General features: G+C 42.5%; 2 protein-coding genes, 1 long non-coding RNA gene and 1 other non-coding gene across 4 annotated transcripts; 2 read left to right on the forward strand and 2 right to left on the reverse strand.

Moving 5' to 3' along the window:
• Window positions 1-20866: 20866 nt before the first annotated feature.
• Window positions 20867-112945, reverse strand: SEPTIN14 (septin 14). Its single transcript, XM_055293065.2, has 11 exons — window positions 112829-112945; window positions 112082-112150; window positions 95894-96014; window positions 93603-93798; window positions 92021-92207; window positions 83175-83336; window positions 63852-63948; window positions 51931-52099; window positions 50093-50225; window positions 38467-38635; window positions 20867-21517 (listed from the first exon to the last, which is right to left on the reverse strand). The coding sequence occupies exons 2-11, from the start codon at window positions 112133-112135 to the stop codon at window positions 21492-21494; spliced, it is 1314 nt and encodes a 437-aa protein (XP_055149040.1). The 5' UTR covers window positions 112136-112150; window positions 112829-112945; the 3' UTR covers window positions 20867-21491.
• Window positions 21451-35583, forward strand: LOC134731338 (uncharacterized). Its single transcript, XR_010113536.1, has 4 exons — window positions 21451-21538; window positions 23722-23780; window positions 24431-26451; window positions 34891-35583. It is a non-coding gene; the product is annotated as an uncharacterized lncRNA (long non-coding RNA).
• LOC129490820 (U6 spliceosomal RNA) lies at window positions 32954-33060 on the forward strand. Its single transcript, XR_008660315.1, has one exon. It is a non-coding gene; the product is annotated as a U6 spliceosomal RNA (small nuclear RNA).
• On the reverse strand, window positions 52289-56257 carry LOC129490486 (borealin-like). The gene is made up of 2 exons (XM_055294412.1): window positions 55609-56257; window positions 52289-52326 (listed from the first exon to the last, which is right to left on the reverse strand). The coding sequence occupies exons 1-2, from the start codon at window positions 56255-56257 to the stop codon at window positions 52289-52291; spliced, it is 687 nt and encodes a 228-aa protein (XP_055150387.1).
• Window positions 112946-131672: the final 18727 nt, after the last annotated feature.

Below are 131672 nucleotides of genomic sequence, written 5' to 3' on the forward strand. Positions count from 1 at the left end.
ACCCCAACTTAATTTTTGGTGTTGTTTTAAAATCTCATTTTAACAGCAAATAATAATATAAGATAAGGTAACCTGGTACTAGTTTGTGTTGTATGATCCATCCTGTGTTGCAATGCTGGTTACTTTTTTGACTTCTGGTGACTCACGGGTATTTGAATGAAAGTTACCATAGCAATATTAAGCAATTATAATCTGTCCTTCTTATCTCTTTAACCTTTCAGTAAAAGTGTTAAATTGAATAAGCATAATAATTTCTGAGTTAAAATTAGAATAAAAATGGTCTTTTATTTTGATTATGTGAATAATCTAGTTTTCATATCCTGCTAAATCCCTGTTTAGAATTATGAAATAAGATAAGATATTCAATCATTTTATTAATATTTTCTTGCCTAAGCTTGCAATTAAATTTATTTGTTTTATGTATTTTCTATACTGCGATTTGAGAAATCATGCCCACATGCTGTTACTTTGGTCTTTAATGATCTCCAATTTTTGGATTACCACTGTGTCCTGCTTAAATATATCATAACAACAGATTCAGTGAATATCTTTTATTTTTTATTTTTGTTCTGGAAATCCTCGGATGCATAGACAGTGAATATGTTTTTTAAATCAATAACTTTATTTCTTATAGCAGTTTTGGGTTCACAGCAAAATTGAGGGGAAGGTACAGAGATTTCTCCTATGTTCCATGCCTCCCACACATGCACAGCCTCCACCATGGTTAGTATTTTCCACCAGAGTGGTACATTTGTTACAGCTCATGATCCTACATTGACACATTATAATCACTCAAAGTTCGTAGTTGACATCAGGCTTCATTCTTAATACTGTACATTCTGTGAATTTGGACAAATGTATAATGATCTGTATCTATTTATTATAAACAGAACAGTTTCACTGCCCTAAAAATTCTATGCCTGTTCATCTCTCCCTTTCTCCCTAGCAACTGCTGGAAACCACTGATCTTTTATCTTCATAGTTTTACTCTTTTCAGGAGAGTCATATAGTTGAAATAATACAGTGGCTATCTTTTTGAATAGTTAAAAAATTAAAGTTCCATGGTAATTGAATGTAGTCATTTAAGATGTTCTTTGTCCTTTTGTTTTTCTTTCTTCTTTTTTTTTTAGAAAGTACATTTTTTATTTATTGAAGTATTGGATCATAAAACTTAAATTTTATGAAATATTTTAAATTCCTAAGATACATAGTGTTACAAAAACACCAGTTCAGTAGCTTTACTTTTACTGGAAAGCTACAATCTTTTCTTTTTAGCTTAAGAGTTTTGCACCTTCTTTCATTTTCTTTTTTTTTTTTTATTGTACTTTAAGTTTTAGGGTACATGTGCACAATGTGCAGGTTTGTTACATATGTATCCATGTGCCATGTTGGTGTGCTGCACCCATTAACTCGTCATTTAGCATTAGATGTATCTCCTAATGCTACCCCTCCCCCCTCCCCCACCCCACAACAGTCCCCAGAGTGTGATGTTCCCCTTCCTGTGTCCATGTGTTCTCGTTGTTCAATTCCCACCTATGAGTGAGAACATGTGGTGTTTGGTTTTTTGTCCTTGTGATAGCTTACTAAGAATGATGATTTCCAGTTTCATCCATGTCCCTACAAAGGACATGAACTCATCATTTTTTATGGCTGCATAGTATTCCATGGTGTATATGTGCCACATTTTCTTAATCCAGTCTATCATTGTTGGACATCTGGGTTGGTTCCAACTCTTTACTATTGTGAATAGTGCCGCAATAAACATACGTGTGCATGTGTCTTTATAGCAGCATGATTTATAGTCCTTTGGGTATATACCCAGTAATGGGATGGCTGGGTCAAATGGTATTTCTAGTTCTAGATCCCTGAGGAATCGCCACTCTGACTTCCACCATGGTTGAACTAGTTTACAGTCTTACCAATGGTGTAAAAGTGTTCCTATTTCTCCATATCCTTTCCAGCACCTGTTGTTTCCTGACTTTTTAATGATGCCCATTCTAACTGGTGTAAGATGGTATCTCATTGTGGTTTTCATTTGCATTTCTCTGATGGCCAGTGATGATGAGCATTTTTTCATGTGTTTTTTGCCTGCATAAATGTCTTCTTTTAAAAAGTGTCTGTTCATGTCCTTTGCCCACTTTTTGATGGCGTTGTTTGTTTTTTTCTTGTAAATTTGTTTGAGTTCATTGTAGATTCTGGATATTAGCCCTTTGTCAGATGAGTAGGTTGCGAAAATTTTCTCCCATTTTGTAGGTTGCTTGTTCACTCTCATCGTAGTTTCTTTTGCTGTGCAGAAGCTCTTTAGTTTAATTAGATCTCATTCATCAATTTTGGCTTTTGTTGCCATTGCTTTTGGTGTTTTAGACATGAAGTCCTTGCCCATGCCTATGTCCTGAATGGTATTGCCTAGATTTTCTTCTAGGGTTTTTATGGTTTTAGGTCTAACATGTAAGTCTTTAATCCATTTTGAATTAATTTTTCTATAAGGTGTAAGGAAGGGATCCAGTTTCAGCTTTCTACATATGGCTAGCCAGTTTTCCCAGCACCATTTATTAAATAGGGAATCCTTTCCCCATTGCTTGTTTTTGTCAGGTTTGTCAAAGATCAGATAGTTGTAGATATGTGGCATTATTTCTGAGGGCTTTGTTCTGTTCCATTGGTCTATATCTCTGTTTTGGTACCAGTACCATGCTGTTTTGGTTACTGTAGCCTTGTAGTATAGTTTGAAGTCAGATAGTGTGATGCCTCTAGCTTTGTTCTTTTGGGTTAGGACTGACTTGGTGATGCGGGCTCTTTTTTGGTTCCATATGAACCTCAAATTAGTTTTTTCCAATTCTGTGAAGAAAGTCATTGATAGCTTGATGGGGATGGCATTGAATCTATAAATTACCTTGGGCAGTATGGCCATTTTCACAATATTGATTCTTCCAACCCATGAGCATGGAATGTTCTTCCATTTGTTTGTATCCTCTTTTATTTCATTGAGCAGTGGTTTGTAGTTCTCCTTGAAGAGGTCCTTCACGTCCCTTGTAAGTTGGATTCCTAGGTATTTTATTCTCTTTGAAGCAATTGTGAATGGGAGTTCACTCATGATTTGGCTCTCTGTCTGTTATTGGTGTATAAGAATGCTTGTGATTTTTGTACATTGATTTTGTATCCTGAGACTTTACTGAAGTTGCTTATCAGCTTAAGGAGATTTTGGGCTGAGACAATGGGGTTTTCTAGATATACAATCATGTCATCTGCAAACAGGAACAATTTGACTTCCTCTTTTCCTAATTGAATACCCTTTATTTCCTTCTCCTGCCTAATTGCCCTGGCCAGAACTTCCAACACTGAATAGGAGTGGTGAGAGAGGGCATCCCTGTCTTGTGCCAGTTTTCAAAGGTAATGCTTCCAGTTTTTGCCCATTCGGTATGATATTGGCTGTGGGTTTGTCATAGATAGCTCTTATTATTTTGAGATACGTCCCATCAATATCTAATTTATTGAGAGTTTTTAGCATGAAAGGTTGTTGAATTTTGTCAAAGGCCTTTTCTGCATCTATTGAGATAATCATGTGGTTTTTGTCTTTGGTTCTGTTTATATGCTGGATTACATTTATTGATTTGCATATGTTGAACCAGCCTTGCATCCCAGGGATGAAGCCCACTTGATCATGGTGGATAAGCTTTTTGATGTGCTGCTGGATCTGGTTTGCCAGTATTTTATTGAGGATTTTTGCATCAATGTTCATCAAGGATATTGGTCTAAAATTCTCTTTTTTGGTTGTGTCTCTGCCAGGCTTTGGTATCAGGATGATGCTGGCCTCATAAAATATGTTAGGGAGGATTCCCTCTTTTTCTATTGATTGGAATAGTTTCAGAAGGAATGGTACCAATTCCTCCTTGTACCTCTGGTAGAATTCAGCTGTGAATCCATCTGGTCCTGGACTCTTTTTGGTTGGTAAGCTATTGATTATTGCCACAATTTCAGAGCCTGTTATTGGTCTATTCAGAGATTCAACTTCTTCCTGGTTTAGTCTTGGGAGGGTGTATGTGTCGAGGAATTTATCCATTTCTTCTAGATTTTCTAGTTTATTTATGTAGAGGTGTTTGTAGTATTCTCTGATGGTAGATTGTAGTTCTGTGGGATTGGTGGTGATATCTCCTTTATCATTTTTTATTGCATCTATTTGATTCTTCTCTCTTTTCTACTTTATTAATCTTGCTAGTGGTCTATCAATTTTGTTGATCTTTTCAGAAAACCAGCTCCTGGATTCATTAATTTTTTGAAGGGATTTTTGTGTCTCTATTTCCTTCAGTTCTGCTCTGATTTTAGTTATTTCTAGCCTTCTGCTAGCTTTTGAATGTGTTTGCTCTTGCTTTTCCAGTTCTTTTAATTGTGATGTTAGGGTGTCAGTTTTGGATCTTTCCTGCTTTCTCTTGGGGGCATTTAGTGCTATAAATTTCCCTCTACACACTGCTTTGAATGTGTCCCAGAGATTCTGGTACGTTGTGTCTTTTTTCCCATTGGTTTCAAAGAACATCTTTATTTTCGCCTTCATTTCGTTATGTACCCAGTAGTCATTCAGGAGCAGGTTGTTCAGTTTCCATGTAGTGGAGCAGTTTTGAGTGAGTTTCTTAATCCTGAGTTCTAGTTTGATTGTCTGAGAGACGGTTTGTTATAATTTCTGTTCTTTTACATTTGCTGAGGAGAGCTTTACTTCCAACTATGTGGTCAATTTTGGAATAGGTGTGGTGTGGTGCTGAAAAAAATGTGTATTCTGTTGATTTGGAGTGGAGAGTTCTGTAGATGTCTTTTAGGTCTGCTTGCTGCAGAGCTGAGTTCAATTCCTGGGTATCCTTGTTAACTTTCTGTCTCGTTGATCTGTCTAATGTTGACAGTGGGGTGTTAAAATCTCCCATTATTATTTTGTGGGAGTCTAAGTCTCTTTGTAGGTCACTCAGGACTTTCTTTATGAATCTGGGTGCTCCTGTATTGGGTGCATATATATTTAGGATAGTTAGCTCTTCTTGTTGAATTGATCCCTTTGCCATTATGTAATGGCCTTCTTTGTCTCTTTTGATCTTTGTTGGTTTAAAGTCTGTTTTATCAGAGACTAGGATTGCAACTCCTTCCTTTTTTTGTTTTCCATTTGCTTAGTAGATCATCCTCCATCCTTTTATTTTGAGCCTTTGTGTGTCTCTGCACGTGAGATGGGTTTCCTGAATACAGCACACTGATGGGTCTTGACTCCTTATCCAATTTGCCAGTCTGTGTCTTTTAATTGGAGCATTTAGTCCATTTACATTTAAAGTTAATATTGTTATGAGTGAATTTGATCCTGTCATTATGATGTTAGCTGGCTATTTTGCTCATTAGTTGATGCAGTTTCTTCCTAGCCTCCATGGTCTTTACAATTTGGCATGATTTTGCAGTGGCTGGTACCGGTTTTTCCTTTCCATGTTTAGTGCTTCCTTCAGGAGCTCTTTTATGGCAGGCCAGGTGGTGACAAAATTTCTCAGCATTTGCTTGTCTGTAAAGTATTTTATTTCTCCTTCACTTATGAAGCTTAGTTTGCTGGGTATGAAATTCTGGGTTGAAAATTCTTTTCTTTAAGAATGTTGAATATTGGCCCCCACTCTCTTCTGGCTTGTAGAGTTTCTGCCAAGAGATCAGCTGTTAGTCTGATGGGCTTCCCTTTGTGGGTAACCTGATCTTTCTCGCTGGCTGCTCTTAACATTTTTTCCTTCATTTCAACTTTGGTGAATCTGACAATTATGTGTCTGGGAGTTGCTCTTTTTGAGGAGTATCTTTGTGGCATTCTCTGTATTTCCTGAATCTGAATGTTGGCCTGCCTTGCTAGATTGGGGAAGCTCTCCTGGATAATATCCTGCAGAGTGTTTTCCAACTTGGTTCCATTCTCCCCGTCACTTTCAGGTACACAAATCAGACGTAGATTTGGTCTTTTCACATAGTCCCATATTTCTTGGAGGCTTTGTTTGTTTCTTTTTATTCTTTTTCCTCTAGACTTCCCTTCTCGCTTCATTTCATTCATTTCATCTTCCACTGCTGATACACTTTCTTCCAGTTGATTGCATCGGCTCCTGAGGCTTCTGCATTCTTCACGTAGTTCTCGAGCCTTGGCTTTCAGCTCCATCAGCTCCTTTAAGCACTTCTCTGTACTGGCTATTCTAGTTATACATTCGTCTAATTCTTTTTCAAAGTTTTTAACTTCTTTGCCTTTGGCTTGAATTTCCTCCTGTAGCTCGGAGTAGTTTGATCATCTGAAGCCTTCTTCTCTCAACTCGTCAAAGTCATTCTCCGTCCAGCTTTGTTCCATTGCTGGCGAGGAACTGCGTTCCTCTGGAGGAGGAGAGGCACTCTGCTTTTTAGAGTTTCCAGTTTTTCTGCTCTGTTTTCTCCCCATCTTTGTGGTTTTATCTGCTTTTGGTCTTTGATGATAGTGATGTACAGATGGGTTTTTGGTGTGGATGTCCTTTCTGTTTGTTAGTTTTCCTTCTAACAGACAGGACCCTCAGCTGCAGGTCTGTTGGAGTTTGCTAGAGGTCCACTCCAGACCCTGTTTGCCTGGGTGTCAGCAGTGGTGACTGCAGAACAGCGGATTTTCATGAACCACGAATGCTGCTGCCTGATCATTCCTCTGGAAGTTTTGTCTCAGAGGAGTACCCGGCCATGTGAGGTGTCAGTCTGCCCCTACTGGGGGATGCCTCCCAGTTAGATGGCTCGGGGGTCAGGGACCCACTTGAGGAGGCAGTCTGCCTGTTCTCAGATCTCTAGCTGCGTGCTGGGAGAACCACTACTCTCTTGAAAGCTGTCAGACAGGGACATTTAAGTCTGCAGAGGTTACTGCTGTCTTTTTGTTTGTCTGTGCCCTGCCCCTAGAGGTGGAGCCTACAGAGGCAGGCAGGCCTCCTTGAGCTGTGGTGGGCTCCACCCAGTTGGAGCTTCCTGGCTGCTTTGTTTACCTAAGCAAGCCTGGGCAATGGCATGCGCCCCTCCCCCAGTCCTGCTGCCGCCTTGCAGTTTAATCTCAGACTGCTGTGCTAGCAATCAGTGAGACTCCGTGGGCGTAGGACCCTCTGAGCCAGATGTGGGATATAATCTCCTGGTGTGCCGTTTTTTAAGACCATTGGAAAAGCACAGTATTGGGGTGGGAGTGATCCGATTTTCCAGGTGTGGTCTGTCACCGCTTTCTTTGACTAGGAAAAGGAAACTCCCTGACCCCTTGCGCTTCCTAAGTGAGGCAGTGCCTCGCCCTGCTTCGGCTCACGCACAGTGTGCTTCACCCAATGTCCTGTGCCCACTGTCTGGCACTCCCTAGGGAGATGAACCCAGTACCTCAGATGGAAATGCAGAAATCACCCATCTTCTGTGTCGCTCATGCTGGGAGCTGTAGACCGGAGCTGTTCCTATTTGGCCATCTTGGCTCCACCCCCTCTGTCCTTTTGTTTTTCTTTAGCTTCTTTGTCATTGTAAGGTCTGATGACATATGCTTTCCATACTTAGGAAACGTGATTTGTATAGACCTTTGTCACTTAATGGAAAGGGTTGAGGAAAATGGCACCATGCAGTACCACACAGCACAAACTGGAGCATCTTGCTCTATGAGGTGGGTCCAGATAGACTCTAGCAATGGAAAGGGAGAAGCTCAAGAGGTTGTACTTTAAAAAACTGGAATCACAAAGTCTTTCATACTTACCTTGGGTTGGAAATAAGATGAGGCAGTAAATGTTATAGGTAAATACATATGTTCCTCACTGATCCTCTTCCTTTTAGGGACGAATTTGAAAACTGTGTTATGATGACATAACTCACCTGCAACTAGATTCTCTGTCATGAGGGATGGCAGTTTTTCTTTATGTGAGGTGAAAAAGAATTTTTTTCTCCTACTAGGGAAAGGGGCAAGCATTGGTACATTCTGGCAGCAAGAGGGCATTGTTTTCTTTCTATATATTTTTCGTATCATATAGTACTGCCTGGCAGCATGGCACACCTCCCCAGTGTTTCTTAAGCTTCTCTCTGAATGTGAGGTGTGGCAGAGTGGAAAAGCTCTTAAAGGAGTGATCTTTCTAGTGGTTCTTTCTGTGGGAGGTAAAATGGCAGGTGAATTTGGGCCTTGTTATACATAGGGCAGAGTATATAGCTACAACTAAGGAAACCACCCAGCACCTTCCCCAGAAGACTAGTATCCAGAGTAACACATTGATCTCTCTTGAGCTCTTCTCCACTGGCAGCTGGAAAGTTTTTGCAAGGATCCCTGTTGCTGGTCTGATTCCTATGTTCTGCTGGCTTCTGGTGATAGGGTGTTTTATTCTGAACTGAACAGTTGTAACTGAAGAGCTAGAGAGGCTGTGTTGTGTTACAACAAAATAAGTGCAGTAGTTCCCCGTTAACTATGGGAGATAACATTCCAAGCACCCCCAGTGAATGCCTGAGACCACAAATAGTACTGAATCACACACTGGTTTTTCCTACACATACATAACTATGATAACATTTAATGTGTAAGTTAGGCACAGTAAGAAATGAACAATAATAAAATAAAAAATTATAATATACTGTAATAAAAGTTACTTGAATGTGGTCTCTTGAAATATATTGTGCGGTTCTCACTCTGTTTTTTGTTGTTGCTGAGACAGAGTCTCGCTCTGTCACCCAGGCTGGAGTGCAGTGGCGCGATCTCGGCTCACTGCAAGCTCCGCCTCCTGGGTTCACACCATTCTCCTGCCTCAGCCTCCAGAGTAGCTGGGACTGCAGGCGCCCGCCACAACACCAGGCTAATTTTTATTTATTTTTTTGTTTTTTTTAGTAGAGATGGGGTTTTACCGTGTTAGCCAGGATGGTCTCGATCTCCTGACCTCGTGATCCACCCACCTCAGCCTCCCAAAGTGCTGGGATTACAGGCATGAGCCACCGCGCCTGGCCGGTTCTCACCCTTTTTCTTATGAAGATGTGAAGTGATACAATGCCTGTGTAATGAGATGAACTGAGGTGAATGAGGTGGTCCTAAATCGCCAGGCCTTAATGTTGTTGGTGGCTGGGTATAGGAGGAGACCGTGATGATGACTAATGGGTGGACAGCATGTGCAGTGTGGGTGCACTGCAGGACGATTCACATCCTGGGCTGGATAAAGGGGGCTGATAGTTTCACTGCGCTTCTCGGAATAGCACACTAAAACTTATGACCTCTTTATTTCTGGAGTTTTCCATGTATATTTTTGGAATACAGTTGACTATTAGTAACTGTAACCACAGAAATCAAAACTGCAGATGTAAAATCTCTGGATCTTAACTCATTTCTTGGTGTACAATTCTTAAAATCCTTAGGATTTCCAAAGTGATGTCTTTTTGTATGCTAATGATCGATGGCTGGAAGCTCCTAGGTAGCTTCAGGATGGGAACTGGTCACCATCCTGAAGACATGATTGATTAGAGGGTTGAGATCTTCTGTCCCACTCTAGAGACTCTGGGGAGGAGAAAAGAGCTGAAGGTTGTCAGTCACCAATGGCCAGTGATTAATCAGTGATGCCAATGTAATGAAGCTTTCATCAAGACCGAAAGGGACTGGGTTTGGAGAGCTTCCAGATGGCTGAATGCATGGAGGTTTCTACAGGGTGGTGTGTCCTGGGGGGGCATGGAGTCTCTGTGCCACTTCCCCAGTACTTCACACTATGCATTTCTTCATCTGTATCTTTTGTAATGTCATTCATAGAAAACTGGTAAATGTGTTTCCCTGAGTACTTTGAGCCACTCCAGCAATTCAATTTAACCCAAAGAGGGAGTCCTGGGAACCCCAATTTGAAGACAGTTGGTCAGAAGTTCTGGAGTTTCAGACCTACGACTGATGTAGGAGGCAGTTTCATGGGACTGAGCCCTTTACCCATGGAATCTGATGCTATCTGCAGATAGAGTGTGAGAATTGACTTAGAGGATGCCCAGTTTGTGTCATCTGCAGAAATGATTGCCTGCTTTTTGGTGGGGAAAAACCCTCCACACGTTTGGTCACAGGAGCCTTCTTTGTTGATGATTGTTGCTGTGGCGTGACAGCAGAGAAAAACAGGTCAAATGTGTCTTTTCCACACATATAGTGGATAAGGGGTACTACCGTATATTCTGTTTGAACTGCCTGTCATGTTTTGGTCGAGAAGTCACGCTCTTTGACACTGTTCATTCATCACACCTGTTCTGCTAACAATACCATTTTTAGTCAATTTCATAGGGTTTGGCTTGGATGACTTGTACACTGCGGTTCACTTGTAGATATCAAATTTTATAAATTTATTCTTCTTTGCATTTAATAGATACAAAGTAAGGGAAGTAAGAGTTCTTACTGCATTAATTATCTACTAATAGTATAATTAATATTAATTCTAATAAGGTCCCAGTTATGCTCCCAAAGTAATGCTTTATAACAAAGCGTCAGTCCTATGGTTTAAAAAAAGAAAAGAAAAGAAAAAAACATGGTCTGAAGTCTGCACACAAGTGTGCATAACGTTTTTGTGAAGGTAGAGTCTTGCTGTTTGCCAAGCTGGCCTCAAAATTCTGGATTCCTCAAGTGACCCTCCTGCCTCAGCCTCCCAAGTAGTTGGGAATACAGGCATGCATCACTGTGCCTTCTTATGCTTTTAATATTCTATACAATTATTATTGATTTAAAATGCATTTTACCTTTTTCTTTTTTTTTTTTTTATTATACTTTAGGTTTTAGGGTACATGTGCACAATGTGCAGGTTTGTTACATATGTATCCATGTGCCATGTTGATTTCCTGCACCCACTAACTCGTCATTTAGCATTAGGTATATCTCCTAATGCTGTCCCTCCCCCCTCCCCCCACCCCACAACAGTCCCCAGAGTGTGATGTTCCCCTTCCTGTGTCCATGAGTTCTCATTGTTCAATTCCCACCTATGAGTGAGAACATGCGGTGTTTGGTTTTTTGTCCTTGCGATAGTTTACTGAGAATGATGTTTTCCAGTTTCATCCATGTCCCTACAAAGGACACGAACTCATCATTTTTTATGGCTGCATAGTATTCCATGGTGTATATGTGCCACATTTTCTTACCTTTTTCTTTAATAGATTCTGGGAGTTCTGATGAATCTGCAGTCAGGTAGGATTTTATAGATTTAAAAAATTATGTTAACTAAGGAAATATAGGTGGAATAGATTAATATCTGTTGTGTTGTATTCTGGGCTAAACCCTTATTATGTGCTATGCATTTATCATCCCATAAAGCCATCGCAACATCTGTGTTCTTATAACCTACTGTTTATTACATAGGCAACTGTGGTTTAGAGGTTGATTAATTGGCTCATGATCCCGTAGTTAACGAAGTAGCTGACCCACAGTTAAACCATCAGCCTGTCTGGCTTCCAGATCCCTTATCTTGCTCCTCAGCATAGATTGATAGACATCTGTGCAGCACTTGGATCAAGGTATATGTCTGAATCAGATTAATTTAGACAGTCAAATCTAGTTATATGTTAACTCTCATTTAAGGTTATTGTTAGAAATGTTGTTTAGTCCAAGAGTTTCTCCTAATAAATTTGACAATTTCAGTGGTAGCCAATATCTTATTTTACCATCAAAGGCTTTAGGGCAAAGTAAAGGTTTGGCCATAGGATTATAATTTCACAAAAGCAAGATTAGACAAGTCTTAGAAAGTATTTGACTTCCCAGTTTGGTTTTCCCCTTAGGCTAGTATTTCTGCTTACTTCCATAATACTTTTTTTAGACTTTTTTCTTTTTCCATGACATTTCTATAATCCTGTCTTGATGTTTTAAAACTTCCTTCTCTGCTTTTCTTGGTGTTTCTTTTGTTATATTATTTCTTCAAAATCTGCCGACTATGTATTCCCAATTTTCTTATAGACAGAATCAAAAGCACATAGAATTACCGAATTTTAAGGAATCATAGGACCAATTAAAATAAATAACCTCTAGTACTTCAACCTGTGTTAAACATTCTGGTCAAGTGTTTCTCTAGATAGAGAACATGAGACTCAAAGAGATTAGCATAGTTTTTTTATATATAGGAAGTGGCAGAAAGGAGATTTCAACTCATTTTAAAGCCCATTACTTGTCTTTCTTTTTTTTTTGTCCTATTGGCATGTTTTTCTGTTTGTTTTTTGTTTTGTTTTGTTTTTTGAGACAGAGTCTCGCTCTGCTGCCCAGGCTGGAGTGCAGTGGCACAATCTTGGCTCAATGCAACCTCTGCCACCCGAGTTCAAGCAATTCTCCTGCCTCAGCCTCCTGAGTAGCTGGGATTACATGCACTTGCTACTACACCTGGGTAATATCTGTATTTTAAGTAGAGATAGGGTTTCAGCATCTTGGTCACGCTGGCCTTGAACTCCAGACCTCGATCCACTTGTCTCCACCACCCAAAATGCTGGGATCACAGGCATGAACCATGATGCCCCGTTTGGCATGTGATTTAATAATACAAAGTAGGGCGGGGCACAGTGGCTCACAACTGTAGGTCCTCATTTGCATGAGCTAAGTTTTTTATAGCAATCAAAAGCAAAGCAAGCACAGGTGTTCGCCATTCTCCTTAATGTCATCAAGCCTATGGTTTGAGAGCCATTTTCATTGGCCCTAGATGACCTGTTCATACCTGTCTTCATTGTGCCCAGCTCAGGGCTTCAAAGCTGTCTTCATCCAGGCCTGCAAAGGTGTTCACAGTGGTTCTCATCTAAGCTAGCCAAAGTGTTCTCTTATCATCCACATGACAGCCAGCCCAGATGTCCATAGCCATCCTCATCAAGGCCAGCCAGTTCGTTCACACTCATGCTTACTGGGGCCAGCCACCTTCACAGAGGCCATCCCAGGTATTTACAGCCATCCTCACTAAAGCCAGCCCATGTGTCCAGAGCTGTCCTCAGTCGGCATAGCCCGGGTGTTCATAGTTTTCCTCATTGGACTTAATCCAGGTATTCTGAGCAATTCCCCTGGTCCCAGGCCAAGTGTTGACAGGTGTCCTCAATGGGGACAGCCCAGATGTTCACCGTTGTCTTAATTAGGCCAAGTGCAGATGCCCATAGCTGCCTCACAGGGCTCAGCCAAAATGAACAAGGCTGTTCTCCTGAGCCCACAGCAGGTGTTTATAGCTTTCCACATTGGGGTCAGCCCAGGTGTTGGTAGCCATACGTTCTGGGCCAATCGCAGTTATTCCAAGCTATTTTCCTGGGCCCAGCCCAGGTGTCCACAGCCATCCTCATTGGTCCAGCACAGGTATTCAGAGCTATCCTCCTTGGCCCCAGGCCAGATGTTGACACTCGATCTGACTGGGCCCAGACCAGGTCTGCAAAAGCTGTCTTAACTAGCAGCAGCCCATGCTTTCACAGCAGTCTTCCCTGGTGTCAGCCAGGTTTCTCAGAACTGTCACTTGGCCAAACTTTGGTGTACATTGCCATCCCCATGGAGCACAGCTCAGGTATCCATAGCCAACCTCACTGGGGCCAGCTGAGGTGTTCCCAGCCATTCTCATTTGTCTCAGTGCAGGGGTTCATAGCTGTCCTCATTGGCTGAACCCAGTTGTTCCTCGCAATCATTACTTGAGCAAGACCAGGTGTTCATGGCTGTTCTAATTGGGGGTGATCCCAGGAGTTAATAGTGCTCCTCATCTGGGCCAGCCCATGCATTCACAGCCATCCTCATCATGATCATTTTCAAAGCTGTCCTCCTGAGGCCATCCTGGTTGTTCACTGCTGCTTTTACTGGGCCCGGCCCGGGTTTTCCCAGCTTCCCTCACTAGGGCTAGTGCAGGTGTTCACAGCTTTCCTCATTGGGCCCAGGCCATGGGTTCATAGCTGTCTTCATCAGGCAAAGCCAAGGTGTTCACAGCCATTTTTTCTGGGTCTAGCCGAAGTTGCCATCACTTGGGCCCAGCCCAGGTGTTAATAGTCATCATCAGTGGGATTAGCCCAGTTGTTCACAGCGTCTTTCTCAGGCTGAGTTTAGATGTCGAGAGCCATTAATCTTGGGCCCAGCCAGCTGTTCATAGGCATCCTCATGGGGGCAGGCCCAAGCGCTCGCAATGGCTCTCACTGAAACCAGGGCAGGTGTTTTTGGCTGTCTTCATTGGGTCCAGCCTAGACATTCATAGCTGTGCTCGAGGTGACCAGACACGATGTTGACAGCTGTCTTCAGAGCAATCGTCCCTGGTGCCATAGCTGTCCTTATTGGCTTAGCCCAGGTATTCTCAGCTGTTCTCGTTGGACCCAGGCCGGGTGTTCACAGCTGTCCTCACTGGCCCAGCCCAGGTTTCCACAGCCACCCTCACTGGGCTCAGCTCAGGGCTTCACAGCTGTTTACTTTGGGCTGAGCCCAAACACTCCAAGTTGTCCTTAGAGGGCCCAGCCAAGGTGTTCATGGCTGTCCTCATTGGTAGCTAGCCTAGGTGTTAGTCCTTGTCCTCTGTGGGCCCAGACCAGTGTTCACAGACATCCTTATTGGGCCAGCCCAGGAGTTCAATGCTGATCTCGCTGGGTCCTGCCTAGCTCTTCATAGCTGTCCTCACTGGGCCCAGGCCAGGTGTTCACAGCCATCCCATCAAGGTCAGCCCAGGGGTTCACAGCTTTCCTCGTTTGTATGAACTCAGTTTATTATAGCAACAGTTTTTGATGGTTGTCAATATCAAGGCAAGCCCAGGAGTTCACGGTTCCCCTCAATAACATCAAGCCCAGGGTTAAGATCATTTGCATTGGCCCCAGGCCACCTGTTCATAGCTGTCTTCATTGTTTCCAGCCCAGAGCTTCCCAGCTGTCTGCATCCAGGCCTGCACCTGTGTTCACAGTGGTCCTCATCTAAGACAGCCAAGGAGGTTTTGTCATCCACGTGACAGCCAGCCCAGATGTCCCTAGCCGTCCTCATCGAGGCCAGCCGGTTTGCTCACACGTGTGCTAATTGGGGCCAGCCACCCTCATAGAGGCCATCCCAGGTATCGACAGCCGTCCACACTGGGCCCAGCCCAGGTGTCCACACCTGTCCCCATTGAGCCTAACCTTTCATCACAGGACTTCTGCCAGTTGTTTCCAGCAGTTTCCATGGTCCCAGGCCAGGGCTTCACAGATGTCCTCAATGGGGACAGCCCATCTGTTCACCATTGTCTTAATTAGGCCTGGTGCAGATGTTCACAGCTGTCCTCCTTCGGCTCAGCGAAAATGAACAGAACTCCTGAGCGCACACCAGTGGTTTCTAGCTGTCCACATTGGGGTCAGCCCAGGTGTTCATAGCCCTATGTTCTGGGTCCATCCCAGTTATTCCAAGCTGTCCTTTTGGGCCTAGCCCAGGTGTCCACAACCATCCTCCTTGGTCCTGGCACAGGTGTTCACAACTATCTTCCTTGGCCCTAGGCCAGATGTTCACGTTTGATTTCACCAGGCCCAGACCAGCTTTGCTAAGTTTTTGCTCTTGAAGTTGAGGTCTGTTGAAATTGAAGTTCCTGAGGTTGGATAGCAGTGTCCAGATGCAGGTGACTTGTGCCCCAGCACTGGGCTGCCTGGCTGTGCCCTGGGCTTGTGTGACCTTCAGTCTGTGCTGGGCTGGAACCTGCTCTACAGGTTTCCAGATCTCTTCGTTTCACCCTCCACCCCAACAGACCCTCAGGCCTTTTCTGTGCTCACTTCCCAAGCTCCCCTTGGACTCTGCTCCAGAGTCCAAGTCAGCCCTGCCTGGGACCTTGACTGCCACTTCACCCCCATTGCTCCTCTCAGCCTGTGATGATGATATATCCAGACCCCTTTCTGCCCCAGAGCTGCAGTGGGTCTCAGAGGAGCCCAGCTTTACCCCACGGTCTACTCTGGGAAGGTGGAGACACATCTGATACAGTCACTGCAGGGGGTGCCCCATGGGGCAGCTGCTCCACCGGGACTGCCCTGACCAATCCCCAGCTGTAAGTCCCATGTCACTAGTGTGCACAGGCACTCAGCTCTTTAATTAACTTTGTCACATCCACATTCTTAAGTGTTTGGTGGCACCAGGACCTGGCAGGGCTGAGGGAAGGACCCCTCAAAGCTCAATTTGTTCTCTATGTCCAGCAAGGATGAGTGTGAGGCCCCAAGCATCGAGCATCGGGGAAACCACATCAAGTGGTTCCTCTCAAGCAGGTGCCCATTGCAGTGCCTGCCACTGCCAGAAGGCACTGCCTGAGCTAAATCCCCTGCCTCACCTTCCCAGACCTTCACCTGGTTTCAAGGCTCCTCAGCCACCTGCATATAACTGAAATGTCAAAGAGCTTGTGAGGAAGCTTCTGGGGCACCAGCCTTCTAGAGGAGGCTGAGGACAGCTGTGGATGGTTATTTATGGGGATGTTTTTGGCCTGGGCTGCAAGCAGGTGGGTAAGTGGCAGAGGGATGGCAGCTCAAGGTGCCCTGGCTTCTCTGCATGCCTGTCACTGGGCGGAGAAGTCCGGGCCTGCCACCAGGTTCCATCCTAGCTTATTCTCTGTGTGTCCTCAATTGAGGTACCTACCCTGTCTCTGCCTCAGTTTCCTCCTCTGTGAGACAGGGACCCTAACAGGCCCTAACTCTGACAGTGGTTTTGATGAAGTACGTGATGTGGGTGAAGCACCTGGAGCAGGCCCACTCTCAAAGAACACCCCACGGACTCTCAAGGTTAATGTTGAGAAGGGGCTGGGGCAGGGCAAAAGTGGGCAGGCCATTTCAGCTCCAGGTACCTGGGCTGACAGATTGGATTAAATTAGCATGTGCCTTGCTGAGTGCACAAGGGACAGTTGCCCAGGCAACAGGCACCAGGGTCAAAGCTGGTGATGCCTTGGCCTCATCATCCCAGGCTAGGGCCAGTGCATGATGCATTCAGCCAGGGGTGGGCTCTGGAGCCCTACAGCTGAGGGGGCCTGGTGACCCTCCAAGGTCATTCACAGGCCACTAGGGTGGCCTGTCCTTTTCCAGCCAGGCCTCACTCTAGGAAAAAAAAAAAAATTGATTGTAACCTCATTGGCAGTTTCCTTTGCATCGAAGTGGGAAGTAGCTACTGCCGAGGCTGGTAATAAACTCCGCAAAAGCTGGGAAGTCTCGTTTGAGCAGGAGCACCCATTATCCTGGCCAAGCTGCTGCAGCTAGGCTGAGCAGGTGTGGAAGTGCGGGTGGTGGTCATGTAACTTCTCCAGCCAAGGCCAAGTACCTCTGCAGACCTGTGCATGACGGCATATCCAGATGATTCCAACCCAATGCTGTGGATTCAATTCCACTCCATAAGACTTCTCTGCAGTCCCCAGACGTCTACAAGGACCAATAAGCTATCTTTTCTGTGTCTTTCCTGAATTCTTGTCCCTGTAAAGCATTAGCAAATTGAAATGTTCATCTTCTACCAGCATTGGGGGGTGTTAGTTTTTTTATTTCAAAATAATCACAGTAAAGATATCAGGAATAACATACTTGTAGGACATTCACAAGGTACAGAAGAATGCACACCGAAATCTGGACTTGTCTTTTCCTCTTCTGCAGCCTGCCAGCTTCTGCCTCTGGAAGTAACAACTGTTAAGTTTCTGCACATATTTCCAGATTTATTAATTGAACAATCATATAGCACTGACAGCATGACAAAGCCTTATAAAAGGGCTTTGGCTACCAGTGTAAAAGACAATTATTTTCATTTACTGTGAACACTTAGGTGGCACCAGGAAGGAAAGCCTTATGCTCATTCCTCTTTATTCTTCCTAACATATTCTGTTTTTAAAAATGTCTTTTCCGCCGGGCGCGGTGGCTCACCCTTGTAATCCCAGCACTTTGGGAGGCCGAGGTGGGCGGATCACGAGGTCAGGAGATCGCGACCACGGTGAAACCCCGTCTCTACTAAAAAATACAAAAAATTAGCCGGGCGTGGTGGCGGGCGCCTGTAGTCTCAGCTACTCGGAGAGGCTGAGGCAGGAGAATGGTGTGAACCCGGAAGGGGGAGTTTGCAGTGAGCCGAGATTGTGCCACTGCACTCCAGCCTGGGCGACAGAGCGAGACTCCGTCTCAAAAAAAAAAAAAAAAAAAAAAGTCTTTTCCAGGGGCCAGGTGCAGTGGCTCATGCCTGTAATCCCAACACTTTGGGAGGCCGAGGCGGTTGGATCAGGAGGTCAGGAGATCGAGACCATCCTGGATAACATGGTGAAACCCTGTCTCTACTAAAAATACAAGAAATTAGTTGCACGTGGTGGCGGGTGCCTGTAGTCCCAGTAACTCAGGAGGCTGAGGTAGGAGAATGGCGTGAACCCCGGGAGGCGGAGGTTACAGTGAGTTGAGATCGCTACTGCACTCTAGCGTGGGCAACAGAGCGAGACTCCATCTCAAAATAAATAAATAAATAAATAAATAAATAAATAAATAAATAAATAAATAAAATAAATAAAGTCTTTCCGAATTTGGCATTAAGAGATATAAATCTGTGGTCTAGTATTTTTTAATTGAGTTTTCTCACTCTCTCTCATATATGTGTATATTTATATATGCACACCTGCCTAGTTTTCTATTCAGTTGTTGACAATTAAAATTCTCCATTTACACAGGTAATGTGTTTCTTCCCAAATCCTGTTAACCACCCCTTCAATTAGATAATCCCTGAAAAAAAAATTGCAGCATCTATATTAATGCAGTTTTTATGCCTCATTAATGACCCATTTGATTTAATAGTTCTTAAAACTTGTGATGAATCAACAGTGATGGAAAGTTATACTGAATCATTTCGTATCTTTTTTGATTACTGTGAATTATATTCTTAGAGATAGGCTTTAAAATTGAACTTATACTAATGCATTTTAAATTTAATTTGGAAATAGTTTAGAATTGTTGAAGCTAGGACTCTCTGTTGACTCAGAAATAGTAGAAATGGGTGGGGATGGCATTTCACATCCAGCCTAGAATCTCCCTTTGTTCTCAATGTATTGGCTTTTCTTATTTTTACCCTGAAATTTTCACTATCAAATATATTTGAGAGGCAGATCATTTTCCTCCTTTAATATTTGTTTCATACACACAGAATAATACTGTGTGTCTGGGATTCAGTTTTTGAAATGAAACATGGACTCTGAGTGACCCCTTGTCGATGTGACAATGGACTGGTCTAGATCACAGCAGTTGGGCCCTATATTGTGACATGTATGCTTGCGAAAATTCTACTGTGACCTGTTGCTGAGGTGGTCTGATGATGCAGGTCTTGCCTTTCATTTTAACTGCCATTCTGGCAACTGAACTTTGGCAGTAAATACAGCTTAGTTGTCTCAGAGGACTCACAATGGGAAATGTTTGTAGTTGCTGCCTCAGAGGTATGTATGTTCATTTCTATCTTCTGACCGCAATTTCTTCAGATATGCCAGTTTTCCTGTATGTTAAATGTCATTCTGATTATTTTTTATTTTCCCAACTCCTATTTGTCTACAGATTTATAAATATGTTTTAGAGTTTTATTACTCAATTTGTATTTTTTTATTCTTCTATCAAGATTTTTGCCTCAAATACTTTTCTCTAGAAAAATACACTGTTTCCAATGCCATTTTTTTTTTGGACACTCCTGCTCTGTTGCCTAGGCTAGAGTGCAGTGGTGTGATATCGGCTCACAGCAACCTCCACCTCCCAGGTTTAAGCAATTCTGCTGCCTCAGCCTACTGAGTAGCTGGGATTACAGGCATCCACCACCATGCCTCACTAATTTTTGTATGTTTAGTAGATACAGGGGTTCACCATGTTGGCAAGGGAGGTCTTGAACTCCTGACCTCTTGATCCACCTGCCTTGGACTCCCCTAAGTGATGGGATTACAGGCATGAGCCACAGTGCCTGGAAATTTTTTTTTTTTTTTTTTGGCAGAATCTCGTTCTGTCACCCAGGCTGGAGTACAGTGGCATGATCTCAGCTCTCTGCAACCTCTGCATCCCAGGTTCAAGCAATTCTCTTGCCTCAGCCTCCTAAGTAGCTGGGACTACAGGTGCCTGCCACCATGCCTGGCTAATTTTTGTATTTTTAGTAGAGACAGGGTTTCACCATATTGACCAGGCTGGTCTCGAACTCCTGACCTTGTGATCTGCCCGCCTTGGCCTCTCAAAGTGCTGGGATACAGAGGTGAGCCACCACACCTGGCATTTTTTTCCCCCACACTCTTTCATAGACTAGATACAGAAGAAACCACTGAAAAACAAACTGGGGTGCCACATTTTCAGTTAATTCCCATTAATTGCTTGTTCAGGATGGTTCAGTTGAAGGGAAGTTTATTACTGGCACAGCCATCAAGTGGTAGTTTGGAATGTCCTACATTCCAAATTACCTTGGGGTCCAAGCAGAACTTGGTCCCTTGGTGTGGTCAGTTGGTCATGGAGGGGTGCTCACTGCCAGACAGCTGACAATACAGGGCGCTGGGTAGGATGACCAGACATTTGAATTTGTTCCTCAGAGAGGCTTCCTTTGCAGGAAAGTGCCATATTTTAGCCCAGGAGTTAAAACCTAGAGACAGGAGTTTTGTTTTGTTAAATGATTTGAGCTTTGTTCTGGACTCACCACCTCTTCCAATACATCAACCTTCCTGAAAAGCCCTTGGTGCAGGAGGATTGAGAAAGGGAGTGGAAAGAGCTCCAGGTTCAGGGTCCAGGCCACGATTTAGAGGCCTCAGATGTTCAGGGATCTCTGTCCCCAGAAAACCAACCAAATTCTTGCCCCAGATCGATCATTCATCAGTGTTGTGACTCTAGGCAGGTCGCTTCAAATCTCTTCATTTCACTTCCCTGAACTGTCAACTCTTGAGTGGCAGCCCCTGCTCTGCCCATCTCTCTGGGCTGATGTGGGCATCACAGGAAATTCGAACAGAAACTTTTCACGAGTTCTAAAGCATGAGACCCATGTCAAGAATGAAGATAATTTTACCCTCCACTGCCCTGTAGTCTCCCAAGTGGCTTCTCTATTAACCACTACCAAGGGCCTGGCTTGTTCTTCCAGACATGAAATAATTGAACACTTTATGGCACTTAGGAAGCACCCATCTTAAGGTTTTAGGTCCATTTAACTATTTTTACCCTTTTAACATAACGTAGGCCATTATCAACATTTCCACATTCAGACTAGGGATTGGAGAAATAGAGGAGTCTATAGAACTACCTCAGGTTCTAGCAGCTTCTCAAAAGTCCTTGAGCTCAGATCTTATGCACCAGACCCTATGCTCTTGGTCACTCCAATCTACTACCTGTCTGTAATGTCTCATCTCCATACAGGCATTTGCCTGCACAGTTATAAGTGCAACCCACAGTGCGAGTTCTTTCTGAAGCCCAACTCAAATTCAGGGGGCTTTGCTCTGCAGATGATGAACAATGGGATGAAACATTTAAGTTGTGAATAAATAATTACTCATTTCTCTGATCTTCTGCAGCAAGATATCAACAGCTGTCTTTATTTTAATTCATTTCCCAGCATGTTCTGTTGAAGATCAAAGAGCAGATCCTGGGGTGCCAGGGGAATCCACCGTCTGCCACCGCAAGCCTAAGAAGTGAATCCTCCATCACTGGCGTCGCAGCCGTGTACACCCTAGAGTTGCATCAACAGAAGGTATCATGGAAATTCAGTCATTCAGTTCATTCATGATATGATTTCTAGATTCTTCAGTGTCTCATATTTCAGAAAATTATAAAATTGCAATGCTATATTCTTTATATCATGTGTACATATGTAAATGTGTTAAGTCAATTACTAGTGCTACAACTATAGGAGTAAAGGTGAATTTCCATTCTAGGTTTGGGTTTACTTTACTTTTAATGGTGAATAACATCTCAGTGGAAATTGTAAACATTTTGCTGATTGTTAAAACATTAACTAAGAAGGATCTTTTTCTGAGACAGTTTTGCCAGGTTTGTAAAGTAATGGACATCACTTCAAACTGTTTGGAAGTAACCTAAAAATGGAGGAAGTGGTAACTCAGTGTTTTTTTGTGATCCCATCTTACGTGAGTGTGATAACACTTGTAACAATGACCGAGCCAATAGTGATAGATTCTTATGACCAGAAGTCCAGGGTTAGCATCAGTGACTGAGCCAATAGTGACACATTCTTATGGACAGAAGTCTAGGGTTAGCATCAAGGTTCACTCTGTGTTGTCCAGTCTATGGGTTTTGACAAACTGACAATGTCCTTTGTCACCCTGACAGAATAATTTCACATCCTAAACATGACCTGAGCTGCACCTGCTAATTCCTCTCCTTTTCTGAGGATTCCTGAAAACCGTGGATGATTTTACTGCCTCTATAGGTTTCCTTTTCCAGAATTTTATAGAGTTGGAATCATAAAGTGTGTAGCTACTTATGACTAACTTATTTTACTTAGCAATATACATGTGAGATCTTTTGTATCATTTTGAAGCTTAACAGCTTAATAATTCTTATCAGTGAACAGTAGCCCATTGGTTTCATCGAACACTGTTGGTTCACTCACCTCCTGAAGACCATCTCAGCTGCTTCCAATTTGGGTAATTATGAATAAAGCTGCCCATATTCTTGTGCAGATTTTAAGATGAACATAATTTTTAAATTTAGCTGGGTAAATATGTAGAATTTTGATCACTTGCTGGTAAGACTATGTTTTCCATTGTTTTAGGCAGAATTCACCAGTACAATTATGTGGGCATGTTTTTTAAAAGTTATTACTTACTGATTAAATTCTATAATGATAGAGGCCTACTCAGATTATCTATCTCTCCTTTGGTGGTTATGGTAGTTTCTCCCTTTAAAGGCATTTGTCCATTTCATCTAAGCTAGGAAATTTGTGGGCATAGACACTTGAATCTCGCAAGTTGCCTGCTTGGTTCTTGTCAAAGGCTACTGTGCTTCCTGTCATTCCTACTCTAAAACTTTTCAATAAACTTTCACTCCTGCACTTGAAAAATTGCAGGCATACATTTGTTGAAAGTATTCTGTTATTATTTTCTTAATGTTCATGAGATCAGCAGGGATAATTCCTCTTCTATTCATATTATTTGTATATTGTGTCTTTTCTTTGTGATTAGCCTGGCTGGAGGTTTACCAATTCTATTGATCTTTTATAAGAAGCAGCTTTTGGTTTTGTTGAGTTTCTTTGTTTATTATTTGTATTACATTGATTTCTGCAAATATTATTATATTTTGGGGGAGGGGGATTGCCTGGTTTACAATTCACTACACTTTTTTTGTCTAGTTTCCTAAGGTGGAAAATAAGACATCTGGATTTGGATTACGTTTAGTTTACTGCACAGAATTGTGAATGGCACTGATGCCCCTGAAGTGTGCACTTGATTATTAAAATAATAAATATTATGTATTTTGGCCACAGTATTGATTTTAAAGCCAATAAAATGGATGATAAGTGCAGGAGGAACATATGTAGATCCGGGAAAGATAAATGACATTATAACATTTCGACAACAAAAAAAGGAAATTTACCAGGCCTCAAAATGCACAAGGGGGTGATGGGACACTGTCATAAAATCAGCTGTGCATTTGTATGCTGCCCTGTGTGAACTCTGCCTGTTTTGCAGTGGTGAGGGTGGCTTAGCCGGAGAACCAGGCCCTAACTTCTGTGGCTTTCCTGATGGTCTCGTTTGCCTTCCCTCATCACCCAGGATGGTGTCCCAGTGGCAGCCAAGTTTCTGCCCTTAACCCACCTCCTTTACACACGCCAGCCCCCTGCCCCCAGCACCCAAGGTTGCCTAAAGGATTCCTTCTGTGGAACCAACATGCTGACAGTTACTCTGTGTTTCCTAGATCAAAATGAGGACCTGGCACAGGAAACTTCATCTAAGGATGTCCCAGGCGTTCACATGGTAAGTTCTTTATGTTTCTAAGATGGAAATTTTGTTGCTCTTGGTTCTTTTTTATTTTATTTGAACTGAGATAGGAAAATCTTACCATGTACATTATAGATGACTTACAGAATTTTTTGGTGGGAAAACGTGAGGGTTCATTACCAGGTAAGAAATGATCTCAGATGGCATTCTTAGATGACACCTTCAGTTACGAACTATATGGCAGAAGGAATTTTTTTAGGGGAAAAGCTTTCTTCTTATAACATTGTGACTATACAACCAAAACAATCTTGGAAGTCTTGCATAAAAACCTCTTGCCTTTCCAGAAATGTCTTCTAGGCTTTATTTTGGGACCATTGCCTCAACCACTGTCTCCCATCTGCTTTTCTAATGTCACCAAGTAAAGATATGTATGGTGAAACCCCATCTCTACTAAAAATATAAAAATTAGGCGGGCATGCTGATCGGCAACTGTGATCTCAGCTACTGTGGAGGCAGAGGGAGCAGGATCACTTGAGCCTAGGAGACGGATGTTGCAGTAAGCCAAGATCGTGACTCTGTGACAGAGCGAGATTCCAGCAAAGAAAGAGAGAGAGAAAGAAAAACCTGCACACACAGGACACAGCACGGTCTGACTCTTATAGTGTTTTGTTTTTCTCTAAATGCAGGTGGACAAAGCCACAGAGACAAACAGTATGTATTCTGGGATCACCCCTATGCTGAAGAAGAATTCTAGTGTTGACAAAGGTGACACTTTCTTGCCTCATTTTTTCTGGAGAGCCACTCTGGTTTGAACTTCCTGCCAGAAATGTGGTTCAAGCACTTTTGTCTTGAAAAGTGAAGAACCCGGTCAAGAAATGTGACCGTTGACTCTAGTGCCTGGAAGGAAGAGTGTCATTTGGATAGAAGAGGGTCCTGTGCATCAGGGTTGGGAGGTATGGAGGAATGAGTCAATGTGGAGTGATTGTGAATGTCTCTGCGAGTTTGTGTGCTTTTTGCCAGAAAATATGTTCCCATGTGCAAAGCACAACACAAAGATTGATATTCTAAAAACAACATTTCATCACCACTGCGTTTTCCAAAAATCAACCCATTCATTCCTCACCACAGCTGTAGCTGAAGGTTAAGTTTGATATGCCCAGTCCTCACATGGAGATGACGTAGAGATGAATTTTTCAGGCTTTTGTTCTCCTAAGTGGAAATGGCATAGATGAACTCAGGAATGGGTGGAAGGGTGATGCTGTGGGCTACTAGTCTGAAGTTATCACATGGCCCTGGTGTAACTTGTCACCGTGTCAGAGTCCTTAGCGTCTCTGTGTATATGTGGAAGTATGTTGGCCTATAAAGATCTCCAGCACTGTATACCACAATAGAATGGTCTCAATGGTCAGCTGACCCACAGTTTGAGTAGGTTCATTGTACAGTGGACTTTGGTGTGGTCATTAATATGAAACATACAGAGGGAGCTGCCAGGCCTCTGGTTTTAAGTGATGGGGTATTCCTCAGCTCCTGGTCAAGGGCAGAGAACATTCAGAGATATATTCTATTGTATTTAATGAGATCATCACCACAAATGTTAGAAATGCTCCAATTCAGTAGCACACATACCCAAGACACGGCACCCAACAAGATCTCAAGGAGCCAATTGGCTCTTAGCCTGGTGCCCATCTCCTCTGCTGGAATCTTCTGCACAGCTGGGTAACAGAGGGTCAGAACCCCCACCTGCTGCCACCCATGAAAGGCTGTCCCAGTCCTGGAGCCACTGTGAGTATGAGCAACAGCGGGCCCCATGACACACACACACTGTGTTAAAAGAAAGAGCAGAAGGACAAATATCACAGGCCAAGTAGGGGTCATCTTTAAATGGTAGGATAATTGAGTATTTTCAAGTCTTGGTTTAGTCTTCTTTAAAACAGAAGGTTAATGAATACATAGAATATTTTGGCTAGAATTAAATCTCCTCTTTGAAGAAAGGTAGCTTTTTGTATCGTACAAATTGTGGCCAGGCACGGTGGCTCACGCCTGTAATCCCAGCACTTTGGGAGGCCAAGGCGGGCAGATCACGAGGTCAGGAGATCAAGACCATCCTGGCTAACATGGTGAAACCTGTCTCTACTATAAATACAAAAATTAACTGGGCATGTTAGCGGGCACCTGTAATCTCAGCTACTCAGGAGGCTGAGGCCAGTGAATTGCTTGAACCAGAGAGGCGCATGTTGCAGTGAGCTGAGATCATGCCACTGCATTCCAGCCTGGGCAACAGAGAGAGACCCTATCTCAAGAAAAGCAAAACATATAAAAAAATTTTTTAAATATAGATTTTTGGGCTTTGTTTCATACATGATTCCCACCAGCAGAGAGACCTAAGAATGTGCATTTTTATCAAGCCCTCTAGTGACCTTTATGATCAGGCAAACTCAGGTAATAACATTGATTGAAGGGTTGGTGAGTGCATATTTTCCAGGTTAAAATGATACTGGACATAGAGCAGTAGTTCTCAAATTTTAATGTGCTTAAGAATCACCAGGAAAGTTGTTAAAAATTAGATATCCAGAGATTTAGACATCCAGAGATTTAGATTCAGAGCTCTGGGAGACACTCAAAAATTTGCATTTTTAACCAGTTTCTTCTCTCCAGGGTAAATCATTCAGAGGCACTTGTCTTCATCCATTCTGTGCTGCTATAACAGGTAATTTATAACGAACAGAAATTTATCTGGTTCAGGGTTCTGGAGGTTGATGAAGTCCAAGTAGAGGGGCTACATCTGGTGAGGGCGTTCTTGCTGTGGCGGACAATGGCAGAAAGTATCACACCGTGCGAGAGAGCAGAAAGGGGACCGAGCTCGTCCTTCATAAGGAACTCACTCACATCATAATGAACCCCACTCCCACAATAACGGCGTTCATCCATTCCTGAAGGCAGAGTCTTCGTGACCCAATCACCTCTTAAAGGTCCTACCTGTCAACATTGTTGCATTGGGGATTAGGTTTCCAACATATGAACTTTGGGTGATACATTCAAGCAATAGCATTCTGCCCCGACCACCCAAATTCATGTCCTGCTCACATGCAAAATACATTCATTCTATCCCAATAGCTCCAAAAGTCTTAACTTGTTTCAGGAGGACCAACTCAAAAGTTTAAATTCAGGGTCTCATCTAAATCAGATATGGGTGAGAACCAGGGCACAATTCATCCTGGGGCAAATTTTCCTCCAGCTGTGAGCATGTGAAATTTAAAAAAAAAAAAAAGTGATTTGCTTCCAAAATACAATGGTAGGACAGATATAGGGTAGACGTTTTCTTTTCTTCTCTTTTCTTTTCTTTTGACATGGAGTTCACTTTTGTTGCCCAGGCTGGGGTGCAATGGCGCGATCTTGGCTCACTGCAACCTCCACCTCCCAGGTTCAAGTGATTCTCCTGCCTCAGCCTTCCGAGTATCTGGGATTACAGGCATGAGCCACCGTGTCCAGCAGATGTTTTCATTTCAAAAAGGAGAAATAGGCCCAAAGAAGTAACAGGCCCAAAGTAAGTCCAAACCCAACAAGGCAGACAAATTAAATCTTAAGACCCCAGAATAATCTTTTATTTCCTGCACTGCTACCTGGATACATTGGGAGGGTTGAGTCCCCAAAGCCTAGAGCAGCCCTGCCCCTCTAGAGCTAGCACTATAGGGCTACCATACTGCTGTTGCCACTGGGCTCAGTTCACGCAGCAGCTCTCATGGGTTGAAGTATCATGCCTTCAGCTCTCCCAGGCTGGACTTGCACATTATTCACTCTATAGGTCAGCCAGATGCAGTGGCTCACACCTGTAATATCAGCACTTTGGGAGGCCAAAGCAGACGGATCACCTGAGGTCAGGAGTTTGAGACCAGCCTGGCCAACATGGTGAAACCCCATCTCTACTAAAAACACAAAAATTAGCTGGGCATAGTGGTGCACACCTGTAATCCCAGCTACTCGGGAGGCTGAGGCAGGAGAATCGCTTGAACCCAGGAGGTGGAGGTTGCAGTGAGCCAAGATTGTGCCACTTCACTCCAGCCTGAGTGACAGAACAAGACTCTGTCTCAAAAAACAAGCAAACAAACAAAAAACTCTACAGTTCTTGGATCTCAGAGGTGGCCCCACTCTCACAGCTCCATTAGGCATTGCCCTGGTGGGGGCTCTCTGCAGTAGCACCACCTCTGTGACAAACTTCTGCTTGGGGATCCCGACTGCTCAATACATGTTTTGAAATCTAGGTGGAAGCCACCTTAGCCCCACAGCTTATACTCTGCACATATGCTGAGTTAGCACCATGTGGATGCCACCATGGTTTATAATCCCTTATCTTCTGGAGTGGTGGCTGGACCCACTTATGCCATTGAAGCTGTTTGTATTCGTCCATTCTCACGCTGCTAATAAAGACATACCTGAGACTAGGTAATCTATAAAGGAAAGAGGTTTAATGGACACTCTGTTCAGCATGGCTGGGGAGGCCTCACAATCGTGACGGAAGGCAAAGGAAGACTAAAGGCACATTTTATATGGCAGCAGGCAAGAAAGCGTGTACAGGGGAACTGACCTTTTATAAAACCATCACATGTCATGAGACTTATTCACTACAGCATGGGAAAAACCTGCTCCCATGATTCAATTACCTCCTACTGGGTCCCTGCCACAACACCTGGGGATTATGGGAGCTAAAATTCAAGATGAGATTTGGGTGGGGACACAGCCAAACCATATCACTGATTTTTCCCCAGGTTCCCCCATAGAAGTCAGTAGATGCAGATGGATACTTGTGACAAAGGGCACCATTGAAGTCCAGACACTAAATACACTGAAGTCCCAGCTCCTGCCCTGCCAGGACACCCTGTCCCACCTGCCAGGACCTCCCCTCAACCACCTCCCTGTTCAGGTCAGGAGGTGCCCATATATTCAAGAGAGAGTTTTCATAATTTTCTTTTCTTTTTTTTTAGACAGTCTTGCTCTGTTGCCCAGCCTGGAGTGCAGTTGCACGATCTCAGCTCACTGCAACCTCCATCTCATGGGTTCAAGCGATTCTCATGCCTGAGCCTCCTCAGTAGCTGGGATTATAGGCACACACCACCATGCCCAGTTCATTTTTTGTATTTTTAGTAGAGACAGGGTTTTGCCATGTTCTCCAGGCTGGTCTTGAACTCCTGACCTCGAGTGATCTGCCCCCCTCAGCCTCCCAAAGTGCTGGGATTACAGGTGTGAGCAGCCCAGCCAGTTTTCATAATTTTCTTTACTTCCACTGTGGTGGGAGAACTGGCTTTAGAGAAAGCCATCCTTTACAGATGAGGTGGCCCCACCAGGAACAGGTTTCAATCAGGTGTTTTGGAGGCAGTGATGCCTGTGCACCCTGGTGAGAAGGAACGTGGCATGAACATCAGGAACCACACTTCACCCTGGAGAAGGAGAGGCCACAGGTGGGGCTGAAGGAGCAGTTCTCACAAGCAATCCTGTGGGCCACACCATGCACCTTGGCGCACAGTGTCAATGTGGCTCAGAGTGGGGTAGAGGACTCAGGGTATTAAAAGCATCAAGGAATCCAGGTGAGAGCCACCGCACCCAACTTTACTTTCATCCACAGGCTGATGCAGCCCAAGGAAGTGTTACTCCACAACAACCTCAATTCTACACACAGAACCTGTTCGCCAGGCCCTTGCCACAGGCTGTCATCTCAAAATGGGGGCTGTCAAGGCTTGTTAGAATACCTGGGACTGAGAGGAAAATAATATATATATATATATATATAATTTTTTTTTTTTTTTTTTGAGATGGAGTCTTGCTCTGTCGCCCAGGCTGGAGTGCAGTGGCATGATCTCAGCTCACTGCAAGCTCCGCCTCCCGGGTTCACGCCATTCTCCTGTCTCAGCCTCCCGAGTAGCTACAGGTGCCCGCCACTATGCTCGGCTAATTATTTTATATTTTTAGTAGAGACGGGGGTTTCACCGTGTTAGCCAGCACGGTCTTGATCTCCTGACCTCGTGATCTGCCCGTCTCTGCTTCCCAAAGTGCTGGGATTACAGGTATGAGCCACCAGGCCTGGCTGATTTTTGTATTTTTAGTAGAGACAGGGTTTCACCATGTTGGCTAGGCTGGTCTCGAACTCCTGATCTCAGGTAATCCTCCCGCCTCGGCCTCCCAAAGTGCTAAGATTACAGGCGTGAGCCACTGCACCCAGCCTAATTTAAACATTTTAAAATCTTGTTTTAATTTTGAAATAAAATCTCAATTTGGTTTTTAAAAAGCTCTGTCTGAGTTGTGATGACTCACATCTGCAACTTCAGTACTTTGGGAGGCTGAGGTGGGAGGAACCCCCAGGAGTTCAAGACCAGCCTGGGCAACATAGGGATACCCAGTATCTCTATAATAATAATAATAATACAAAAATTAACCGGGTCTGGTGGTGGGCACCTGTGATCCCAGCTACTTGGGAGGCTGAGGCAGAAGGATCGCTTGAGCCTGGGAGGTCACGGTTGCAGTGAGCTGAGACTGCACAACTGCACTCCAGCCTGGGCAACAGAGTGAGACCCTGACTCAAAAAAAAAAAAATAGTGCTTAGTGCCACATGCCAGGAACCACAATGACAACAAGTCAGAGGGGTGTTGAGTCAGGGCACACCAAGAGCTGGCGGGGAGTCTGACTGCGGGGACCCTGCCCTCTTCCAGAAGGTGAAGGTGCAGAGAAGCTCAAAAGGATCACGGCTTCTCACCCTGGCCCTGAACCCCCTCACATTAGCAGCTCTCAGCATAGCCAACTGGACAGCTCACACCAATAAATTAAACCTTATTTCTTGCCGGCACAGTGGCTCATGCCTGCAATCCCAGCACTTTGGGAGGCCAAAGTGAGAAGATCACTTGAGGCCAGAAGTTCAAGACCAGCCTAGGCAACATAGTGAGACCCTGCCTCTACAGAAAATTAAGTGAGAGCTGTGGCATGTGCCTGTGATCCCAGTTACTCGGGAGGCTGAGGCAGGAGGATCTCTTGAGCTCAGGAGGTTGAGGCTGCAGTGAACTACCGCACAACGGCACTCCAGCCTGGAGAACAAAGCAAGACCTTGTCTCATAACAAAACAAAAAAGAAGCAAGCCAGCAGGTCTAATCCAGACTTAAGAGGATGGTATCAGCCAGGCTGATACCCTCCCAAGCTACTTGGGAGACTGAGGCACAAGAATCACTTGAAGCTGGGAGGTGGAGGTGGCAGTGAGCTGAAATCGCATCACTGCACTCCAGCCTGGGCGACAGAGCAAGACTCCGCCTCAAAAAAAAAAAAAAGAAAGGGCCCTTCAAACTGAGTCATCTGCACGATGCCTGAATTCCTGCTATAGCCCCGGCCGATTGGCTTTTCATTCTACGTCTGCACAGTAACATGGTTAGAAAAGGTATCCTAGTTATGTTGCAATGAAAAATGTCTACCTGTAACACTCACTATTTCTTGCAGGCACCTATAACCTGTGGAAAGGGTGAAAAGCTCAGAAGATTCTATTGTCTATTTTATTTTATTTATTTTTGAGGCAGGGTCTTGCTCCGTCATCCCGGTTGGAGTGCAGTGGCACCATCATAGCTCACTGCAGCCTCAAACTCTTGGGCTCAAACAGTTCTGCCTTAGCCTCCCAAGTAGCTAGGACTACAGATTTGCACCACCACACCTGGCTATTTGTTTTTTGTTTGTTTGTTTTTTGGTAGAGATGGGGGTCTCACTATGTTAGCCAGTCTGGTCTCAAACTCTTGGACTAGAGTGATCCTCCCACCTTGGCCTCCCAAACAGATGATGGGATTACAGGCCTGAGCCACCATGCCTGGCCATCTACTCTAAATGTCAGTTAACTGCTTTGATGGGCTGGGCGCGTGGTTCATGCCTGCAATCCCAGCACTTTGGGAGGCTGAGTCGAGCGGATAACGAGGTCAGGAGTTTGAGACCAGCCTGGTTAACATAGTGACACCCCCATCTCTACTAAAAATACAAAAAACTAGCTGGGTATGGTGGTGAGTGCCTGTAATTCCAGCTACTTGGGAGGCTGAGGCAGGAGAATCACTCAAACCTGGGAGGTTACAGTAAGCCGAGATCACACCACTGCACTCCAACCTGGGCAACAGTGAGAGACTCCGTCTCAAAAAAAAAAAAAAAAAACCAGAAAACTGCTCTGATGAAAGCTAAAAAGTAAACTGTAAATAAAAATTAGGCCTAATTTTTTTTGTTTGTTTTTTGTTTTTGTTTTTGAGACCAAGGCTCACTCTGTTGCCCAGGCTGGAGTGCAGTGGCATGATCTCGGCTCACTGCAGCCTCTGCCTTTCAGGTTTAAGTGATTCTCATGCCTCAGCCTCCCAAGTAGCTGGGATTACAGGTGCCTACCACCATACCCAGCTAATTTTTGTATTTTTAGTAGAGACAGGCTTTCACCATGTTGGCCAGGCTAGTCTCGAGCTCCCAACCTCAAACAATCCACCCGCCTTGGCCTCCTAAAGTGCTGGGATTATAGGTGTGAGCCACCATGCCCAGCCAAGATTAGGCCTAATTTTTAAAGTCACTTGGAGCATAGACAATGTTTCTGCAATTATTAATCTACTTTTTTTCTTTTTGAGACAGGGTCTCACTCTGTCACCCAAGCTGGAGTGCAGTAGTATGATCATGGGTCACTAAAGCCTCGCCCTCTTGGGCTCAAGCAAAATGTTCCTGCCTCAGCCTTCCAAGAGCTGGGACTACATGTATGCACCACCATGCTCAGCTAATTTTTAGTTCTTGTAGAGACAGGGGTCTCACTATGTTGCCCAGACTGGTTTTGAACTCTTGGGCTTGAGAGATCCTCCCACCTTGACTTCCCCAAATGCTGGGATTACAGGCATGAGCCACCACACCTGGACTCACATATTTTGATGTCTAAAACACCAAAGATATTTTTAAGGAGCTGAACAAACCAGTAATTTTTAAAGAAAAAAGTAGTGGGAGTATCTAGTACAACCAAAACCAGGCATCAAAATCAGCGGTTAAACATTCCAGGCTGGGCACAGTGGCTCATGCCTGTAATCTGAACACTTTGGGAGGCCCAGGCGGGAGGATTGCTTGAGCCCTGGAAAGCGGAGGTTGCAGTAAGCCATGATCGTGCCACTGTATTCCAGCCTGGAAGACATAGTGAAGCCCTGTCTCAAAAATAAATGAACTAATAAATAAATCCAGAACCAGTGCTCACTTCGGCAGCACATATACTAAAATTGGCATGACATGGAGAAGATGAGCATGGTACCTGGGAAAGGATGACACACAAATTCATTAAGCATTTCATATTTTTAAAAAACATTTCAGAACCAAGAAAATAAATGAATCAAAAGAAAGGGAAGACCCTGGTGATTCCTTTGATATTAGAAAAAATCAGCTGGGCGTGGTGGCTCATGCCTGTAATCCCAGCAATTTGGGAGGCCGAGACGGGCAGATCACTTTAGGTTAGGAGTTCAAGACCAGCCTGGCCAACATGGTGAAACTCCGTATCTACTAAAAGTACAAAAATTAGGCTGGGTGTGGTTGCTCACACCTGTAATCCCAGCACTTTGGGAAGCCGAGCGGGGTGGATCACCTGAGGTGAGGAGTCCAAGACCAGCCTGGCCAACGTGGCACCACTGCACTCCAGCCTGGGCAACAGAATGAGACTCTGCCTTGAAAATAATAATAATAAAAATAATCAATTGCAGATAGACCATAGACCTAAATGTGAAAAGGTAAAAACAATAAATCTTTTAGAATTGCTGTGTTCATGTATGGCTATTCAGCACTTGAGATGTGCTATTAAGTATAAAATTTGCACTGAATTTTAAGCACTTAGTAGGAAAAAAACCTAAAAATATCTCAATTTTAACATTAAAATTTTGAAATAATAATTTGGATATACTGAGTTAAACACTACTAAAATTAGTTTTATCTGATTATTTTTGTTCTCTTAATGTGGATACTAGATCATTTTAAATTGCATATGTGGCTTACTTCCTATTTTTATTGGACAGCACTAGTGTAGAAGGTAATAAGAGATATATACCTTCAGGACATCAAATTAGGAAAAGGTGTGTTAAATTGTATTTCAAAAGCATGAATCAGGCCAGGCGTGGTGGCTCACGCCTGTAATCCCAGCACTTTGGGAGGCCGAGGCAGGCGGATTACGAGGTCAGGAGATTGAGACCAGCCTGGCTAACACAGTGAAACCCTGTCTCTACTAAAAATACAAAAAATTAGCCGGGCGTGGTGGCGGGTGCCTGTAGTCCCAGCTACTCAGGAGGCTGAAGCAGGAGAATGCCATGAACCCGGGAGGCAGAGCTTGCAGTGACCCGAGATCACCACTGCTCTCCAGCCTGGGTGACAGAGCGAGAATCCATCTCAAAAAAAAAAAAAAAAAAAGAGAGAAGACAATGTTTGGGAAGGGGTATGGGGGGATTCTGGGGTGCTGTTAATGTTCTATTTCTTGACTTGTGTGTTAAAAATGTGTAGTTGGGCTGGGCGCGGTGGCTCACACCTGTAACCCCAGCACTTTGGGAGGCCAAGGCAGGTGGATCACCTGAGGTTAGGAGTTCAAAACCAGCCTGGCCAACATGGTGAAACCTTGTCTCTACTAAAAATATAAAAAATTAGCTGGGCATGGTGGCGGTGCCTGTAATCTCAGCTACTTGGGAGGCTGAGGCAGGAAAAGCGCTTGAACCCAGGGGTGGGAGGCTGCAGTGAGCCGAGCTCACACCACTACACTCTAACCTGGGGCAACAAGAGCGAAACTCTGTCTCAAAAAAAAAAGTATTTTGTGATGAATTTGTAGGATCTATATATTTTTTAGGAAAGCGCCTTTCTGTGATGCACAATAAAAAGGTTTTGTTTTTATTTTGTATTATTTCAAAATATTTTTAAAATTTAATATCTAAATATGCTATTTTAGATATTCAAAATTTCTGATGATGGCTTCTCTTTTCCATCATAACATCCTTGAGATTAAATCAATTAATGTGATTAAATCAATCCATTTTTGTAGTTGGGTCCGTTCTGTGATTGAGTCATTGTGTGCCCTGACAGTCTTTAAAATAGTGCCAATAAGTATATATATGTGTAATTTTAAAAAATAATTTTATAATTTCAACTTTTATTTTAGATTCAGAGAGTACGTACATTTGCAGGTTTGTTACGTGAGTATTTCGCATGATGCTGAGGTCTTGGGTATGAATGATCCCGTCACCCAGATAGTGAGTGTAGTACCCAATAGGTGGTTTTTCTGCCCTTGCCTTCCCCCTCTCTTCCCTCTACCCCCTCTAGTAGCACCGTGTCTGCTGTCCCCATCTTTATGTCCATATGTACCCAAAGTATGTCCATATGTCCCACTTGTAAGTAAGGACATGCAGCATTTGGTTTTCTGTTTCTATGTTAATTCTCTTAGGATTATGGCCTCTGGTTGCATCCATGTTGCTGCAAAAGACATGATCTCATTCTTTTTTATGGCTCTGTAGTATTTTACAGCATATATGTACCACATTTTCTTTATCCAGTCCACGACTGATGGGCATATAAGTTGACTTCATGTCTTTACTATTGTGAATAGTGCTGCAATAAACATACAAGTGCATGTGCCTTTTTGGTACAATGATTTATTTTCTTTTGGGTCTCTATCAAGTAATGAGATTGCTGGGTAAATGGTAGTCCTGGGCAGACTGCTTGAGTCCAGGAGTTTGTGACCAGCCTGGGCAACATGGCAAAACCCCATCTCTACTAAAAATACAAAGAAATTAGTTGGGCATGGTGGCACATGCCTATAGCCCCAGCTACTTGGGAGGCTGAGATGGGAGAATCACTTGAACCCAAGAGACGGAGGTTTCAGTGAGCTGAGATCACACCACTGCACTCCAGCCTGGGTGACAGAGCAGGACTCTGTCTCAAAAAACAGAAAAAAGACTGTGATAATCTTAAAAGTTCAGAGAGAAGAGTAACTCTCACAGACAAGGGATCCGCTTAACATTAGCAGCTGATTTCTCAGCAGAAAACTTGGAAGGCCAGTAGGCAGTGGATTATATATTTAAAATAATGAAGAAACCTGTCAACTGAGAAATCTATAGCTGGAAAACTTGTCCTTCAAAAATGAGGGAAAAATTAAGACATTTCCAGATTTTTTTTAAAAGCTGAAAAAATCCATTTATCTCTAAATTTGCCATACAAGAAGTGTTAAAGTCCTTCAGGTTGAAATAAATGAACTCTAGGCAGTAATTATATAAGTAAATAAGCAAGTTATATGAATATATAAAGCTCTCTGGTAAAGGTAAATACATAAACAAACATAAAAACAGTATTATTGTAATTTTGGTTTGTAACTCCGCTTTTTATTTTCTACAGGATTTAAAAGACAAATGCATAACATGTAATTATAAATCTGTTAGGTGGTGTACAGTGAATAAAGATACAATTTGTTACATCAATAACCTAAAAAGAGTAGAGCTATATAGCAGTAGAATTTTGGTATGTGATTGAAGTTAAGTTGAAATAAATTCAAATCAGAATGTTATAACTCTAGGATGTTATATGCAATGTTCATAGTAACCAAAAACAAAATCTACATAGAAAATACACAAAAGGAAATGAGAATAGAAACAAAACTTGTCACTACAAAAAAAATCAACTAAAGATAAAAGAAGTAAATAATTGAGAAAATGACTGGCAAAAATCAGTAACTCTGACATATGAAAACTTTCCATACTACATAAATCTGGAAACTCTATTTCACATGAAACTGGAGCTGAAAGAGACAAATATTTACTTATAAAGTTAAAAGTTATATGGAAAACCAACACTAATTTTTTTTAGAAAAAATTATGGAAAAAGTAAAAATATGCCTTATAGTATCATATAATATCATGTTTTATAGCTCTTGGAAAATAGAAAATAAAATGTTCTGTTAGCATGAATCCTTCTGTGCTCTCAAAAACCCTATGGATTATACCATTATTACCTAAAAAGTCTATTCTCAAATGCAGCAGAGATAATTTTTATAAGGTAGATGTTATTTTTAAATATGGGATAATATTGGTGATTTCAGTTTTAATAACATTGGATTAAGATGAAAGGATAAGAAGATAAAGGCCCCTCAGCAATATAACTCACAAACATGTTCAGAAGCAGTAAGAAGTTATATTAATTATGTTTTGAAAGTCAATAATCTACATTTTTAATGTATGCGTATAGCATAGCTAATGTACTATTGCTGGGTCCATTTATTCAAGGAATAATTGCCGCTACGTGTCAGACATCGTTCTAGCCCTAGGAATGGATACATAAGTGAACAAAGCAAAGATTCTGGTTCTTGTAGAGTTTCCATTAAAAGACCATTTAGTAAAATTTTTCTTCCCCCAAATTATGACATCTGTAAGATCATTTAACAATATGTATAAAAGTCATTGTGGGCTGGGCACGGTGGCTCATACCAGGTGTGGTGACTCAGCGCTCTGTCACCCAGGCTGGAGTGCAGTAGCACACTCTCTGCTCACTGCAACCTCTGCCTCCTGGGTACAAGAGATTCTCCTGCCTCAGCTTTCCGAGTAGCAGGGACTACAGGTGCACAACACCACACCCGGCTAACTTTTGTATTATTAGTAGAGATGGGGTTTCGTCATGTTGGCCGGGCTGTTCTCAAACTCCTGACCACAAGTGATCCACCCACCTCGGCCTCCCAAAGTGCTGGGATTACAGGTGTGAGCCACCACACCCGGCCTTATTCTCTACAACTTTGATGACTTTGGCATATACCCCAAATCTGTAACATATAATATTATCATTCAAATGTAACTCATGGCTTCTCATTGTACTCTGACTTTCTCTAGCTTTTGAATTCTTTATTCTAATATCAGTTTTAAGTCTGACACAAAAGCATGGGAGTTCTAATCAAAATCCAACCTTTTATCATAAAAACTGTCAAGAAATTATGAGTAGTAGAATTTAAAAAGGAAAATAGGCCTATTAATTAGATTTGTATAACTTAACATTTTATGCCTATGAGTCCCCAACAAAGCCCCCAGCTTCTATTTGGATATAAAATGTAAAAGTCACTATTGGATCCAAAAGCAGGACTATGGTAAATAAATTTCTCCACCTAACCAGCTCCTTTTACATGATGCTACATGTTTCTTTTGGCAAATATTGATTGAATGTCGTCTTTGTGTTAGTGTACGTCCTAAGTGCCAAGATACAGAATCTGAAAAGATGGACACAGGACCTGCCTTCTGGGCCTTTTTTTTTTTTTTTTTGAGGCGGAGTTTTGCTCTTGTCACCCAGGCTGGAGTGCAATGGTGAGATCTTGGCTCACTGCAACCTCCACCTCTGGGGTTCAAGTGATTCTCCTGCCTCAACCTCCCGAGTGGCTGGGATTACAGGTACCGGCAACCATATCCAGCTAATTTTTGTATTTTTAGTAGAGGCAGGGTTTCATCATTTTGGTCAGGCTGGTTTTGAACTCCTGACCTCAGGTGGTCCACCCGCCTCAGCCTCCCAAAGTGCTGGGATTACAGGCATGAGCCACCACACCCCGCTAGGAGTTCACACTTTAGCTAGGGAAAATATACAATAAGCAAGCCAATTTTTAAAATGAGAACTTCAATCAGAGTTAAATGCTACAAAGACAATCTCACAGGAAGTTGCGATGTAGAATGATAGGACTCTCAGAACAGTAAGAGAAACTATTATTTCTTACGATGTTTGTCTTTCTTTGTATCGGTGCTCAGCTGAGTCTGCAGTGCTTCAGAGGCAGCTTTCATTTTATAAAAATCTATGATTTCCACTTCTAGTTGTTTTTTCTCTTCCTCGAGCTTCCTTATCTCCTCCTGTTGAATCATTTTAAGATGCTCGAACTTGTCCTGCAGCTGTGAAACCAATGTGCAGTTGTGACACCAAAGCACAGTGTGGCTGAACACCCAAAAGAATATGCTTTTTTCTAAATATCAAACAAACCCAAATCATCACAGTAGAGCATGATCTTAATAACAATCTTAAAAACTCAGGAGTAAACACTGAGATATGGAATTTTTCTTTTCTTTCTTTTTTCCTTTTTTGAGATGGAGTCTCACTCTGCTGCCCAGGCTGGAGTGCAGTGGCACGATCTCAGCTCACTGCAACCTCCATCTCCTGGTTTGAGTGATTCTCCTGCCTCAGCCTCTTGAGAAGCTGGGACTACAGGCATGCACCACCACGCCCAGCTAATTTTTGTATTTTTAGTAGAGATGGGGTTTCACCATGTTGGCCAGGCTGGTCTTTAACTCCTAACCTCAGGTGATCCTCCCGCTTTGGCCTCTCAAAGACTTTTTTTTTTTTTAATATAGAAGCAAGGTCCCACTATGTTGCCCAGGCTGGTCTCAAACTCCTGAGCTCAAGTGATCCTCCCACCTCAGCTTCCCAAAGTGCTGGGACTGACTGGATGCAGTGGCTCATACTTGTTAACTCAGCACTCTGGGAGGCCAAGGCGGAAGGATCGCTTGAGTCCAGGAGTTCAAGACCAGCCCGGGCAATGTAACACAATAGTAAACTTCAACAGGAGAGAGCATCTGTAAAATTGAATATAGATCTTCTGAAATTATCCAGTGAGAGGACAAAGAAAAAAAGAATAAAAAAGAGAAAAGACGGCCGGGCGTAGTGGCTTACACCTGTAATCCCAACACTTTGGTAGGCTGAGGCAGGCAGATCACAAGGTCAGGAGTTCAAGACCAGCCTGGCCAACATAGTGAAACCCCGTCTCTACTAAAAATACAAAAAGTAGCTGGGTGTGGTGGCACACGCCTGTAGTCCAAGCTATTTGGGAGGCTGAGGCAGGAGAATCACTTGAACCCAGGAGGCAGAGGTTGCAGTGAGCTGAGACCATGCCATTGCACTCTAGCCTGGGCAACAGAGAGAGACTCCATCTCAAAAAAAGAAAAAAAAAGAGGGAGAGAAAAGAAAGCCAATGAGACACCATTAGGCAAACCACTGTCAGGTTATGGGAGTTTGAGAAGGAAAGTAGAGAAAGGAGAAGAAAGCTTATTTAAAGAAAGAATGGCTGAAAACTGTCTAAATCATGGGAAAGATTTAGACACCCAAATCCATGAAGCTTAAAGATTCCTAAAGAGGTTCAAACCAAATAGATACTCACCAAGTCACAATATAATCAAATAGTCAAAAGTCAAAGATTTTTTAAAATGTTGAAGAGGCAAGAGAAAAGTGGCATGACATAGACAAGAGAATCTTCATTAGACTGTCAGCAGATTTCTCAGAAGAAACTTTGCAAGTCAGGAGAGAATCAAAAAATACATTCAAAGTGCTGAAAGAAAAAACTGCCAGCAACTAATACTATGTCTGACAAAGCTATCCTTCAGAAAGAAAGAAGAAATAACATGTTTCCTCGACAAACAAAGCTGAGGGAATTCAGGACCACTAGGTCTACCTTAAAAGAAATGCTTAAGGGAGTTTTTCAAGTAAAAATGAAAGAATGCAGCTGGGCATGGTGGCTCATGCCTGTAATCCCAGCATTTTGGGAGGCCGAGGGTGGATCACCTGAGGTCAGGAGGTCAAGACCAGTCTGGCCAACATGGCGAAACCCCATCTCTACCAAAAATACAAAAAATTATCCAGGTGTGGCGGTGGCCACCGAGATTGCGCCACTGCACTCCAGCCTGGGTGACAAGAGCCAAACTGCATCTCAAAAAACAACAACAAAAAAAAAAACTTGAGGCCTGGCCTCCTACTCCCCTCCCACCCCCCTTCTCCAGGCCCAAGCCACCTTGGCTGAGGAGCGGGCCGAGGAAGTGTGAGCCCCTGCCAGGAACCGCCTGCCCAGACCATGTACTCGGCCACAGGCCCCTGATGATTGCATCCAGCAAGGCCTCCCGTGGCCTCAGCATGTTCATGTAGAGGAACGTGGAACCTCACTCTGTGGCTATGTTCCCCTGGTACTCCGTCTCCTTCCTGACCTCTCCCTGCAGCCGCGCAAGGCCCAGCAACCTGCCAGCCACTCAGCGGCCTCCAACCAGACAAAAGAACCTGCTGAGTTGGCAGCTGTTGCTCATGAGCGTCCACCAGGTGGGACAGGGAGTGCTGATCTTGGGCGGCCCCATGAAGCCACCTGCCCTGAAAGCCCAGGGCCCGGAACCCCACATACTTTGGGGGTGGTGGAACCTGGTAAGGGCTCACCTCCCACCACAGAGGAGGAGCCCTGGGCCCCTCAGGGGGGCCCCTGCTGGACAGTGAGACAGAGAATGACCACGATGATGCTTTCCTCTCCATCATGTCTCCTGACACCCAGTTGCCTCTACCACCCAAATGATGTCAGGCCCAGTCCCTCAGTGCCCTGCCCAAGGAACAGGACTATCTTCTGAGAAGGATGGATGCAGCCCCAATAAATGGGACAAGGATCACATCTGGCGGCCCATGAGTGGCGGTCGTGATCTTCAGTAAGCGGCACCAGGCTCTGGCAGGGCCCACCAGTGTCACCCCAGCCAGGACAGCTGAACCGTCAGCCAGATCCTGGGCAAGTGGTGGTACACCCTGGGGCCCAATGAGATGCAGAAGTACCACGACCTGACCTCCCAGGTGAAGGTGGCCCACTTGCAACAAGGACCGAAAGAAGTCCAGCTCAGAGGCCAAGCACACAAGCCAGGGGTTAGCAGGAGGGCACAAGGGCTTGCATGTCAGAGACGGGCACTGCCACTGCCCCTGGGATGTCCTCTGGCAGTTGTATCCCAGACACTCCTGAGCTGGGATACCAAGGAGCAGCTTCTGTGGGGCAGAACGGCTGCACACAGTCAGGGGTCTCAGCTGGGCCCCGAGCCTTCTCCCACAGTGGTGTACGCAGCCTGGACGACAGGGAAGTGACCATCAGCCACTACAGAAACTGAGGCAGGTGGTGTCTGGCACTGCATCGGACTCTGGCCCAAAGCCTTCTACCCAGTATGGAGCTCCAGGCCCCTTTGCAGCCCCTGGTGAGGGAGGTGCCTTGGTGGCCAGTGGGCAGCCCCGCTGCTGCCCACCTGAGCTTCTCACTCCCAGCATGTAGCCAGTGAGGACACAGCAAGTGATGAGGAGCACATGGTCATCCGTGAGGAGGAAGGGGTGATGATGTCATTGCTGACGATGGCTTTAGCACCACTGACATTGATCTCAAGTGCAAGGAGCGGGTGACCGACAGTGAGAGTGCGGACAGCTCTGGGGAGGACCCAGACGGCAACAAGGGCTTTGGTGGAAGGTGTTTGCACCTGTCATCCCTTCCTCCTTTACCCGCTGCCACCCTCTGCTGGACCCTAAGCCCCCAGGGTCCCCCGATCCACCTGCATCCTTGGCACAGGCTATGGTCCCACCCCTTCCTCCTCCTTCAGGTACTTGGATGCTTCCTCCTCAACTTGGCAGCCAACTCCTTCTCACTGGGCCCAGGAACGTTCAAGGCCCAGGAGTCTGGTCAGGGCAGCACAGCGGGCCCCCTACGGCCCCCACTCCTTGGGTAGAGAAGCCGAGGACTGGCTCAGGGAGATGGAGTCCGAGAAGGCGCGGTCCTCCTCACTGCGCGCGCCCTGGACCGGCGCGGGCCCTGGTCATGCGGCTCTTCCAGGACCACGGCTTCTTCCTGTCCCCCAGGCCACAGCCGCCCTCCAGGCCCGCTAGGCACACATCTTCCCCTCCAAGGTTTGTGTGCAGAACATGCTGCCTGCGCTGCCCCAGCAGCTTCAGGCGACACCTGCCCCAGCACCAGCCTCTGGGACGCAGGCAGCGGCTCCTGGAGGCCCGGCACCCACCACCAGCATTCGTTTCACCTGCAGTTGAAGATCCGTGAGGTGCCCAGAAAATCATGCAGCGGCCACTCCCACGCAGCAGCCCCCGAGGCTGAGGCTCCTCACCCTGGACCACCCCCGACCGGCACCACTGCTGCCTCTGCCCCGACTCCCAGCCCCGCGAGGGTCCTGATCCCACCTCATCTGGCTCGGGACTCTGGCTCCGCCCAGGCTGCCCCGCCACTGCTTCTGCCCCAGAGTCCGGGCCTGGACAGCCTGGCTGAAATGGGACTCCCCGGCCCTGCCCCCCACCCCCGGGTCCCTCACACAGCTACCACAGGCAGGTGGGGGACCCCGGAGAAGACCTCAGGACTCACAGTACCCCCTGAGAACATGGACAGTATGTAGGGGTAGCAATGGAGGGCAGGATGGTTATCTCCTCCCGGGTAAAGCTATTTCATCCTTTCCAGTTTGGGACGGAACGAGGCCTGCTCCTCTTATATAGACCCCCTACCCCTGCAGCTCCCTCCCGGTGCCCTGGGACAGCTGGGGGGCCGCAGGGGCAGTCTCCCTCCTCCGAGCCCCTGTACATAGGAATGTGTGACCTTCAGAGCTTTTCACTTTATGCAATATAGCTCTTGCCAGGGCTGCAAGCTGGAGTGTGGTGCGAACCTTGGGCCACAGGGAGGCGCCTGCAGAGTAGAGGGAGTGCATGCACCAATTTTTTTCCCCAGAGGGGCTGGACTCAGGTTAGTTTGGGGGTGGAGGCTCCTGCACTTTGCCACAGGCAGCGGGAGGGTTTTCTCCCCACCCCTTCCTGCCCTTCCAACTTGGGCTGTACTTTCTAAGAAGGTGATTCCCCTGCCCTTGCCCCCTTCCCAAGAATAGAACATGTTGATCATGTGCGATATTTCTTACTGTGCCGAGAAGCCGCGATGACCGAGATTAAAGCTGTTTAACACCAAATAATCATAATCATAATCATAATCATAATCATAATCATAATCAAATAAAAACTAGACTTCACACTGGTTTGGCCTGATCTGTTGGGGCCTGGTGCAGAAACTCACTCCGAAACAACTACCTCCCGCAATTTTTATATCATGGTGGCCACAATTCCAAAATTCCATACTTTTGGAATTGATACACAAAAGATAAATAAAAAATTAGAGGCCAGGTCCGGAGACTCACACCTGTAATCCCAGCACTTTGGGAGGCCGGGGCGGGCGGATCACCTGAGGTCAGAAGTTGAAGACTAGCCTGGCCAACATGGTGAAATCCCGTCTCCACTAAAAATACAAAAATTAGCCAGGAGTGGTGTTGGGCAACAAATCACAAAGGAAGACAGAAAGAGAGGAACAAAGAAACTACAAAACAGTCAGAAAACAATTAATAAAATGATAATAGTCCTTACCTATAAAAATTACTTTGAAAGTAAATAGATTAAGCCCACTAATCACAAGACACAAAGTAGCAGAATGAATAAAGAAACAATTCTCAATAATATGTGGCTTACAAGAGACTCACTTTTGCCTTAAGGACACACTTAGACTAAAAGTGAAGGAATAGAAAAACATGGCTGGACGCGGGGGCTCATGCCTGTAATCCCAGCACTTTGGGAGGCCAAGGCAAATGGATCACTTGAGGTCAGGAGTTCAAGACCAGTCTGTCCAACATGGTGAAACCCCATCTCTACTAAAAATACAAAAAAAAAAAAAAAATTAGCCACTCATGGTAGTGGGCACCTGTAGTCCCAGCTACTCAGGATGCTGAGGCAGGAGAATCTCTTGAGTTCAGGAGGTGCAGATTGCAGTGAGCCAAGATCACGCCACTGTACTCCAGCCTAGGTGACAGAGCAAGACTCTGTCTAAAAAAAAAAAAAAAAAAAGGAAAAAGAAAAAGATATTCCACACAAATTATAGGCAAAAGAGGATAGGGCAGGTATACTTATTGCAGACAATTAGACTTTTGGTCAAATGTTGTCATAAGAGACAAGATCACTATATAATAATAAAGAAATCAATTTATAAAGAGGCTATAACAATCATCAAATATATGACAACATTGGAGCACCTACTATATAAAGCAAATATTAACAGAAATGAAGGAAGAAACTTACAGCAATATGAGAACAGTAGGGGACCACTGTATCCCACTTTCAGCACCAGATAGTCCATCCAAACAGAAAGTAAGTAGGGAAAGAGTAGATGTGAATAACTATAGACCCAATAGACCGAATAGGCATAGATAATTTCACTGAACGGTAGAAGAATACATTCTTCTCAAGGGCACAAGGAACATTCTCCAACATATTGGGCCACAAAACAACTCTTAACAAATTTTAAAAGTTTGAAATCATATTATGTATCTTTTTTATCATAATAGTATAATATTAGAAATCAATAACAGAAAGATTTTACTATTGAAGCACTATTCATAATAGCCAAAATTTGGAAGCAACCTAACTGTCCACAACAGATGAGTGGATGAAAAAAAATGTCACATATACCCAGTGGACTACTATTCAACCCTAAAAAAGAATGAGATCCTGTCACTTGCAACAACATGGATGGAACTGGAGGACCTCATGTTAAGTGAAACAAGCCAGGCACAGAATGATAAACTTCACATGTTCTCACTTACTTGTGGGAGCTAAAAATTAAAATAATTGAACTCAGTCGGGCGCAGTAGCTCACACCTGTAATCCCAGCACTTCAGGAGGCTGAGGCAGGTGGATCACCTGAGGTCAGGAGTTTGAGACTAGCCTGGCCAACATGGTAAAACTCCATCTCTACTAAAAATACAAAAATTAGCTGGTGTGGTGGTGCATGCCTGTAATCCCAACCACTTGGGAGGCTGAGGCAGGAGAATCGTTTGAACCCAGGAGGTAGAGGTTGCAGTAAGCTGAGATCCCACAGCCGCACACCAGCCTGGGTAACAGAGCGAGACTTTGTCTCAAAAAAAAAAAATTAAACTCATGGAGATAGAGAATGAAATGATGATTACCAGAGGCTGGGAAGGGTGGTAGGGGTGGGGGGAAGTGAGGACATTTATTGGTACAAAAATATAGTTAGAAAGAATAAATAAGACCCAGTATTTGATAGCACAACAGGGTGACTATACACAATAATAATTTAATTGTGCCTTTTAAAATAACTATCATTGGATTTCTTATAACACAAAGGACAAATGCTTGAAGGGATAGATATCCCATTTACCTTGATGTGATTATTACACATTGTGTGCCTATATCAAAATATCTAACATACCCCATAAATATGTATACCTACTAGGTACCCATAGAAATTAAAAATTAAAAAATATACATCTCTTGACACAAATGAAGATAAAAAACAACATATCAATAGTTACGGGATACAGCAAAAGCAGTTTAAGAGTGAAGTTTATTGCAATAAATGCCTATATTAAGAAAAAATAGATCAAATAATGTAATTTCACATCTCAAGAGAAAAAGAAAAACAAACCAAGCGCAAAGTCAGTAAAAGCAAGAAAATAGTAAAAATCACAGCAGAAATAAATAAGATATAGACTAGAGAAACAATAGAAAAAAATCAACGAACTAAGTCTGTTTTTTTTAAAGATAAATAAATGAACAACCCTTAGAAAAACTAAGAAAAAGGAGAGAAAACTCAAACAAATAAAATCAGAAATGAAAGGTGACACATAACCACCGATACCAAAGAAATACAAATGATCATGAGACTACTATGAAAAATTATAAGCCAACAAAATTTGATAGCCTAAAAAAGAAATTGGATAACCTTGGTTAATAAATTTCTATAACCACACAATCTACAAAGATTGGATCATGAAGAAACTGGAAATCTGAAAAGACTACTAATAGGTGAAGAGATTTAATCAGTAACAAAAAATGCTACCAAAGAAAAGGCTGTACTAGGTGACTTTACTGGGGAAGGCTACAAAACATTTAAAATGGAAATAATAGGCCAGGTGCAGTGGCTCATGCCTGCAATCCCCGCAGTTTAGGAGGCTGAGGTGGGCAGATCACTTGAGCTCAGGAGTTCGAGACCAGCCTGGGCAACATAGTGAGACCCCATCTCTACTAAAAGTACGAAAAAATAGCCAGGCATGGTGGTACATGCCTGTGGTCCCAGCTACTCGAGAAGCTGAGGTGGGAGGATCACTTGAGACTGGGAGGTGGAAGTTGCAATGAGCTGAGATCACACCACTTCACTCCAGCCTGGGTGACACAGCAAGATCTCGTCTTAAATAGATAAATAAAATGGAAAAATACAAAAATACTTCCCAAAGTCTTCCAAAGAATAGAAGAGGAGAGGGGAGAGTATGCTTTTTTTTTTTTTTTTTTTTTATGAGACGGAGTCTCACTCTGTCTCCAAGGCTAGAGTGCAGTGCAGTGGTGCGATCTTGGCTCACTGCAAACTTCACCTCCTGGGTTCATGCAATTCTCCTGCCTCAGCCTCCTGAGCAGCTAGGATTACAGCTGCACACCACCACGCCCGGCTAATTTTTGTATTTTTAGTACAGACGGGGTTTCGCCATGTTGGCCAGGCTGGTCTTGAACTCCTGACCTGAGGTGATTTGCCTGCCTCAGCCTCCCAAAGTGCTGGGATTACAGGCATGAGCCACCTCACCTGGCCAGGAGAATACACTTCTAAATGCATTCGAAGAAGACATTATTACTCTGATACTACAGCCAGAAGAGGACACTATGAGAAAAAAAAAAAAATTATAGGCCAACATTTGTGAAGAGCCAACTAGGAAATCCTCAACAAAACACTAGCAAACTGAATTAGATCGCACATTAAATATCAGATGGCCAAGTGGAATTTATTCTTGGAATGCAAGGATGATTCTAATACACGAATCAATAAATGTGACCACATGCAGAAAAACAAAATTAGATCTTTATCTCAAACCATATGCAAATCTCAACTCAAAATGGATGAAAGACTTAACTGCTGTAAGATCTAAAGCTGTACAACTACTTTAAAAAATTAGGGTTAAGTTCCTTAACTTAGGTCTGAACAATGATTTTTTGGATACAAACTCCAAAGCATAGACAACATAGGCAAAAATGACAAATAAAATTATATCAAACTAAAAAGCTCCTGCACAGCCAAAAAAACCAATCAACAGACTAAAGAAACAAATGATGAAATGTGAGAAAATATTTGCGAACTGTACATCTGATAAGGGGTTAATGCCCAAAATATACAAAAACTCAATTCAATAGTATGAAAACAACCTCATTCCAAAAATGGACAATGAATATGAACTTTTTTTTCTTTTTTTTTTGAGATGGAGTCTCACTCTGTCGCCCAGGCTAGAGTGCGGTGGTGCAATCTGGGCTCACTGTAACCTCTACCTCTCAGGTTCAAGTGATTCTCCTGCCTCAGCCTCCTGATTAGCTGGGACTACAGGCGTGTGCCACCACATCTGGCTAATTTTTGTATTTTTAATAGAAACGGGGTTTCACCATGTTGGTCAGGCTGGTCTTTAATTCCTCACCTCAAATGATCCACCCACCTCCACCTCCCAAAGTGCTGGGATTATAGGCGAGAGCCACTGCGCCTGGCTGAATCTGAACATTTTTTAAAAGAAGACATAAAAGGCAAATAGAGATATGAAAAAATATTCAACCTCATTAATCATCAGAGAAATGCCAATTTAAACCACAATTAGATGGCACCTCATATCTGTTAGAAAAACAGAAAGATAAGTGTTTACAAGAATGATTTTATAGAAAGATAAGTGTTTACAAAAAAAAAAGATAAATGTTTACAAGAATTTTATAAAACGATGATAAAAAAGTAAATCAGTACAGCTATTATGAAAAATATGGGTATTCATTAAACAACTGAAAATAGAATAACCATATGGTTCAGCAACCCCACTAATAGTTACATATTCAAAGGAAATAAAATAAGTATGTCAAAGAGATATCTACACTTTCATGTTTATTGCAGCATTAATTGACAATAATCAAGACATGTAATCAACCCTAAGAGAACACATAGTTGAGATATGGAAAAGAAACTAATCTCCAGAAAGAAAGAAAAAATAAGCAGATGTACAGGAATAAGGTTCATAACTAAGGGAAGTGAGGTGGGAGAGAAAGAGAAAATTTAAATGGTTGCTTTGGTTTCTGGTCACTTCCTAGTTTTGGTTTAAGTCTTCATGAGGCCAGGCGTGGTGGCTCACATCTGTAATCCCAGCACTTTGGGAGGCCAAGCGGGGGCGGATCACGAGGTCAGGAGATCGAGACCATCCTGGCTAACACAGTGTAAACCCTGTCTCTACTAAAAATACAAAAAAAAAAAAATTAGCTGGGCACGGTGGCGAGCGCCTGTAGTCCCAGCTACTCCGGAGGCTGGGGCAGGAGAATGGCGTGAACCCGGGAGGCAGAGCTTGCAGTGAGCCAAGATCGCACCACTGCACTCCAGCCTAGGTAACAGAGCGAGACTCTGTCTTAAAAAAAAAAAAAAAAGTCTTCATGAGATCCAGCTATGTCTCTTGTCCTTAGATGTCATGACATACCCTTGTATACATCCAAACTTTTTCCTTTATACCTAAGCTAATTTTTTTTTTTTTTTTTTGAGACGGAGTCTCACTCTTGCCCAGGCTGGAGTGCAGTGGCACCATCTCGGCTCACTGCAACCTCTGCCTACTGGGTTCAAGCGATTCTCTTACCTCAGCCTCCCGAGTAGCTGGAATTACAGGCATGCACCACCGTGCCCGGCTAATTTTTATATTTTTAGTTGAGACGGGGTTTCACCACGTTGGCCAGGCTGGTCTTGAACTCCTGACCTTAGGGGATCCGCCTGCCTCCATCTCCCAAAGTGCTGGGATTATAGGTGTGAGCCACTGCACCCGGCCGGAATTTTTATTACTTATAATTCAGCTGTCTTTGAGTGAGACATCTGGCCTATAACACCTAATTTCCATTTTGTTCTTATGAAAAAGGAAGTTTATGTTCCAATTTACCAATTAAACTAAATGTTCTTAAACTAAAGCCACCTACACTTGAGAGAAAGAAATTATGGTTCCAAAAATATGTCTTCACCAAAAACGTATTTGTGGCAAATAATTAAAACTATATTAATAGCCTTTTTTTCCATTTTATTAGAAATGGCATGGAATAACATAAATAATTTACATAATTTACCAACTTAAAATTTTCTCATTAATCAAGGCCAGCATTAGTCAACATTTGCTTATTTATAAAAGTGAAGACAATTTTCTAGTGCATTAATAGTATTAGACAGTACAAGACTCTTCTCAGAGTAAATAGCTTGGGTTTGTCACAAATTAAACTTTATGCATGAAAATTTAAATTATAAATAAAATAAATAATTTTTATAAAATTATCTTAAGGGTTATTTAAATGGAAAAATTAAGTTCTCTAGAAAAAACACTACAGACTATAATTTTGTAAAGGCTATATTCAAGTCTACATGGTAAAAAGCTACTTTTTGAAAAATAGCAAGTATCCTCCAAAAACATCAAGTAAACTCTTGAGATTAAAATCCCCAAATTAATAGGGCACCTAAAAATTAATACAAATTATATCAAACTGTCAGTACTAACCTCTTTTTCAGCTTCTTTAAATGTTGCTTCTTTCTCCTTGACTCGCTGCATAAATCTCTGTTTCAACTCTTCTTCTTCCCTCTGACATTGATCATAGAACTCTTGTCTTTTGGCTTCAAAGATTTCTTGAAAACTAAAGAGAAATGTTTTCTTAGTCTTACATTAAAATGAAGTGGGAGAATCGCTTGAACCCAGGAGGCAGAGGTTGCAGTGAATCAAAATCGCGCCACTGCACGCCAGCCTGGGAGACAGAGTAAGACTCCATCATAAAAAAATAAAATACAATGAAAAATTAAAAAATGCTAGTATAAACATGTAAAAAATATATATTGTATGTTACATCCTATATAAGGAAATTTACCAACATTCTCTCATGTTTAGCAGCACAAAATGGAAATTTCCATGTCATAAGATGTAAAACCCAAGGCACAATACTTAAGATCAGAGTATACAGAGAGTATATGTAAAGAATACTAGAATTTTCCAACACTTATGTGAGTGAATTCTTATCCCCACCACTTTCCAGGATATCATACATCTTCATATCTTTTGACAATAACATTCAGGGAAACCTCTAATATGTATGAGATGATTTTCAAAAATCCTCTAAAATGAAGCAAAAAGTCTTTCAAAATGTTATTATCATTCATTTAAGATAGTTAAAATTTTGGGTGTCTGCAAAGAACAATGAATGATATAACTAGAATATATACACTACAGTGCCATGTTTTTGCAACACAAGTCCTATTCTTCTTTTTTTTTTTTTTTTTTTGAGACAGTCTCTCTTTGTCACCCAGGCTGGAGTGCAGTGGCACGATCTCAGCTTACTGCAACCTCTGCTGCCCAGGTTCAAGCGATTCTCCTGCCTCAGCCTCCCGAGTAACTGGGATTACGGGCACCCGCCACCACGCCCGGCTAATTTTTTTTTGTATTTTTAGTAGGGACAGGGCTTTACCATGTTGGCCAGGCTGATCTTAAACTCCTGACCTCAGGTAATCTGCCTGTCTCGGTTTCCCAAAGTGCTGGGATTACAGTCGGGAGCCACTGCACCCAGCTTTATTCTTCTTCAAGTTAGAGCAAACACCTGCTCTCAAACTTTTCTCATTTAACTTCCAGTACACTGCACTACTGCTTTTCAGCTGGTTCCTCCATCAAACTCTTCTTATTGTCTTTTGTCAAACTTTGCTAATATTTTTCCATCTTTTTCTTTATCCTTTTTTTTTTTTTTAAGGTGGAGTCTTGCTCAGTCCGCCAGGCTGGAAGTGCAGTGAGGTGATCTTGGCTCACTGCAACCTCCGCCTCCAGGGTTCAAGAGATTCTCCTGCCTCAACCTCCCAAGTGGCTGGGATACAGGCGTGTGCCACCACGCCCGGCTACTTTTTGCATTTTTAGTAGACACAGGGTTTTACCATGTTGGCCAGGCTGCTCTCAAATACCTGATCTCAGATGATCCACCCGCCTCAGTCTCCAAAAGTGCTGGGATTACAGGCGTGAGCCACAGCGCCCAGCCTATCCTTTCTTTCATATAATACAGATACATTTCATATAAATACAAAAAATAGAACAAAATACTGGGTTTTCTCTTCAATACACATTTCAGCATATATACATATTGAATACACATATTTCAGCATAAAAATGAGATCTCACATTATATTGTTCCTACTATCTATACCTTCGTCAAAAGATCATAAAAACACCTAACATTCAGGGTGTTTTCTTTATGATGGCTCAAGATGGGAGAAGTATAATTATTCTCATACCCAAATTATCATACCTTGTGTTTGTAGGGACTCCTAAATTATCCATTTGGTTGTGCTAGCAATATTTGTACTCACCTAACTGGCTGGTTGTCTGGGCCCACATCTGTAAAGCCCATTTTCTGCAGTTTTTGGTACCTATAACATTCATAGTGCTGAGTGTGGGTTTTTTCTTTTAGATTTTCCATATTGGTACAAAGAAGCATATCTCGGAGCTTAACGAAGTCACAGTGATTTTCATTTTCCACTAGTAAAAAAAAATAATGAATCAACAACATTCAATATCCATCCCTGACAATCAGTAAGTGTTCATGAATGAATACATGAATAAAAAGCACATTTAAAATAACACACAACTGAACAATTCGATTAATAGCTATAATTCTTTTAAGCATGTAAGTGTGGTTGTACTATACATACCAACCATAGGCAGAGATTATTTATAGGTTAGCAAATATGCTTTAAACTTATTATCTGAAGAATAAGCAGGAAATAGTGAAATAATATTTTATATGCATATATGCTATAGGTTTTTATTAACAATTGTGTAGTATGTTATAAACTGGGTATTTTGCAGTGCTAACGGAATATGTAATATAACATCACTAGTGTAAATAATTTTATCAGAGTAAATTCTGCTAGAAAAAAGGCCTTACAATTGTAAATATTTTAGTTATGAAATTCCATTTATATATCATATTTAGGAGACATTGTTAGTCAATATTCAAAATCAATCAACAAATTCACATAGCTGTTTTAATGATACATACAGACTGACAGTGAAGACATGGAAAGATATTTCATGCAATTAGAAACTAAAAGAGAAGGCACAGAAAGCTATACTATCACAGAAGATAGACTTTAAGTCAAAAACTGTAAAATGATATAAAGAAGGTCATCATATCATGATGAAGAGGTCAGTTCATTAAAAGAACTACAATTGTAAATATATATGCACCCAATATCACAACTTCTAAATATATAAGGCAAATATTAGTAGATCTGAGGAGGAGATAGACTGTATTACAATAATAGTAAGGGACTTAGACACCCTACTTTCAGCAATGGATAGATTATCCAGACAGAATATCAGTAAGAAAATATCAGATTTAAACTACACTTTAGACCAAATAGACCTAATGTTCGTATGTGGAATATTTCATCCAACAGCAAAGTAATACACATTTTTCTCAAACAAACACAAGACATTCTTCAGGATAGATTATATGTTAGGCCACAAAATAAGTCTTAATATATTTTGAAAGATTGAAATAAAAATGTGAGTGCAGATGTCTTTTGACAGATCAATTTCATTCCACTAGGGTACATACCCGGAAGTGGTACTGCTGGATCACACAGTAATACTATTTTTAGTTTTGGAGGAACCTTCACATTATTTCCCAAAATGGCTGTAACAACTTAAATTCCCACTAATGATGTTTAAGAATTCCCTTCTCTCTTGGGAATGTATATAAACTGCTGGTGGGAATATAAATTAGTTCAGCCATTGTGAAAAGTAGTTTGATAATTTCTTTTTTTCTTTCTTTTTTTTTTTTTTTGAGACAGAGTTTCGCTTTTGTCACCCAGGCCGGAGTACAGCAGTGCAATCTCGGCTCACTGGGTTCAAGTGATTCTCTGACCTCAGCCTCTCAAGTAGCTGGGATTACAGATGTCCACCACCACGCCCAGCTAATTTTTGTATTTTTAGTAAAGATGGAGTTTCACCATGTTGACCAGGATGGTTTCGAACTCCTGACCTCAGGTGATCCGCCCTTCTCAGCCTCCCAAAGTGCTGGGATTACAGGCATGAGCCACCAAGCCCGGCCTGACAATTTCTTAAAGAATTAAAACAGAACTACCATTTGACCCAGTAATCCTATTACCAGGTTTATATCCAAAGGAATATATATTGTTCTATCATAAAGACACAGGCACGTGTATGTTCATCGCAGCACTATTCACAATAACAAAGATATAGAATCAATCTAAATGCCCATCAATGGTAGACTGGATAGGGAAAATGAACATATACACTATGGAATACTGCACAGCCATAAAAAAAAGAACAAGATCGTGTCCTTTGCAGCAATATGAATGGAGATAAGGCCATTATCCTAAGTGATGTAATGCAGGAACAGAAAACCAAACACCACATACTCTCATTTATAAGTAGGAGATAAATATTGAGAACACATGGACACAAAGGGGAGAACAACAGACACTGGGCCTCCTAGAGGGTGGAGGGTGGGAGGAGAGTGAGGACAGAAAAGCTACTATGCTTACTTTTTTTTTCTTTTTTTTTTTTTTTTTTTTTGTTAGTATATGTGCTGCTGAAGTGAGCACTTTTTTTTTTTTTTTTTTGAGACAGAGTCTCGCTCTGTTGCTGAGGCTGGAGTGCAATGGCACGATCTCGGCTCACTGCAACCTGCGCCTCCTGGGTTCAAGTGATTCTCCTGCTTCAGCCTCTTAAGTAGCTGGGATTACAGGAGTGCACCACCACGCCTGGCTAATTTTTGTATTTTTTAGTAGAGACAGGGTTTCGCCATGTTGGTCAGGCTAGTCTTGGACTCCTGAACTCAGGTGATCCACTCGCCTTGGCCTCCCAAAGTGCTGGGATTACAGACTCGAGCCACTGCTCCGGCCAGTACTATGCTTATTATCTCTGTGATGAAATAATCTTTTACACCAAACCCCCATGACGTGCAATTTATCTATATAACAAATTTGCACATGTACCCGTGAACCTAAAATAAAAATTAAAAAAGAAAAAAAAGAATTCTCTCTTCTCCATATGCTTGCCAGCACTCGTAATGGTTTGTCTTTTTTTTTTTTTTTTTTTTTGAGACAGAGTCTTGCTCTGTTGCCCAGGCTGGAGTGCAGTGGCGCAATCTCGGCTCACTGCAAGCTCTGCCTCCCGGGTTCACGCCATTCTCCTGCCCCAGCCTCCCAAGTAGATGGGACTACAGGCGCCCGCCACTACGCCAGGCTAATTTATTGTATTTTTAGTAGAGACAGGGTTTCACCGCATTAGCCAGGATGGTCTCGATCTCCTGACCTCGTGATCCACCCGCCTCAGCCTCCCAAAGTGCTGGGATTACAGGTGTGAGCCACCGCGTCCGGCCTGTCTTTTTGATAATAGTCATTCTAACAGCCATGAGGTGATACTTCATCATGTGTTTAATTCGCATTTTCCTGATGATTAGAGATGCTATTTTTTCATATTTCTTTTGCCGTTTGTATTTCTTCTTTTGAGAAATGTCTGTTCAGATCCTTTGCCCTTTTTCCTTGTGTTATTTGTTTTCTTGCTATTGAGTTGTTAGAGTAATATCAAAAATATTATATATTTTGGACATTCGCCCCTTATCAGATGTATAAGTTGAAAATATTTTTTCCAATCTCTAGGTTGTATCTTCATGCTATTAAATTGTTTCTTTTGGTTTTGTTGCTGGTGTTTTCGAAGTTCTTTTTTTTTTTTTTTTGAGGCGGAGTCTCTGTCACCCAGGCTGGAGTTCAATGGCAACAATCTCGGCTCACTGCAACCTCTGCCTCCTGGGTTCAAGCACTTCTCCTGCCTCAGCCTCCCTCCCAAGTAGCTGGGATTACTGTCACCCACCAACATGCCCAGCTAATTTTTGTATTTTTAGTAGAGACAGGGTTTCACCATGTTGGTCAGGCTGGTCTGAAACTCCTGACCTCAGGTGATCCGCCCGCCTCAGCCTCCCAAAGTGCTGGGATTACAGGTGTGAGTCACTGCACCTGGCCAGCTTTTGTTAGAAATCCGCTCTCCTGTGGCAGGAGTGCACAGGCCAGGGATCATGAAGACCCTCGAGTCAAACCTGAGTGTCAGGCCTGGAGTCGGCTTCACTATGGACACGTCCAATCGGCCCAAAACTAGGGTAACAGTGATAGCACAGCTTGACCTTTCCCTTCTGCCTTTTCCTTGTACAGAGTGAGTTCTCTTCTTGGATGCAGGACATCTTTTGACTCTTGCAGTTTGAAGATTCTTATGTTTATTTTCTTCTTCTTCCTCTTCCACTATCATTTCATCTACTTGTATCACCTTCCGTGTTTCAGCAGATTTCAGGGGTGTTTGAATAGCTCCCGCGGTTAGTTTGTTTATTTTGGTGATATCCAGGTCAGCTGTTGCTGCCTCTTCCAAGCCCTGTTTGTTTCCTCCAAGGGAGAAGTAGTTGAGCCATTCATCTTTGCGCAGTGCCTTGGGGAGCCCCAGGATCTGGATGTTGTAGAGGTTATCCACCTCCTTGAAGAGGTTCTGCCTGTCAGACTCAATTGGCTTGATTCGTATTTCCACTTCGTGGTCGAAGTCTTTAAGAAAGGAAGCGAGCTTCCACCTCCCTAAGGAGTTGGTCTTGTCCACCCAACTACTGCCCTTTCTAGGAGCCATGGTGTTTGATGGAGGCTGTAGGGAGCGACGGAGATGGGGAAGTAAGGCAAACTCTTCTCCAATTTCAAATCAAGTTTTACAGTTTGTTTTTTTTTTTTTTTTTGAGATGGAGTCTTGCTCTGTTGCCCAGGCTGGAGTGTAGTGGTGTGATCTTGGCTCACTGCAACCTCTGCCTCCCAGGTTCAAGTGATTCTTCTGCCTCAGCCTCCCAGGTAGCTGGGACTATAGGCACACACCACCATGCCTGGCTAATTTTTCTGTTTTTTTAGTAGAGAAGGGGTTTCACCATGTTGGCCAGGCTGGTCTTGAACTCCTGACTTCAGGTGATCTGTCCACCTCAGCATCCTAAAGCACTGGGATTACAGGTGTGAGCCACTGCACCCAGCATTTTTTTTTCTTTTTTTTGAGACGGAGTCTCACTCTGTCACTCAGGCTGGAGTGCAGTGGTGCGATCTCGGCTCACTGCCACCTCTGTCTCCCAGGTTCAAGTGATTCTCCTGCCTCAGCCTCCTGAGAAGCTGTTACAGGTGCCTGCCACCACACATGGCTAAGTTTTTGCATTTTTAGTAGAGATGGGTTTTTTCCATGTGGGCCAGGCTGGTCTCAAGCTGCTGGCCTCAAGTGATCCACCCGCTTCAGCCTCCCAAAGTGCTGGGATTACAGGCATGAGCCACCGCGCCTGGCCAAGTTTTACAGTTCTTAGTGTGCAGTTATTTTACTTCCTTGTTTAGATTTATTCCTAAGCATTTTATTTTTCAGCATTATTCACAATAGCCAAGATACGGAAGCAATCTAATCTAAATGCCCGTCAACAAGATACATAATAAAATACTATAGAAATTTTAAAAAGAATGAAATCCTGTCATGTGTAAAACATGAATGAAACCGTAGGACATTATGCTAAGAGAAATAAACCAGGCACAGGAGGACAAATACTGCATAATCTCACTTATATGTGGTAGCTAAAAATGTCAATCTCACAGAAATAGAGTTGACAGGTGGTGAGTGGAGGAAAGTGGGGAGACTGAGGGATGAGGAAATGGAAAATATTGATCAAACGGTACAAAGTTTTAGTTAGACTGGAGGAATAAGCTTCAGTGATCTATGGCACTGCATGGTGACCACAGTTAATAATAAGCTACTGTATATTTCAAAATTGCTAAAATGGGGAGTGGGGTGGAGCAAGGTGGCTGAATAGAACCCCTCATCAATCATCCCCCTACATAAACACAAATTGAACAATTATCCTTGCAAGAAAGCACCTTCATAAGAATGAAAAATCAGGTGAGCAATCATAGTACCTGGTTTTAATATTATATCAAGAAAAGAGGCACTGACGATTGTAATGAAGAGAGTCTTACATAGCCTATGCCATCTGACATTCATCCCCCAGCAGCACCATACTAAACAGAGAGAGAATCTGTGCGCTTTGGGGAGGGAGAGTGAAGTGATTGTGGGACTTTGCATTGGAACTCAGTAACTGCCCTGTCACAGTCGAACACAACACAGGGCAGAATTCTGCTTAGTGCCCACAAGGGGAGCTTTTTTTTTTAGATGGAGTCTCATTCTTTCACCCAGGCTGGAGTGCAGTGGCGCAATCTCGGCTCACTGCAACCTCCATTTCCCAGGTTCAAGTGATTCTCCGGCCTCAGCCTCCCAAGTAGCTGGGACTACAGCTGCACATGACCATGCCCAGCTAATTTTTGTATTTTTAGTAGAGACAGGGTTTCACCTTATTGGTCAGGCTGGTCTCGAACTCCTGACCTCAAGTGATCTGCCCACCTTGGCCTCCCAAAGTGCTGGGACTACAGGTGTGAACCACCACTCCTGGCCAAAGGGAGCATTTAACCTAGCTCCCACTAAAGAGGAATCCCCCATGCCAGAGATAGATAGGAACTTAAGTTCCAGCTACCTCCACCACTAGTTAATTAAAGTGCCCTGGGGTCCTGAATAAATTTGAAAGGCAATCAGGCCACAAGGTCTGCAGTCCTTGGGCAAGTCCAGGTACTGAGCTTGCTCATTCCCAGTGGAATGGGAATGCATGTGACCCAGTGAGACATCAGTGTTGGTGGCCAAGAAGTGCTTGTATCACACCTCCCCCAACTCCAGGCAGTGCAGCTCAAAAAGAGCCTCCTTCCACTTGTGGGAAAGAAAAGGAAGATTAGAAGAGAACTTTATCTTACAACTTGAGTAGCAGCTCAGCCACAGTAAAACACACCACTAAGCCGATTCCTGAAGCCCCCAATTCCAGGCCCTACTTCCTGGACATTTCTAGACCCACTCTGGGACAGAAGGGAACTTGCTGCACTGAAGAGATGGACTCAGCCCAGCAGGACTCACCACCTGCTGACTAAAGAGCCCTTGGGCCTTAAACATCAGTAGTAGCAAGGCAGTAGTTGCCATGGGCTTTGGGCAGGACCCAGTAATTTGCTGGCTTCATATGTGACCCAGCACAGTCCCAGCTGTGGTGGCCACAGGAGTGACTATGTCACTCTTCCCTCAACTCCAAGCAACCTAGCAGACAGAGAGACTCCTTCTGTTTGGGAGATAGTGAGAAAAGAGTTTGAGAGATTCTGCTTCATAATCCAGGGAATTCTCCCAGATATTATCCAAGACCACTGAGGCAGTACGAGTCTGCTGGCGTCAAAGTGTTACTGGGCTTGGGGTACTACCTAATACATTCCCTTTGAATACTTAGAAAACCTTCTCAAGAAGAATAGGCACAATTGAGCCCAGACTGCAAAGACTACAATAAATATCTAACTCTTCAATGCCCAGACATAGATGAACATTGACAAGCATCAAGACCATCCCAGAAAACATGACCTCACCAAATGAACCAAATAAGGCACTAATGACAAATCCCAATCACATGTCTCAGGACAGAGATATGTAACCTTTCAGAGATCTCAAAATAGCTGTTTTAAAAGAGCTCAATGAAATTCAAGATAACACAGAGAAGAAAATCAGAATTCTATTAGCATTATTATATGCCAACAGTGAACAATCTGAAAAAGAAATAAAAACTAATCCAATTTACGACAGCTATAAAATACCCAGAAATAAACATAACCAAAGAAATGAAAAATCTCTACAATGAAAACTATAAAATACTGATGAAAGAAATTGAAAAGAATGCAAAACAATGGAAACATAGTTCACATTCATGGATTGGAAGAATCAATAATATTGTTAAAATGTTCATACTACCCAAAGCAATCTATAGATTCAATGTAATCCCTATCAATATACCAATGACATTCTTCATAGGAAAAGAAAAAACAATTCTAAGATGCATATGGAACCAAAAAAATACTTAAAGCAATTCTGGGCAAAAATAATACTGGAGGAATCGCATTACCTGACTTCAAATTATACTACAAAGCTATAGTAAGTGAAACAGCGTGGTACCAGCATAAAAACAGACACACAGACCAATGGAACAGAATAGCAAACCCAGAAATAAATCCATACAGCCACAGAGAACTCATTTTCAACAAAGGTGCCAAGCACATACATTGGGGAAAGGATAAGCGCTTCAATAAATGGTGCTGGGAAAACTGGATATCCATTTGCAGAAGAAAGAAACTAGACTTTTATCTCTCAATGCATATAAAAATAAAATCAAAATGGATTAAAGACTTAAATCTAAGACCTCAAACTATGAAACGACTACAAAAAACACTGGGGAAACTCTTTAGGACATTTAGTGAGTAATACCCCACAAGCACGGGCAACCAAAGCAAAAATAGACAAATGGGATCACCTCAAGTTAAAAAGCTTCTGCAAAACAAAGGAAACAACAAAGTGAAGAAACAGTATACACAATGCGAAAATATTTGCAAACTATTTATCTGACAAAAGATTAATAGCCAGAATATATTTAAGAAGCTCAAACAACTCAATAGGAAAAAACCTAATAATTTAATTTAAAATGGGCAAAAGATCTGAATAGACATTTCTCCAAAGAAGACATACAAATGTCTTCTTTTGTCTTATTGATAATAACTGTTTTAACATGTGTGAAGTAACTGCTCATTGTGGGTTTTTTTAAATGCCAAACAAGCAAATGAAAAGGTGCTCAATACCACTGATTACCAGAGAAAGGCAAATAAAAACTACAATGAGATATCATCTCACCCCAGTTAAAAAAGCTTTTATCCAAAAGACAGGCAATAACAAATGCTGGTGAGGATGTGGAGAAAAAGGAATCCTTGTACGCTGTTGATAGGAATGTCAATCAGTACAGTATCTATGGAAAACAGTATGGAGTTTCCTCAAAAAACTAAAAATAGAACTACCATATGATCCAGCAATCCCACTAGTAGGTGTATCCCCAGAAGAAAGGAAAGTAGTATATCAAAGAGATAGCTCCACTCCCATGTTTGTTACAGCACTATTCACAATAGTCAAGATTTGGAAGCAACCTAAGTATCCATCATCAGAGGAATGAATAAAGTAAATGTGGTACATATACATGATGGAGTACTATTCAGCCATAAAAAATAATGAGATCCTGTCATTTGCAACAACATGGATGGAACTGAGGACATTCTGTTAAGTGAAATAAGCAAGACACAGGAAGACAAACTTCATATGTTCTCACTCATTTGTGGAGCTAAAAATTAAAACAATTGAACCCATGGGGATGAAGAGTGGAATGCTGATTACCAGAAGCTAGGAAAGGATTGGGGAGGGAGAGAAGTGGGGATGGTTGATGGTTACAAATATATAGTTACAAAGAATGAATAAGATCTAGTATTTGATAGCACAAAAGGGTGACTATAGTCAACAATAATTTATTGTACATTTTAGAATAACTAAAAGAGTATAATTGGATTGTTTGTGACACAAAGAAAGGTTAAATGCTTGAGTTAATGGGTACTCTATCCTGATGTGATTACTACACACTGAATGCCAGTATCAAATATCTCATGTGCCCTATAAATATATACACCTACTATGTATCCATAAAAATTAAAAATTAAAAAACACAGGCCCAATGTGGTGGCTCACGCCTGTAATCCTAGCATTTTGGGAGGCTGAGGCAGGCAGATCACCTGAGGTCAGGAGTTTGAGACTAGCCTGATCAACAAGCCAAAACCCTGTCTCTACTAAAAATACAGAAAAAAATTACCCAGGCATGGTAGCGCGTGCCTGTAATCCCAGCTACTGAGGAAGGAGAATTGCTTGAACCCAGGAGGCAAAGGTTGCAGTGAGCGGAGATCACACCATTGCACTCCAGCCTGGGCAACAAGAGCTAAACTCCATCTCAAAAAAAAATTAAAAACACAATAAGCTGTAACTTCACCCATGCTAAAATGGCTATTATCAATAAGACAAACAAGTGCTGGTAAGGATATGGAAAAAAGGGAACCCTTGTACACTGTTGGTGGCAATGTAAATTAGGATAGCCATTATGAAAAACAGTATGGAGTTTCTTCAAAAAATTAAAAATAAAACAACTACCATATGATCCAGCCATCTCACTACTGGATATATATCTCCCAAAAATGAAGTCAGTATGTCAGAGAGGTACCTACACTACCATTATTCACAACAGCCAAGATATGGAAGCAATCTAAGTGTCCATGAATGGATGCATGAAGAAAAAAAGGGTGGCATATATATGCAATGGAATTCAGCCTTAAAAATCAGGAAATTCTATCATTTGCAGCAACATGGATGGAACCGGATGACTTTATACTAAGTGAATAAGCCAAACACAGAAAGACAAATGGTAAATGATCTCACTAATAGATCAAATTTTTAAAAGTTAAACTTGTAGAAACAGAGAGTAGAATGGTGGTTATGTGAGTTAGGTAGAGGGTGTGTAGAAGAGATGTTGGTCAAAGGATACAAAATTTTAGATAAGAACAAGTTAAAGAGATCTATTGTACAACATAGTGACCATGTTAGTAACAATATTTTATTTTATTTTATTTTATTTTTTGAAACGGAGACTCGCTCTATTGCCCAGCTGGAGTGCAGTGGCGTGATCTCAGCTCACTGCAAGCTCCACCTCCCGGGTTCACGCCATTCCCCTGCCTCAGCCTCCCGAGTAGCTGGGACTATAGGTGCCCGCCACCATGCCCAGCTAATTTTTTTGTATTTTTAGTAGAGATTGGGTTTCACTGTGTTAGCCAGGATGGTCTCGAGCTCTCCTGACCTCGTGATCTGCCCGCCTCGGGCTCCCAAAGTGCTGGGATTACAGGCATGAGCCACTGTGCCCGGTCAATATTTTATATTCTTGAAAATTGCTAAGACAGATGTTAAGTTTTCATCACAAAAATAATTGAGATAACACATATGCTAATTATATCAATTTAGCCATTCCACAATGTATATGTATTTCAAAACATCATGTTGTACATAAGTACATACAATTTTATTTGTCAATTAAGATTAATTAATGAAAAATAATTTGTATGGCTCTCTCCTGTGTTTATCATGTCCAGAAGATTGACCACAATATATGGTTCATTGTGATTAATACTGTGACCAAATTTTATACATCAACATATAGTATAGATATATATTTTATAACATATACTAATATGTAATACAACATAAATATTAAAACATTAAGTTTTAAGTATGTTTAACAAATTTTAAAATTTCTAATATGTAAATTTTTTACAAACATCATTTGAGGCTGGGCATGGCGGCTCATGCCTGTAATCCCAGCACTTTGGGAGGCCGAGGCAGGTGGATCACCTGAGGTCAGGAGTTCAAGATCAGCCTAACTAATATGGTGAAACCCCATCTCTACTAAAAATAGAAAAATTAGCTGGGTGTAGTGGCGAGTGCCTGTAATCCCAGCTAGTCGGAAGGCTGAGGCAGGAGAATAGCTGGAACCTGGGAGGCAGAGGTTGCAGTGAGCCAAGATCGTGCCACTGCACTCCAGCCTGGGCAGCACGAGTGAAACTCTGTCTCAAAAAACAAACAAACAAACAAAAATCATTTGGAAACCAGTATAAGTAGAAATCTTCCATTCCCCAATAATTATATGAACCACAAGTATATGAACCAGACAATAAATTACTGCTTACTACACTATTCTAACTCATTATGATGCTAAATAATAATATAAATGTCAAAGGTATAATCTTTAGCCAAAGGTAAATTGTACTTTCTTGTTTTAAAAAGTTTGTAACTCTTTTTTCTAGTGACCAGTTTAAAATGGTTTCTACATTAAGTAATAATGAGTTTATGTAGCATGTCTACACACTAGTATTTTTGCTTCCATTTTGTTGAAAGTGCTTTCCAGCATTCTCAATGTCATGATTTATACAGAGACAGATAATATGTACATGGCACATTGGGAGCACTGGGATAGACAAAGAGGTTCTTCCCAGCCTCTGTAGATTTTGGCTTAAAGCAGCATTCAGCAAACTTCTATGAGAATGAATCATAGACAAAGTAAGCATTAGTTTAAATAAAACAGAGTTTGTGTTCCTCATTAGTAACTGTTAACTTACAGATTAGCAAGAGTTACCAACATTAGCTCAAGTTAAAATGTTATTTTGAGACTATGAGTGATACACATATATTTAACTTAATCATTCCAAAGCCTGCCCTCTGTCATTTTTACCTTGCAAAATTCCCCAAGGGTAGTGACGGCCTCTGACCATCCTTTTTCCAACTTTCACTTCATCCATACTCCCTACCACAGCAAAGGGTAACAGCCCCTAGAAAACAAGAATGACATGAATTGAATTCTCTAGCACCAATAGAGCTTACTCTATTACTCTCATTCCTGTTATAAAAATGACAGGCCAGTGCGGTGGCTCACGCCTGTAATCCCAGCACTTTGGGAGGCCGAGGCGGGCGGATCATGAGGTCAGGAGATCGAGACCATCCTGGCTAACACAGTGGAACCCCGTCTCTACTAAATATACAAAAAATTAGCCGGGCGTGGTGGCGGGTGCCTGTAGTCCCAGCTACTCGGGAGGCTGAGGCAGGAGAATGGCGTGAACCCGGGACGTGGAGCTTGCAGTGAGCCAAGATCATACCACTGCACCCCAGCCTAGGCAACAGAGCGAGACTCTGCCTCAAAAAAAAAAAATGACAGAGATGATGATATCGTAATAAATTTAATTAGACAGGGATCTACCCTGCATCTCATTTTAAGACTTGACAGTATGCACTAATTGGTTTCTGTCAGCATCAGTCTCAGGCTGTGCACACAATTGGAAACTGTCTACTGAGCAGAGCCTAAAGCAAGGTATCCTGCTGTGGGAAACACATAGAAAAAAGATTTTTTAGTAGACATCATTTTTCTCACACTATGTTTACCCTGAATGTTGAAGAAATAACATGCAAATAACTTTTAACTCTGGTATAAAAGTTAAAAGACAAAAATATTAAAAACGACTACAACTATTACAATAATTAATGGATACACAATATAAAATATATTAATAAGCAATACTGTATATGTCTCAATAAATTATGTTTGCTTTTTTGAGACAGAGCCTGGCTCTGTCACCCAGGCTGTAGTGCAGTGGCATGATTTTGGCTCACTGCAACCTCCACCTTCCAGGTTCAAGCAATTCTCCTGCCTCAGCCTCCCGAGTAGCTGGGATTACAGGCGCCTGCCACCGTGCCTGGCTAATTTTTGTATTGTTTAGTAGAGACAGAGTTTCACCATGTTGGCTAGGCTGGTCTTGAACTCCTGACCTCAAGTGTTCCGTCCACCTCAGCCTCCCAAAGGGCTGAGATTACAGGTGTGGGCCACCACACCCAGCCCAAATAATTTTTTACATTTTACATTACTTAGCATTTCAATTCAGAAATCTATTAGTGTTTGAGGTATCTTAAAATAAAGGAGGTGTAAATTACAAGAAAAGAGAAATGGAAGACGTGGAATTAAGTTACCAGTTACAGTTACCTGTTACTTTCTAGACTCTGTGTTTCAGATCCTTCACAAAGATTTTGGCACTTACACCTCAAAAAAAGAGCCTTAATAGAGGTGTCATTGATCCCATAGCATAGATAAGTTAACAGTCTCAGGGAAGATGAGTGAATTGTGCAGGATCTTTTGGCTTTTAAGTAGAGAAGCTAGGATAGAAATCTAAATCTATATACTTTCAAAATTTATCATCTTTCGGCTGGGCATGGTGGCTCATGCCTATAATCCCAGCACTTTGGGAGGCCAAGGTGGGCAGATCACCTCAGGTCAAGAGTTCGAGACTAGCCTTGCCAACATGGTAAAACCCCGTCTGTACTAAAAATACAGAAATTAGCTGGGCGTCGTGGCAGGCACATGTAATCTCAGCTACTTGGGAGGCTGAGGCAGGAGAATTGCTTGAATCCAGGAGATGAAGGTTGTAGTGAGCTGCGATCGTGCCATTACACCTCGGCCTGAGAAACAAGAGTGAGACTCCGTCTCAAAAAAAAAAAAGAAAAGAAAATTATCATCTTTCAAATTTAAGCTAATATTTTAGGTATTTACTAGCCTAAAATATTTACAGAGATAAATAGTGTCGTCATCTTTATTACTGCCCTGACTCCAAAACCGGAGACAACACAGCATTCGTATCCAAACCCCATCTACCTGTTTTTGAGGCTAAGTCCTTGGCAAATCTATTTGAGAGTTGGAGGCTCCCTTTTACCACTCAAGACCTACTTGTGAAATAGGGGCCCTGCCTTGGATGCAGCAAACAGAGAAGATGGGGGCCCTGACCATCCTTGCCTAGTTCATGAGGCAGTGGCTCATTGTGTGGGGAAGTAATCCAAAGAACCTCAGACTGCTGCTCCTCCTCCCTGAGCTCTCAGTTACCAGTGGGTGCCTGAAGCTTCAGGGCGGGGGGGTAACCTGCCATTGTTTCTACCCACAACTAAGGAACCCTACCTCAGAGATTTTGCCTTGGAGGAGAAACAGGCCATGAAACAGAGAAAACCCATTCAAAAAAATTGTATGTAATCCCAAGGGACCTGAATAGCCAAAAAAATATTGAAAAGAAAGACCAAAGTTAGAGGTCTCACGCTTCTAGAATTCAAAACATATTACAAAGCTACAGTAATCAAAATAGTTTGGAAGTTGCATAAAGATAGGCATGTAGACCAATGGAATCAAATATAGAGTCCAAAGTTAATCCTCTCTTACCTATTCTTCTGTTGATGGACATTTGGGTTGCTTCCATCTCTCAGCTACTGTGGATAATACTGCAATTTATATGGCTTTACAAATATCTAAGTAAGACCCTGCTTTCAATTCTTTCAGAGAAAGAGGATTGTTAGATCATATGGTAATTTTATTTTCAATTTTGGAGAAACCACCTGTTATTAGTCTGTTTTCACGCTACTGATAAAAGATATACCCGAAACTGGGAAGAAAAAGAGGTTTAATTGGACTTACAGTTCCACACGGCAGGGGAGGCCTTAGAAGCATGGTGGGAGGTGAAAGGCACTTCTTACATGGCAGTGGCAAGAGAAAATTAGGAAGAAGCAAAAGCAGAAACCCCTGATAACCCTGTCAGATCTCGTGAGACTTATTCACTATCACAAGAATAGCACAGGAAAGACCAGCCCCCATAATTCAATTACCTTCCCCTGGGTCCCTCCCGAAACATGTGGGAATTCTGGGAGATACAATTCAAGTTGAGATTTGGGTGGAGACACAGCCAAACCATATAACCACCATACTGTTTTTCATAGTGGTTCTAGATGAGAAAAAAGATAAAACTCTATTGAAAACCTCAGGGACTTTCTAAATAAATGGAGAGACATTCCATGTACATGGATAGAAAGACTCAATATTGTCAAGATGTCAATGTTCCATAACTTAATCTATGGATTCACCACAATCCCAATCAAAATTTCACCAAATTATTTTGTGAATAATAACAAATTAACTCCAAAATTTATATGAAAAAGCAGAAGAACTAGAATAGCCAACACAATATTGAAGAAGAACAAAGTTGGAAGACATACTATTCAACCTCAGGATTTACTACAAAGCTATAGTAATCAAAACAGCATGGCATGGGCAAAATAATAGACAAACAGATCAATAGAACAGAGTAGAGAGCCCAGAAATATGCCTACACAAATATAGTTAATTGATATTTGACAAAGAAGCAATGGGAATTCAATGGAGACAAGATATTCTTTTCAATAAACAGTGCTGGAACTGAATACTCACATGCAAAAATAAGAATCTATAAACAGACCTTACATATTTCACAAAATTAACTCAAATTGGATCATAGGCCTAAATGTAAAGCATAAAATGTTAAAATTCCTAGAAGATAATGTAGAGTCCTAATTAGAGAAAGGGAGTCAGGCTGGTGGGAGCAGGGGAAAGCAAAAAAAAAAAAAAGAAGCAGATAAGCTACAAGTCTGCCTTTCTTCATAATCCAGAACACACAGCCCTCCTGCACAAATAACTCACAATCTTCCTGTGCCTAGCTACCAGCAGACCCTCAGACGATACAAAAAATTGCAAGTTAGCTCACTGCCACTGATAGTGGCAGGAGGTGGACAAATGCCTAGGCAGATAGGGGCAAGTCCCCAGGGAAACCCCACTTCCAAGCCAAGGATAGTTTAAAGCCTGAAAGCCAAGCTACAAGTCAAATCCATGGACTGGATTGAGAACCTGTCTTCCTGCTTGGTGCACTTTCCTCTGACTGATCCCCACCCTTCACCTGTTTTACATATACCTACACTTCCTAATTGTTTTTTTCACATTGTTGTGCCCACCTTTGGGTGGTGCCTTTGTTTTAACCTTTTTGCATACTCACAAACCAATCAGCATGTACTTCCCTATTCTGAGCCCACAAAAGGCCTAGGCTTAGCCACACAATGAGAGAAACCGCCCCCAGGTCCCCTCTCCACTGAGAGCTGTTCCATCACTCAATAAAATTCTTCTCTGTCTTCCTCATCCTTCAATTGTCAGGGTATCCTCATTCTTCTTGGATGTGGGAAAAGAGCTCATGAACTGCCGATCTCAGGTAGAAGCTATAATAACACAGGCAGGCTGAGCCACTGTGCAAGCCAGAATGGGCCAAGTGGATGGGGAGCCTCCTGTGTGGCAGGTAATGTGCCCAAGCAAGGCCCAGGTGGGGGTGTCACTGGCCAGAGGTCCCTGGCTGGCAAAATGACTGAGAAGAATCCTGCATCACAACCTTGGCATTATCAGCACTACACAAAGCCCTCTTCAGCATACAGCCTAAGAACTAGCCTATAAAATCTGCAGCAATCCTTTGTTTGCAGTCAGCTTCTTTCTTGCAAACTGCCCGTTGCCTCCCTAGCAATGTATTTTCCTACTTTCTTTAATAAATCTACCTTCCTTACCTACAACAAGGTAAATTTCTTTTTTTTTTTTTTGAGAGAGAGAGTCGCACTCTGTCACCCCGGCTGGAGTGCAGTAGTGCAATCCTGGCTCACTGCAACCTCTGCCTCAACAAGGTAAATTCTTTAATGCCTGCACCACCAGGCCAGATAGTCATCACTCCCTCGCAACAGATAACATAAAAGGAAATGCAGGTGACTTTGGATTTAGCAATGACTTCATTGATGTAACATTGAAAACATCATCGATGAATGGAAAGAATCGATGAGTTGAACTTCATTAAAACTAAAACTTCTGCTAGCAGAAGACACTGTTAAAGATAACAAGATAAGCCACAGACCGAGAGAAAATCTTTGCAAAACACACACTTGATAAAGGACTGATGTCCAAAATATACAAAGAACTCTTAAAATTCAAAAATAAAATGAACAGCTCAATTAAAAATGGGCACAATGGCCAGGCACGGTGGTTCACGCCTGTAATCCCAGCACTTTGGGAGGCCGAGGCGTGTGGATCACGAGTTCAGGAGATCGAGACCATCCTGGCTAACATGGTGAAACCCCGTCTCTACTAAAAATACAAAAAATTAGCCCGGTGAGGTGGCAGGTGCCTGTAGTCCCAGCTACGCGGGAGGCTGAGGCAGGAGAATGGCGTGAACCCCGGGGGGCGGAGTCTGCAGTGAGCCGAGATCGCACCACTGCACTCCAACCTGGGTGAAAGAGTGAGACTCCTACTCAAAAAAAAAAAAAAAAAAAGGGCACAAGATCCAAATAGCCACCTCAACAAAAAAGATATTCAGATAACAAATTAGCATGTAAAAAAGATGATCAACATCATACATCCTCAAAGAACTGCAAATTAAAATAAAAATACATGGTACTACACATTTATTAAATTTCCACCCACTGAATCTAAAATAAAAGTAATTTTTTTTAGGCCAAGCACAGTGGCTCACATCTGTAATCCCAGCACTTTGGAAGGCTGAGGTGGGCAGATCACCTGAGGTCAGGAGTTCAAGACCAGCCTGGCCAACATGGTGAAACCCCATCTCTACTAAAAATACAAAAAAAAAAAAAAAAAATAGCCAGGTGTGGTGATGCGTGCCTGTAATCCCAGATACTTGGGAGGCTGAGGCAGGAGAATTGCTTGAACCTGGGAGGTGGAGGTTGCAGTGAGCCAAGATCACGCCACTGTACTCCAGCCTGGGTGACAAGAATGAGACTCCATCTCAAAAAAAACAAAAAAAAAAATTTTTTTTTAAATTTCCAAAATCCCAAACACTGACAGCACCAAATCCTGGGAAAGATACAGAGCAGCAGGAACTATCACTCATTGCTGGTGGGAATGCAAAATGACAGTAGCCACATTGTAAGACTGGTAGTTCCTTTCGAAAACAAACGTACTTTTACCATATGATCCAGAAGTGCACTCATCAGTATTTATCCAAATAAGTTGAAAACTTGCGTCCATACAAAAGCCTGCACACAAATGTTTATAGCAATTTTACTCATAATTGCTAAAACTTGAAAGCATCCAAGATGTCCTTTAATCAGTGAGTGGATAAACAAACTGTGGCATACCTAAACATGAAATATTATTCAATAATAACGAGAAATCAGCTATCAAGCCACAAAAAAGACACAGAGAAACCTTAAATACATATTTCTAAATGGATGAAGGCAATCTGAAAGTACTACACGAATTATGATTCCAACTATGTGATATTCCCAAAATGGAAAATTATGGAGAGTAAAAAGATTAATAGTTGCCAAGGGTAAAGGGAAAAGAGGGAGACAGAAATGAATAGGTCAAGTACAGGTGATATTTAGGGCAGTGAAACTATGGTGAATGTTACTGTAGTATGGGATAGAGGTCATTAAACATTTGTTGAAACCCATACAATGTTTAACACAAACAATGAAGACTGTTGTCAGATACGAACTTTAGTTTATAACTTAACCAATATTGCCTCATCAAGTGTAACAAATGCACCACACTTAATGCAGGATGTTAATAATAGAAGAAAATCAAGGGAGGGCATTAAGATCTCTCTGTTCTTTCCGCTCAATTTTTCTACAACCATAAACCTACTTAAAAAACATAAAAGTATTTTACATTTAAAAAAAAGGATGGGGCCGGGTGTGGTGACTCACACCTGTAATCCCAGCACTTCAGGAGGCCGAGGTGGTTGGATTATTTGAGGTCAGGAGTTTGAGACCAGCTTGGCCAACGTGGTGAGACCCCACCTCTACTAAAAATACAAAAATTGGCCGGGTGCGGTGGCTCACACTTGTAATCCCAGCACTTTGGGAGGCCGAGGCGGGCAGATCACGAGGTCAGGAGATCGAGACCACGGTGAAACCCCGTCTCTACTAAAAATACAAAAAAAAATTAGCCGGGCGTGGTGGCGGGCGCCTGTAGTCCCAGTTACTGGGAGAGGCTGAGGCAGGAGAATGGCGTGAACCCGGGAGGCAGAGCTTGCAGTGAGCTGAGATCGCACCACCGCACTCCAGCCTGGGTGACAGAGTGAGACTCCATCTCAAAAAAAAAAAAAAAAAAATACAAAAATTGGCCGGGCACGATGGCTCACTCCTGTAATCCCAGCACTTTGGGAGGCTGAGGCGGGCGGCTCATGAGGTCAGGAGATCGAGACCATCCTGGCTAACACACTGAAACCCCATCTCTACTAAGAATACAAAAAATCAGCTGGGCGTGGTGGCAGGTGCCTGTAGTCCCAGCTACTCAGGAGACTGAGGCAGGAGAATGGCGTGAACCCGGGAGGCGGAGCTTGCAGTGAGCCGAGATCGAGCCACTGCACTCCAGCCTGGGCAACAGAGCAAGACTCCGTCTCAAAAAAGAAAAAAAATTAGCCAGGTGTGGTGGTGGGTGCCTGTAATCCCAGCTACTCAGGAAGCTGAGGCAGGAGAATCGCTGGAACCCGGGAGGCAGAGGTTGCAGTGAACCGAGATCATGCCACTGCACTCCAGCCTGGGCAACAGAGTGAGACTCCATCTCAAAAAAAAAAAAAGAAGATGAAGGATGGAGGTTGGGGTGAAGTAAAATTATAAGGAGATTCCAATAAAGGCTAAATTGTAGTCCAACTAGTTTGCAAGAGAGAAACAAATAATAAGAAAGCTGGGAGAAGGCATCCTGGGGTTGCAACAAATGTCAAACACTGACCTCAGAAATCATTCCCTAAAAGGAAACACATTTGATAGAATTCATTTACAGAACAATGTATTCAACAGGGCAGTGCTGCAAACAATTGAGCAATCAGCTAGCAATTAGTGGAGCTTATCAGCTGGGTATGATCATATGAAAAGAGAGAGTGCAACCAAAACCACTGTCATTCAGTGAGGCTATGGGCCTGCCTAAAACTTCACCTTAATGAAGAGCAACAGCAGGGGCTTAACATTGTAGGAGAAATAGATTTTACTCAAACAATTCTGCCAGTTACTGAACAAATAAATAACAACAACAAGCTCTAGGGGAGGAGATAGAACTCCTATCCCAAGTTGTTACAATGCATTATCTAAAATACCCCATTTGTAACAAAATATTACATCGAATGTATAAAATAAAATATACCCCTAAAAAAGAAATAAAGTGGTCAACAGAAACTGGCTGTGAGACTGTTCAGATGTTGGACTTATCAAAAAAAAAATGTATTTCCAATAGCCATTATAATTATGTCCATAGATCTAAGAGAAACCAAGATTAAAGAATTAAAGGAGAGCGACACCTGCAAAATAATAGGAAATCCCAGTTCTTATTCCCCCAGAAAATGCTAATTTGGCTAGCATCTATGGACAAAAGTGCCATTGTGAGAGCTTTGGGGTCCAGATAGGAGATTATAATATTCTAGTACATCTGAAGACCAAGGAAAGCCACTTTAAGAAGGCAGGCTCACACCTTAGTAGCAAATAGACTAAACGCAGACTCAGCTGCAGACCCATAAGCATCCACATTTCTCTGTGGACCTGGCTCCAACCCCACAAGACCGAAGCACTGAAGCTCCTTGCCCAAAGTCCTTCCATGAGCTTCACCCACATACAGATTGACTGCAGAACCCACAGAAGACCAGGACCCGATCCATCCCACATGACCATGGTCCCTAAAGTAGTTATGCCAGTTGGGAGCCTAACATGAGAAAGTCTTTACCTAATAAAACGAGTCTGTAAAGACAAGAAGACAAGACTGCTCCTTTAAATGAGCAAAAGCCAATGCAAGACTATGAAGATTACGAAGAATCAGTCAAACACAACCCCACAAAAAAAAGAGAAAAAAAATCCCTAATATAGAGCCATTTAGTGGCCCTAAAATAATGAAGATCCATGTGCTACTTGAAAAAAATTCAAAATAATTGTGTGTGTTTGTCTGTTTTGACAGTCTTGCTCTGTTGCCCATGCTGGAGTACAGTGGTGTGATCTCAGCTCACTGCAACCTCCACTTCCCAGGTTCAAGTGATTCTCCTGCCTCAGCCTTCCAAGTAGCTGAGATTATAGGCATGCACCACCACACCCAGCTAGTTTTTGTATTTTTAGTAGAGACAGGGCTTCACCATGTTGGCCAGGCTAGCCTCAAACTCCTGACCTCAGGTGATCCACCCACTTCGGCCTCCCAAAGTGTTGGGATTATAGGCGTGAGCCACTGCACCCAGCAAAAATTCAAAATAATTGTCTAAAAAAAAAAGCTAAATAAGCTTCAAGCAAACACAGATAAACGACAAAATGAAATCAGGAAAACAATACATGAACAAAATTAGAAGTTCAATAAAGAAATAAAAAACACGAAAATTCTGGCTCTAAAAAGTAAAATAATTGCACTGAGAATTTTAGTGGACAGCTTCAACGCAAGACTCAGTCAAGCAGAAGAAAGAATGAGTGAACTATAAAACAAATTATTTGAAATTATCATTAGATCAACAAAAACAAAAAGGATGGAAAAAGTGAAGAGAGCCTGTGGAACTTATGGAAAATCGTCAAGCAAACCAATGTATGCATTATAGAAATCTCAGAAGAAGAAAAGAAAGAGACAGAAATAGTATTTACAGAAACAATGGCTGAAAACTTTTCACATCTAGGTAGAGAAATTAACATCCACATTCATGAAGCCCAAATATTCAAAACCCAAATAGGTATAAACACCAAGACAAATTATAATTAAATTGTCAAATGTCAAAGACAGAATTTGGGGATTCAGAGGTTTTTTTTTTTAATGATTCTCTCTCCTTTAAGTATTCACATCCCTCTGTGAATGAGTAATAAATATGTATTTCAGAAATAAAATTGTACATATTTCAGGTGTACAGCTTGATGTTTTGATATGTATATACGTTGTGAAAAATTGCCACAATTAAGTTATCATATTTATTAAAAGTCACAATTGGCGGGGCGCAGTGGCTCACACCTGTAATCCCAGCACTTTGGGAGGCTGAGGCAGGCGGATCACAAAGTCAGGAGATCGAGACCATCCTGGCTAACATGGTGAAACCCCGTCTCTACTAAAAATACAAAAAATTAGCTGGGCGTGGTGGCGGGTGCCTGTAGTCCCAGCTACTCAGGAGACTGAGGCAGGAGAATAGCATGAACCCAGGAGGCGGAGGTTATAGTGAGCCGAGATCATGCCACTGCACTCCAGCCTGGCGACAGAGTGAGACTCCGTCTCAAAAAAAAAAAGTCACAATTAAGTTATTTATCATATTTATTACCTCAAATAATTACTATTTTCTTTGCTTTTTGGGGGGTGAGAACATGTAGATCTACTCTTTTACCAAATTTCAAGTATACAATGTTGTATATTGTTAACTATATTCACATTGCTGTACATTACATTTTCAGAACTTACTCATTTTGTAAACTGAATATTTGTATACCCTGACCTATATCACAAAGAGAATTTTTTTTTTTTTTTTTTTGAGACGGAGTCTCGCTCTGTCGCCCAGGCTGGAGTGCAGTGGTGCGATCTCGGCTCACTGCAAGCTCCGCCTCCCGGGTTCACGCCATTCTCCCGCCTCAGCCTCTCCAAGTAGCTGGGACTACAGGCGCCTGCCACCACGCCCGGCTAATTTTTTTGTATTTTTAGTAGAGACGGGGTTTCACCGTGGTCTCAATCTCTTGACCTCGTGATCCGCCTGCCTCGGCCTCCCAAAGTGCTGGGACTACAAGCGTGAGCCACCGTGCCTGGCCCACAAAGAGAATTTTGAAAGCAGCAAGAGAAAAACATCTTGTCCCATATAAGGGGGCCTGCATAAGACTTTCAATGGATTTCTCAACAGGAATCTTGCAGATCAAGAAACAGTGGGATGATTCAATGTACTGGAAGAAAGAGAAAGACCAAAAGGAATTCTTTACCCCTTTAAGAATAAAGGATGGGCTGGGCTCAGTGGCTCATGCCTGTAATCCCAGCACTTTGGGAGGCTGAGGCAGGCAGATCACCTGAGGTCAGGAGTTCAAGATCAGCCTGGCCAACATGGCAAAACCCCATCTCTACTAAAAATACAAAAATTAGCCAATGTGATGGAGGGTGCCTGTAATCCCAGCTACTCAGGAGGCTGAGGCAGGAGAATTGCTCAAACCCAGGAGGTAGAGGTTGCAGCGAGCCGAGGCCATGCCATTGCACTCCAGCCTGGGCAACAAGAGCAAAACACTGTCCCAGAAAAAAAAAAAAAAAAAAAAAAAGAATAAAGAACAATGCTGCCATCTGATCTTTTCAGCTGTGGCCTGGCACCCTTCTGAGAGCCCGGTCCCCTTCTGAGAGCCCAGCCCCCAGATACTTGCAATCTGCCCTGGCACTGCTGTCACTTTAGCATTCTGCAGTTGCCTGAGCATTCTTCCTGCCTTTGCCTAAGTTTTCTGCCAGCTGTGGGGGGGCCAGCCTGCCGCTCTCTATCACAGCCAGTACCTGAACCCTGGGTACCTGAGGACACATATGCCAGCCTGTTTCTGATCCAGTCCCTCCAGTACTTATGCATGCCATCCAGAGCACCATATAGGGATCTGAGAATCAAAAAAATGGCTAGCCCAGTCCACCATTGGCACCTGATCACTCCCTCTGGAGACCAAGGCTGTGCTGACCCAGCTAGCCCACACTGCAACAGCTGAAATCCACCCTCATGTGCTGAAAGGTGAAGCTGCTTCCCCTGTGTACACAAAGGAGCAGCGTTCCTGCATGAGAGAAGAGGCAAGCCACAGGGCTGTCTGTATTGGGCTGAGGGAAGAGGTCCTACCCTGAGGTTGCTCCTATGAAGAGCCACAAGACAGGCATTTTCAATGGCTCTTGGCTACATTATGACCTAGAGGTAGATGACAGGGTCTGTATGAACTGAGAGTCATGAACTCTAGGACAGGGGTATGATAGGGAAACAGATCATGTTCCTGCCTATACAGGAGGTAGAGCTAGTATAGGTCCTCCCTCCTTACAGAGACCTGTGAGCATTTCACCAGGAGCTGCCCCAGCCACCCTCTAAAGGCTACTGTTCACGTTCATCATTGAGATGTTGGTAGGTAAGCTTTGTGGTCCAGCTCTGCCCAGCGGTGTCTTCCCCTCTGGGCTGAACAGGCAACTCAGAGTCTAGGCATTACATAGACCAGCCTATCACCTGAAACAACAGAGAGGAAATCACAGTAAACAAAGATCAAACACACACCATCTGCTTCTGCCATAGCTGGCTCTTACTCATAAGTGCCAGTTACTGGCATGGAGGTTAAACTGCACAAATCAATAAAAAGTCTACTGACAGAAGGGCACAGGGCTAAAGAAACAAAGCCAAAGCCCCCTACCCAATATATACTGTAGTTACACCCACAAGGGGGAAAAACCCCATCTAAATTAAAGTAAATTCAAAAATAAGAAGTGACAACTTTCCCAGATGAGAAGAAACCATCATAAGAAGTTTGGCATCATGAAGAAAAAAAAAAAAAGCAGAATGTTTTGACACTACCAAAGGACACACTAGCTCTCTCGCAATGGATCCTAACCAAAATGAAAATTCTGAAATGAAAGATAATGAATTCAAAATATGGATTATAAGGAAGTTCAATGAGATCCAAGAGAAAGTTGAAAATCAACACAAAGATACCAGAACAATGCAGAATGTGAATGAAGTACAGATATCTTAAAATAAAAACAATGGAATTTCTGGAAATGAAAAACACACTGAAGGGTTGGGTTACAGATGAAAGCTTTTTTTTTCTTTTTGAGACAGAGTCTCGCTCTGTCACCCAGGCTGGAATGCAGTGGCGCGATCTCTGCTCACTGCAAGCTCCGCCTCCCGGGTTCATGCCATTCTCCTGCCTCAGCCTCCCAAGTAGCTGGGACTGCAGGCACCCACTACCATGCCCGGCTAATTTTTTGTATTTTTAGTAGAGACGGAGTTTCACCATGTTAGCCAGGATGGTCTCCATCTCCTGACCTCGTGATCCGCCCATCTTGGCCTCCCAAAGTGCTGAGATTACAGGTGTGAGCCACCACACCCAGCCAGATGAAAGCTTTAACAACAGGCTAGACTAAGCAGAAGACAGACAGAAAATAGGATCCCAGTGCCTTTTGGCTTGTAAACTTTCTTCTGAGAAGTCGGCTGTTAGTCTAATGTGATTTCCTTTATAGGTGATTTGAAAATTCTCTCTTGCTTCTTTCAGAGTATTTTCCTTCAAGTTGCCTTTGGATAGTCTGGGAAGTTCATCTTGCAAAATATTTTCAGGTATTTTCCGAGCTTCTTGTATCTGAATGTGTACCTCTCTAGCAAGGCCAAGACAATTTTCCTGATTATTCCCTCAAATATGTTTCCAATCTTTTTACCTTTTCCTCTTCTCTCTCAGAAATGCCTACAACTCACAAGTTTGATTGCTTTACATAATTTCCTATTTATTGAACTCTTGATTATTTATTTAAATTTACTTTTTTTTTTTTTTTTGTCTGTCTTAGTTCAAAAAACCCGCTTTGTTTTTTGAAAAGATAAGAAAATTGATATGGTGTTAGGCCGGGCACGGTGGCTCACGCTGGTAATCCTAGCACTTTGGGAGGCCAAGACAGGTGGATCGCCTGAGCTCAGGAGTTCCAGATCAGCCTGGGCAAGATGGTGAAACCCCGTATCTACTAAAATACAAAAAATCAGCTGTGCATGGTGGCAGGTGCTTGTAATCTCGGCTACTCAGGAGGCTGAGGCATGAGAATTGCTTGAACCTGGGAGGCAGAGGTTGCAGTGAGCCAAGATGGTGCCACTGCACCCCAGCCTGGACAACAAAGCAAAACTCTATCTCAAAAAAAAAAAGAAAGAAGAAAGAAAGAAAGAAAGAAAGAAAGAAAGAAAGAAAGAAAGAAAGAAAGAAAGAAAGAAAAGAAAAGAAAAGAAAAGAAAGAAAATTGATATGGTGCTAGCTAGATTAACCAAGAAAAAAGAGAGAAGATTCAAGTAAGCACAAGCACAATCAGAAGTGATAAAAGTGACATTACAACTGATACCACAGAAAACAAAAGATCATCAGACACTAATATGAGTATCTCTATGCATACAAACTAGAAAACCTAGATAAAATGGTTAAATTCATCCCTCCCTGCTCGGATGTGGCTCGAGCTGGAGGCGCAGAGGGCCAGAGATGCCGCAGACCTTCGACCCAGAGCAGCTTGGAGGCTGTGAATAACAGTTCTTCAAGTCTGCAATAAAAAATGGCCTCTTCCAGAGAATTGTTTGAACCTGGGAGGCAGAGGCTGCAGTGAGCCGAGATAGCGCCACTGCGCTCCAGCCTGGGCGACAGAACGAGAATCCATCTCAAAAAAAAAAAAAAAAAAAAAAAAGCCTCTTCATAACTTAAACTACAAAAGTAAACTAAAAGACTTACATGTTTTTGGCCAGGCGCGGTGGCTCATGCCTGTAATCCCAGCACTTTGGGAGGCCGAGGCGGGCGGATCATGAGGTCAGGAGATCGAGACCATCCTGGCTAACACGGTGAAACCGCGTCTCTACTAAAAATACAGAAAATTAGCCAGGCGAGGTGGCGGGCGCCTATAGTCCCAGCTACTCAGGAGGCTGAGGCAGGAGAATGGCGTGAACCCAGGAGGCGGAGCTTGCAGTGAGCCGAGATCGCACCACTGCACTCCAGCCTGACAGTGCGAGAAGACTTACATGTTTTTTTCTTTACCCCAACTCTTTCCTTACATGTAGGCTCAATCTTTTCAGTATTTGCTTTACTGGTTCAGCAAAAGCCAGGAAATACAACTTTGCGGTAATCAGAATGTTATCCAACTGTATATTGTTTTGTTTTTTTTTTTGAGACGGAGTCTCACTCTGTCGCCTAGGCTGGAGTGCAGTGGTGCGATCTCGGCTCACTGCAAGCTCCGCCTCCCGGGTTCACGCCATTCTCCTGCCTCAGCCTCGCGAGTAGCTGGGACTGGAGGTGCCCGCCACCACACCTGGCTAATTTTTTGTATTTTTAGTACAGAAGGGGTTTCATGGTGTTGGCCAGGATAGTCTCGATCTCCTGACCTCATGATCCGCCCGCCTCGGCCTCCCAAAGTGGTGAGATTACAAGGGTGAGCCACCATGCCTGGCCCCAACTGTATATTGTTTACCTTATTGTAAATATTGGTGAACAGTGGTCAATAGTAGTTTTATATTCCTTTAAAAAAAAAAAGAAAATGGGTAAATACCTGGAAACATACAACCTCCTAAGACTAAACCAGGAAAAAACAGATATCCTAAATAGACCAATAACAAGTAATGAAATTGACTCACTAATAAAATAATTTCAAACAAATAAAAACAAAAACAGATAGGTTTACAGCCAAATTTTGCCAGAAGTACAATGAAGAGCTGGTACCAATCTTACTGAAACTATTCCAAAAATTTACGGAATTTTTGGATTGGAAGAATCAACATCATTACAAAGACCACACTAACTAAAGCAGTGTACAAATTAAACACAATTCCTATCAAATTACCAATATCATTTTTTCACAGAATTAGAAAAAATGATCCTAAATATCATTCGGAACCAAAAAAGCATCCAAATAGCCAAAGTACTCTTAAGCAAAAAGAACTAGGCCCCAGAGGCATCATGTGTCTGACTTCAAATTATACTATAATGCTATACTAAATAAAACAGTATGGCATTGGTACAAAAACAGATGGATTAATGGAATGGAATAGAGAGTCCATTGCTAGGAAGGATACAGCTTAAAAAGGGAGGAAAAAATTGTGAAGGAAAAGAGAATAAAGAACCAGTAATAAAAATCACATGCCTACAACCAAGTGATCTTTGACAAAGTTGGCAAAAATAAACAATGGGGAAAGGGCATTCTATTCAATAAATGGTGCTGGGAATATTGGCTACCCATAGGCAAAAGAGTGAAACTGAATTCCCATTTCTCATCATATACAAACTTTAACTCAAGATGTATTAATGACTTAAATGAAAGACCAGAAGCTATAAAAATCCTAGAAGAAAATTTAGGAAAAACTCTTCTAGATATTGGCCTAGGAAATAATTCATAACTTAGACCTGAAAAGCAAATGCAACAAAACCAAATATACACAAATGGGACTTAAACTAAAGAGCACAGCAAAAGAAATAATCAACAGAGTAAACAGACAACCTACACAATAGGAACAAAATATTTGCAAACTTTGCATCTGACAAAGAACTAATATCCAGAATTTAAAAAGAACACAAACAACTCAACAACAACAAAGAATAAACAACCTCATTAAAAAAGACCGCAAAGGATATGAACAGACAGTTCTCAAAAGAAGACATACAAGTGGCCACCAAACATATGAAAAATTGCTCAACATCACCAATCATCAGAGAAATGCAAATTAAAACCACAATAAAGGCAGGGCACAGTGGCTTACACCTGTAATCCCAGCACTTTGGGAGGCCAAGGCGGGTGGATCACCTGAAGTCACGAGTTCAAGACCAGCCTGACCAATATGGTTAAACCCCATCTCTACAAAAAATACAAAAACTAGCTAGGCATGGTGGCAGGCACCTGTAATCCCAGGTACTCAGAAGCTGAGGCAGGAGAATCCCTTGAACCCAGGAGGCAGAGGTTGCAGTGAGCCGAGATCACACCACTGAACTCCAGCCTGAGTGACAGGACGAGACTCTGTCTCAAACACACACACACACAATAAGATATAAACACAACAGATGTTGGTGTGGATGCAGAGAATAATGAATGCTTATTCACTGTTGGTGGGACCTTAACAACCTCTATGAAAAACAGTATAGAGATTTCTCAAAGCACTAAAAATAGGCCAGGCGCAGTGGCTCACGCCTGTAATCCCAGCACTTTGGGAGGCCGAGGCGGGCGGATCACGAGGTCAGGGGATCGAGACCATCCTGGCTAATACAGTGAAACCCCGTCTCTACTAAAAATGCAAAAAAATTAGCCGGGCGTGGTGGTGGGCGCCTGTAGTCCCAGCTACTCGAGAGGCTGAGGCAGGAGAATGGCTTGAACCCAGGAGGCGGAGCTTGCAGTGAGCCAAGATTGCACCACTGCACTCCAGCCTGGGCGACAGAGAAAGACTCCGCCTCAAAAAAAAAAAAAAAAAAGCACTAAAAATAGAGCTACCATTTGACTCAGTGATTATACTACTAGGCATCTGAAAGAAAAGAAATAATTATATAAAAAAGTCACTTTCACTCATGTGTATTACATTCCTACTCATAATAGTAAAGTCATGGAATTAACCTAAATGTCCAGTAACAGTGGACTGGATTTATTTTAATACAGTATATATACACCATGGAATACTATGCAGCCATAAAAATGAAATCATGCTCTGTGCAGTAACATGGATGGAGCTGGGGGCCATTATCCTAAGTGAAATAACTCAGAAACAGAAAATCAAATACCACATGTTCTCATAAGCAGGAGCTAAACAATGAGTACACAAGAACATAAAGATGGAAACAATAGATAGTGAGACTCCAAAAGGGAGAGATTGGGAGGAGGCTGATGGTCAAAAACTTATCTATTGGTAGTGAGATGTGATCACGCCACTGCACACCAGCCGGGGCGACAGAGAGAGACCATGTCTCAAAAAAAAAAAATGATCTGTTGGGTACAGTGTTTACTATTTCAGGATAGTTACACTAGAAGCCAAACCTCACCATTATGCAATATATCTATTTGACAAATATACACTTATACCCTCTGAATCTAAAATAATAAATGAAGGAAGTTTATAGTAGTAAACACTTACATCTTTTTTTAAAAAAAGATCTCGCCTGTGTGGTGGTTCACACCTGTAATCCCAGAACTTTGGGAGGCCAAGGCAGGCAGATTGCCCAAGGTCAGGAGTTCGAGAAAGCCTGGCTAACGTGGTGAAACCCCATCCTACTAAAAATACAAAAAAATTAGCCAGATGTGGTGGCACATGCCTGTAGTCCCAGCTACTCAGGAGGCTGAGGGAGGAGGATCACTTGAACCTGGGAGGCAGAAGGTTGCAGTGAGCTGAGATTGCGCCACTGCACTCCAGCCTGGGCAACAGAGGAAACTCCGTCTCAAAAAAAAAAGATCTCAAATAAACAACTTAACTTTACACACACACACACACACACACACAAATAGCAGAAGGAAAGAAACAAAGATTAGAGGATAAATAAATGAAATAGAAAATAAAAAAATTTTTAATCGGCCAGGTACAGTAGCTCACACCTGTAATCCCAGCAGGTCTCTTGAGGCCAGGAGTTCGAGACCAGCCTGGCCAACATGGTGAAACCCTGTCTGTACTAAAAACACAAAAATTAGCCAAGTGTGGTGGCATGCTCCTGTAATCCCAGCTACTCAGGAGGCTGAGGCAGGAGAATCGCTTGAACCCAGGAGATGGAGGTTACAGTGAGCCGAGGTTGTGCCACTGCACTCCAGCCTGGGCAACAGAGTGAGACTCTGTCTCAAAAAAGAAAACAAAACAAAAAATTTAATCAATGAAGCTAAGAGTTGATTTGGGAAAAAAAAACTCAAAATCAAAGCCCTTACCTAGACTAAGAACAAAAAGAGAGAATATGTTAATAAAATAAGAAATGAAAGAGGAGACATTACAACTGATTACAGAAGTTTATTTCTTACAGAAATAAACAGAAGTATAAGGGACTATTATGAACAATTATACACCAACCAATTTGACAACTTAGAAGAAATGGTGAAATTACTAGAAACATAAACTACCAAGATGGAATGAAGAATAAATAGAGAGCTTAAAGAGACCAATAACAAATAGAGAAACTAAAGAAGTAATTTTTCAAAACTCCAAAATATAGCCTAGGACCAGATTATTTCACGGGTAAAGTCTACCAAACTTTCAAAGAAAATTTAATATAAAACATCCTCAAATTCTTTGAAAAAATAGAAAAAAGAGGTAATACCTTCAGAGTCATTTTACGAGGCAGCATCCCCTTGATATCAAAGCAAGAAAATACACTCCCAAGAAGAAAATTATAGGCCAATATCCTTGAGGAACATGGTGTATGAATTAAATCTAAATAAATCTGTTTACAAAGAATCGATCCTCAGCAGAAGCTTTTCAAAATAAAAAAAAATTAAAAAATTCTCACACTGGATTCTGGATAAACACTCATTTATAGACTCTTTGTCAGATATGTTACTGAAACTTACATTAATTGAGGAGTTCGCTTGAGCAGCAGTTTCTTCATCTGTTGGGAGCTGATATATCTGGATGCCATTGCTAATCAATTCACTCATTATCTTATTCTTAAAAGTCTGTAAATCATTTTTAGAAATTGTGTCTGCTTTGGCAATCAATGGTATAATATTCACCTATTAAGAAAGAAGACAAACAAAATCTCATCATTGTTCATCCTATAGTTTTTTTGTTTTTTGTTTTTTGTTTTGAGACCGAGTCTTGCTCTGTCACCCAGGCCGGAGTGCAGTGGCGCGATCTCGGCTCACTGAAAGCTCCGCCTCCCGGGTTCACGCCACTCTCCTGCCTCAGCCTCCCGAGTAGCTGGGACCACAGGCACCCGCCACCACGCCCGGCTAATTTCTTTTTGTATTTTTAGTAGAGACGGGGTTTCGCCGTGTTAGCCAGGATGGTCTCAATCTCCTGGCCTCGTGATCCGCCCGCCTCGGCCTCCCAAAGTGCTGGTATTACAGGCGTGAGCCACTGCGCCCGGCCATTCTATAGTTTTTATAGTAAAGCCTTCACAATCTCTGACAACAAATTGTGTAACTAGGTAATCACTTGTTGTCATGCTTTTCTTAAAAATTATTTTCCAAAATTATCAATACTTTTGAAGATTCATCTTTTATCCAAATTCAGGTTTAGAAGTCTCAACCTTGTTTCTCTTCTAAAAATACCTTATACCTCTACACATATGGAGTTAGTAAAACGTAAATAGTAGGACAATGTAAATTATTTTTATTTATTATTTATTTATGTATTTATGTATTTATTTATTTGTTTATTTTTTAGACGGAGTCTCACTCTGTTGCCCAGACTCTGGAGTGCAGTGGCGTGATCTTGGCTCACTGCAAGCTCCGCCTCCCAGGTTCATGCCATTCTCCTGCCTCAGCCTCCTGAGTAGCTGGGACTACAGGTGCCCGCCACCACGCCTGGCTAATTTTTGGTATTTTTGGTAGAGATGGGGTTTCACCATATTAGCCAGGATGTTCTCAATCTCCTGACCTCGTGATCCGCTCACCTCAGCCTCCCAAAGTGCTGGGATTACAGGCATGAGCCACCGTGCCCGGCCTATTTAATTTATTTTCAATTTTATTTCTTATTAAGCTGAGTGATAAAAGACAAATTGAAAGAACTTTCATCAAAATTGTGGAAGGGATTTTGTCTTTCTATTTTTTACATCACTTTTTCCATCAATCAATCTTAATTAATGTCCAATTTTCACTCACTCTTGCCCCACCTAGATGTGTTTGCAGATAGATTTGCTATTGTTTTTCAAAGACCACCTAAAAAGAATATAGATATTTTTCGTTACCATATTCTTTTTTTTTTTTTTTTTTGAGACGGTATCTTGCTCTGTCGCCCAGGCTGGAGTGCAATGGCACAATCTAGGCTCACGGCAATGTCTGCCTCCCGGGTTCAAGCAAGTCTCCTGCCTCAGCCTCCTGAGTAGCTGGGATTACAGGTGCCCGCCACCATACCCGGCTGATTTTTGCATTTTTAGTAGAGACAGGGTTTCACCACGTTGGCCAGGCTAGTCTCGAACTCCTGACCTCAGGATACAACCACCTCAGCCTCCCAAAGTGTTGGGATTACAGGCGTGAGCCACCACACCTGGCCTGGTTACCATATTCTAAAGGCCGTGTGTGTATGTATGTATGTGTGTGTGTGTGTGTGTGTGTGTGTATAAGAACACCTTGCAAACAAATATGTTCGTTTTTCTTTTGTAAAAAGACATAATTTCCACATTGGAAGTTAAATATTTGCATATTTGAGGTTGAATTTTCACCCACAAAGTTTTTTCCTAGTGCTTCAATATGAGCACTCCTACCTTTTGCATTTGCACTTAAATAACTAAACTTTTTAGGAAATAACAATATACAAAATTATAAAATGTTTTATTACTGTTAAAGTATCTTATTAAATTATAGCTCCACAAAATCAATATCTGTAATATAGTAGAAATACATAAATATAAATTTTAGGCAGACTGCTTTTGTTTTAGATTGCTCAAAGCACATTTTTTAAAAAAATCCATGGACAGGCTGGGCACGGTGGCTCACGCCTGTAATCCCAGCACTTTGGGAGGCCAAGGCTGGCAGATCACCTGGGGCCAGGAGTTCAAGACCAGCCTGACCAACAAGGAGAAACCCCATCTCTACTAAAAATGCAAAATTAGCCGGGCGTGGTGGCTCATGCCTGTAATCCCAGCTACTCGGGAGGCTGAGGCAGGAGAACCGCTTGAACCCAGGAGGCACAGGTTGCAGTGAGCCGAGATCACGCCATTGCACTCCAGCCTGGGCAACAAGAGCGAAACTCCATCTCAACAACAACAACAAAAAGAGTGTATATTCCTGACTATTGAATGTACTACTAATTAAGAACTTGAAGCAGCTCTTAATTTAACTAGAAATCTAATTTATTTCAACTACTTAATGACATCTGAGATTAAGTACAAAGTCTCTTTTCAGTTTGAACAATATGTAGTAAAAGTTGAGATTCCTCGGATAAAAGGAACCCAACTTAGAACTTTTTCTTTCTTCAACTAAATAAAGTTGAAGACTAAATAAAGATGTCTTCAACTAATTTAAGCTGAAGACAGCATGTTTTGTTAGGGCTGAGTGCAGAAAAGAATCTGATAATATGACAATTTCCTTTATACGTATATTGGCCTTCTATATTTAAAAAAGAAAATATACTTTTAACCTTTTTTTTTGAGAGAGAGAGAGAAGGTCTTGATCTGTGGCCCTGTCTGCAGTGCAGTGACATGATCACAGCTCACTGCAGCCTCAACCTCCCGGGCTGAAGTGATCCTCACACCTCAGCCTCCTGAGTAGCTGGAACTACAGGCACATGCTGCCATGCCTGGCTATTTTTTTGTATTTTTTGTAGAGACAGGGTCTCACTATGTTGTTCTAGCTGGTCTCAAACTTCCAGGCTCAGGCAATCCTCCCTCCTCAGCCTCCGAAAGTGCTGGGATTACAGGCGTGAGCCATCATGTCTGGCCCTTCTAAATTTTTTTTTTTTTTTTGAGACGGAGTCTCGCTCTGTCGCCCAGGCTGGAGTGCAGTGGCGCAATCTCGGCTCACTGCAAGCTCCGCCTCCCGGGTTCACGCCATTCTCCTGCCTCAGCCTCTCCGAGTAGCTGGGACTACAGGCACCCACCACCACGCCCAGCTAATTTTTTTTTTTTTTGTATTTTTAGTAGAGACGGAGTTTCACCATGGTCTCGATCTCCTGACCTTGTGATCCGCCCGCCTCGGCCTCCCAAAGTGCCTTCTAAATTTTTTATGAAAAATAATTTTAGACTTATGGAAGAGTTGCATGAGTATTACAGAGAAAGAAATGGAGGCATCATAATTTTCCCAAAGCCACACAGTGAGCAAGTAACAGGGCCAGGTTTGTGAAAGCAGGCAGCTTGAACCCACTGCCCATGCTTTTTTATTTATTTATTTTTTTGGAGACGGAGTTCAACTCTTGTTGCCCAGGCTGGAGTGCAATGGCATGATCTCGGCTCACTGCAACCTCTGCCTGTGGGTTCAAGCAATTATCCTGCCTCAGCCTCCCGAGTAGCTGGGATTACAGGCATGTGCCACCATGCCCAGCTAATTTTGTATTTTTTAGTAAAGACAGAGTTTCACCATGTTGGTCAGGATGTTCTCAAACTCCTGACCTCAGGTGATCCACCTGTCTCAGCCTCCCAAAGTGCTGGGATTACAGGCATGAGCCATGGCTCCCAGCCCTCCCCATGCTTTTAATCATAGAAAGCGCTAGACATTTTTCCCAAGGTCACAGACACCTAGCAAGTGATAAAGCAAATATTCAAAAGCTGCTTCCACTGACAAGTCCTGTGACCTTTACATATTCAAAAATTAAAATTCCTTCTGTAGGGATAAATCTGCAACATTGCATGTTCTGGGCTTCATAAACATTCAACAGACTGATTTTCTGTACGATAAAACCGAACTACAAAAAAACTGCTGAATAATTAGAAAAATTAATCAAATGAACAGAGTCTCATATCGATTTTGAGATTTTGCTGAAGCCATGGGGCTTAAGTAGCCTATTGAAAGGAAGTCCTCGTGTGTCCCAGGTTTTTGCTGGAAAGAATTATGCTTTTCTTAGCTGTTTCTATGTAACAAGCAGTAGCTGCCTGCAGGCTCTTGTATTCTGAATCCTGTCTGATACGATCTGTAACCAGGATCACAAAAGCTTTCTGTTTCACACCATCGGTGATACTAGTCAAACATCAGTGGGATTATTTCATAGTATCATATAGTAAATTTTATTTTAAAAACACAGGCATCCCCCATTTTCCACAGTTTCTTTCTTCCTTCTTTTTCTTTCCATCTTCTTTTTTACTTCCTTCCTTCTTTCTTTTCTTCCTTCCCTCCCTCCTTTCCTCCCTCCCTCCCTCCCTCCCTTCCTTCCTTCCTTCCTTCCTTCCTGTCTCTCTCTCTCTTTTCTTTCAACTGGGACTTGCTCTATTGCCCAGGCTGGAATTGCAGTGACATGATCTTGGCTCACAGCAGCCTCGAACTCCTGGGCTCAAGCAATCCCACAGGTGCACACCACAATGCCTGGCTAATTTTTGTATTTTTTGTAGAGATGGGGTCTCACTACGTTGCCCAGGCTGTTCTTGAGCTCCTGAGCTCAAGCAATGCTCCTGCGTTGTCCTCCCAAAGTGCTGAGATGACAGGCATCAGCCACAGAGCCCAGCCCAGTTTCACTTTCCACAATTTCCCATAATCAACAGCAGTCCAAATATATTAAATGAAAAATTCTAGAAATACACAATGTACAAGTTTTAAATTGCATGCCATTCTAAATACTGTGATGAAATGTCATGTTGACCCACTCCATCTCACCCTGGATATGAATTATCTCACTATTCACCTCATTTTATCTCAACATGTAGGCATTGTATTATCTCACATCATCATAAGAAGAGTGAGTACAGTATAAGAAGATATTCTGAGGCCAGGCGTGGTGGCTCACACTTGTAATCCCAGCACTTTGGGAGGCCGAGGCAGGCGGATCACCTGAGGTTAGGAGTTTGAGAACAGCCTGGCCAACATGGTGAAACCCCGTCTCTACTGAAAGTACAAAAAATTAGCCGGGCGTGGTAGCAGGCACCGGTGATCCCAGCTACTTGGGAGGCTGAGGCAGGAGAATCACTTGAACCTGAGAGGCAGAGGTTGCAGTGAGCTGAGATTGTGCCACTGCACTCCAGCCTGGGCAACAAGAGCAAAACTCGGTCTCAGAAAAAAAAAAAAAAAAAAGATATTTTGAGAGACACAGATAACTTTCACATAACTTTTAGTACAGTGTATTGTTATAATTGTTCTATTTTATTATTAGTTACTATTGTTAGCTTCAGTCTGCATCTAAGAAACTAACAATAGTAACTAATAATAAAAGAGAACTGCATCTCATTTATAAATAAAACTTTATGATAGGTATGTATGCATAGAAAAAAACATAGTATATATCGGGCTCTGTACCATGCATGCTTTCAGGCATCCACTGGGGATCTTGGAACTTACCCCCAAGGGTGCTACTCTATAGGCAAATGGCCATGATCTGGGAGGTAAGTCAAGGTTGAAATCTATCAAATGTGAATCGTCTCCCCCAGCAACCAAAAAATTTGTATGTTGAAGCCCTAACCCCCCAGTACCTCAGAATGTGACCTTAACTGAGATAAAGCCTTCAAAGAGGCGATTAAAAAGTGAGACTGGGTCAGGTGCGATGGCTTACACCTGTAATCCCAGCACTTTGGGAAGATGAGGTGGGCAGATCACCTGCGATTAGGAGTTCGAGACCAGCCTGGCCAACATGGTGAAACCTCATCTCTACTAAAAATACAAAAATTAGCTGGGTGTAGTGGTGCATGCCTGTAATCCCAGCTACTCAGGAGGCTGAGGCAGGAGAATCACTTGAACCTGGGAGATGGAGGTTGCAGTGAGCCAAGATCACACCATGGCACTCCAGCCTGGGCATTAAAAAAAAAAAAAAGTGAGACTGTTACAGTGGGGCCCAATCTAAACTGACTGGCACCCTTATAAGAAGACAAAATGTGAGGCCAGGCACAGTGACTCACGCCTGTAATCCCAACACTTTGGGAGGCCAAGGTGGGTGGATCACCTGAGGTCAGGAGTTCAAGACCAGCCTGGCCAACATGGTGAAACTCATCTCTACTAAAAATACAAAAAATTAGCCGGGTGTGGTCGTGGGCAACTGTAATCCCAGCTATTCAGGAGGCTAAGATAGGAGAACTGCTTGAACCCAGGAGGTTACAGTGAGCTGAGATTGTGCCACTATACTCCAGCCTGGGCAACAAAAGCGAAACTCCATCTCAGAAAAAAAAAAGATAAAATGTGGACACCCAGGAGATACCAGGAAAAACACCATGTGAGAACACAGAGATAAGGTGGTCATCTGCCAGACAAGGACAGAGATTTCAGAAGAAAGCACATCTTCTGACACTTTGATCTTGGACTTCTATTCTCCAAGACTGTGGGAAAATACATTTTCGTTGTTTAAACCACCCAGTCTATGGCATTTTGCTATCCCAGCCCTAACACACTAATGCGAATGCCTTAAATATTAACAGAAAAAGATAATTAGGATATATACATATATTACAAAATGACAGGTACAGTCATGCACCACATAATGGCATTTCAGTAAGTGATGGGCCACATATATGATGGTGTTCCCATAATATTATAATACTGTCCCTTTGCTTTTTGTTGTTGTTATTATTTATTTATTATTTATTTATTTACTGACTCTTGCTCTGTCGCCCAGGCTGGAGTGCAGTGGCGCAATCTCAGCTCACTGCAACCTCTGCCTCCCTGGTTCAAGCGATTCTCCTGCCTCAGCCTCATGAGTAGCTGGGATTACAGGCACCTGCTATGACGCTCAGCTAATTTTCTGTATTTTTAGTAGAGACAGGGTTTCATGATGTTGGTCAGGCTGGTCTCGAACTCCTGACCTCAGGTGATCCGCCCACCTCAGCCTCCCAAAGTGCTGGGATTACAGGCGTGAGCCTCCACGCCTGGCTATTTAGAGATCTATTTATTTAATTTCTGGATTCAGGGGATATATGTGCAGGTTTGTTACTTAGATATATTGAATATTAGTGAGGTTTTGGCCTCTCATGTGCCTATCACCCAAATAGTGAGCATTGTACCCAATAGGTAATTTTTCAAATCTCAACCTCCTCCCACCCTTCCCCCTTATAAAGGGCCCAACGTCTATTATTTGTCTAATACTGAAACTTTTTTATGTTTAGATACACAGACAAGGCCAGGCACAGTGGTTCGTGCTTTGGGAGACTGAGGCGGACAGATCACTTGAGGTCAGGAGTTCAAGACCAGCCTGGCCAACATGGCAAGACTCCATCTCTATTAAAAATACAAAAATTAGGCTGAGCACAGTGGCTCACACGTGTAATCCCAGCATTTTGAGAGGCTGAGGCGGGTGGATCACCTGAGGTCGGGAGTTCGAGACCAGCTTGACCAACACGGAGAAACCCTGTCTCTACTAAAAATACAAAATTAGCCGGGCATGGTGGCGCATGCCTGTAATCTCATCTACTAGGAAGGCTGAGGCAGGAGAATCGCTTGAATCCAGGAGGTGGAGGTTGCAGTGAGCCCAGATCACGCCATTGCACTCTGGCTGGGCAACAAGAATGAAACTCCGCCAAAAAAAAAAAAAAATGAGCCAGGCATGGTGGCACAGGCCTGTCAGGCTTGTAGTCCCAGCTACTTCGGAGACTGAGGCCGGAGAATCACTTGAACCCGGGAGGCGGAGGTTGCAGTGAGCCGAGATTGTGCCACTGCACTCCAGCCTGGAAGACAGTAAGACTCCATCTCAAAATAAAATAAAATAAAATAAAATAAAATAAAATAAAATAGATACACAGATACTTACCATTGTGTTATAATTCTATAGTATTCCGTACAGTACCATGCTGTCCAGGTTTGTAGCCTAGAAGCAATAGTCCATACCATAAAAGGCTATAGCCTAGATGTATAGTAGGCTATATCACGTAGGTATGTGTAGATACACTCTATGATGTTTGCATAATGATGAAATCACCTGAAGATATGTAACTACACTTGCATGCATGTGCCTTCAAGATGTGTTATTATCTCAAAATTAATATTACATCGTGAAAGGTTGGGACCAGGAACAATGGCTCACGCCTATAATCCCAACACTCTGGGAGGGCAAGGTGGGTGGATCGCTTGAGCCAGAAGTTCAAGTTCAGCCTGGGCAACATAGTGAAACCCTGTATCTACAAAAAATACAAAAATTAGCCAATCTTGGTAGCACACTCCTGTCCCAGTTACTCGGATGGCTAAGGTGGGAAGATTGCTTGAGCCCAGGAGGTTGAGGCTGCAGTGAGCTATGATGATGCCACTGCACTCTAGCCTGGGTGATAGAGCAAGACCCTGTCTCAAATACAAAAAAAAAAAAAAAAAAGAAAGAAAAAGAAGGCCAGGCACAGTGGCCCACATCTGTATTCCCAGCACTCTGGGAGGCCGAGGTGGGTGGATCACGAGGTCAGGAGATCGAGACCATCCTGGCTAACATGATGAAACCCCGTCTCTACTAAAAATACAAAAAAATTAGCCAGGCATGGTGATGGGTGCCTGTAGTCCCAGCTTCTCGGGAGGCTGACGCTGGAGAACGGCGTGAACCTGGGAGGCGGAGTTTGCAGTGAGATTGCGCCACCGCACTCCAGGCTGGGCGACAGAGCAAGACTCCTTCTCAAAAAAAAAAGAAAGCTTGGTGGATTTACCAAACATACCTTACTGTCAAGGTTCTTCATTGTTAATAGATCAAGAGACTTCAGGGAATGTCCTGTAGGTGAAATGAAGTAAAGACACGCGTGGATGCGAGAATCATGGTACTCAAACAAGGAACGTTCAATCTTCAGCTCTTCTTGAAGATAGGCCTCAAATTGGGCATCTATGTAGTCAACTATTGGTTGGTAGCTAAAAAAATAATTTATACATTTAGCATAACAGATTAATAAAATCTAAAGCCTGCTTTTTGACCATTTAATGAACAGTTAACATGCATGTAAGCAGTTTGCTATAGTGATGAAGAAAAAGTTCATAACATGTCCATACAAAGATATTAATTCTAAACCAATAATAAGGCTCATGCTTTACTCTATGGTTATGTAAAACGTAAACATAGAGGAAAGCTGGGTGCATCTGACAGGGGACTAGTATCCAGAATATACAAAGAATGCAAGCAACTAAACAACAACAAGAAGAACAAATAATCCCATTAAAAAGTGGGCAAAGGACATGAATAGACATTTTTCAGAACACCAAAATACAAAGTAAAACCACAATGAGATATCATCTTACCTCAGTCAGAATGGTTATTGTTAAAACGATAAAAAAATGGCCAGGCACGGTGGCTCACACCTGTAATCCCAGCACTTTGGGAGGCCAAGGTGGGTGGATCACGAGGTCAGGAGTTCAAGACCATCCTGGCTAACATGGTGAAACCCCGTCTCTGCTAAAATTACAAAAATTATCTGGGTGTGGTGGCAGGCGCCTGTAGTCCCAGGTACTCGGGAGGCTGAGGTAGGAGAACAGCATGAACCCAGGAGACAAAGCTTACAGTGAGCCAAGATCGCACCACTGCACTCTAGCCTGGGCAACAGAGCAAGACTCCATCTCAAAAAAAAAGACAAAAAATAACAGGCCAAGTAGAGTGGCTCATGTCTGTAATCCCAGCACTTTCGAAGGCCAAGGTAGGAGGATCACTTGAGGCCAGGAGTTTGACACCAGCCTGGGCAACATAGCAAGACCCCATCTATACAAACAATTTTTAAAATTAGCCAGGCATGGTGGCATGTGCCTGTAGTCCCAGTTACTCAAGAGGCTGAGGTGGAAGAATTCACTTGAGCCTGGGAGGTCAAAGCTGCAGTGAGCCAAGCTTGTGCCACTGCACTCCAGCCTGGGTGATGGAATGAAAAACTGTCTCAAAAAATAATAACAAAAATAATTAAATAACATAATTTGGCAAGGGTACAGAGAAATGGGAACCCTTACACACTGTTGGTGGGAATGTAAATTAGTACAACCTCTATGGAATATTTGTACAAATAAAGTTAAATAAAGAAATAAGGAAATAAGCTAAAACTAATAGAAGCTATATTTAAAATTTTTTGCTATAACTGGTTAAATAGAAATCTTGTAAGAAAGTCAATTATATGCAAAAGTATTAATCTTATAAGAAAAGAACATTAGTTAGGAAAATACTAAAATCTGGAAGAAAAGGTATTACTTACACAAATTAGTCTATGGCAAAGGAAGTCAAATTCCTTGAAATAAGAAAATCTTTTTTAATTTAAATAAGAAAACACTAACCTGGCTTTTTTGTCTATTTGATCACCATACCCTACTGTCTCCACAACAGTCAATTTCAACTGAACATTGCTTTCCTGAAGTTCGTATGTCTGAATTTGAAGTCCAACATTTGAGTAAAAATGTGAGGATTTGTTATCTTTCAAGTTAGTATTAAACAATGTGTCAATCAGTGTTGATTTTCCAATTCCAGTTTCCCCTGTAATAGACATAGAGTCATTGTCATAGGGTCATAAAGGGGCTAAGAAGAAGCAACACTTTGAATTCCTACAGTGGTTTTTAAAATCTTAGAAAGTTGAACTCATAGAAGTAGAGAGTAGAATTCTGGCTACCAGAGGCTGGGGGAGCAGGAGAAACGAAAGGTGAAGTTGTTGGTCAAAGGGTACAAAGTTTTTCTTTTTTTACTTTTATTTTAGGATCAGAGTACACGTGCAGGTTTGTTATATCGGTAAACTCATGACATGAGGGTTTGTTGTACAGATTATTTCATCATCCAGATACTAAGCATAGTAACCAATAGTTATTTTATCTGATCCTCTCCCTCCTCCAAACCTCCACCCTCAAGTAGACACCAGTGTCTGTTATTCCCCTTTTTGTGTCCATGTGTTCTCATCATTTAGCTCCCACTTATAAGTGAGAACATGGCACATGTTCTCAGCCATAGAAAAGAAAGAGATCATGTCCTTTGCAGGAACATGGATGGAGCTGGCGGCCATCATCCTTAGCAAACCATCAGAGCTCATTGTAGCACTATTCACAGTAGCAAAGACATGGAATCAACCTAAATGTTCATCAATGGTAGACTGGATAAAGAAAATATGGTACATATACACCATGGAATACTACACAGCCATGAAAAAGAATGAGATCATGTCCTTTGCAGGAACATGGATGGAGCTAGAAGCCATCATCCTTAGCAAACGGTTTCAAACAGGAGTAGAAACAAGTTTTGAGATCTATTGCACAGCAGAGTGACTATAGTCAATGTATTGTATATTTCAAAATAATCAAGAGAGTTAATTTCAAATGTCTCATCATAAAAAAAGATAAGTAAATCGGGTAATAGATATGTTAATTCACTTGATTGAATCATTCCAAATTGTAAATATATAGCAAAACTTCACATTGTATCCATACATGTAAATAACTATGATTTTTCAATTAAGAATAATATTAATTTTAAAAATAAATAAAGAGTCTCAAATACTTCAAAGACTGGGATGGCCTTGAAAGTATACATGCTAGGCCGGGCGCGGTGGCTCACGCTTGTAATCCCAGCACTTTGGGAGGCCGAGGCGGGCAGATCACGAGGTCAGGAGATCGAGACCATCCTGGCTAACACGGTGAAACCCCGTCTCTTCTGAAAATACAAAAAATTAGCCGGGCGTAGTGGCAGGCGCCTGTAGTCCCAGTTACTTGGGAGGCTGAGGCAGGAGAATGGCATGAACCCAGGAGTTGGAGCTTGCAGTGGGCTGAGATTGTGCCACTGCACTCTAGCCTGGGCGACAGAGCGAGACTCCATCTCAAAAAAAAAAAAAAAAAAAAAATATATATATATATATATATATATATATATACATGCTAGCCCTGATTCTCTCAGTCATTAACATAATGGAGAAAGAAAGTATACACTAAGCTACATCAGACTTTTAAGAGCACAGGAATGTGTCAATTTTTAACAATCATTACAGGTCGAGTGTGGTGTCTCATGCCTGTAATCCCAGTACTTTGGGAAGCTGAGGTGGGCAGATTGCTTGAGCCCAGGTGGCTGAGGCTACAGTGAGCCACAATCACACCATTGCACTCCAGCCTGGGCAACAGAGTGAGAACCTGTCTCAAAAAATAAAAGGATTGGCTGGGCGCGGTGGCTCACGCTTGTAATTCCAGCACTTTGGGAGGCCGAGGCGGGCGGATCACGAGGTCAGGAGATCGAGACCACAGTGAAACCCCGTCTCTACCAAAAATACAAAAAAAAAGTAGCTGGGCATGGTGGTGGGCGCCTGTAGTCCCAGCTACTCGGAGAGGCTGAGGCAGGAGAATGGCGTGAACCTGGGAGGCGGAGCTTGCGGTGAGCCGAGATTGTGCCACTGCACTCCAGCCTGGGCGACAGAGCGAGACTCTGTCTCAAAAAAATAAATAAATAAAAGGATTACATAATATGGCTAAGATGAGAATCATTGTAAACATGAAGATATATTTGAATTAATAGCATCAATGTTACACTGCTTAAGATAAGTCGAAATGAACATTGGGAAAAATGAAGGAATAATTCAAATGAGGTGTTTGACACTTACCCACACAGAGAATATTAAAAGTGAATCCTTGTCGGATAGATCTGCTCACCAACTGATTGGGCAAACATTCAAAACCAAAATGTCCAATCGTAGTTAAACAACGAATATTATTTTCTTTTTGCTTAAATAAAACAAAAATTTAGAGTTTTGTGTCAGAATAAAAAATGAAGTCATTCGAAAGGAAAATGATTATAGTACATCAAATAAATTAGAATTGATTATCATTTGATTATCATACCTCAGACAAGATGCAAATATATTAAGTAAATTTGTGAAAATAGAAGCTTGTGCCGGGCGCGGTGGCTCACGCCTGTAATCCCAGCACTTTGGGAGGCCGAGGCGGGTGGATCACGAGGTCAGGAGATCGAGACCACGGTGAAACCCCGTCTCTACTAAAAGTACAAAAAATTAGCTGGGCGCGGTGGCGGGCGCCTGTAGTCCCAGCTACTCAGAGAGGCTGAGGCAGGAGAATGGCGTGAACCTGGGAGGCGGAGCTTGCAGTGGGCCGAGATTGTGCCACTGAACTCCAGCCTGGGCGACAGAGCGAGACTCCATCTCAAAAAAAAAAAAAAAAGAAAAGAAAATAGAAGCTTGTGTTCAAACACATAGATTTGGCTATTATTTTTATAAATAAAGTGAATCTATCTCTCAGCACACTCAGGCTCTGTTTCTAAATTTTAAAAGAGATAGGGGACAGGCACCGTGGCTCACGCCTGTAATCTCAGCACTTTGGGAGGCTGAGGCGGGCGGATCACGAGGTCAGGAGTTCAAGACCAGCCTGGCCAACATTGTGAAACCCCATCTCTACTAAAAATACAAAATCGGGCCGGGCGCGGTGGCTCACGCTTGTAATCCCAGCACTTTGGGAGGCCGAGGCGGGCGGATCACGAGGTCAGGAGATCGAGACCTGTTGAAACCTCGTCTCTAATAAAAATACAAAAAAAATTAGCCGGGCGTGGTGGCAGGCGTCTGTAGTCCCAGCTACTCGGAGAGGCTGAGGCAGGAGAATGGCGTGAACCCGGGAGGCGGAGCTTGCAGTGAGCCGAGACTGCGCCACTGCCCTCCAGCCTGGGCGACAGAGCGAGACTCCGTCTCAAAAAAAAAAAAAAAAAGAAAAGAAAATAGAAGCTTGTGTTCAAACACATAGATTTGGCTATTATTTTTATAAATAAAGTGAATCTATCTCTCAGCACACTCAGGCTCTGTTTCTAAATTTTAAAAGAGATAGGGGACAGGCACCGTGGCTCACGCCTGTAATCTCAGCACTTTGGGAGGCTGAGGCGGGCGGATCACGAGGTCAGGAGTTCAAGACCAGCCTGGCCAACATTGTGAAACCCCATCTCTACTAAAAATACAAAATCGGGCCGGGCGCGGTGGCTCACGCTTGTAATCCCAGCACTTTGGGAGGCCGAGGCGGGCGGATCACGAGGTCAGGAGATCGAGACCTGTTGAAACCTCGTCTCTAATAAAAATACAAAAAAAATTAGCCGGGCGTGGTGGCAGGCGTCTGTAGTCCCAGCTACTCGGAGAGGCTGAGGCAGGAGAATGGCGTGAACCCGGGAGGCGGAGCTTGCAGTGAGCCGAGACTGCGCCACTGCCCTCCAGCCTGGGCGACAGAGCGAGACTCCGTCTCAAAAAAAAAAAAAAAAAAAATACAAAATTAGCCAGGCGTGATGGTGCATGCTTGTAATCCCAGCTACTCAGGAGGCTGAGGCAGGAGAATCACTTGAACCCGGGAGGCGGAAGTTGCAGTGAGGCAAGAGCACACCACTGCACTCCAGCCTGGGTGACAGAGTGAAACTCTGTCTCAAAAAATAAATAAATAAATAAATAAAATAGGGAATTAAAGAAATACTACAAGAAACTCTAATGTATTACTGTAACATAATAAATTATTTCTTCCATAAGAAAAAAACTTTAACATCCTTTCATTCTGCTGCAGCGCATTAATGTATTGAGAAAATCCCACACATGTTAATACAGATGCTTCTCAACTTATGATGAGGCTATGTCCCAAGAAACCCCTCCTAAATTGAACATATTGTAAGTCAAAACTGCATTTAACACACATAACAAAACTGAACATTATAGCTCAGCTTTGCCTGCCTTAAACATACTCAGAACACTTACATTAGCCTACAGTTGGGCAAAATCAACTAACACAAATCTTATGTTATAATAAAGTATTAAATAGCTCATGTAATTTATTGAATAAAGTGAAAAACAGCACTATCATAGAGTCAACAATTTAAGTTGAATGATTGTAAGCTGGAGATCCTCTACATACGTGAGGAAACCAAAATCAATTTGAAATTTTTAAAAAATCAAATGATGCATACTTCAAATATGTTATATACCCTCTGAGGACTTGTGTTATATCGAAGAAATCTACTACTAATAACACCATTCTAGAAAATTAGAAATCCATCAGTGTTATACACAAAGTTACCAACTGATCTTTTTTTTTTTTTTTTTTTTTGAGATGGAGTCTTGCTCTGTCACCCAGGCTGGAGTGCAGTGGCGCAATCTCGGCTCACTGCAAGCTCCGCCTCCCGGGTTCACGCCATTCTCCTGCCTCAGCCGCCCGAGTAGCTGGGACTACAGGCGCCCGCCACCACGCCCGGCTAATTTTTTGTATTTTTTAGTAGAGACGGGGTTTCACCATATTAGCCAGGATGGCCTCGATCTCCTGACTTTATGATCCGCCCGCCTCGGCCTCCCAAAGCGCTGGGATTACAAGCGTGAGCCACCACGCCCGGCCACCAACTGATCATTTTTAAGAGGTTAAAAGATAATTCATTTTTTATTTCTAAGCACTTCAATTTTAAAAATGGGAATTATACAAACCCCTCCACACCTATAAACACATTAAATACCACTTTGCAATAACAGCTTAGCATACTTCACAGTTCTTAACACTATTTTATGAGGAATACAAAATACCTTTTTATCTAAATTAACATGCTTTAAAAATGTTTTAGTATATGTGAGAATAAAGGAATTATAAATCAGTAGGAAAGATGTTAAGGTAGAAGCATCAACAATCAGCTCAGTAGATGTTGTCTACATTTATTTTGTACTTTATAAAACAAGAACATGCTAATAGGCCTGGGAGGCAGAGGTTGCAGTAAGCTGAGATCTCGACTCACTGCAACCTCCATCACCCGGGCTCAAGCAATTCTCCAGCCTCATCCTCTCGAAAAGCTGGGACTATATGCATGCGCCACCATGCCCAGCCAATTTTTGTATTTTTTGCAGAGAAGGAGTTTCAACATGTTGGTCAGGCTGGTCTCGAACTCCTGACCTCAGGTGATGTGCCTGCCTCAGCCTTCCAAAGTGCTGGGATTACAGGTGTGATCCACTGCACCTGGCTAGTTTTTGTATTTTTGGTAGAGACGGGGTCGCACTATGTTGTTCGGGCTGGTCTTGAACTCCTGAGCTCAAACAATCCTCCTGCCTTAGCCTCCAAAGGGCTGGGATTACAGGTGTGAGCCACTGAGCCCGATCTACTAACAGAGAATTTTTTTTTTTTTGAGACGGAGTCTCGCTCTGTGGCCCAGGCTGGAGTGCGGTGGCAAGATGGCTCACTGCAAGCTCCGCCTCCCAGGTTCATGCCATTCTCCTGCCTCAGCCTCCCGAGTAGCTGGGACCACAGACACCCGCCACTACGCCTGGCTAATTTTTTGTATTTTTAGTAGAGATGGGGTTTCACCATGTTAGCCAGGATGGTCTCAATCTCCTGACCTCGTGATCTGCCCGCCTCGGCCTCCCAAAGTGCTGGGATTACAGGCATGAGCCACTGTGCCTGGCCTACTAATAAGATTTTAAAACAGCTATTATAAATGTGCAGAGACATAAAGGAAAGTGTGCATACACAATGAGTAAAAAGAAAAAAATCCCAGGAGAAAAACAAAAATTATAAAATTAAGATAAAAGCAGAAAGCATGGCCGGGCATGTTGGCTCATGCCTGAAATCCCAGCAGTTTGAGAGGCCGAGGCAGGAGGATCACTTGAGGTTAGGAGTTCGAGACCAGCCTGGCCAACATAATGAAACCCTGTCTCTACTAAATATACAAAAATGAGCCGGGCATGGTGGCGGGAGCCTGTAATCCCAGCTACTTGGGAGGCTGAGGCAGGCCAATCCCTTGAGCCAGGGAGGCAGAGGTTGCAGTGAACTGAAATCAGACCACTGCACTCCAGCCTGGGTGACAGAGGTAGACTACACCTCAAAAATAAATAAATAAAAGCAGAAAGCAAAGAAATAGGAAATAGGTCTTAGAGAAAATTAAGCAAAAATTTGCTGCTTTGAAAAGATTGATAAACACTTAGCTGGACTAATAAAAACACCCAAAACAGCAGGGCGTGGTGGCTCACGCTTGTAATCCCAGCACTTTGGGAGGCCGAGGCAGGGAGATCACTCGATGTCAGGAGTTCGAGACCAGCCCGTCCAACATGGAAAAACCCCGTCTCTATTAAAAATACAAAAATTAGCCAGGCATGGTGGCACGCGCCTGTAATACCAGCTACTCAGGAGGCTGAGGCAGGAGAATCAGTTGAACCCGGGAGGCAGAGATTGCGGTGAGCCGAGATCACACCACTGCACTCCAGCCTGGGCAACAGAGCAAGACTCCATCTCAAAAAAACAAAAAACAAACAAACAAAAAACACCCAAAACCAAATTGCTCATAGCAGAAATGGGAGAACATTACTACAGACCACACAGATAACAAAATTAGACTACTATAAACACATTTATGAACATATTTTGCCAATGATTTTTAAATAACTCTTTTGCCAACAAACTTGAAAATAAATAAATTTCATTAGAAAAAAACAAATTATAAAAATGATACAATGGGAAATAGGAAATCTAAATAGTCATATATCTATTGAAGAAATTATAGCCAAAAACCTTTCTACAAAGAAATCTTCAGGCCCTGCTGGTTTCACTATTGAATTCTATCAACAAGCAGTTAAAAGAAAAATTCACACAAACTCTCTACAAAACAGAAGGTGGGGAATTTTTTCCAATGTATTTTATGAAACCAGATATAATGGCAATATAAACACCTGACAGGCCAGGGGTGGTGGCTCATGCCTGTATCCTAGCACTCTGCGAGGTTGAGGCGGGTGGATCACCTGAGGTCAGGAGTTCGAGACCAGGCTGACCAACATGGTGAAACTCCATCTCTACTAAATACAAAAAATTAGCCGGGCATGGTGGCACGTGGCTGTAATCCCAGCTGCCTGGGAGGCTGAGGCAGGAGAATCCCTTGAACCCAGGAGGCAGAGGTTGCAGTGAGCCGAGACTACACCATGCACTCCAGCCTGGGTGACGAGTGAGACTCCATCTCAAAAAAACAAACAAATGAACAAAAAACACCTGGCAAAGACATCACAAAAAGAGAAAATTATACATTAATTTCTATCATGTGCATAGCTGCAAAAATTCTTTTTTACTACCATAATTAATTTTAATTGTACAACTAGTAAGTATGCAAATAAATTTTTCTTAACAACTGAAATATTGAAATGAAAGATAATATTCCATTTGACTATTCCCCACATCCTATCTCCTTCCTCTTTTCCCTATTTTTATGATTCTAGACATTAAAAAATACTTTTATATACACAAATATAGAGGTATTAAATTTTAAAAACAGATACATGGCCGGGTACAGTGGTTCACGCCTGTAATCCCAGCACTTTGGGAGGCTGAGGTGGGCAGATCACCAGAGGTCAGGAGTTCAAGACCAGCCTGGCCAGCGTGGTGAAATCCGGTCTGTACCAAAAACACACACAAAAAATTAGCCAGTCATGGCGGCAGAGGCCTGTAATCCCAGCTACTCAGGAGGCTAAGACAGGAGAATTGCTTGAACCCGGGAGGCAGAGGTTGCAGTAAGCCGAGATCGCGCCATTGCACGCCAGCCTGGGCTACAAGAGTGAAACTCTGTCTCACAGAAAAAAAGCAAACATTCTGCAACTTGCTTTTTTCTACTAAAATTCTATATATGTTAATTAGCTAGCTTTATTGAGGAATAATTTATATGTAATAAAATTCACCAACTTTATGTGCACAATTTGATAAATTTTAACAAATGTGTATAGTAATGTAATCACCATCATGATCACCATATAGAACATTTCTGACATCCCTAAAGCTTTCCCTCTTAGCCCCTATCCAGTCAATTCATAACCTTCATCCCTCAGCCCAGGCAACCTCTCATCTGTTTTCAGTTGCTATAGTTTTACTTTTTCTAGAATTTCATTTAGAAGAAATCATACTGCATGGAGGTTTTTTTTTTTAATCTTAACAAAACATTACCAAATCAATTCACTTGTATATAAAAAAGATTATAGATTAAAACAATTGGCATTTATTCTAGAAATGCAAGGTTATTTCAGCACTCAAAAATCAATAAATGAAAAACTATAAAATATTGATGCAAGAAATTGAAGAGGACACAAAAAAATGAAAAGATATTCCATGTTTATGGACTGAAAGAATCAATATCATTAAAATGTTCGTACCACCAAAAGCAACCTACATATTTAACTCAATCCCTATGGAAATACCAATGACATTCTCCACAGAAATAGAAAAAATAGGCTGGGCGTGGTGGCTCACGCCTGTAATCCCAGCACTTTGGGAGGCCCAGGTGGGTGGATCACGAGGTCAGGAGATCAAGACCAACCTGACTAACATGGTGAAACCCCATCTCTACTAAAAATACAAAAAATTAGCCGGGCGTGGTGGCAGGCGCCTGTAGTCCCAGCTACTCGGGAGGCTGAGGCAGGAGAATGGCATGAACCCGGGAGGCAGAGCTTGCAGTGAGCCAAGATCATGCCACTGCACTCCAGCCTGGGCAACAGAGCGAGACTCTGTCTAAAAAAAGGAATCACATTACTTGACTTCAAATTATAATACAGAACTACAGTAGCCAAAACAGCATGGTACTGGCATGAAAACAGACACATAGACCAATGGAACAGAATACAGAACTCAGAAATAAATTCAGACATGTACAGTGAACTCATTTTTGATGAAGGTGCTAATAGCATACAGTAGGGAAAGAAGAGTCTCTTCAATAAATTGTGCTGGGAAAATTGGATATCCATATGTAAAAGAATGAAAACAGACTCCTATCTCTCATCATATATAAAAATCAAATAAAAATGGATTAAAGACATAAATCTAAGTCGTGAAACTATGAACTTACTAAAAGAAAAGATTGGGGAAACTTTCCAGGACATTGACCTGGGCAAATATTTCTTGGATAATGCCCCACAAGCACAGGACACCAAAGCAAAAATGGACAAATGGGATCATATGAAATTAAACAGCTTCTACACAGCAAAGAAAGTGATCAACAAAGTGAGGAGACAACCCACTGAATGGGAGAAAATATTTGCAAACTATCCACCTGATAAGGGATTAATAACCAGAATATCTAAGAAGCTCAAATAACTCAATAGGAAAAAATCTAATAATCCAATTTAAAAACTGGCAAGTGATTGGAATACACATGTCTCAAAAGAAGACACACAAATGGCAAACAGGTATATAAAAAGGTGCTCAACATCATTGACCATCAGAGAAATTCCAATCAAACCTACAATGATATATCATCTCACCTGAGTTAAAGTGGTTTTTACCCAAAAGACTGGCAATAACAAATGCTGGCGAAAATGTGGAAAAAAAGAGAACCCTCTTACACCATTGGTGGGAATGTGAATTAGTATGGAGAATGTATGGAGGTACCTCAAAAAACTAAAAATAGAACTACCTGTGATCCAGCAATCCCACTGCTAGGTATATACCCAAAAGAAAGAAATTAGTACATTGAAGAGGTATCTACACTCCCATGCTTATTGCAGCACTATTCACACTAGGCAAGATTTGGAAGCAACCTAAGTGTCCATCAACAGATGAATGGACAAAGAAAATGTGGTACATATACACAATGGAATACTACTCAACCATCAAAAAGAATGAGGTCTTGTCATTTCCAACAACATGGATGGAATCTAACATTATGTTAAGTGAAATAAGCAAGTCATGGAAAGACAAACTTCACATGTTCTCACTTACTTGTGGGAGCTAAAAATTAAAACAATTGAACTCATGGAGATAGAGAGTGGAAGGATGGTTACCAGAGGTTAAGAAGGGTAGTGGGGGTGGTGAGGGGATGGTTAATGGGTACAAGGATATAGTTAGATAGAATGAATAGGGCCCAGTATTTGGTAGCACAACAGGGCGACTATAGTCAACAATAAATTGTACATTTTAGCAGAATGAAGAGTACAATTGAAATGTTTCTAACACAAAGAAATGAAAAATACTTAAGGTAGTGGATACTACATTTGTCCTGATATGATTATTACACATTGTGTGCCTATAACAAAATATCTCATGTGCCCCATAAATATATAGAACTGCTATGTACCCATAAAAATTAAAAATTAAGGGCTGAGCATGGTGGCTTCTGCCTGTAATCCCAGAACTTTGGGAGGCTGAGGCTGGAAGATTGCTTGAGCTCAGGAGTTTGAGACCAGTCTGGGCAACATAGTAAAACCCTGTCTCTACTGAAAATAAAAACTAAAAAAATAGCTGGGTGTGGTGGTACATGCTCATTGTACCAGCTACTCTGGAGGCTGAGGCGAGAGGATCACTTAAGCCCAGGAGTTAGTTTGCAGTGAGCTATGATTGTGCCACTGCACTGCAGCCTGGGTAACTGAGTAAAACCCTGTCTCAAAAAAAAATTTTTTTTAATCAATAAACATATTTCACCATATTAATAGTATAAAGTAAAATCACCATAGGACTGACTCAATAAATGAAAAATATTATATTTGATGAATTGAATCAAATACCCATTTGTGATTTTTAAAGTCTATTAGTAAAATAAGAATTAAAGAGAACTTCGTCAATCTGATAAAAACTGTATTAGAAAAAAATTTAAATCTAACATCATACTTAATAGTAAACATCTGAGTGCTTCCTCACAAGATTGAAAATAAAGCAGAGATGTCAGCTCTTGCCATTTTTATACATTGTACTGGAGGTTCTTTTTTTTTTTTGAGATAGAGTCTCGCTCTGTCGCCCGGGTTGGAGCGCAGTAGTGCAATCTTGGCTCACTGCAGGCTCCGCCTCCCGGGTTCACGCTATTCTCCTGCCTCAGCCTCCCGAGTAGCTGAGACCACAGGCACCCGCCACCATGCCGGGCTAATTTTTTGTATTTTTAGTAGAGACAGGGTTTCACCATGTTAGCCAGGATGGTCTCGATCTCCTGACATTGTGATCCTCCTGCCTCAGCCTCCCAAAGTGCTGGGATTACAGGAGTGAGCCACCACACCTGGCCTGTACTGGAGGTTCTTACCAGTCAATAAGGCAAACAAAAAGCATAAATATTCAAAAGAGTTTGTTATTTTATATTGAAAAAAGGTAGAAAATATACAAGAATCTACAGAGCATCTACCAGAACTACTAAGAGAATATATCAAAGTTGCAAGATATAAAGTCAATATACAAAACTCAGTTATATTCATTTCCAGTTTCTGCTCAGAGATGTGGAGAGCTTAAAAAAGACATCACTACTAATAATACAGGAATAAAATAATGGACTAAGGCAAGATCACAACTTTTTAAAAACTCATCCTAGTACTGATGTTTCAGGTCAACCAATTGTTCCAGAATTGAAGGAGAGACAGGAACCCACAGGAAAAGACAAGATGGGAGCATCAACTTCTCTAGGCAAGAAAGACGCAGACATCAGTGAGAAGAGTTCTAAAGCAAGGAGCAAATTGCTAGAACATGCCTTGCCAGACAAGTAAAAAGTTTGAGCCATAAACAGGAATCATCTGTAGGTGCTTTTTTCTTTTCTTTTCTTTTCTTTTCTTTTTTTCTTTTCTTTTCTTTTCTTTCTTTTCTTTCCTTTTCTTTTCTTTTCTTTTCTTTAAGACAGAGTCTCGCTCTGTTGACCAGGCTGGAGTGCAGTGGCACGATCTCAGCTCACTGCAACTTCTGCCTCCCTGGTTCAAGCAATTCTCCTGCCTCAACCTCCTGAGTAGCTGGGATTATAGCCGTGCCACCACGCGCAGCTAATTTTTGTATTTTTAGTAGAGTCGGGGTTTCACTATGTTGGCCAGGTTGATCTTGAACTCCTCACCTCGTGATCCACCCACCTCGCCATCCCAAAGTGCTGGGATTACAGGCGTGAGCCACCGTGCCCAGCCCTGTAGCTGCTTTTTTTTGTTTGTTTTCTGGTTTGGTTTTTATTTGTCCTTATTTGGAAATCTGTCCATTCTAAGTAGAGAATACACGGTATATTAATTATATTTTTCAGTTTATTAAGGTTTGATTTAATGTATGTATTTAATTTTTATTTGTAATTTCAACTTTTAGAGTCAGAGAGTACATGTGCAGGTTTGTTATGTGGGAATACTGAATGTGCTGAGTTGGGGGTGTGAATGATACCATCACCCAGGTACTGAGCATAGTACTCAATAGGTAGATTTTCTGGCCTCACCCCCTCCCTCCCTCACCCTCTAGTAGTCCTCAGTGTCCATCGTTGCCATCTATGGCATGAGTCTCATACTCATATGTCTATGAGTACCCAATGTTTACCCCCACTTATAAATGAGAACATGTGGTATTTGGTTTTCTGTTCATGTATTAATTCACTTAGGATAATGGCCTCCAGTAGCAACCATGTTGCTGCAAAGGACACATTTCATTTCTTATAGCTGCATAGTATTCCACTGTGTATATGTACCACTTTTTTTTTTTTTTGAGATGTAATCTCGCTCTGTTGCCCAGGCTGGAGCACAGTGGTGTGATCTCAGCTCACTGCAATCTCCTCCTCCTGGGTTCAAGCGATTCTCCTGCCTCAGCCTCCCGAATAGCTGGGATCACAGGTGCCCACCACCACGCCCGGCTAATTTTTTGTATTTTTAGTAGAGACAGGGTTTCACCATGTTGGCCAGCCTGGTCTCAAACTCCTGACCTCAGGTGATCCGCCTGTCTCGGCCTCCGAAAGTGCTGGGGTTACAGGCGTGAGCCACCGCACCTCGCCATGTACCACATTTTTTAATCCAATCTGCCATTGTTGGACATCTAGGTTGACTCCATGTCTCGGCTATTGTGAATAGTGCTGAGATGAAAACAAGTGCAGGCCAGGTGTGGTGGCTCACGCCCGTAATACCAACACTTCAGGAGGCCGAGGCAGGCAGAGCACTTGAGGTCAGGAGTTTGAGAGCAGCTTGGTCAACATGGTGAAACCCCATCTCTACTAAAAAAAAAACATTAGCTGGTCGTGGTAGTGCATGTCTGTAATCTCAGCTACTCAGGAGGCTGAGGCACGAGAATCAGTTGAACCCAGGAAGCGGAGGTTGCAGTAAGCCAAGATTGCGCCACTGCGCTCCCGCCTGGGCAACTCTATATAAATTTAAAAAAAAGAAAACAGGATGGGCGTGGTGGGTCATACCTGTAATCCCAGCACTTTGAGAGGCTGAGGCAGGCGGATCACCTGAGGTCGGGAGTTTGAGACCAGCCTGACCAACATGGTGAAACCCCATCTCTACTAAAAATACAAAATTAGCCAGGCGTGGTGGCGCATGCCTGTAATCCCAGCTACTCAGGAGGCTGAGGCAGGAGAATCGCTTGAACCCAGGAGGCAGAGGCTGCAGTGAGCCAAGATTGAGCCATTGCACTCCAGCCTGGACAACAAGAGCAAAACTCTGTCTCGAAAAGAAAAGAAAAGAAAAGGAAAAAAGAGAAGAGAAGAAAAGGGGAGGGGAGGGGAGGGGATGGGAGGGGAGAGGAGAGGAGGGGAGCAGAGCATGTGTCTTTTTTGTAGAACAAAAAATAATCTGTAGCTCCTTGAAAACTTTTTCTCCTTGAACTCAACTAGACATTCAGTGAAAGATTGATAGAACTCTGAAAAAAAAAATCTTTCTCAAGTTACAGAACTGGGACATGCAACAGCAGCAATGCTGGCAAGAAGCTCCACTCAGAACTTTCTCCTCTACAGAATAAAAAAGCCTTCATCTGTGGGTGAAGAGCCAAGAAGCACTCTCTTAGGGTGCTGGTGAAAGCACATTGCTGCTGAAAGTAGGGAACACAAAGAAAGTTTGAAGCCCTAGAAGACGTGCAGAAATTCACAATGGATTCAGAACCATGTCAGAAGAAGAGAAAGAGAAGGTCATAACCCTGGGGTCCAGAAGCATTGTGTTTGCCTAAGACTGGCAATCAAATAAAAAAGTATTCTCATGTACCTTCATCACCAGGCTAACTGCTGTCAAGATACATATTCTTTGCAAGAGATATTGCAAGAGACATACTCTTTCTGAGGCATAGCACAAAAGGAAGACTTAAGGTTGAGGGTGAAATCATCATCAGAAAAACATCCTCTGGCAAACCAACCCCACCCTCAACACCAGGTATCACCAGAGGCATTCAAAGCCCATAGGGTAGGCCAGGCACGGTGGCTCATGCCTGTAATCCCAGCACTTTGGGAGGCAGAGACGGGCAGATCACCTGAGGTTGAGAGTTTGAGACCAGTTTGACCAACATGGAGAAACTCCCTCTCCACTAAAAATACAAAATTAGCCGGGCGTGGTGGCACATGCCTATAATCCCAGCTACTCAGGAGGCTGAGGCAGGAGAATTCCTTGAACCCAGGAGGCAGAGGTTGCAATGAGCAGAGATTGTGCCACTGCAACTCCAGCCTGGGCAAGAAGAGCGAAACTCTATCCCCCAAAAAAAGCCCATAGGGTAGTAAGAATCACACTATAGCAACATCAAATCTCAAGCCCAGCTTTACTCAGAGAAACACAAACCTCTGTACTAAAGGCCTAGTAAAAGAAAAGGCATGTCAGTTTCAGACGTAAAATCTACTTATCTCAGTTTCTATGGTTCTACATAAGATGTCCAGTTTTCAGCCTCCAAAATTAGCTGGGCGTGGTGGTGGGCTCCTATAATCCCAGCTACTTGGGAGGCTGAGGTAGGAGAATTGCTTGAACCTGGGAGGCGGAGGTTGCAGTGAGCAGAGATAGCGCCATTGCACTCCAGCCTGGACAACAAGAGCAAAACTCCGTCCAAAAAAAAAAAAGTATTGTGAAGACCAATGTCAAGGACATTTTCCCCTATGTTCTCTTCTCAGAGTTTTATGATTTCAGGTCTTACTTTTAGGTCTTTTATCTATTTGGAGTTGGTTTTTTGGCATAGTATAAGATAATGGTCCAATATCATTCTTTTGCACATAGAAATTCAGTTTTCCTGGAACCATTTAGTGAAGAGATTTTTTTTTTTCCTCATTATGTCCTCTTGGTGCCCTTTTCAAAAAATTAGCTGCCGGGTGTGGTGGCTCACACCTGTAATCCCAGCACTTTGGGAGGCTGAGGTGGGCGGATCACGAGGTCAGGAGATCGAGACCACAGTGAAACCCCATCTCTACTAAAAATACAAAAAATTAGCCAGGCATGGTGGCGGGCGCCTATAGTCACAGCTACTCTGGAGGCTGAGGCAGGAGAATGGCGTGAACCCGGGAGGCGGAGCTTGCGGTGAGCCGAGATTGCGCCACTGCACTCCAGCCTGGGCGACAGAGCGAGACTCCGTCTCAAAAAAAAAAAAAATTAGCTAACCGTGAATGTTTGGATTTCTTTCTGGGAGCTCTATTGTGTTTCACTGGTGTATGTTTCTGTTTCTACGATGGTACCATACTATACTGATTACTAGAGCTTTGTAATATAATTTTAAATCAGGATGTGTGATGCTCTGTGTTCATTGAAGCATTATTTACAATAGCTAAGATATGGAAACTTAAGTTCTATTATGATCCTAGTCACTCTTTTTTCAATCCCTCCCTTCACTTCTTTTATCCCTCTCTCCCTTCCTCCCTCTCTTTCTCTCATTCTTTGTTTCCACTATAAATGGAACTACCATATGATCTAGCAATCCCACTACTGGGTATATACCCAAAGGAAAAAAAATCAGTATACAGAAGAGATCTCTGCCTCCCTGTGTTTATTGAACCAGTATTCACCACAGCAAAAATATGGAATCAACCTAAGTGTCCATCAACAGATATATGGATTAAAAAGTTGTATATATACACATTTAAATACTATTTGGGGCCAGGCATGGTGGCTCATGCCTGTAATCCCAGCACTTTGGGAGGCTGAGGTGGGTGGATCACCTGAGGTTAGGAGTTTGAAACCAACCTGGCCAATATGGTGAAACCCCATCTCTACTAAAAATACAAAATTATCCAGGCATGGTGGCGCATGCCTGTAATCCCAGCTACTTGGGAGGCTGAGGCAGGCGAATCAATTGAACCTGAGAGGCAGAGGTTGCAGTGAGCTGAGATCATGCCATTGCACTCCAGCCTGGGCAATAAGAGTGAAACTCCATCTCAAAAAATATATATATACAATTTGGCCACACAAAAAAATGAAAACCTGTCATTTGAATTAACATGGATGGAACTAGAGGTCATTATGTTAAGTGAAGTAAGTCAGACACAGAAAGACAAATATGTCACTCATATGCATCAGCTTAAAAAGTTGACCTCATAGAGGTAGAGTAGAATGATAGCTACCAGAGGCTGGGAAGGGTGTGTGAGTAGTGGGATGAATAGAGGTTGGCTGATGGGTTCAAACATTCAGTTAGGCAGAAGAAATAAGTTCTAATGTTCTGTAGCAGAGTAGGGAGACTATAATTTATAACAATGTATTGTATATTTCAAAATAGCTAAAAGAGGGAATTTGAAATGTTCCCAAAACATAGAAATAATAAATATTTGATGTAATAGATACATGAAGTACCCTGACTTGATTATTATGTATTCCATGCATATAACAAAATATTGTATGTACCCCATCAATATGTATTAATATTATGTATCATTTAAATTTTTTAAAAAACAAAGGGGGACTTGGAGAGGTAATTAGGTCATATGGCTCCACCCACATGAATAGGACTAGTGCTTTTATAACAGAAGCTTGAGGGACACTGTTTGCTTCTCCTGCCATGTGAGGACACAGCTAGAAGCCATTTTTGAAGCAGAGAGTAAGCCCCCACCTGACACCAAACCTGCTGGAGCTTTGATCTTGGACTTCCCATCCTCTAGAACTGTGAGCAATGCATTTCTATTGTTTATAAATTACCAAGTCTAGGGTATTTTGTTATAGCTGCCCAAACAGACTAAGACACTTGCTAAAGGATTTGTTGCTAGTATTTGCATATCAGTATTTGCGTATCAGTATTTGCATAATGTTTGACTAATTGGCTTTTGGGATCCCTTCTAATCCTAAAATTTTATGTTTTAGAGTCATGTGAACAAAGGAGTATTAACCATGATTTGTTAAACAAGACAGCCCAAAGATAAAATGGAATGAGCATAAGCCAATGCTTCAGTCTCTGAGAAATTCCTCTGATGGTTATTTATGAAAAGCAATGACAAGCCAGGTGCAGTGGCTCATGCCTGTAATCCCAATACTTTGGGAGACTGAGGCAGGTAGATCACCTGAGGTCAGGACTTCGAGATCAGCCTGGCACACATGGTGAAACCCTGTCTCTACTAAAAAAAATCCAAAAGTTAGCCGGGCATGAAGGCAGGTGCCTGTAATCCCAGCTACTTGGGAGGCTGAGACGGGAGATTCACTTGAACCCAGGAGGCAGAGGTTGCAGTGAGCTGAGATCGTGCCACTGCACTCCAGCCTGAGCAACAGAGCCAGACTCAGTCTCAAAAAAAAAAAAGAAAACTTGCTCTAAGCTCACACCCAGTAAAGCAATCAGCAAGCAGCCATCCAACCATTTGCTAAAATAACTTCATTAAAAAATTATTTATTGTCAGTGCATACATTCTGCAAATATATCCATCAAAACAGCACTGTTCTTCTCATTTATTGGGAGATTCAGAAGTTTTACTTTGAATTTCTTTGGTGTTAAATAGAGATAGTCTTTTGCACTGCTAACAAGGTCATCGGACTCAAAAAACATGTAACAATTATCTAAATCACCATTGATACTTAACTCCAATTAGTATAAAAGCTAATTCATGCCCAAACATAACAAACAAGACTTTATCATCTATGCATACATCAGTTTACCAAGTCAATATTTTTAAGCTATATAATCTTATCGAAGTACAAAATGCAGAGTTATATTTGAAAGATATACTTAACTGTATCTCCATCAGCAGGTATTTGTGTGGGCATAGGCATTGTTCCTTCTGCCATGCTACACTAAAAGAACTGGAAATTTAAAAAAATAAACATTTTTTAAAATTTCTTACAAAGGCTATATTCTTACTATATAATTTAGATCAATTAGGGGGCATAATATAGGTATTTTTGCAAGTTTTAGTTTTTAGTTCACACTATTCATCTGTTTTAAACTGTGGCTGTCTTGCTAGATGGGCTTCTATATGATGAATAATATGTAATATTCAACTTATAATGTAGAGTAATACATTTAACCATAAGCACACAAAAAGCATCTTAAAGTTAAACTCCCTTTGGAAATCAAGAGGATAAGAGCATTCTTCTTCTTTAAATGACTCTTTGGTGGTAAGAAAGGAAAGTAGAAAATTTTGCTTTAAAAAATGGTTAAAAAAAAAAACAAAACAAGACACTCGTAAGCACTTAACTTTCCAGAGTAGCATACCAGAGGAGGCTTGGGCATTTGAATTTACCAATTGAAAGAGAATTGTGAAAGCAGACCTTAAAAAACCTAAACAAGTCCTTCAGACACTGAACTAAAATAATGATAATTCTCATTTATGAAGTATCTATTATGCACCTAGCATTGTGCTAAGGGTTGATGTGCTTTATTTACCTCCATTAGTCCTCATAGTAGATCTGAGATATATGTATTTTCATTGCCATATGCCAGGTGAAAAAATTCAGACTCAGAAAGATTAAGTAACTTACTTTCCCAGGGATTCAGGTGTGCAGCAGACAGAGGTCCGAACTGATTCCAAGCTGGTGTCCTTTCTACTGTCCCCAGTTGTGGACCAAATAAATATTCACTGTGTTTGTAACAGTTGGGAACAGGGAGGAGAGGTACAAGAGAGCGTGCTGTCCTCATCTCCAAGCAGAACTGCCTGAGAAGGCCATGCTACCCTACTTTTGAACACAGCATAAAGATACTAAGAATATGAGGCATGTTTCAAAAGGAAATATTATATATTTGTAAAGCAAGTATTTGAAATATTTGAGAAGCAAACAAAATCAAAGAATGGTTCTGTGCCATAATCTCTTCACTTGCTCTATCCTGAGGATTATTCCATTTTAGTATACAAATGTATATCATTTTCCCTAAAATTAAACAATGTTTTCTGATATAGATAGAGTTCTGTTTTGTAGTGTGGTTTAATCTAGTCCAGTATGTATGAAGGTTTTTTTTATTTATCAGAAACTTAATGGTGGACATTGCAGTAATTTCGAGCCTTTTTTTTTTTTTTTTTTTTTTTTTGAGACAGAGTCTCGCTCTGTCGCCCAGGCTGGAGTGCAGTGCCCAGGCTGGGGTGCAGTGGCACGATCTCGGCTCACTGCAAGCTCCACCTCCTGGGTTCACGCCATTCTCCTGCCTCAGCCTCCCGAGTAGCTGGGACTACAGGTGCCCGCCACCACACCAGGCTAATTTTTTGTATTGTTAGTAGAGATGGGGTTTCACCGTATTAGCCAGGATGGTCTCGATCTCCTGACCCTGTGATCCGCCCACCTTGGCCTCCCAAAGTGCTGGGATTACAGGCGTGAGCCACCGCGCCCGGCCACCTTTTTTTTTTTGCTCCACCTCCTGGGTTCACACCATTCTCCTGCCTCAGCCTCCCTAGTAGCTGGGACTACAGGTGCCCGCCACCACGCCCAGCTAATTTTTTGTATTTTTAGTAAAGACGAGGTTTCACCGTGTTAACCAGGATGGTCTTGATCTCCTGACCTCGTGATCCACCTGCCTCAGCCTCCCAAAGTGCTGGGATTACAGGCGTGAGCCACCGCACCCGGCCAGTAATTTCTAGCCTTTAATGGAAATCAGCAACAAACATTGTTGATTTAAGTCAACAATGTTTGGTCAGGCACAGTGGCTAACACCTATAATCCCAGCACTTTGGGAGGCCGAGGCAGGAGGATCACTTGAAGCCAAGAGTTTGAGACCAGACTGGCCAACATGGCAAAATCCTGTCTCTACCAAAAACACAAAACTTAGCCGGGCATAGTGATGCAGGCCTGTAATCCCAGCAACTCAGGAGGCTGAGGCACGAGAATTGCTTGAACCCAGAAGGTGGAAGTTGCAGTGAGCCAAGATCCCACCACTGCATTCCGGCCTGGGAGACAGAACAAGACTCTGACTCAAAAAATAAATAACAATGTTTATTTAAATCAACAATAAATATAGTTTTTGAAATACTGTAATAATTTGAAGTAAACTACTACAAATTCAAGAGTCTCTATCTCTGTATAATGACTGAATTTTTGGCAAATCTGCCAAAAATTATTTGAGAACTAGAGATGCAACTTATCTTGTATTTAAAAGGCTAATTAAGTGTCTTAAACAAAGAGGGGTTAATTTCTTTCACATAAGTCTGGAGCAGAAGTTCTCAAAGTACGATCACTGGGCCCTGAGGATTCCTGAGACTCTTTTAGGGGGGCCCATGGGTTCAATTTTTTTCTAATAATACTAGGGTTTTTTGGTTTTTGTTTTTGTTTTGAAATAGGGTCTCACTTTGTCACCAAGGCTGGAGTGCAATGGCACAGTCGCAACTTACTGTAGCCTCGACCTCCCAAGCTCAAGCGATCCTCCCCACCTCAGCCTCCCAAATAGCTGGGATTACAGGCACCTGCCATCATGCCCTGCTAATTTTTGTATTTTTTTGTAGAGACAGGGTTTTGCCATGTTGCCCAGACTGATCTCGAACTCTTGAACTCAAGCAATTCTTCTGCCTGGCCTCCCAAAGTGCTGGGATTACAGGTGTGAGTAGTACGGCCACTGCACTTAGCCAGTAGTAGGGTTTAATTTGCCTTTCTACAGTGTTGATATTTACACTGATGGTTCAAAAGCAATGGTGGTTAAAACTACTGCTACCTTCGGCCGGGCACGGTGGCTCACACCTGTAATCCTAACACTTTGGGAGGCCAAGGTGGGTGTATCACCTGAGGTCAGGAGTTCGAGACCAGCCTGGCCAACATGGCGAAACCCTGTCTCTACTAAAAATATAAAAAAATGGCTTGGCGTAGTCGCGGGCGCCTGTAATCCCAGCTACTCGAGAGGCTGAGGCAGGAGAATTGCTTGAGCCCAGGAGGCAGAGGTTGCAGTGAGCAGAGATCACGCCACTGCACTCCAGCCTGGGCAATGAGAGCAAGACGCCGTCTCAAAACAAAACAAAACAAAACTGCTAAAACAACACAAAACAACATAAAAAACTGCTACCTTCACCAAAAAAATGGCTCCAAATTGTATTATTAGTTATTGCACTATTCACCTCACATATTCACAACAACAAAAACCAATGAATACACATAAAGCATTTATACTGTATAGACGTATGATGGTTGTCTTTAGGAAAACAAGTTCTGTGATTGATTGGGTTTTGAGAAATCAGAACTCCTTTTTTCATGGAACATTATTAATTTCAAGTGCAACTGACAAACACTGATGATTTAAGCTTGGGAATTTCTTTTTTTTTTTTCTTGAGACGGAGTCTCGCTCTGTCGCCCAGGCTGGAGTGCAGTGGTGTGATCTCGGCTCACTGCAAGCTCCACCTCCCGCGTTCACGCCATTCTCCTGCCTCAGCCTCCCAACTAGCTGGGACTACAGGCACCCGCCACCACGCCCGGCTAATTTTTTGTTATTTTTAGTAGAGACGGGGTTTCACCGTGTTAGCCAGGATGTTCTCCATCTCCTGACCTTGTGATCCGTCCATCTCGGCCTCCCAAAGTGCTGGGATTACAGGCCTGAGCCACCGCGCTGGGCCAAGCTTGGGCATTTCTAAGACAGATTCTTGAAAATGAATGAAGCATGGTTTGTAACATCAAGAAAAATAACTAAGCCAGGCAAGGTGGATCATGCAATGCCAGCACTTTGGGAGTCTGACGCAAGAGAACTGCTTGAGCCCAGGAGTCTGAAACTAGCCTGGTCAGCGTAGCGAGACCTGGTCTCTACAAAAGAAAAATTTTAAAATTAGTCAGGCATGGTGGTGCATGCCTGTAGTCCCAGCTGCTCCGGAGGCTGAGACAAAAAGATTGCTAGAGCACCAGAGTTTGAGGCTGCAGTGAGCTATGATCACGCCATTGCACTCCAGCCAGGGCAACAGAGTGAGATCCTGCCTAAAGAAACAAACAAACAAAAAATAATGAATGAAAAGAAAAGATTAGAAAAGTAACTGAAAATGTACTTTTTAAACGATAAAATTTACATTTTTGTAAATTTTGTAATATGAGCTTTACAGCTAATATTAGAGTTTTTGGAGAAATTCTATCAACCATCATGATCTTGATAGCTTCCCAACATTTAAAAATTTTTCTAAAAACATTGGTAGCGATATTAACAATGCAAATGTTTGATTTTATTTTTTTTTGAGACAGAGTCTCACTCTGTCGCCCAGACTGGAGTGCAGTGGCACAATCTCGGCTCACTGCAACCTCTGCCTCCTTGGTCCAAGTGATTCTCCTGCCTCAGCCTCCCGAGTAGCTGGGACTACAGGCCCATGCCACTGTACTTGGCTAATTTTTTGTATTTTTAGTAGAGATGGGGCTTCACCATGTTAGCCAGGATGGTCTTGATCTCCTGACCTTGTGATCGGCCCGCCTCGGCCTCCCAAAGTGGTAGGATTACAGGCATGAGCCAGTGCGCCTGGCCAACAGATGTTTTTCAAATGACCAATGCCTGACATTACAAAGATATAGGTGAGTCTACGATCCATGTGAAGAGTCAGACAGAACAGATTTTTTTAAATTTTATTATACATTGACAAATTATCATTGTATATATTTATGGGTACAAAGTGATGTCATAAATTTTTAGTACAATATGAAATAACTGATCAAATTGACATACTCATAACCTCAAATATTTAGTTTTTTTGTGGTGAGAATATTTGAAATTTACTGTCTTAGTAATTTTGAAATGGACAGTGCACAAGTATTTTATTGTTGCCCAGGCTGGAGTGCAATGGTGCTATCTCAGCTCACTGCAACCTCCACCTCCTGGGTTCAAGCAATTCTCCTTCCTCAGCCTCCCGAGTAGCTGAGATTACAGGCATGCGCCACCATGCCCTGCTAATTTTTTGTATTTTTAGTAGAAATGGGGTTTCACCATGTTAAGCAGGCTGGTCTCGAACTCCTGAGCTCAGGTGATCTGTCCACCTCAGCCTCCCAAAGTGCTGGGAGTACAGGTGTGAGCCACTACACCCGGCCGACAGTGCACAATTATTAAGTATATTCACCAACCTGTGCAATAGATCTCAAAAAATCCAAATCTTCCCAAACTAAAACTTTATATCCATAAAACAATAACTATCCTTTCTCCCCTATTTCTGGGACTCACAATTGTACTTTCTGTGTCTATGAATTTGACTACTTTAGATACCTCATACAAATGGGATTCTGTAACATTTGTCCCTTTGTGACTGAATTATTTCACTTAGCATAATGTCTTCAAGGTTCATCTCTGTTGTAACATGTGTCAGAATTTCCTTCCTTTTTAGAGCTAAATGATATTCCATTGTACGTACATACCGTATATTGCTTATCTATTCATTTATCAGTGGACATTTGGGTTGCTTCCACCTGTTGGCTATTGTGAATAATGCTGCTGTGAATATAAATGTGCAAATATCTTTTCTGGACCCTGCTTTCTATTCTTTTGGGCATATACCCTGAGGTGGAATTGTTGAATCATATGGTAATTCTGTGCTTAATGTTGTTGTTGTTGTTGCTGTTGTTTGAGACTAAGCCTCACTCTGTCACCCGGGCTGGAGTGTAATAGCGTGATCTCAGCTCACTGAAACTTCTGCCTCCCGGGTTCAAGCGACTCTCCTGCCTCAGCCTCCCGAGTAGCTGGGCTTACAGGCGCACGCCACAGTGCCTGGCTACTTTTCGTACTTTTAGTAGAGATGGGGTTTTGCCATGTTGGCCAGGCTGTTCTCGAACTCCTGATCTCAGGTGATCCGCCTGCCTCAGCCTCCCAAAGTGCTCAGATTACAGGCGTGAGCCACTGTGCCCAGCATCTATGTTTGATTTTTAAAGAAAACCCAAACACAGCAGCCACACCATTTTACATTCCCAGCAACATGCACAGGGTGCCAAATTCTCCATGCCTTCACTAGCACATATTACTGTGGTTTTGGATAGCAGCCATCCTAATGGGTGTGTGAACCTAAAAGTATCTGAGACAGGTCTCAATCAATTTAGAAAGTTTAGGCCGGGCGTGGTGGCTCATACCTGTAATCCCAGCACTTTGGGAGGCCAAGGTGGGTGGATTGCCTGAGGTCAGGATTTGAGACCAGCCTGGCTAACATGGTGAAACCCCATCTACTAAAAATACAAAAATTAGCCGGGCATGGTGGCAGGTACCTGTAGGCTGAGGCAGGAGAATTGCTGGAACCAGGAGGTGGAGGTCGCAGTGAGCCAAGATCGTGCCCACTGCACTCCAGCCTGGGCGACAGAGCAAGTCTCCATCTCCAAAAAAAGAGAAAAAGAAAGTTTATTTTGCCAAGGTTAAGGACACTCCTGTGACACAGCATCAGGAGGTCCCGATGACATGTGCCCAAAGTGGTCAGGGGTACAGTTTGCTTTTACACATTAGGGAGACATAATATACATCAATCAATATGTGTAAGATTTACATTGGTCTGATCTGGAAGGGTGAGACAACTTGAAGTAGTGGGGGGAGGGGAGGTTCAAGGTCATAAGTAGATTTTTAAATGTTCTGATTGGCATTTGGTTGAAAGAATTGTTATCAATAGAAAGGAATGTCTGGGTTACCATAAAGGGTTCTGGAGACCAAGGTTTTATTATACAGATGAAGCCTCTAAGTAGCAGGCTTCAGAGAGAACAGATTGTAAATGTTTCTTATCAGACTCAAAGCCTGTGTTGATGTTAATGCTGGTCAGTTTTTCCTAAATTCCAAAAGGGAAGAGGGTGTATGAGGCATGTCTGACCTGAACTAGTTTTTCAGGTTAACCTTGGAATGTCCTTGGCTAAGAGGAGGGGTCCGTTCAGATGGTTGGGAAGACTTAGAATTCTGTTTTTGGTTTACAGGTGTGAAGTCCTATATCACTGTGGTTGTTTTGTTTGTTTGTTTGTTTGTTTTGAAACAGAGTCTCACTCTGTCACCAAGGCTGGAGTGCAGTGGCATGATCTCCACCTCCCAGATTCAAGTGATTCTGCCACCTCAGCCTCCCAGATAGCTGGAACTACAGGCATGCACCACCACACCCGGCTAATTTTTGTATTTTTATTTCTCATTATTTTATTTATTTATTTATTTTTTTAGATGGAGTCTCACTGTGTCACCTAGGCTGGAGTGCAGTGGTGCAATCTTGGCTCACTGCAACCTCCGCCTCCCAGGTTCAAATGATTCTCCTGCCTCAGCCTCCTAAGTAGCTGGGACTACAGGCACATACCACCACACCCAACTAATTGTTGTGTTTTCTTAGTAGAGATGGAGTTTCACCATGTTGGCCAGGGTGGTCTTGAACTCCTGACCTCAGGTGATCCACCTGTCTCGGCCTCCTAAAGTGCTGAGATTACAGGCGTGAGCCACCATGCCCAGCCAATTTTTGTATTTTTAGTAGAGATGGGGTTTCACCATGTTGGCCAGGCTGGTCTTGAACTCCTGGCCTCAGGTGATGGCCCTGAGTGCTAGGATTCCAGGTGTGAGCTACTGCACCTGGCCCCTATAAAAGTTTTGAAAAAAGGAGAAAAATTTCAGGACCTGGCGCTGGTGAAAAATTCTTAGACTTGACAACAAAGACGATACATAAAAGAAAAAACTGGTAAATTAAATATCATCAAAATTTAAAAATTAAAATTAAAAAATTAAAAATATTTGCACTGTGAAATTTCTGTGTAAAGGATAAAAAGACAGGCTACAGACTAGGGGAAAATATTTTCACACCACACATTTAACACTGAACTTGAATCTAGAATACATAAAGAACTTCTTTAAAACTCAAAAGCAGCCTGGGATTTGAGGTTGCAGTGAGCTAGGATTGTGCCACTGCACTCCAGTCTTGGCAACAGAGCAAGACTCTGTCTCTAAAAAATTACAGAGCTGCTGGGAGAACTGGCTAACCATATACAGAAAATTGAAACTGGACGTCTTCCTTACATCATACACAAAAATCAATGCAAGATAGATTACAGACTTAAATGTACAACTCAAAGCTATAAAAACCCTAGAAGAAAACCTAGGCAATATCATTCAGGACATGGGCAAAGGCAAAGATTTCACAACAAAGAGGACAGAGCAATTGCAACAAAAGCAAAAATTGACAAATGGGATCTAATTAAACTAAAGAGCTTCTGCACAGCAAAAGAAACTATCAACAGAGTAAACAGACAACCTACAGAATGGAAGAAAATTTTTGCAATCCATCCATCTGATAAATGTCTGATATCCACCATCTATAAGGAACTTAAACGATTGTACAAGAAAAAAACAACACCATTAAAAAGTGGGCAAAGGACATGAACAGACACTTCTCAAAAGAAGACACACATGCACCCAACAAACATACGAAAAAAAGCTCAAGATCACTGATCGTTAGAGAAATGCAAATCAAAACCACAATGAGACACTATCTCACACCAGTCAGAATAGCGATTATTAAAAAGTCAAAAAACAACAGATGCTGGTGAGGTTGTGGAGAAAAAGAAACACTTTTACACTGTTGGTGGGAGAGTAAATTAGTTCAACCATTGTGGAAGACAGTGTAGCGATTCCTCAAAGACCCAGAGGCAGAAATACCATTTGACTCAGCAATCCCATTACTGAGCGTATACCCAGAGGAATATAAATGATTCCATTATAAAGACACATGTACTTGTATGATCACTGCAGCACTATTCACAATAACAAAGACATGGAATTAGCCTCAATGCCCATCAATAATAGATTGGATAAAGAAAATCTGGTATAGATCTACCATGGAATACTATGCAGCCATAAAAAGGAACAAGAAAGATCATATCCTTTGCAGGGACATGGATGGAGCTGGAAGCCATTATCTTCAGCAAACTAATGCAGTAACAGAAAACCAAGTACCATGAGTTCTCATCATTCAGCTCGCACTCACAAGTGTGAGCTGAATGATGAGAACACATGGACACATGGTGGGGAACACACACTGAGGCCTGTCAGAGGGTGGGAGGTAGGAGGAGGGAAAGCATCAGGAAGAACAGCTAATGGATGCTGGGCTGAACACCTAGGTAATGGGATCATCTGTGCAGCAAACCACTGTAGCACATGTTTACCTATGTAACAAACCTGCACATCCTGCACGTGTACTCGAAATAAAAGTTGGAAGTAGAAAAAAAATTACAGAGCTAATCATGAATGCAAATGGCTTTGGGAGGGCTCACATGTCCACTTAAAAACCTGCAGCAACACCGCAAAGCCAAAAATGGATAATTGCCACACAGAAAGAATTGCTGGAGAGACTGACATATCTGAGATGTCTGGGGATGGCGAAGAACAAAGAAGGGCAGAATCTATCAGTATCAGCCACAGAGTGGGTGCCACCATGGTCCCCAGTGGCCTGTTCTGCAGAGGACACCAGCATTGCCACTTAATTAACTAAAAGCCATTGCCACAGCACACCTCCTGGAGAGAAAGCTGCTACTGTGTCCGCTAGAAAGCCACTGTTGTACCACCCCAGCTGGAGCCACCAACACCCACAACCCTAAACATCTGCATACTAGAGTCAAAGCTGCCCCATGTGTGTCCACACTCCAGTCCCAAGCTCTGTGGCTGCACCATGCATACCTACACTCCAGGCACCAACACCACCACCACAGCTGGTTAACCCCACCCCAGGTCATGAAAGTGTGGTCATTCTGCACATCTGTGCTCCAGAGTTCAGTTCCACCACTACTCTATGAGTGCCCATGTCTCAGACATCAGAACCACCTCTACAGTGAGCTAGCCTACACTGAGGACCCTGGACTCATTGTCATTCCATGCACGCCTATGTTTTATTTTTTTTGTTTTTTTGTTTGTTTGTTTGCTTGTTTTTTTGAGACGGAGTCTCACTCTGTCGCCCTGGCTGCAGTGCAGTGGCGTGATCTCGGCTCACTGCAAGCTCTGCCTCTCTGGTTCACGCCATTCTTCTGCCTCAGCCTCCAGAGTAGCTGGGACTACAGGTGCCCACCACCACGCCCGGCTAATTTTTGGTATTTTCAGTACAGACGGGGTTTCACCGTGTTAGCCAGGATGGTCTCCATCTCCTGACCTCGCGATCCACCCACCTTGGCCTCCCAAAGTGCTGGGATTACAGGCGTAAGCCACCGTGCCCGGCCTATTTTTTTGTTTCTGTTTGTTTGTTTTTTGAGACAGAGTCTCACTCTGTCACCCAGGCTAGAGTGCAGTGGTGCAACCTTGGCTCACTGCAACCTCCACCTCCTGGGTTCAAAGGATTCTTGTGCCTCAGCCCAGGCATCTTGGGCACTGATGCCACTGCCATTATTACATACAGGTACAAGTTAACCACAGCCATTTTTAGTCTCTTATAGTCTACCAGTAGTTTTTGTCTTAATCTAATGATTCCCTGAAAGCACTTGCTATCAGCTACAGGCTACGGCACTTCATCTTAAAAAAAGAAGCACTATCGGCTGGGTGCCATGGCTCTTGCCTGTAATCTCAGCAGTTTGGGAGGCCGAGGCAGGATGGATCACCTGAGGTCAGGAGTTTGAGACCAACCTGGCCAACATGGTGAAACCCTGTCTCCACTAAAAATACAAAAATTAGCCACACGTGGTGGCACATGCCTGTAATTCCAGCTACTTGGGAGGCTGAGACAGGACAATTGCTTGAGCCCAGGAGGCAGAGGTTGAAGTGAGCCGAGATTGTGCCATTGCACTCCAGCCTGGGTGACAGAGCAAGATTCCCATCTCAAAAAAAAAAAAAAAAAAAAAGCAGCAGCACTATCTCAGAGCTCAACTGAAAAGGGTTGCACCAGGTACTTTGGGGTACCAGCTTCTGATGGCATCACTTAAATTTGAGACTCTACCAGTAAACTGAGTCACAAATTCCAGAAGTCCAAGTTGGGTGCCGGAGACTACTAAATTCAAGATAGAGCTGAACAATAATTAATTACACAGAAATGAGTGAGTTGATGAGTAATGACTTTGTTATTTGGATTCTTGCTGATGTTCCAATGTTCTACTTTTTGCATATATAAGAAACCTCTTTTTTCTCTCAAGAGATCTATAACATAAAAACTTAATAGTCTATGCTTTTGTAAACGGAAGTGAAACATTTATATATATATATCTTAATTTTCCCTGCCTGGCTCCTCCAGAATTTGAAAACCCTTATGTTGGGGTGATGAGACCCAACACCAGGTCATGGGGCCGACGAAGTCCAGCGGAGTCGAAGGAATGAGAAAAACACAGTTTGAGAGAGAAAGTGGGACCAGGGGGCCAACAGGAGTGTGGACGCTGAAAAGGCCCTGAGCTCTGGAAGCCCACACTATTTATTGGTGCTCAAAGAAACAGGTAGTGAGGATGTGGGGGTTGAAACGAAACAGTGTATAAGAAACACTTGGTTGAATGAGAAACATATGGCTGCTTAAGATAATGGGAGTGCTAGAAGCAAGGAGCCAGCAAGTCTAGGGGACATGCAAGCCCTGCCTCAGCTTCTCTCCCCACACTCAGCTTTTCTCCCAACACCCTCATTTTCTTATTTTCATGGCCTTATAATTATTTGCATAGGTTCAATAAGAATCTATACTCATTGTTACCAGAGCGTAATTGGAACTTCAGTTATTCCTAAATTTGACTTTATGGAGCCAATGCTTACTAGCCTGGTTTCTGGGTTATAGGATTCAGAGCTGGGCAGACAGAATAATGCCCACCACCCCCAAAGATGATCACATCTAAATCCCTAGAACCTGTAAGTATCTTATCTTACCTGGCAAAAGACAGTTTGAAGATATGATTAAGGTTAAAGATCTTGAGCTGGGGAGATTATGATTAAGGTTAAAGATCTTGACTTGGGTAGCCTACACAGATACCATTGTTAGCCGATCCAAGCAAGCCAATTCTTGGCCTACAGGTGGCTTGCTTCAACACAGGCAGTGGCAGTGGTGGGCCAAGCAGATGGGTAGGTTCTTGGGCCCCTGGGCAGCATGCATGATGTTGGCAGTGGCAGTAGAAGGGGCAAGCCAACCCTTGAGCTCCCTGGCAGCAATCACTGGTGTTAGCTGCAGTGACGATGGGTGGACAGGCCACTCCCTAGGCCCCCAGGTGGCATGTGAGGGTGAGTGCCCGCAATGGGAGTGGTGGCAGGGTAGGCAGGTCTGTCTTCAGTCCCCTGATAGAAGTGCACAGATGCCAGAGGGGGTAGGCGTGGCAAGGCAATCCCCAGGCCCTTGGAAAGTGCATTTGGCACTGGGGCAATGGCATCAGCTATGGCAGGCCATTCCTCAGCCCCCCCGCATGGTGCCCATGGGTGCAGGCTGTGGTGCATGGGGCGGTGTGATCCCTGGGCCCTGGGACTGTATGCTCCCGCACCATCAGCAGGCCACCTGGGTCTTTTGTCAGACCTACTGATGGTGTGCACGTGTGCCCAGGGCAACAGATGGGTGAGTAAACCCTACGTGATCCCCAAGGTGGTCTCCAGGTGGTGCGCTTGGGTGGCAACAGCTGCAGCAACGGTGGGCAAATAGAACCTATCTTCTGAGCCTGGGATGGCATCTGTGCCTGCTGGTCCCCAGGCTGTATGCTGTATGCTCTATGCAGTATGCAGCAGTTCTATTGCAGGGGATCGGGGAGCAGGGTTGCTGTCAGTGGCAGCAGTCCTAGGCAGGTAACTCGGAGCACATGCTTTAGCTGCCTGTGTCCCAAAGGCAGCCTCCCCCATTCCCTGAAGTATAAGACACTGTGTGGGCTACAGTGCTGGGGACCTGGCCGCAGGGTTGGGTCCAGCTGGTGTTACATCACTGCAGCCGTCCAGGAGGACATGAGGGGGATGTCAATGGGGCTCCAGGAATGTGGAGACGCAGGAGTTTTTGGGCCCCAGGGCAGGATGCAGTCTGGCAGGTGCTTGCTCTCAAAATGGTGTCGTTGGAGGCTAGACGCAGTGGCCCATGCCTGTAATCCCGGCACTTTGGGAGGCCAAGGCGGGTGGACCACTTGAGGTCAGGAATTCGAGACCAGCCTGTCCAACATGATGAAACTCTGTCTCTACTAAAAAAAAATACAAAATTAGCCAGGCATGGTGGCAGGAGCCTGTAATCCCAGCTGCTCAAGAGGCTAAAGCAGGAGAATCGCTTAAACCGAGTAGGTGGAGATTGCAGCGAGCCGAGATTGTACCACTGCACTTCAAGCCTGGGTGACAGAGTGAGAGTCTGTCTCAAAAAAACAAAAAAATACTGTTTAGTAGTTTTGGGTTTTTTGGGGGGAGCGTTGGGGGGTTTGAGACAAGTCTTACTGGGATTATAGGCACAGGCCACCATGCCCAGCTAATTTTTGTATTTGTAGTAGCAACAAGGTCTCATCATGTTGGTCAGGGCCGGTTTCAAACTCCTGGGCTAAGGCAATCCTCCCGCCTTGGCCTCCCATAGTGCTGAAATTACAGGCATGAGCCACCGCACCTGGCCTCTGTTTAGTACTTTTAATTAACATGCAATTACTATATAACCCAGAAATTACATTCCTAGCTATCTATTTAATGTAAATGAAAGCATATGTCTACAAAAAACTTATATAAGAATGTTAATAGCACCTTTATCAAAATAGCCTAAAACTATAAACAACATGTCCAAGAAGAAGGTGATAAACAATCTGTGGTGTATTTATTCAAAGAATACTAGTCAGTAATGGAGAAGGAGTTACATATGAAACAAAATGGATGAATCTCAAAGTCAAGATACTGGGTAGAAAAAGCCAGACACAAAATTGTCTGTACTATTTGATTTCATTCATGTGAAACTTCAGAAAAGGCAAAGATATTCCACGGCAAGAAGAATTTGAACACGGTTTGTCATTAAGATGAGAAGGCTGACTTGAAAGGGGCCTGAAGAAACTTTCTGGATTTAAATGCTGGTAAAAGCTCATTAAAATCCCTGCATTTTCCTGTGTACATTATATGTTGATTTTAAAAATAATGTTACACAAAGATAAAGCATAAGTTGCATAACAAATTACTTCTCAGAAACCCAACAGTGCTTTTTGTAATTGGTTTCTTTTTTTTCTTTTTTTTTTGAGACAGAGTTTCACTGTTTTTGCCCAGGCTGGAGTGCAGTGGCACAATCTCGGCTCACTGCAACCTCCACCTCCTGGGTTCAAGCAATTCTGCCTTAACCTCTCAGGTTTTTCTTTCACATTTTCAAATGAAGATGGAGAGACTACTGAAAAACAGACTAGAAATACATCTGTCTGTGGATAACTCAGTAGTAGTAATCTGTCATAATCCTCCTGCCCTGCAGTATCAAAAAGCCCAAGAGTATATGGTTCTCCACCAATCATAACTGTGACTGCATAATTGTCAAAAACAGTTGGTACATGTTCCAATGAAAATTTGTTTGTTGTGTAGGATATCAGGAGACATGTTTTACCAACAGCACCATCGCCCACAACAACACACTAATTGTCTGCATTGCTGAAATAGTTTTGTATCCACTTTAAATATTTCAAATCTGATGTTGACCTCAGCTTCTCCATGAGGGCATTGGCAGCACTCCCTAATTTTAAAGCTTTCTACAAAGCTACAGTAATCAAAACTGTGTGGCAGTGGCATATCAAAGGACAATATCAAGAAGGTGAAAAGGCAACTTACAGAATGGGAGAAAATATTTTCAAATTGTATATGCGATAAAGGTATGATATCCAAAATGTATAAATAACTCCTACAACTCAACAGCAAAAAGGAAAAATAACTAAAATGGATGAAGGACTTGAACATTTTTCCAAAGAAAATATACAAATGGGAAATAAGATGCAAAGATATTCAATATTATTAGGAAACTCAAGTCAAAACCACAACTTTATACTTACTAGGATGGCTACTGAAAAACCAAAAACAGAATATAAGTTGTGGCAAGGTGGTGAAACTGGAACACATACATTGCTGGTGGGGGCTGCAGCTGCCCTGAAAAACAGTGTGGCCATTCCTCAAAAGGCAAACAGGCCAGTTGCAGTGGTTCAAACCTGTCATCCCAGCATTTTGGGAAGCTGAGGTGAAAAAGTTAATTTTATTAAAGACTGTCCCCATTGTAAATAACACACAAAGTTTCAAAGTAAGAAACTAAACTCGTTACGGTTTATCTAGATATTAGTTTTTATAAAAATCATTTTAATTTTTCTATTACAGTCCTGGAGCAGAACAATTCTTCCCTGAATACAAGAACCCAGAAAGGTACATTTTTATTTTCAGCGTTCTGATATTAGTACAATTTGGACCCAAAAGTAATATGGTTATTCTGAACTTTTCACAACATAAATAACAAAATCATTGTAGAGAACGTGTGTTTATTTTTTGTGTGTATAATCTTGCTTGCTGGGACCCAAACTGACCTCAGAGATGACCCCTCTACTATTGAGAAACTTTCCAAGAACAAACAGAAGCCTATCACTCCAGAGACTGCTGAAAAGCTGGCCCATGACCTGAAGGCTGTCAAGTATGTGGAGTATTCTGCACTCACACAGAAAGGCCTAAAGAATGTATTTGACGAAGCAATATTGGCTGCCCTGGAGCCTCCAGAACCAAAGAAGAGCCACAGATGTGTGCTGCTATGAACATCTCTCCAGAGCCCTTTCTGCATAGCTGGCGTCAGCATCATACTAAAAGCAATGTTTAAATCAAACTAAAGATTAAAAAGTAAAATTCATTTTTGCAATAATGACAAATGCCCTGCACCTACCCACATGCAGTAATGTGAGACAAGGCCCACAGGTATGGCCCCCCTTCCCCCTCCCAGGACTAGTTAATTTTGAGTAATAGTGTATTGTCAGAAAAGTGATTAGTACTAGTTTTTGTTTTGTTTCAAAAAAATTTTTTGTTGTTGTTTAAAAGCAAGGCATGGGCCCGGGCACAGTGGCTCACACCTGTAATCCCAGCAGTTTGGGAGGCTGAGGCAGGCAGATCATGAGGTCAGGAAGTTGAGACCATTCTGGCTAACACGGTGAAACCCCATCTCTGCTAAAAATACAAAAAATTAGCTGGGCGTAGCGGCGGGCGCCTGTAGTCCCAGCTACTCGGGAGGCTGAGGCAGGAGAATCACTTGAACCCTGGAGGTGGAGGTTGCAGTAAGCCGAGATTGCACCATTGCACTCCAGTCTGGGTGACACAGCAAGATTGTTTCAAATTAAAAAAAAAAACAGCAAGGCATGCTTGTGGATGACTGTAACAAACTAATTGCAATTGTTGAAGCTGCTCCCTGGTTCCACTCTGGAGAGTAATCTGGGACATCTTAGTGTTGTTGGTTTTTTTCTCCTCTTTTGGGGAGAGTGTGTGTGGGGTTTGTTTCTCAGTATTGTTTTTTTAATTCATTAACCAGTGGCTAGCCCTTAAAGGGAGGAGGACAGAATGATTCCACATTCCACTTCCTAGATCAAGTTGAGAAAACATGTTCCCCATCTGGCGCTCTTAGGAAGGAGTATAGTAAATGCCTCATTTAATAACATACTCCTTTTTGAAAGTTGCCTTTTCTCTCCACCCTGGAGTAGATCCAGTATTTGATGAAACTCTTGAAAGTGGGTGGAAGCTGTCTTGCCCCTCCTCTTTTCTAGGACGCACTGTATGTGACTGACTTTCAAGGACATTTGTTTGCCATTTGCTGCTTTTTTGGGGAAGTTACTTTCTAACTTCTTTCACTAGTAAATGAAGAAAAGTATTGCACCTTTGAAATACACCAAATGAATTGAGTTTGTAATTAAAATTTTTTTTCCTGTCAGTCATTGTCTTATATGCTTAGCATAGATTTGCAACTCAGTAGTATGTGGTGTTCCTAGAACGCAGCTGAAGAACTGGTATGTAGAGGAAATATGAGGGGTGGGTGGTGCTAGAAGACAGACATCTGTGGAATGATTCACATCCTCTCAGGTTAGGAGGATGGAGGCCTGCTTCATTAAGAAGCTGGGAGTAGGGTGGGGGTGGGGAGAACACTTAACAACATGGGGGCCAGTCAAGGGAATCCTCTTATTTCTGTTTTATATATGAGGAACCCTAGAGCAACCAGATGAGGCTCTCTAGTTTAATAAAAATCATGGAAAGCCTCTTTTTTTTTTTTTTTTTGACACAGAGTCTTGCACTGTCACCCAGGCTGGAGTGCAGTGGCACGATCTCAGCTCACTGCAAGCTCTGCCTCCTGGGTTCATGCTATTCTCCTGTCTCAACCTCCCGAGTAGCTGGGACTACAGGTGCCCGCCACCACGCCCGGCTAATTTTTTGTACTTTTAGTAGAGACGGGGTTTCACCGTGTTAACCAGGATGGTCTCGAACTCCTGACCTCGTGATCCGCCCGCCTCGGCCTCCCACAGTGCTGGGATTACAGGTGTGAGCCACCGCGCCTGGCCTTTTTTTTTTTTTTTTTTTTGAGATGGAGTTTCGCTCTTGTTGCCCAGGCTGGAGTGCAGTGGCGCCATCTCAGCTCACTGCAACCTCTGCCTCCTGGGTTCAAACAATTCTCCTGCCTTAGCCTCCAGAGTAGCTGGGATTACAGGCATGCGCCACCACGCCTGACTAATTTTGTATTTTTAGTAGAGACAGGATTTCTCCATGTTGGTTAGGATGGTCTCAAACTCCTCACCTCAGGTGATCCACCCACCTCGGCCTCCCAGAAGTGCTGGGATTACAGGCATGAGCCACCACGCCCAGCCGGAAAGAGTCTTATGAAGACTCTCCATAAGTGTTATTAGGGATTTTAGCAGCTTATTTTGGTTGCAGTTTCTAATTTGTAAAAATGTTGAAGTAATCTTTTCCACCTTCCCAATCCTAATTCTTGTAGATTCATTATTGTTGAACCAATGCTTTCTCATGTCTCAATTCTTTGTGTATGCATTCTTTTCAGATGTATTAAACAAACAAAAACCCTTCAAAAAAAAAAAAAGCAAGCTTTGAAATGGGAAGTGTGATTCCTCTGACTTTGTAATTCTTTACAAGCTTTTGGCTATTTGGAGCCCTTTATAATTATTCCATATGGATGTAGGCATTGTCTTATTTATTCCTGCATAAAAGGCGGTTGGGATATTGATTGGAATTATGTTGAATCTATAGATCACTTTGAATAATCTTGACATGTTAACAATACTGAGTCTTCCTACCCATGACATGATGTCTTTCTGTTTATTTAGCCCTTTTTAATTTATTTTAGCCACGTTGTGTTCTTTTTAGTGTATAAGCCATTCACCTCAAATTTATCCTATGTGTTTTATTTTATTTTATTTTATTTATTTATTTTTGAGACGGAGTCTCACTCTGTCACCTAGGCTGGAATGCAGTGGCACGATCTTGGCTCACTGCAACCTCTGCCTCCCAGGTTCAAGTGATTCTCCTGCCTCACTCTCTCAAGTAGCTGGGACAACAAGCGCGCACCACCACGCCCGGCTAATTTATTTTTAGTGGAGACAGGGTTTCCCTATGTTGGCCAGGCTGGTCTTGAACTCCTGACATCAAACGATCTGCCCGTTTTGGCCTCCCAAAGTGCTGGGATTACAGGGGTGAGCCACCGCTCCCAGCCTGTATTTTACTTTTTAGATGCGATGGTAAATGGAATTACTTTCTTAACTTTTTTGTTTATTGATTTCAATTGTATGGAAACATAATAGATTTTTGTGCATATGTTAATCTTGCATCCTGCAACTTTGCTGAATTCATTTATTAGCTCTAGTAGCCTTTTTCATGTATTCTTTTGGATTTGCTATATATTTGGGATATGTATTCTCATCTGCAAATAAATATAGTTTGACTACTTCCTCTCCAGTGTTGATACTTTTCATTTTTTTAATTGTCTAATTGTTCTTGTTGAAACTTCTAGTAGAATATTGAATAGCAGTAGTAAAACAGGGCATTAAAAACCTTCCAACAAAGTCAAGTCCACAAAAAAATGGCTTCACTGGTGAATTCTACCAAACATTTCAAAAAGAATTAACAGCAATCCTTCTCACACTCTCCAAAAGGGAAAGAGGAAAAAACAATTCCTAACTCATTCTGTGAGGCCAGTATTATCCAAATATTAAAGCCAAATAAAAACATCATAAGAGGCTGGGCATGGTGGCTCACACCTGTAATCCCAGCACTTTGAGAGGCTGAGGTGGGAGGATTACTTGAGCCCGGGAGTTTGACCAGTCTGAGCAACACAATGAGACTGCATCTCTACAAAAAATAAAAAATTAGCTCGGTGTGGTGATATATGCCTGTAGACCCAGCTATTCAGGAGGCTGAGATGGGAGAATAGCTTGAGCCCAGGAGGTTGAGGCTTCAGTGAGCTGTGATCGTGCCACTGCGCTCCAGCCTGGGTGACAGAGCAAGACCCTGTCCTCTGCTACCAAAAAAATAGTGTTTTGTTTTTAATTGTTTTAATGTTTTAATTGCATATATTTGCAAATTTTTCAG

This window comes from Symphalangus syndactylus, chromosome 9 (genome assembly GCF_028878055.3).
Source record: "Symphalangus syndactylus isolate Jambi chromosome 9, NHGRI_mSymSyn1-v2.1_pri, whole genome shotgun sequence".
NCBI classification, from domain to species: domain Eukaryota; kingdom Metazoa; phylum Chordata; class Mammalia; order Primates; family Hylobatidae; genus Symphalangus; species Symphalangus syndactylus.

Bases quoted from the DNA above. Each gene is read 5' to 3' on its own strand.
- LOC129490486 (XM_055294412.1), bottom strand. From the start codon at position 56,257: ATGGCTCCTAGAAAGGGCAGTAGTTGGGTGGACAAGACCAACTCCTTA. The intron at 52,327-55,608 runs GTGCAGTGACTC...CTTATTCTTCAG, and splicing joins TTCTAACAAAAGCTGGCCAG to ATAATAAGTTTAAAGCATAT.
- SEPTIN14 (XM_055293065.2), bottom strand. From the start codon at position 112,135: ATGGCAGAAGGAACAATGCCTATGCCCACACAAATACCTGCTGATGGA. The intron at 93,799-95,893 runs GTAAGTGTCAAA...TGTCTATTACAG, and splicing joins TTTTAATATTCTCTGTGTGG to GGGAAACTGGAATTGGAAAA. The intron at 50,226-51,930 runs GTGAGTACAAAT...ATTTCTCTTTAG, and splicing joins CCAGACAACCAGCCAGTTAG to TTTTCAAGAAATCTTTGAAG.